This window comes from Phoenix dactylifera, chromosome 18, assembly GCF_009389715.1.
Source record: "Phoenix dactylifera cultivar Barhee BC4 chromosome 18, palm_55x_up_171113_PBpolish2nd_filt_p, whole genome shotgun sequence".
NCBI lineage: Eukaryota > Viridiplantae > Streptophyta > Magnoliopsida > Arecales > Arecaceae > Phoenix > Phoenix dactylifera.
This window is the reverse complement of record NC_052409.1, coordinates 6,117,369-6,260,304: the sequence shown is the minus strand read 5'-3', so window position 1 is coordinate 6,260,304 and position 142,936 is coordinate 6,117,369. Positions and strand designations below refer to the sequence as shown.

Genomic DNA, 142,936 nt, shown 5'->3' with positions numbered 1-142,936 from the left:
TTCATCAAATGGAAATTCTGGCTTGACATGGATCTCCACAATCCTAGAGCTAGATTCAGTGCATGCCAAGAAGCTTACCTGCAAGCTGCAAGCTCTCCACATATCTTGATGGTTAGGAATGATAAATCCAGCATCAGCTCTGTCCTCAAGACATCAAAAAGTATATACGTTTTCTCACACCTTGTACGCTAAGAACTCATTTGGTTCGCTTGAAGAATTTTACTTTTTCAGATATTTTTTTTTTTAAAATCTAATGCCTAGGTATATATTATCTAGAAAAGTGGTTTTTGTATCTTTAGTTGACCATAAAAAAATGACATAAAAAATACATTTAAAAAGTGACTTATATTTGGATGAGTATCTACTTTTCTTAAAAAAATTGTATAAAATACCTATTATACTCTTAATAAAATGATTACAAAAAAAAAAAAAAAAAAACTAGATGCAATTTTAAAATCAGATGCTTAAAACATCATGATTTGGAGGGGTTTTTTTTTTTTAAGGTTCAACACCAAAAAAAACAGAATATGTTTTTAATAGCTATTTTTAAATATTTTTTACCATTTTAAATCTAAAAATATTTTTAAATATTTAACAATAGCTATTGCAGATATTTATTGGGTTCAGTTTTTTGTGTTTTAATAATTTTTAATAATAGGCAACTCTTTATATTGCAATAGTTTCTAATAGTTATTAATATATTTTTATATTAAAATTACTACAATATCTTCATATTGCGGTAATTTCTAATAATATATTTTCAATATTTTAAGATTGACCATTAAAAGTAGTTATTAAGAAGATCATAATGGCTTAAAAATATTTTTGAAAAAAAAACTACTACAATTTCCACCCGTGGAAAAGTAGCTTTTTCAAAACCCACAAAGATTTTTCTTTCTTGAAAACTCATTCCTATGAGAAAACTACTTCCCATCTCTTTTTTTGACATCTTTAAGCAAACATGAGATATTTTTTTATTTTTTCGTTAACCATACTTTCCTCCCTTCTCTTCTCTTCCCGCGAACCAAATAAGTCCTATGATGGAAGTAACAAGACAGCCACTATGTAAAATGAAAATAGCCAGCAAACAGATTAATAGAAAATTCTGTTCAGAAATCACATCATTAAAATATGAAAAAAATAATAAGTAGCCGCCATGATTATTTGCCTCAAACCTGACGAAATTAACTAAGCATCAGAAAATTACTAAGAAGAACAGGAATACATTCCAGTCCAACCCATAACCTAGGATCAGTTAAGAAAGCTTTATCTTTGTGTAGGCAACGCAAATAACTGCAGAAGCAATTCATTTTTTATGACTGAAAATTGCTGTAAGAGAGAGCATCACAGAAATGTCACCTCAATGTAGCACAGAAAATCATGACCCACACATAAATCTTAGATGTTATGGGCCCATTAAAGTGAGAAAAATTTGCTCCTGCTTAATAATAGGAACCCCCATAAAGCTGATGTACTGAAAATTTGAATATGAAGGTAAATGAAACTGTATATTGTTGTAAAATGCTCAGCCAACAACTTCCCCCATCTCTTTTTTTGAGAATAAAATTCCCCCATCTCGGATTTGTCCAAAATTTCAGGAACCAGGAAGACATTGAAGGTCTTGAACTAGCGTGGGGAACTGAAAAGGGCTCGACCAATGATACCTGTTGCCTCAATGTACCTTTCCACACACCTAGAGATACAGCTGCTCTCACTCCCGCTCAGGCTTGTTCCTGGCTTTGTAATGCACTTTGCAAAGCACTTGCTCCTCACTGTCTGTGAAATAAAAAATAGCAGCATGGCAAGTTAGCAAAATTTGAGTCAGCCATCTGCAACCACCATCAAAGTCCACGTTGCAGACCAAAAAGAGAAAGAGGATCCCTAGAATGTTATTGAGGTGTTTGGCTTCCACAATGCCCAGAGGTGCAATGTTAATTGAGGTCTGACACTCCCATAAAGAATTACAAGAACTACAACAAAAGTATGCTTGCAAGAGAATTTTGAAATGCTACAAACCTAAGACTGTTGCATTGCCATATTAAATATAATGCATAATTAACTATTTGGCTTGTATCTAATGAAGCATGACACTTCCATATAGCAAGATATTCATAATCCTAGAGCCACAAAAGATCAATAAATATGTATATTGATTAGATCTCCCACACTGCTGATCTGGTCGATATAATATATAAATTGAAGATGAAATATACTAAAATAATCAATATAACCAAATCTGTTAGTTTCAAGGTACTATGGATTTTATGAACACATGTATCTTCATATCAAGAACATCAAGAACATAGAAAATCTGTAACAAATTCATTACAGTCCCAGGTCCCTGATATGCCAATGAAATTGCAAAATGTTAAAATCTAAACACCACGAAAATCTTAATGGACTACTCTATGTCCAGTAGTGCTAAATAGCCACTCATCCCACCACTACAAACTGATTACTAAATACTTAATAATTTTACCCCAAGTATTACTAGGTACGCACATCTTGCCAGATATTTAAGTCTTAACATCAACAAACAAACAAATTGATTTTTTCACGACACTTCCTGCATATAATCACATGACATGGAAGTAAGTGAGCCCCAAAAAATATTCGCAGTAATATGTACAACACCTCGAACTAATGGGTAAGCAAATTTGGAAATGCCCTGTAACTTTATCATGAAATTTGAGAATATTAATATGTAAACATAGTTTCATAATAGTTGTATAATGTTACTTTCCATGACAATTACTCACGAACCCTTAAGACAAAAATTGATATAAATGCAGAGGATGATCAACGATCCTTGTTCTTAATACAAATAAAAAAATCATGTTCATATTTTTAGAATATGTCTATGCAATAGAGAAATAAAATTTGTTAATATGTGAAAAATAGATGTCATGCATACCATGTGAACTAATCATTTGACTTCAAAAGCTTAAGCTCTTAGGAAATTGATCAACAATGTAAGTCAAGTGAACATCGCCCTCCCCCCCTCCCACCTGACTACATACCTGGGTGGATAAATGAGATGAGCCATAGGAGGAGGCAGCATGACAACAGGATTAATCAAATAAACAACTAACTAGAAAGTGATCTGAACCTATGAGCCACAAAGACCTTAGCTTGGATACCATGCAAGGAGAGTGAAAAGGTCAAAGCGGTTTTATAAATTCTTGTTGCAATACCTCTTGACATATATTAGCATGTATATAACCATATATGACAATTTAACAACCCTGCTTTAGAACCAGCCTTATCTATAGATGATACATATCCATGTTACAATGACTTATAGTAGCCTAACAACCAAGATTTGCTATACCGGTCGGTATCGGTGCATACTGATCGTGTTACCGTACCGCATACTGGTTACAAAGAGCGTACCAACACTCGGTATGCCGAACCGGATATTATGTTAGGCATACCGGCACTATAATAGGATGGTACCCGTATGGTGTTCGGTACCAAGACGGCGAACCTTGCTAACAACTCTTATCAATATTTATAGACTTGCAGATATGCTATGCCGATGTGTACCATCATCTCAAAGTGCTTGTACCCCATCAGCTCTCGATTGAGAAGGGCATGATATACCAATTCATTATATCGTATTTTCAGAATATGCCTATGCAATAGAGAAACAAAATTTGTTAATATTTGAAAAATAAATTCGTAGAAATAGACTAACCAGCAGATGTCATGGATACCATGTGAACTAATCATTTGACTTCAGAAGCTTAAGCTCTTAGGGAATGTAAGTCTCCCCCCCCCCACCCACTACACACATAGGGGGATAAATGAGATGAAAAATAGGATGAGTCAACAGGACAACAGGGTTAATCAAATAAACAACTAACTAAGAAGTGATTTGAACCTATGAGCCACAAAAACCTTAGCTTGGATACTATGCAAGGATAGTGAAAAGGTAAAAGCAATTTTATAAATTCTTGCTGCAATACCTCTTGACATATATTAGCATGTATACAACCTTATACGACAATTTAACAACCCTGCCTTCGAACTAGCCTTATCTATAGATGATACATACCCTTGTTACAATGACTTATAGTAGCCTAACAACCAAAATTTGTTGTACCGGTCGATATTGGTGCGTACTGATCGTGTTACCATACCGCATACTGGTTACGGAGGGCGTACCAACACTCGGTATGCCGAACCGGACATTATATTGGGCATATCGACACTATAATAGGATGGTACTAGTATAGGGTCCGGTACCGAGACGGCGAACCTTGTTAACAACTCTGATCAATATTTATAGGCTTGCAGATATTCTATGCCGATATGTACCATGTCTCAAAGTGCTTATACCCCATCAGATATATCAATTCAGTATATCGTATTTTCAGAATATGCCTATGCAATAGAAAAATAAAATTTGTTAATATTAGAAAAATAAAATCATAGAAATAGACTAACCAGCATATGTCATGGATACCATGTGAACTAATCATTTGACTTCAAAAGCTTAAGCTCTTAGGGAATTGATCAACAATGTAAGTCTCCCGCCCCCCCAACCCACTACACACATAGGGGGATAAATGAGATGAACCATAGGATGAGCCAACAAGACAACAGGGTTAATCAAATAAACAACTAACTAGGAAGTGAATTGAACCTACGAGATACAAAAACCTTTGCTTGGATACCATGCAAGGATAGTGAAAAGGTAAAAGCAGTTTTATAAATTCTTGATGCAATACCTCTTGACATATATTAGCATGTATACAACCATATACGACAATTTAACAACCCTGCCTTCAAACCAGCCTTATCTATAGATGATACATATTCTTGTTACAATGACTTATAGTAGCCTATCAACCAAGATTTGTTGTACCGGTCGGTATCGGTGCGTACTAATCATGTTACCGTACCGCATATTGATTACGGAGAACGTACCAACACTCAGTATGCCGAACCAGATATTATAACTAGCATATCGGCACTATAATAGAATGGTACCAGTATAGGGTCCGGTGCCAAAACGGCAAACCTTGCTAACAACTCTTATCAAGATTTATAGGCTTGCAGATATTCTATGCCGATGTGTACCATGTCCCAAAGTGCTTGTACCCCCATCAGCTCTTGATTGAGATGGGCATGATATATCAATTCAGTATATCGTATTTTCAGAATATGCCTATGCAATGGAGAAATACAATTTGTTAATATTTGAAAAATAAAATTATAAAAATAGACTAACCAGCAGATGTCATGGATACCATGTGAACTAATCATTTGACTAAGCTCTTAGGGAATTGATCAACAATGTAAGTCTCCCCCCTCCCCAACCCACTATACACATAGGGGGATAAATGAGATGACCATAGGATGAGCCAACAAGATAGCGGAGTTAATCAAATAAACAACCAACTAGGAAGTGAATTGAACCTACGAGATACAAAAACCTTGGCTTGGATACCATGCAAGGATAGTGAAAAGGTAAAAGGAGTTTTATATATTATTGCTGCAATACCTCTGGACATATATTAGCATGTATACAACCCTATACAGCAATTTAACAACCCTGACTTTGAACCAGCCTTATCTATATATTGCACATAATCTTGTTACAATGACCTATAGTAGCCTAACAACCAAGATTTGCCGTACCGGTGGGCACTAATGCGTATCAATCATGTTACTGTACGGCGTACCAGTTACGGAGGGCGTACCAACACTCAGTATGCTGAACCGGATATTATATTGTGCATACCAACACTATAATAAAATGGTACCAGTATAGAGTCTGGTATCGAGACGGTGAATCTTGCTCACAACTCTTATCAATATTTACAAACTTGCAGATATTCTATGCCGATGTGTACCATCTCTCGAAGTGCTCGCACCCCATCAGCTCCCGATTGAGATGAGCATGATATACCAATTCAGTATTCTCAATATGAAACAAGTGTTCTGGAATTAACATGCTTCCAAAAAGCATGGGGCTCGGCATTTATTTTGGATGGTAAAAGAAGGGTGGAGGGTTTTTGTGTGATGTCAGATATGATAACACAAAAGGATTTAAGGATTCTTTGCATGTTCAGAACAGAGATTTCAGAGTGTCCAATCTGATTTCAGCTTGAACAAAAAAAAGTATAGGCCTTTAAGGGAAAAGAGAATAAAATGAACGGAAGAAGGAATCTTGTCATTTTCAACAATTTTACTGGTATCTGCGAGTTGTATAACTTATAGCTCTTGTTGCTATGAAAAGAAAGACAACTGAGAAACAAAGAAAAAGATTAATGACTTACAATGCTACTGCCAGAAAATCTGAAGAATGAAAAATAGAAAAATAAGAAGATTTAATGACTTGAATTTAAGAAACAAGAGAAAGAGAGGAAGGCGGGAATGAAACTACGATCGCTATATTTCTTCTTGTCCTTCAACCATGGTTTACAATTCTTGTCATATAATGTTTTCTTGGGTGACCCTATATGGCTCTATGACTGCAAAGATAGTTCTTCAATGGGCCACTACAAATTTACAAAATGACCCTCGGACACAATCAACAATCCTTGACATTGTGACTCCCTTGGTGACAATTAGGTACTTACATTGCATGTAGTATGTAATGCATGAAGTGACATCCCGAAATGGAAACTCTCACCACACTCTGCACAGCATACCTTGGCACTTCATATTAAATGACTCAGATAAAGTAATTTAATGATGCCATGTAGCCAGACCCTCCATGACTCGTCAAAGATAATAATCAAAATAGATATCCATAAAGATGAAAACCAATCATATGAAGTTACAATCTTATTGATCATAATCTGTGAATCAGAACTAGATATAATGCATAATAACACATAAAACAAAGTTATGGCAAAAGTCTTCAAATGTGAAAAGGTTGCAATACCAGTATTCTATATTATCTATATTCCACACAGAATGTCTCTAAAACTCTTGAAACTATATATATAGATTTTATAACTGCCTGATGTTGAGATACACTCTAAAAAAAAATCATGCAAGGATAAGCCAGTACAGAATGAGGATCAGCCAATCATGTAATATTGTACTGTCAATTCCCATCTGCATAGTAGCAACCCCAGTCTGTCTATCTAGGCACAGCACCATCTTTTAAATATCTCTAGAATATTGCTCAAGTACCCTGCTTCTCCCTTCCTACCTCCCTCCCTCCCCACATCTTAGCTCCAGCCCCTGTTCAATTCTCTCCTAGACCTACTCCAAATTCAGTTAACTAAGATCCATACAACTGCCAATTTGACAGACACCAAGGCAGAATTCCACAACATCCAAAACAAAGAGTATGCCACCAGTATATGACAATCACATTCATGAAATATCGTATCCAAATTGGCACACAATGACAACATACAGAACGATAACTCTTGTAAGCAAGACATGACATTTTGTCAACAAAATGATTCAAGACTGAGAGACTCAACCATAGAGCATCATTAGTAACTAATTTCTAGAAATAGTTATCAAAAATGAAAGTAGAAGGTTCTGAAAACCAGCAAACATACAACTTGCCCAAAACAAGCTCAAGTGTTATAATACCCATATTCCCCTCTCCTGCAATTCCAGCCCACCGCATCAATCGGCAAATAGCTCAATGCCAGACTGTCACTCAACCAAGGCTTGTGAAGGGAAGTATAATTCATTCTTCACAAAATCCAGTTCATACAATATTGTACTTATGATGATTTCTGCCATTGACTTCACCAAATTCAGGTTAACCGCAAATCAAGTTGGTTTTTATCTTCTAATAACTCAATCAAGAAATAAGGGTTTTACAACGACACGAACAGATTAAATCATATAAATAAAAACATCATTGTTTGCATATCAAAAACCATTCCTTTACAAATCCAATGCACAATAAATTGCACTTGTGATGATTCCCCCGACCAACCTCACCAAATCATCTCAACCTCAAACCTACAGCAAGTTAGGTTTTTTTTCTTCCATTATTCAATCAAAATTCGGGTTTTATTGCAAACGGGAACAGATTAACGCACAGGAGTCATACAAAAATCAAAAGAACACCAAAGAGACGCATAGAGTTAGACTTCAAGAAAAGGAGGAGAGGATCGGAACCTCGAGGAACTCCTCGGCGTAGGCCTGGGCAAGCTGGGTCTTGACTTGGTCCATCAGAGCCTCTGGCGAGGGACCCGACGAACCGCTCGACGGCGCCGGAGACGAGAAAGGATCCATCGCTCACCAGTTTTCTCGCGGACTTCGTTGGAGGAGGGAGGGAGCGAAAACCCTAGCGGTCCGCAGGCGGCGGATATTGTGGTGTTAGCCAAGGAACTTGTTTGGATGGGTTGCAAGTATTAGGTGAATCCCAAAACATGGCCTGGCCTGAGCCAATTTGGGCTGGTATTGGGCCTGTTTAGTTTAGATTTGAGATAGGTCCGGTATGGGTTTGAGCTTTTGCCCGAGCCAAAATTTGGATCGAGTTGGATCGGATCAGATTATACATGCTGAGTTAAACTTTTCTCCTTAAAAATGGTTAACCTCGTCTACTCAATTGATATGAAGGTTGGATTTCATTTTTCTCCTTTTTACTTATTGACTAGTCTTTATGGCATGCAATTCACATAAGTTTAATAGTTGCAGAGACTTGAAAAGCATCTCTCTCTCAAAATGTGGGCCTTGGGGCATATTTCTCTTATTAAAAATTTAACATTATTTTGGAAAAGAATAATTATTATGCAATGACTTCATTTTTGCGGAGTCCTATTTTGTGTGTCCAACTCTTAAGAGTCACACATCCACCATAAGGAACAAAATGGGACTATCATAAAGAAGATGACTTCGAGGATAAGAAGGATGATGGCCGGTCTATACTTGAACAAGAGAATTTGACAATTTTTAATCCAAGAAAAGCAGATTTGGGCTGAATTTGAATTATACTATTTTGAGTCAATTATAACAACAAGATAAGCTGGGGCTAGGGCTAGCTTTGTATCAATAGTTCAAAATGGGCCAATAGTGCAATATGGGCCCATGTCTCTAAGGTTTGAGGAATCACCTCCCTCCTCTTTTAGTTGTTTGTCTAATTTAAGGTGTAGATTGAAGAATAATAAGTCCTGGTATGACTATTGTGTGGTTTTTTTATGGAAGGCTAGAAATCATGTTATTTTCAAAAGCTTGAGACTTTATGCCAAGAATCATTAATAATGTCTTAGCTTTGTATTCAGACCTATAGTAGGAGCAATTAAAAGCAATGTCACTTCACTTACAGCATGGCAAGTTCTCAAATACACTTTAGTTGGTAATTATAATATCGTCAAGTAGATACCGCACAGTTACCTCATAAGGGAGGAGGATTTGGTATCTATGTTCAGACATATCATGGAAGGTTTATTTCTTGCAATGCTACCTATATCACGATTGAGAATGCAATTTTCAAAAAAGCACTTGCTAACGCAACCACATACATATATTCCAAACTTTTTATTTTTTTGGTAAATTGGATAAAATTAAACCATTCTAGAATAAAGATATCCATGAAAATCAAAAAATAAAATATTCAAAAACTGAGTAAGGGATCAGTTATAGAGTTCTATAATATAGTGCCCATGTGGATGGCCACATGAGGCATCATCAAATCAACTATACTATTAGCTTCTCTGTAAATACATGAAGCCTTAAAAAGAAAACAATAAACACATAACTTCTTGCTATGTACTTTTTAGTGACTCTCAAGTTGTTGTGAGGGCATATTTCCACAATTATCAACTCCATATTATAGTTTAATCATCTTAGATGATTGTTTGAATTCAAATTTAGAAGCATTGCTTTAGTTATCTAAAGATATCTCATATTGATGGACAACATCACTCCATCCTCACTTTCTAGCTAAGTTTTTGCTCAATCATAAATTATTCATGGTCGTGGAGCTATCCTCCTGAATTGCTCCTTTCATTTCTTGCACTTTTATTATACCATTTTTATGTCACCAGGGAGTAGTATGCCTCCGGGCTTTTAATGAAATATTTTTTTAAAAAAATAGCAGTTAAGTAAACCTCTACCTTTATTACTAACCTAACCTTTAAGCAAAAGGAGAATCTGAAAGTCCAATCTTATCCTTCCAAAAAAATCTGTCATTCGTCTTGTATCTCTCTTGCTTTCATATTGTTTTATGACCAGAGAATAGTAATTAAAAGGGGACAACTATTTTGATTGACAACTCTTACATTAAGCGATTTGGTAAAGTCCGTCTATATCTTCTGTCAGCTATTGGCAGATGTTATAGATTTGTGACATAGATCTTGAAGTGAAACAAAGCACTCTTACCCTTGATACTGAAGAATTTTCATTTTATTTGGGAGAAGAAAATATATCTATAACTTCTAAGTTATCATGCTACTTTCTTTCTAAGTGGAGATATATATCCAAAGAGAAAAATGCCAATCGACGACCAAGACAAGTCCAACTGACAAAGAGCTAGTTGAAGGCTCTTGGGAAGTTAATTTTCATAAATGGAGGAGAGAAACTTAAAAATCACATAGGTTTGTTTACTTAATTCCATCTTTTTTTAAAAAAGCATTTTAGATACTTGTGTCGACTTTATTGGATACTCTTTCACCATACCTTGTCGGACAAATAATTTTGGTGCATGAAAATTTGAGTTGTTGAAGCCATTGGAATGATAATTTTTAACAAGATTCATGCCACATCATTTCCCCGCTTCCATCTTTGCATCAAAGAAAAGAATAAAAAAGGTCCTCCCTTTTCCATTTTGAAAGTTAAATGAAAGATCATTTCTCTTCTAAACAGAACTAAAACATCATCTCTTTTCTCGATTTTGGATTGAGAAAATCTTTAATTTTTTATGTGAATATCATAACCTACTTCTACAAGGTACCCTAAAATTAATATATTATTTTTTTATGACAATTATATATTGATTTTAACAATATTCTGACTAACTTATTCTTCAAGCTAAGTGGAATATCTTTGCTTTTTACTAATAATTACTAGATAGAAGCAGTTGCAAGATATTGGGTATGACTAATTTATTCTTCAAGCAAAGTGGAATATCTTCGCTTTCACTAAGTACTAGCTTGAAACAATTGCTAGATATGGGATATTGTATTATTTTGATATTTTAGGCAATGATGTAGATCATGCCTAGTTGCACCAATACCTCGATGATTCTTGTTAATTAATACATAAAGTCCAGCAAGCATATCTTGAGTTGGTACAAAAATGGGATCTCTAATAGTTGGAGACAAGAGAATTATATAAGAAAACACAAGTAGACGAGCCTCCCTTTGAGCTTCCAAAGATAAAGGTGCATAAACAGCCATTTGATCTCTATTAAAGTCCTCATTAAAACTCTTACAAAGGAACGAGTATAAACAAGTAATGCACCCTCTACTAAAGTGGGTAGGAAGGCTTATAGGCTTAATCTATGCAAGGCAAGTGCCCTATTCAGCAATACAATATGCCCTTGCATTGCTTTTTGAAGTATTTCCTTATTAACTTCTCTCTTTATCAACATTTGTTTTTAGCAAAATGGTGGGAGAACACACCACACATTTCATTGATGGTATTTTCCATCAACATGGACCACAAAAATTGTGATATAAGTGATTACATTTATTTCATCATTCAAACCACTGTTAAGTCATTTGGTTAGCACCCTTTAAGGACTTGTCTGTGAAGGAGGTCCAGGCTCAAATCCTAGGCCTTGCTCAAAAATGATTTACTTCATTACTCAAACCCACCATCCAAATTGGATGGCTTGTGTGTGTGTGTGTGAGAGAGAGAGAGAGAGATAGAGAGAGAGTTTTCACCAGATCTTTCATGAGTTTCAAATGGTTCACTAGATAGTCACAAAGGCGAACTGGACGATGTCCGGGGACCTTTAAATTCTAGCTGCAGTGTTATTTTTATAAGCACAATTCATGAGCTAATGAACAAATGCATGTTTCACTTAATTCAATGTAATTATCAACACCATGTGCTTCAACTTCAAAGACGTAATGGATCGTTTTCACTCCAATGTATTCCTCAAGCAAATAATGTTTAATTGTTGATTATAATTTTCAGGCATCATTAGGTACTGCTTTTATATCTTGAGCAAGTGAAATCTATGAAATTCTGACAATACTTCAAAAATTGTTAGAAAGCCATCAATAAATCGTCTATTTAAGATATTGTCCCACTCAATAAAATTTTTGGGAGAAGTTTATCACTTCCTCCAATTTGCATCAAAAAAATTTAAGATATCATCATCACAATGGGTCGAAGAACCATGGGTCCAAGTCATGCATTCATCACAATTAATGATCTTAATGAATAATTGATAGGCCAGGCGTTGCCTACTAAAAAAAGTTGTCTATATAGGATATTATCAATATGAATGCTACTAGTACTCTTTAGCTTCAAAATAGAACATATAGTTTTTCTCTCTTTTTTTTCCCCTTCCTGCTTCTTTTCTTTCCTTTTAACAAATACAAACAAAGCCAATGGTAATCTAGCATCCTGCTTACTCTTTTATCTTTATCTAGCACTGTAGTTGCTCTTCCCATTATGCTTATAATTCTAATTTTATTCTTCATTCTGACGTCTTGAATGTCAATTCCCTCTCTCTCTCTCTCTCTCTCTCTCTCTCTCAAAGTGGGCTAAAGTCAACCTTCTGGGCTAATATATTCTACACAGCCCACCAAGGAAGGGCCAATCAATGCAACTCATAACGTCCAAAGCTTACAACAGTGGTGTCAGCCACCCGTACTATGAAGGGTAAAAAAGATTTACAGTTCTGAAACTTATTGGCTACCATGGTGTTCCTTCTTACCTGATCCCATGGCAGCAGAGTGTAATAAATTAACGGCCAACCTTTTATTCTTTACTTTAAGTATTGCTCCAACCCGTAAGTACCCGGTTCAGAACTGCAATAAAATAGACCACTTCCGAAGCTTGTTGGCTATGGCGATAGAGCCCAGAGACAGCTGGAAACCCCACAACTTTTTTAAGCCCGCAACACCAGCAGCAACAGCAACAGCAGGCGATATATGCGCTGCATGCCCTCGCAAGAAGCCTAACAGTAGCGGGGAGGAGGATTGCTTCCGGATAGTAGCAGTAAAGATTACCAACTAATACTGCCTTTCATCTTTGATTCTGTCAGGGGGAAGAAAGGGACTCAACAACGGTTTTCTCAGTCATGGCCTGTGCCTTTATCTTTAAAGGCCAGCAAGGGGCCTTTCTTTCTTGTTATATGATCCCTTTGCTCTTTTTTTTTTTTAACTGGCCGGAATTTCAGAGCTTTTGTAGGTTGTGATATAGTATAGTAGAAGGTGGTATGCTGTTAAAGCAGTAGGTTGGTATATAGTATATCCCGCATGTCTGAATCAAGTGGATCCAAATGGATGGTTTTAAGTGTCATTTTTGTCACCTAACTAAGGTTTGCAACTTGCAAGTAATTAAAATGCTGGATGGTGGGGATTAAAACGAGAGAGAGAGAGAGAGAGAGAGAGAGAGAGAGAGAGAGAGATGAGAGGTCGAGTTCCATGTGGGGTGCTGAGAAAAGGCAAGGGGGAGGATTATAAGGCTGAGGAAAAGAGGGTGTGAATGTTTAGGATGTGGTCCTAGGTCTACTCGCACATATTAAATAGCACATGATAACATACAATAATGATCATACGACTATATTAATGGAAGACACGGTCCTCTCATCTGAATAAATAAGGTGATAGGGGGTGGCAATAATAATGATACTCTCTCTCTCTCTCTCTCTCTCTCTCTCTCTCTCTCTCTCTCTCTCTTTGTGATACAATGCCATGGCTACAGTCGCACTCATGTCTTCTATGATCGCTTCATAGAGATGCAGATAAGATTGACAAGTGGTAGCGAGGTTTGGCCAATAGAAAGGTTATCACATGATCAGCACTACTATATACTTACATTCTTACGGGCTGGTGTTTGGAACAGTCCATTTCAGTTGGCAAGAACTCGCACATAAGACAATGCTTATTGATTCAGCAGTGCAACCGCTAGCTAACGTGGAGGAGAGTAAACTTTGCTGGTCGAAATTATTTGGTGCAGAAGACTTAGTACTGCTAATTTACATTATTAAGAGAGATGATGCCAAGGTAAACGCTCTTTGGTGTATGAGTGAGACTGGTCTCTGACGTTGCACCTGACCGGTTGGGAGTGGCGGTCCCCCTGCCCTACCTCTTCTCTCCCAATTGATTTCTTGCATGTGGAAGGCTCACAAAGTTTGTCATTTGCTTGCAACAGTGGGTCTCTTCCTCGAAAACATGTGCATGCTTTGTACCACGGCACGCTATAGTTGCAGGACTAGGCCAACTCATGCCACTTTCTTGAAGGTGATACCCCCTCCATGGGACCATCCAAAAGGATTTCCTGTCTTGATGCCACACATCATCCAAGGAACGAATATGTTTGGGGCAGTGACTCAGATTCTTATTAAACCAATCTAGTGAAAATGCATCCGCTTGAATCAGAAAATAAAATTTGCAACAAATCAGAAGAAATATCCGACACGGCAGTACATAAAGCAGATGTCATATAATTAGCCATAGACATTGCCATCCAATCCGTAGCACTGTTGTCCATAAAAGAGTACCGTGCATCTTTAACTCAAACATATATAATGATACATCTACAATACTTACAAATTGTATAACAAAATTCTTTTATAGTTAACTATGAACATTTTGCATTTGATTAGCTATTGAACATAAGATACATCCTCGATCGTGGCGACTTGATTTTTGTTGCTATAGTTGACAAAGAAAAAGTTTTCCTCCTTCAGTATTTTAGTTAAGTTTGGTAGGTACATTTTTCTTCTTTTAAACAAGTGGCCTCTAAGTCAGTTGATTCATTTACCTCCCTAAGTGCATAAAATTTGCTTGTTATATAGGACACCTGCAGATATAGAGCAAGTGTTATGAATCTTTTTCCCTTTTCGGCTGATATAGCTTCTTAAAGTACTAAACCTCTCAAGACTGTCATTGTATATTGATGTAATATTTAGGTCAACATTCTCGGAAAGGCTTTTTGTTGAAATTCATCTTGTGTTCAAGATTTTATGTTGGCAATTAGCTAGCATGCTAGGAAACAACAATTATGAAGACCTCTCCCCCCTGTAACAAATTTTTTTGATAAATTAGGATTGGTGCATGTCTTAATTAATTACCAGCACCACATAGTGCACACATAAAGGAAACCCGACTTCTAAGCAATCGAAGCCTCTAAATTAGAGAAACTCTTATTGTATGTGTTCTTAAATTTAACTAAAATATACCTATTGTGATACCTAAAGGAATCCAGAGTGCGCAATCTATTGCCAACAGATACAATAACGAAGAAAGCTTCTGACTCCAAAGTTGAGAAAATTTACTAAAATTAATCAAACACTTGTCTAGAATGCATAACAAGAACTGCGCTATCCTCTTAATTAAAAATTTTGGTCATTGCTTAGGCACATTCGAAGCCTAGACTATGCATGATTTTTGAATGCATTGGGAAGTTCCCTCCAAAGAACTTTAATTGATAGTGGTTGTGGTTTAAATTTTCATTCCTTCTTGTACGTCTAACTTAAAATCTATCAGGACTTTTCTTCACTATTAATGATTGTTACCAGTAATGCTAGCTCCATTTGCTAACACTAATAAGTTCATGTGAACTGAAACTTTCAAATCATTTTCAGCCAAATCTCTTTCTACCAACAGTAACAAGTTTATATGCACTTTCTCACCTAGATCAAATGGATGCATATAACTAATAATAGTTTCACAAGAACAAATTAATAGTAGCACTAAAGCTAAACCATAGAATGATAATAGCTAAAGACAGACAAGACTCAGAAAAATTCTTTATAAGAAGTTCTTGGAGTTGCGGTAGGCAAACATGCTTGTGGGAGTCCCTAGAAAAGAGGTGCATATGAATTAATGAAACTATTCTCCATATTGCTTAACGTACGTGATGTCTTGGTCATAACTCTCCTGCCTATACAGGGGCCACTTATTCATTTAAATTAAAACTTCTTCTTTTGTTACCGGGACCACGTACTTAAGGATCTAATTCGAAATCTCTTTTTCATTGCAGGAGCCTCATATGGTTGAAATTGAGTTCTGAGAGAAAATTGTCACAACATTAAAATTATATGAAGCGCTGAAAACTTGTTATTTGCAAATCTAACTAAGTCAACTTTTCTATTAGTTCTGAACTACAGTTATCAATTGAGTGTATTTAAATTTAAGATTGCCAATTTTTAAATATTACTTGACCATAAAAATTTTCTTTCATAAGAAGTACAAATATTGATCCTTCTTAAGCATATAAAAAATTGCAACATGATTTCAACATGCATAAATTAGGCACAAAAAAATGAAAAGAAAAGAAAAGAAAAACCTCATTTAAAAAGCTCTTAGGCCTTCTTATTTGTCCATTTTAAACAACAACAAAAAAAAACCCTTCCTGTATCAAAACTAAAATTTCTTTATTAAAGCTACTTCTCAACCTTCTAAAATTCTTCAAGAGATTATATGTTTTTCCTGGAGTTTTAAGATGATCACATTGCATACAAATGTGAACATTATCTACATAAAACTTTGGCTCAAGATAATACGTACTGGTATGTTCTCCTTAGTTTTCACCAACTAATTCAAATGGCATGCTTTCGAAGTTGGTTTCTTAAATTGTGATATAATGAATCTATATTATGAGTTGCTGCATGTCATTGATCATACATCTTGGTTATTACTTGAATTGTAAAATGAACATGCCTTAGCATTTTTGTTAAGTTTTTGTTTGAATAACCAAGATTTCACAAGTCAGAATTTCAAGAATAAGTACATCAATAACTTTTTTTTTTTTTCGGGGGGGGGGGATTATTAGGCTATGCCTAATAAATTACTTTCATTAATGAAATGAGAGAGTACAAAGGAAAATACAAGGAATGAAGAAGTCCAACAACCAGGAAAAAAGAAATGGTACCCACATTACCCGATAAGTAAACAAACATCAAAACAAGCAGCAGGAAGTAGGATCTCGAGAAAATGCCAACTTGCGGAACAGCGGTTTAACGTTCAACATTGATCTGCAAGAGCATTAATTGACTGGAAAGTTAGAATATCACTTTATTCACCAACTCATCCATTGATCGCATTTCAAATAGACTAATACTTCGTTCTTGCCATAGCGAGCAACGTAAAACTGCTGCAAGTGAATGCATGCCAGCCAAATGCAGGCTCTTTTCATCCTTGGGCAGCCTGTCATGCTCATAATCCGGAACATAACATGACATGCTACCGAGGGGTATAGCCTACGACAATACAAAGCCAACAATCATAATCTCAAATAAAAATAAAAGATCTAAATCCATAATCCATTAAATAATTAAATAAATGCTAGTTCAGAGCAACTAAATCTAAATTTAAATACCAAAATCCATAATCTCAAAATTCATAAAGTCACTAACTACAAATTTATAATTAATTTAAGAACTAACATTTCCACTATAAAATCTCCAAGCTTGTTAGCGCGAATTCCAAGCCTAAACCATTCTTCATTCTTAGTGATCTTATTCCTTTAGAAAAAAAAAATAAAAAGAGATATAAACTATAGTGCTTATTAAGTAAATCGTAAATTACCTTACTAGATCAAATATAAGTTTTATATGAATTAATGCATTATTTAGAGAGAATAACTATCATTGCAAAATAAATATTTCATAATGCATTATGATATAACAAGTCATAGAAATCAATCATATATGCATAAATCATGAAGATTTCATAAACATAGTTCCAAATGTATAGCATAAACAAAGTCATAAATCATAAGTCATTTAACTAATTCATAGTGCAAAATATTGCTCATGAATATTCAGTGTTATGGTCACTTTATACCGTAACATGATCGTTATCGTAATCACAAAGTATCATGATTCATATTCGTTACCAAATTTATAGCCATCATTAGAGATCCATTTTCGTTAGATGTTGGCTCCCTACTTCAGTGAGGTTGTCATAGCGATTTGAGAGCTTTTAATTATATTTCTTAAATCATATTTTTTAGGTCATATTTTGTTAAAATATATGGTCTTAATCATAAGTAAATAAATAAGTTGAAAGACATTAAACATGTTTATAAAGTTCATTATCAATAAATAAATTATTAATAAGGAAATGGTCGTGCAATCATTCTATTCATAATAAAATACAAATTTCATAAAAGTAGTTTATAAACAAGCTATTAATATTAAAATATTCATGAAACCATAATTTTTACGATAATACATGTTCTTATAATATCACGTGTTGTATCCTTATTTAAAAAAACACAGAATTATCCTTTTTATGATAAAATAATCGATAGTTCAAAAATTAGTAAGGAGTATCGGAATTACTTATCTCTTTCGCTTTGAATCTTCAAAGTTCAACTATGCAAATCACCCAAACCTATTCGAATCCATTAAAATCCATCGTCCACAACTTTGAAACCAAAAAGAACTGAGAACAGATTAAAATTTGGTAAAATAATCTAATTTGGGATATTGTCGAGTGTGTAGCTTCATACCTAGACCAGGGTGAAGAAAGGATAGGGTCGATCAGGCGATGGTGCCCAACTATCTAGGTCAGTCTGAACATCATGAACTCAATTGATCAATATCAGCCATAGCTTAGGTGACTCAATAGGGGTCAATGGCAACCAGATTCTAGAGGTACCTAGGAAAGACTGGGGTAATAGGTCGACATGTTGCCCAATACCCAAGAGGTTTGAGGCCTCCTCACTAGCTTCAACTTGGATCCATAGAAAAAGGAAGACAGAACCCTATAGTGGAATCCATGAATCAAATAGAGAGAGAGAAAGAGAGAGTAGAGAGAGAGAAATAAGATAGAAATGGACCTTCCTCTTTCTCTCTCCTCTTCTTTTTTCCCTTCTTTTTATTGTTTGCTAAAATAGAGGAAGGGGGGGTGGACCACGGCTATGGTCGTGGTGGTCAACGCCGGAGTGTCAACAATAGAAGGGGATGACAACAGTACAATTGGAGGTTTGATAGTAGTTGAGAGGGCAACAATCGTCGGCGACCGGTAGAAAAAAGGCGAAAAAAAGCCGAACAGGGGCGTTCTTTAGCTTGGTCATTTCGGGTCTCAACCCACTCACTGATGGTTGGGGCTCTGATGCAAGAGAGAAGCTGAGAGCCTCAACGACAAATGCTGGTGGTGAAAATGGCCGAAAAAAAGAAGAAAAGTCGGCCAAAAGCAGGGGATGTGAATCAGGCCTTTTCTTTTGGTTGATTTTTGGTGAAATCGAGGTCAGTAAAAGTTCTTTATTGCATGAGAAGGTGAAGAGAAGGAAGATCGAAGCTGACTCTAGTGAGTTTTCGTGGTCGGCATAATGAACCTGACGGCGGCCTTCAAGAGGAAGAAGGGGAAGAAAGAGGTGGCGGTGATCGGTGATCAATGATGCTTCGAAGGGGTGGAGGATTTTCGGAGTAGAGGGCATTTTAAAGGAAAAGGCAAGCCTCCAGCTGCTTGCAGAGTTCGACTCCCGAATGAAAAAGAGCTCTCATTTGGAGTCTTCCTCCTACTGGGTATGTGTATGTGGAAGGCATACACCCAATTGACATTTTTTCTGCAGGCTTAGACAATCTCAGTGATGGGCGGATCCAGTGGACCAAGTCATCACATAGCTAATCAAACTGAATCTGATCTAGAGAAACAGATGGAGATGTTATGCCTCATTTAGAAAGGAAGAAGGAGCTATTATACATCAATAACATTTTAATCTCAAGAAGTAAATTTTAAAAGGGCTTATAATTTAATTTAATATACTAATAATCCAATTATAACTCAAAACAAGGATGTCACCTAATAAATTGATTTTAGAAACTTAAACTGATGATAGAGAAAGGAATAACAACATATATTTGGCTTAACCCACCTCACTTGCAGTCCAAATCATATCAGTCGAGACCACAATGACTGAAATAGTAAAAATGATGAGGGGAATGAATCAAGATAGCAATTGTATTGATAAAATAAATAATTAACATAGATGGAGGTTGAATCCTTGATATTCAGTAAACCTGAGTTTTGATTCCATGTTAACTAATGATTAATTGAATTATATAATCCTATGATTTCTTAAACTAATAAGTTCATGAAATGAATCGTAAACACAATTGAAATGATCAAAAAAGAGATAATTAAGCTTCAGAAAGCAATGCTTGAAACTGGACTTTGATAGTTCTTATTGTTGATTTATCTTTTCTGGTCATTTATGTCAAGATACATTACGATAGGAGGAGGAGGAGGTGGAGGGGTCTATAAACTTTGATGCGGTAGCCGGTTTTTGGGGGCATGTGCTGCTAGTGGGATTAGATGGTCATTAGTCCGCTCCTAATTTCAAAGTAAAAAAAATACATAAAATATCCCTTAAACTAATGAGTCCTCCCACGCATTGATAAGACCCATAAACTAACGTCACCCTCCTTCAGGCAGATGACATCTTTTTTTTCCCGTTAAAATAGGAAATTTATGAGGCACCTACTCGGCCACGACACACTCATAGTTTTATTTCAGTGTATGTAACATTAGAGTCTAGTTGGATTTTTTAATCAATTAGTACATTAAAGTTTCCTTTTGGTCTCTATCTAGGCGCCTCAAGCATTCCTCTTGCGATCTTAGAAATTAATATGGTGGATATTTATATCTTAATGAATCATTGATGGAAAAGACATAGCTTGCTAGGGACCATCTTCACTTAATAATAAGTAAATATATAAACAAAGTAAAGAACAAATTCAAGTCTAAGGGTGTGGTCTTCTGTTCGTGCGGAATAAGTAAGCAGTGACGATGCATCATAAGTATGTAGGGAACGTGCCTTGGATATTGAATCCCTGGATCTGGGAGGATACTGTAGTTTTCTGCAAAGCTATAACTATGATGTGGATTTTTTTTTTTTTCTGAAGCATAAATGTGGGCCGAGGGTGTGATTAGGGTTAAAGCATCATGTTATAACCCCTTCTTGTATGTGTGCCTCGTGTACTGGAGCTAGCTGGCTGGGTGCATGACATGGAAGTGTTTTATTTTGAAATAATAGAAGCAGCTGGCTGCTACCATGCATGGGAACATATGTTGGGACTCTGGCCTACTTTTTAAAAGGTTATGTTATAAATAATCAGCAAGTTGTATATGCATCTAAGTATTGTGTAATCGAGCCAACTTATTTAATTTCAAGCCGAACTGGAGCTACTTGTAAGCAGCCAGAATGTCAAAAACGTGAGAATGTGTATCTGCTCCCCATCCCTATCCAACTATTGCTAATGTACCTTCCCCTCTTTTTTGTTTTTTTGTTCCCAACTTGCTCTTCTCCTTCTCTTCTTTCCTTTCCTTGTGTCGCCTGTTTGGTACTCTCCCTAAGCTGTTCTTTTTCTGATACGTGGATTTATGTTCTTCACGAATTCTGATGGTTTTCTTTACCAAGTACATTTCCATCAATAGAAAGCAAAAGATCTATTATACATACTTCAGCTAATTTTTGACATTATATCTTTATGTTCAATTGAAATGTATTCTTTTACATATAATTTACATTAATATTTAAAAATTATAATATAAATTATTTTTATTTAAATAATTAAAATACTATATAATGTATAATTTGTTTTTTTTTTATTTCTACATCCAGCTTAATCAAGTTAAGCTTAAATGAGCCAGGTCTAATCAGCTCTACCTCAGTTTGTTTAGTAACCGAGCGAGTCAAAGTCGAGCTAAATTTTGAATAAGAAAAGAGTTACACATAAGCAGCTCGTACATCTGATAGTTCTATACCAAACCCTCTACTAAAATAATTTTACTTCGTGGATAAGATTTTTTTTTTCCCTGGCTGGATTTGAGATTATCAAGTACTATAACGGTGTGTTATTTTTGCAAAATCTTGCATGTGTTAACCATGATATGATGTTTTTGCAAAAAAAGGAATGCCATACATGATCTCAACTAGGAGACCTAATTTAATGCATTAGGATATGATAAAGGTGCAGTAATGCCAAAAATTAATATTGGAGGTACCGACCCTGCTATGGTTGATGCTTGTAGGGAGTACTGCAAGCTGATCCATAGAATAGTAATCTTAAGAAATTCCACTTGAAGTTGGGACCACCAATGGTTGGCGTCTTCAAGTGGTTCAGAGTTTAGTTTCAAGAGAGTTAATCCTTTGCAATTCAGAACGGATCATGCGATGGATCTTTTGAAATTTGGTTAGTGTTAGGTCTTTATCAGTCCCGTAAAAATAATATGTGGCAGCTGGTATAGATGAGCCAACTGCATGGAAGTATGCAATAAACCTTTGCCAGTTGGAAGAGTAATTAAGGTTATTCTCTGAACAAAAAAAAAAAAAATCTGCGTATCTATTTTCAGGAGTCCACCAAGGACAACTCATGTTGAGGACTGAAAGATCATGAGGTTTAAATTGAAAAATTATTTGCTATTAATTATTTTCATCTGATCATGCAATTGGTTTTCCACTTCCATTTGTTAAGAATGTAAAGGTTAGGCTCATTCTTTCTAAGTTTGGCTCGAGAGCAATATTTCTTCTACACATTTTGCAAAATAAATTAATTTTATTTTTTTTGAAATAAATATTACTTAAAATATGTCATATATCCTGTTATTTTAAAGAATATGTTATATGTTAAAAGCAGTGATGGAAGAAAAACTATTGGGATATCAAAGCATAAAAGAATAGGGTTTAAAGGATAAGAAGAATTACATAATGTAGTGGTAGGTATTTTGCTTAGTTTCGTTTTGCTTTACATACCTTAGCATTTCAACTTTTTTTTTTCTAAAAATGACTAGTATAATAATTAGCTTTTATAAAAGAGTTAAATTCTCTGTGGTATAAAAATATAATTACGTTGTATGGAAGAGTTCGAATCTTCTGCAGAGCAATTTTTGTATCATAAAATATGACAGTATTGCAGATAGCTACCACCTCATTTATTTTGGAGATAGATATGATTTTTATTTATTTTTAAAATATGATGAGGTATTTTAGTATGATGCATATTGTATCACAGTGAGGTAGGAGAATCGTTGGTCTTCAAAATAGTAGGTATGGTACATGGATGGATGGTTATTTCCTTTCTTTTTTGTTCCCCTTCTACTTTCTTATTGAATTACAGGTGGGAATGTCAAGTCACTTGTCTGCTTGACAACGCTACTACACAAAGCGCATGTTGCCCTTCCCACTGGAATCTCTCTATCATGTCGTTTCAGAAAGGGATCAGGCTGCTATCCTTATAGTACAAAACCCATGCCTTCCAAAAGTCAGAAACACCTCCAAAAGCAAATCAAACAAACAATACCCATTTGCCTCCTTTTAAACCCTACCAGACTGATCAGCAAATTAAACAAACAATACTCATTTGCCCTTCCATCAAAAAATAAAACTCATTTGCCCTTCTGTGTCTGAAAACGTCTGTCATTCTGTATCCCTCTTTCCCTCCCCCCATATAAAAGCAAACAAGATTACTCCAATAATAGAAAAAGCAAATAACAGATCCTACACTAGCATAGAAATTTTCATATATATTATAATATCTTTGGTGTTATTTTTATTTCTTATTTTTATTTTAAAAATAATAATATAGAAACCAAGATAAAAAAATGTGTTTGATGGAATTATTTTTACTTTTTATTTATAAAATTATATTTAATATTTTTTAAAAATAAAAGTAAAAAATTCTTACTTTCAATATTTTCAAAAATAATAAATATATATTTTATTATTAACATCAACGACACCTCCAACACCGTAGCAGTGTCGTCATCTCTACAATTGTCACTGCCTTCATCATACCACCACCATCACTGTTGCCGTTTCAACTACAAAATCAGTATTCCTGCCATTATCGTCACCAAAAATGGCCTTCACCAGACTGTCGTCTCTATCAACATCACCTCATTATCAATGCTTTTATTGTCCCCATCGCTACTACCATCGTCTCTAACATCATCGCTATGTTTATATTTTTAGAAATATTTACTGCACTGTACATTTATATTTTAAAATTTTAAAACTAAATTTTTTTTAGATTTTTTAAATTAAAAAAATAAAAGTGATGCGAAACGAGACCTAAACTTCTTGTTTCCCTCTATTTCACTGGTATATGAATCTTCAATTGTGTATTTTAGAGATCTCATAAATTATACGATATTATCCTATCTTATGGTTTATCATTGTTTTGAGAAACATCTCATAGTTTATTCTGAAAAGTTTATAAACAAATTTTCTTGTCCCACACTGGCATATCAATGGTAACCTCATATTGCCCATCACAACAACTGGACTTTGTGGACTTATCAACTCATACATAAAACATTGATGAAAAGGAAAGGCTCGCATGAGCCCTACCAATACCAGATAATTCGTGGACCAACCTTCTTACAAGCCTTCTGAGCTTACATTTCCTCTCTCTCTCTCTCTCTCTCTCTCTCTCTCTCTCTCTCTCTCTCTCTGACTGATACCTCCATCCTTCTCTCCTGCATCTTCCCGTTTGATTAACCAGAAGCCAAATAATCCCTCCCTTCCCTGAAGGATTCAAGGAACCTTCTAGGGCAGTCATATTGGCAGAACAAAAATACAAAACATAGTACCCATATCTTTCCTCTTTCTATCTCAATGTTTCAATAGTGTTCAGCCCAATCTCTGAGCCTTCTCCTTCCTCCCCGGCCCTTTGATCTCTCTTGGGACCCAGAGATCTCCGGAGGAAACAAATAAAAAGAGACAGAGAGAAGCCACATCAAAGAAGAGGAGTACTACAGTCTTTCCTAAAAGTTTCCTCTAAGAACTCAAACAGTTCTCGAGTGACATGGATTTAGCCCACGGAAGAGGAGATAGGCATCGCTACTGTCGGGGAGAAGACCAAGAGGGGGCATCCAAGAGCCCTTCCTTCACTCCCTCCTCCTCCTCCTCCTCCCTTACTTGGTTCCCTCATGCCGAGGCCACTGCCCGTTCGATCGAGACGGAGCATATGTTTGACAAGGTGGTGACGCCGAGCGATGTCGGGAAGCTGAACCGGCTCGTGATCCCAAAGCAGTACGCGGAGAAGTACTTCCCTCTAGACCCGTCGGTGGCCGACAAGGGGCTATCACTGTGCTTTGAGGACCGCAGCGGGAAGCCATGGCCGTTCCGTTACTCCTACTGGAACAGCAGCCAGAGCTATGTCATGACCAAGGGATGGAGCCGCTTCGTCAAGGACAAGCGGCTCGACGCAGGCGACACCGTCTCCTTCAGCCGCGGTGTCGGCGAGGCCAGCCGTGGCCGCCTCTTCATCGACTGGCGGCGCCGCCCCAGCTCCCACCACCACCTCCTGCCACTCCCCAGCCCGGCGGCGATGCAGTTACCCTTCACTGCCGTCGCACCGTTCGCCGGGCTCTTCGCCCCTCCGGTGCCCGCCATGCGCCATGCGCCAAGCCCCGGAATTGGTGGTGATGGCGGGTCATACGTGCATTTTCGGTCAGTTTGCCCCCCGCCGCACGTACGGGTGCCGATGGTCTTGGACTCGGTGCCGGTCGTCCATGGCGCAGTGGAGACCAAGCGAGTCCGGATCTTTGGTGTGAACCTGGAGTGCTCCGAGCCGAACGGGGGGCTGCCTCTGACGCGGCCTAAGCCTCCTCAATCTCCTCTCCAGTGGAGAATTGGGGCTGGTGGGTCTCTCGAGTCTACTGTAGTGTCTACAGGAAACAAGCTGCAGTGATCCATAGATCTCCACTAATAATTCAGGAAGAAAGGAGGAGAAGAAAGAAGTTTGATATACTTACTCTTATTATTTACTCCATCTTGTGCTTACTTGAATATTGAAAGGTTTCAGGATTCTGTCATTCCCTTTTTCTGTTTCATCATCATCTTTTGGAGCATAAAGAAAATTTGAGCATTTCGAGTGCGTTTGGGTGAGAGGGAAAGGAAGTGAAGAGGGATGTATGTGAACTATAATATTTCTATACTTTTGTTCCTTTCGTATTGAACCATTATTAAAATTGTATGTATATTCCCCCAGATGCCCGACTTATGATACATAGTAGCCTTGTTCTTCTGATCTACCTTCTCATATGCTTCAAGCTATTGATATTTTTAGTATACCAACTTTACTTATTTGGTCTGGGATTCCATTTTCCTATTATCCTTGCCAGGAAATTGTAGCTTCATCCCTCCACTGGTAACAAGACAGCAAGCTTCGGATCGGAGAGGTGATTGATGGAGTATTAAAGGTGGGATTTAACCCTAATTTATTATCTCTTATATATGTTTGATCTTTGCCTCCTTTGTTGGCTCTTGATTTACTACATTGTTAATTGAGCTAAGAATCACTTTCATTTAAGAAACCTCACATTGCTTGAAAAGGCCATGATGCAAAGCTGGAGAGTTATATATATATATATATATATATATATATATATATATATATATATATATATTTGAACAAAGAAGAAGCATCCCTACTTATATATTGTGCTATGAAAAAATAATTGGGCTCTATGAGATATGATACCATTTTAAAGGGTTTTCTAGGAGTTGGTCAAAAAAAGATGACTATAAGGCTGCACCTTTAGATGCTAGTTAAGTGTAACGATTGTGAGGTAAGCTGGTGGGTGGACTTGCTACTGACTTTAAGTGTTGTCCATAATGCGCTAGAAGGGTATACGTACGATATACAATATCTTGGTCTTAATTTCTTACCTAACAAAAAAAAGAAGATGAGAAATAGATGGGAAACTATATAAAGAATAATGAGAGTAATAGAAACCATTTAAGTAAATATTAACAAGACATTTTTGTTTAAAAGACACATTATAGCGAGGATTTTCATTTCTATTCTACTTTTATTGGCCTCATCTTCTGCATAGTGTGAGTTATGCCTTGGTCTTACAGACGACACAATGTAGCCTATAAGATGAAGTACACTCATTTTCCCCCTCAAGAAAGAAAAAGGGGTGGGGAACGTCATACTTCATTCTTCATAAGCCGTTATGTCTGCAATAGCAAACACGTTAACTGTTAGTTTTTTGAAGTTTGAAGTATGAATAGAAGCCTTATCTGAACATTATAAGGTAGCATGGAGCTCCAAACAGTGATCAATCATCTAAAATCCAGAATTGTTACAGAAAATAGGAGCATGGAAACAAATGTTATTTTTCCTAAACTTTGGACTCGTTGTGTACAGAGTTCAAATTTTTTTTAAAAAAAGAATTAAGAGTGAAGACCATATTGGTTTGCTGGCTGTGTGATGCACCTTTTTCTATCAAATCCTGAAGTTCTTGGAGCATGCTTTAGACTTGTGTTTTTCCTTTTGTTAGATTGAGTAATATATGCTGAGAACAAATAGAGAGTTTGAGTCCAACCAGGAGAAAGCTCTGATATACAAGTGGAACCCGATTTAACTTTTAGGCCCGATCCTTTGTAGCAATCCTTCTACTTCTCACGAATTCTTTTTATATGCGACTAAATTTCACACGCAATCCCCAACTTTCTCCCTCTTCAAGTGTGAGCCAATTTCAACTCCCCCTCGAGTCCTACCCACCACTCTTTGTCAAGCTCCATGCCCAAATATTTTTCTGAGTGCACCATGTATTACTACTCCGGCCCAGGATCCCACAGGTGACTGATTATACATATGAATTTATTAATTATATATGAATTTACATCTGTGCTCATGAATCAATTAATTATGGTCAAGCATAAAATATATGAGTATTAAATAGTAGAATATATGTTTACAAATTGTCACAAACATAATAATTTTTAGTTACCAATATAACAAGATAACTGTACATACCCACACATAAAGTTTTAGTGAAAAATCGATTAGTATGTGGTTTAAACTATTAACTTACGCTAATCAGAAATATCATTATTGTACCTTGATCAAAATGCCATTATAAGATCACCCATAGTTATCAAGGTTGCTCTTGCAACATCCATCTATATACTAATTCTATTTGAATAGAAAAAAAAAGAAAATAGACATTAAAGTTTTTATTTCATACTGCCAATTTTAAGTTGAGCCAAATGGCTAATATGGATTTAGATGCCCCAATGTGAGGGAAAAACTTCATATGTCATAATGACATATTTATCCACTTTTTAGCTTGTTAAATTGCATGATAGGGCCAGAGATTGCTTCTTGTAGATAATAATAAAAGCATTGGATCGATATTGTGGTGTGAAGTGTTGTGAAAGAATTATCATACCAGTTATTTAGTTAATTTATGATCATATAGATATGTCGCACTGGTAATTTTTTGAGAACATGTAAAAGTAATGAGATACATCAAAAAAGAAAAAGATAGAAGAGCACCTAAAAGCACAGGGTAATCCTTATTGTGGTGTGAAATGTTGTGGAAGATTTCTCATGCCATTTATTAAGTTAATTTTATGACGATATAGATATGCCATATTGCAATTTCTAAGAACATGTAAAAGTAAAGATACATCAAACACAAAAGATAGAAGAGCACCTAAAAGCACCGGACAAGACCTTATAAATGAGCATTATCAATCTTTGTTGACAGGAATTTTTTCTGCAATTATTTCCTTTATGGAAAATATCAATTCTAAAATCAATGAAAGGAGGTCCATGATCCAAAATGATATCACAATGATGAGTTTTGACCAAACTTTATGGAGATTAGAGAACCAATAAGCATCAATCTTACATTGCAAATTGTTCATAACCAATTGACCATTCAGTATTTTCAAAACAAAATCTAAATAAGCTTCTCTAATCTGTAGATCATTGTTTTCATAGAGGATGTCAGCATTCATGGTAAAGGTAATGAACAGGCACCTTAGAGTTTGATTTGATTTCGGCACATCGGTTTCTAAATTTATTAGCATAGTTGAGAATCTCCTTAGAAGAAAAAATTTCGCAATAATTGGTTCATTGCTGTGGAATTTGCATCATGAGCTAGGTTCAATCTCTGGATGAGTTTCTGATGATATACCTATGAAGTACAAAATTATCAGTTCTTTTTACTTATGGTCCTTAATTTTAGTACAAGGTTATGCCAAATATTTGCAGTTATGTTTGTTCTTAATGGAAGTCTTTCTCCTTTCTCTAGTAAAGCTGAATACCTACTATTTAGAATTCTGAGAATCTTATTTGCAAGCATAGTAGCTGACGTATCCTTTGGAGCAAGTAGTGTTTCTATCCTTCCATGGATTCTAGCTAAATTTGAATAATTTATATAGGAGACATAGCCTCCTGTTCCCTGAATCACATGTTGAAGCATAAGATCCTACTTTGCAATCAGCTCTACTTATTTTCTCAACTTGCAGGTAATACATATAAAATTCTAAATATCCAATGTCTGCTATAATAAGAGAAGCCATAGTTTCAAGACTTCTTTTAAGCACACCATATAAAGAAGGTGGTGAAACTCCAATTCTATGGAAGTACCTCCTTTTTCTTTTAACCTTTGAACTTCTAGAGGAAAAGAATCTGGTTTTATAAAAAGTACAGAGTTTCTTTCTTTCTCTTTTTTTCTTCTTTTTTTCTTGGAATTATGTAATTAGCTGTCATGATGTTGTTCATGTTTTTTCCAATAAAGATACTTGATTTGAGAACAAGCTTGTTTTAATTCTTCATCCCAAGGAACTTATATTTTTGAAGCAAAAAATCTCAATCTCTACTAAAATCTTATATTCCCTTGTGGATTTAAGGATTGTTATCAATATGATGACAGCATGTTCATTTCATATAGCTATAAATCACTTGTGGGGTGATAAGAAAATATTAGAATAACATTCTTTTTTTTTTGGAGCAAAGGAAATACTGGAATAACATATTATGGAAACCCTCTTGCACTCTTAAAGGCCAAGCCTAATCAATGTTTTACTGCCAAAAGAATTGATCACTGCTCTCCATGAAGCATTAATAAGGAACTATTTTTTGTATAACCAAAAAATGATTATATTTGTGTCTGTATTTGGTTTTGTTGAAAAAACTCATTCTAGTTGAATAACTTCAGTAAGCCTTTTGAACTAATGATAAACTGATCATATTAATTACACAAGTTAGTGATGTCTAGATGTGATTTATATGCTACACGGTCATACCATATTTGTGGTGTAAGAGATCAGCATTAAATTAACGAGTGGGCGTTACCATGTGAGTGTTAATAGCTTTACAGCAATGTATCCATAAAACTTTCACCCACACTGAGAAACACCAACTACCCTCGGATTGTTTGCCTCTCGAAGGATACTTTGATGCTTTACTGCTGCATGAGTTACATACCTGTGCTACTTAGACTCTCAAGTCTCTGTACAAAACCTTATGTTCATTAAGTAACATATTGTTCACTAATTACTCCTTCAATATTTTGATCCTTGTTCTTTTTAACCGAGAGAGACCTTTAACCTCTTGATAACCTTCAGTTCGGCCCTTCTTTAAAAATTCACTTCTTTTGATAGCTATAATGATAGATTGCTTGGCAACAAGTATGCTGATAATATTATACTTGGAAAGAGTAGCAATTTGTAAACGAAGGAAAATTATAAAGTAGCACAAACAATTATGGGTGCAGATACTGATTCACATAAAATGCTATGATGACTTATACAAAAATTTGAATATCTATGTACTGTCTTCTCAATTTTTTTATAAAAAAAAAGTATGTAGTAATTCTAGTACAACCATCAAGATTTCTTTAGGAAGTAATATAGTTGTTGGCTTCTAAACAGATCCACTGGCTGAAAAATTGGAGTGCCATTTGTCATGTTCATTCCAAGAAAGTAGGTATATATATAGGGAATGGTGGTGTAGTGCAAGAAGATCGAAGGTTGAAGGATTAGATGATGGAATCATACAGATAAACTCCAATCCTTCCGCCGCAAGCAACGAACATGGATCGATACTTCAGATCATAACTCGGTTAGGCATTGAGTACTCAACTCAAAAGGAGGGACAAATAAGTCGAGCTGATCTTTTGGGTTTTAGGACATGGAAAAGTTTTGAGGGTGGACCATCCTTGGCAATAGGGACCCTTGTAGACCCATGAAACCAACAGCATGCCTTGCTCTTGCTTGTAGGTCTTGGCTTGCGTGCATGAGGATGGGAGCAGGAAGAAGGCAGGAGTATGTCCTTACCACACTAAATGGTGTGGTCCAAGGGCTAGAGTGTGAATGGGAGTGGAGCGAGGACAGTAGAATCTTAGGCCCTATTAGCATCAATTCTTGTTATCTCTGAACCTCTGCCGTTCAAGCATCTCAAGCAAGGGTCGCTGTAATCCATGTGAACTCAGCATCTGGGTGCCGGCACCCCATTGACGTCTATAGTTGTCACTTTGGACTGAAGCCGCCACCACCACTTGTTTGTGGCATCTTTACTGAAGTGGTACGTGGTATCAGCATCTTTTGCTCTCCACAAATAACTCATTGTTGCTGGAAAACCAATTCATCAACAAATTGCCGCTCATAACCGGTGTTGGATCGAAATTCACTAAAGATAAGATTTATTAGGATATGTAAGTATTCTATTTTTTTCTTATCACAAATATTATTGCTGCCCAGCTATGCAGCCCAAGAGAGAAGAGGGGGGGGAGGCGGTAAACTGGGTTTTTCAAAAACTGTTACTAAATGCAGCGAAATTAAATACTTGATATAAGAAAATAAATTTCAGTAAATGATTAATAAGCAAATGAGCTGAAGATAAAGGTAAACAGATCAAGCAACGCAAACACAAAAAATTGATGGTGGTTCGGTGCCAATCCTGCACTTACGTCCACTTTACAAGATTTTCTTTTTTGGAAATTCACTATAATCTATAACCCAGATTACAGCTCAGTTGTTCTCCGAGTTCGCAACTAAAGCTAGTTGATTTTTTCAGATTAATCAACCAAAACTTACAACTGATTGTTTTCCAGGGGATCACAAACAACCCAGTTGATTTTTTCAGAAAATCAACCAAAACCTACACAGATTGTTTTCCGAGTTCACAATCAACCCAATTGATTTTTTCAGTTAATCAACCAAAACCTACACAATCTAATTTCAAGTTTGAATGGACATTTTCTACAAGTTTCAATTCCTGAAACTTGTTACAGCAAAGTTTAAAAGAATTTAAGCACAATGAATATAGCTCCAAAATAATAAATGCAAAATAATAAATAGAGCTGGACTCTGTTGGTTGACTTGATTGCTCTTGAAGGTGCTTCACCAACTCTCTGATGTAGAATATGTGATCTTTCAGCTTGCAATGAATGCTTTTGAATAATATTTTTTTTTGAAGCTCTCTCTTTTGCTTTCTCTTTCTTGCTTTGATGGATTTTTCTTTGTAGTGCTTGAACTTTCCTTTTCCTTTGGTGTTCCCATGCATTTATACTATTTGGAGAAGTTTGAAATACTTTTCTAGCCGTTAAACAGTTAATAGAGTCGTTGTGAAATAAAAATAACTGTTTGGATTCACTGAAAAACTAGTCATTACTATTGTCAGACGTTGAGGAGTCGACTCGCCATTTTCTAGGGTTGACTCGAGATCTTTAGGAGTTAACTAATGATCTTCAGGAGTCGTCTCAAGCTTGCTTCTATTTTTGTTGCGCTCTATCTTTCATTTGTGTCACTTATGAAGTCTGCTCTCTTAGTTCAAGGATTGGCTCGTTGCTTTAAAAGGTCGACTCTTCAACGGACTAAGTTTTACTTCTCTCTGTCTTTTTACTATAGTCGTTCTGGAGTCAACTCTAGTTTGACTGGAGTCGCCTCGTGAAGTCTATTGGTCAACTTGCTAATGCAATAATTTTCTCAGCTCTCTATCTGTCCTTTGAGATTGTTCTGGGGTCAACTCGTGATCTGCAGGAGTCAGATTGTAAAAGCGTATCAGTCAGTGACAGTATGTCGGAGTCGACTCGTTGCAAGCTTAGGGTCAACTCTCAAGGTAACTTATAATGAAATTTTCTATGCTCGTATGTGAGCTTCTAAGGATTGGTTTCATGGTCTTTTGGAGTTCAGCTTCTTGATGTAGAGCTTCAGATGGATGATCTTCACTTAAGAGTGGCTGAAGGCTTTTTTCTTACTTGCTGAAATTAATCAATTGAACTCAAACCAATAGATTAGTCAACTTTTGACTTAATTATTTTGCATCATCAAAAACACTCTTTTAGGGTAATAGTTATGTCCAGCCTATAATATTTTTCTTTGTTAATGTAATACTTAAAATCATGCTAACAAGGAAAATATCCTAATTATAAATAAAATATAAAACTTTTTTTTATATTTTCGAGGAACAACCTTGGATTGCCACCTTCTAGCTTCAAACTCAACCTAACCAACATATATATTTAAGGAAAGAGATCGAAGTCCCGTTGGCCTTATTCCTATCTTATAGTAAATGATATTAATGTTGGAATTTGTTTTGAAAGATTGCAGACGTATTAGTAAGGGAAAACATGACCCTACCAGAACATATAATAAAGTTCAAAATATGCACCAAAATAAGCGGGAAAGTAGATTGGATAATACATATCTGAATCCAATTTCGTATCTAAATCTATCCGGATATGAATAGCAATTTGAGCATCAAGCTAATATCCATATTAGTACCTCCATCCATCAAAGAAAAATGGATATGAATAAGATAGGCAACTATCTGATCCAAATCCGAATATCTGATTCTATTTGTAACCATATTTAATTTTATATAGTATGCATAAACTTTTAAAGAAATAAATGACCATATTAACATGTTATTAACTTGATTTAATAATATCCTTGTCTCTGTGATCATGAAATTTAATTATCCAACTTATATTTGTATTTGTATCCATACTTTCTATATATGATTTGTATCCGTATCCATTTAAAACAAATAACGATATATATTTTTGCATTTAACTAACCTCCGTGTCTATATCTATATTTGTTAAACAAAATAAATATGCATATGGATATATTAGTATCCGATTAGATTTCAGCCTTGGACCAAAATCATTAAAACATCCTCATGCGGATTTTTGTATTAGAGGGAATTACTCTGTAAAGGATTTAATCATTGTTGATCTATGAAAGAACATAATTTTACTAAATGAGATGAATATTTTAAAAAATATTTTATTCATTGGTAAAGGATTACTCGGTAAAATTTATGAATTTTTGAACTGGGGTGAAAAATACATGTGTAAAACATTTTATATGTTTTGTTACGCTCAAAATGGGACTGGAGGAGTGATTTGAAATCATGACTGCACAATAAAACAATTATTAAATAAATTCTTTTATGTTTTTTATGATATTAAATATCAATATTGCTGTTATGGTGCAAGTTAAAAAAAGACAGATCAGTGGAATATCAGAGGCACTAGATTCGTATATACATACATATATATGAGAATAATCCAAATTAACTGTATTGTATTTTCATCTCCTTCCCCTTCGGCGACAAGCCGGGCGATGGTAATTAATTAGGGCAAGCAATCCCCCAGCACTGCACCCATGGCTCCTCCCATCCCATCACCCCAACCCCAGCCCTTCTTCCATGACCCTCTCCCTGGAGCCCCGACATTGCAAAATGTTACTATTCGTATTCACAAAGAAGCACTCCTTAGCTTCTTACAAGGGCAATTGATCTATTACCACCAGTCCTTTCTTTTTTATCTTTCTGCATTCAATGTAATGGTCATCTGCTACTTCTAGCCTGACAGCTGAGATAAATATAATGGCGATGTGGTGCATGAAATTCAATATATTTGACAATAGCTAGGCAAACTTCAAATTAGCTGTAGATTCTGTGGTTAAATAAGCATAATCTTTGGCGCCTGGAAGGAGAAAGCATTCCAGATGTATGACTAAAACTCGACAACCTCCACTCTTCTGCATCAATCCTGAGAGGGAACTTTTCTAGAGGTCAACCCTACCTAATGGACAATAAAAAAAGGTAAATAATCTAATTGGATTTTAAATACTATATGAATTGTCTATGTGTTATGTATACATTGGGTGGGGTATTATATATTATTTATATTGTAAATATGCATGTTTTCAACTTCAGCAAAACCATCGCTGAGATAATTAACTCAATGCCTGTATCTTCTTCCTTGCAAAAGAAAAAAACCTAGTATTTAAGTTAATAATAAAAAAAATTAAAACCAAAATTAAGAAACCAAAAATATCATGACAACTATGCTTTGGGTGCATCAATATGCACCCAATGGTTCTCTTAATTGTCAGTACAAGTTCGATCCTCAACTTTTAGAGATTTGATAAAAACGGATAGGGAGAGTGCTATGGTGAGATAGCTTGATCTCATTGTCCTTCTGTAGAGTCCCAGGCTATGTTGTCGTTCCTAATTCCTAAAGCTAGCTGGAAAACAGCAAGGAAGAAGTGAGAGTCAGAGGCTGAACCTTGTCGAACCTAAGTAATAATCATAATCATAATCATAACAAAAACCAAGCTCACTGAGTAGTAGTTTCAGGTCCCCTGGATCCAATTATTGCTTGTTCCCAAAAAACTGAATGCAGCCATCTCTCAATTTATAAAAGAGAGAGTACAGCAGAAACACACATTTAGCAAGTGTTTGTAGGTTCAACATTAGGCTACTTACATCATCTTATACTGCAGTTTAACCATAAATATCCCAGGCAGTTCCATATAAAAACATCAGAATGCACTGTTATTATTTACATGCTTTTTTGGAGTCCTCGGAAATCCGAAAACTAGAAGTGAAGACTTCTGTTCTGGGGCTACAAAATATCCTCCTTCAGTACATGCTCCCATTCCGATGAGGGGCTATCATATCCACCAGAGAGCGAACAACTCCCCTGCTTCTTTGTTATGGATGGCTGAATCACCTTTCCACCCAAAGAGCTCGAACAGAACTCTCTGGTCGCTGCATCTCCATAAATAGTTGAAGGCAGTCTAATATCTTCATTGCTGTTTGTACGAGGATGCTGTCTCTCAACAACTAAACCTGAATTTCTAGGTCCACCGTTCAGATATGAAGGTAGGCTACTCTCTGTGAAAGTCAAATCAGCAAGCTTTATTGATGGTTGCTTCAGCCCAGAATTATTTTCATTGTCAGAACAAGAACTATGTGCAGTCTCTTTTGTTCCTGAGCAAACTCCAAAGTCCAATGAGTCAAAAATCTTCGGCTGTTCATTAATGCTCCAAGAATTCCATACATCAGTCTGCTGCTTCAGAGATCTTTTATGATCCATTACAAATGCTTCAAGATCCTCCGACTTGCCCCCATTTGATGACAGCACAGAAAGTGCCTTGTGAGGTTTTCCGGAACTATTCTTACCTGCATTTGCCAAGAGGGAAGAACAAACACCAGACAAGTTCTCCTTGGCCTTCAATGGCGCATCATGTCCATTGACATCATGCACCATGCTTGGGCTTGGTGATGTGGTCACTGGGGGCAGCTTACCTGAAATTCTAATGAATCATTAGGATTTGCTGCAAAGTGACGAATCTCTTTACAAGGACAAAAAAAGGTGAACAAGAAGTCCAATCAGCACCAAAAGCATCACCTTTTGTCTGGCACTTACGATTGTCCGCCTCAATCTTCATGCGAGCAAGCTGAAGCTCATATTTCAGTCTACACAGTGCAACTTCTGCCTCAATCCACAGATTCTTATATAACAGCATCCGTGGGTTGTCATCCCCATCAGAGAAACTTTTTTCTAGAACATTCCCTAGGTCCTGCAGATGGATAAAAGGTGCAAGCATAACAGCATGAATAAAAAAATGTTTCTTAACAGCTTCTATCTCAGAGTTGTAAGTCATACCTGCATTATCCCATCAACTTTCCCCAAATTTATGTCACGACCTTTGGAAAATAAATGCACGAACTCACTGGTCTCCATATTATAACCAATCCATTGCATGTTAACCTTCATGTCATGGGTGTTGTTCGTGTTGCTCTGGCATGCAGCATCAGTCTCTAGACCTGTATTCTGAGAACAAGCAGCCTCTAGCCTGGAAACATGAGAACTGCCCTCAACAGAACCCTGCAGAAAACCTTCTTTCATTAAATATGGAAAAGTTTGATGCGGTAGATGGTGATAAAGACAAGATCCATGGAGATGAGTTTCAACAAGGATGTTAATCTAAAACATAGGTCCATGCTGAACATATGCACATGAAGCTACCAAAATATAAACATTGAATGTAAGAGAATACAGTCCTGTAAGTTGTCACAACATGCTACTGTTGACTCCCTTCTCAGTAACAATTGACAGGAGAAGAAATAAGGTACGCATAATATCCTCCAACAGAGAATCGATACTAAAGAAATCTATGCATAATGTTTCATTTCCAACATTATGGTTTGACCTGCCTTGAATAATATGACTGTGATTGCTCTATCCACCACTTTAAGGCAGCAGGTATCACCACACCATCCATTATCATGCTGTTGCAAGCCCATCATCCTATAATTCCACCAGTCCTAGTAATAACCACCTTTAATCATGATATCTACAGAACATTCAAGTTTCTCATCAATGACCAAAAACCACCATAAGAAGTGTGGCTTCCCTGCTGTCATCGCAATCACACCTTCTCACTCCATAATCACTGCCAGACATTCTTCAAGGTGCCAATCCATGGCCATCCCGCCCCTAAAACCAAGGTTATCACTCCATATCTCTAGCAGGACACTGATGCTATGGCCAGAGTGGCAGAGCAGAAAACAATGACAACCGTGTTGATGGAAAAGTCTTTAAAGGGGTAATAGGGTAGGGGTGGCAATCGGATCGGGTTCGATATAAACGGGTCGAGTCATATGCAGGTCGAGTCAGAAAATCATAAATCTGAATCCGACCTGTTTATTAAACAGGTCAGAAATTACAATATAAACCTGTCATATTTAATAAACAGGTAAACCGATCCGACCCGTTTAACCAGTTTAATAAATAGGTAACCTATTTGCTCAATCCGACCCGACCTGTTTAACATGTTTAGCCTATAAAGAAACAATTCGAAAGCCACCTTGGCCGAATCTACCGAAATTAGCATAAAACCAATTCTAAAGACGAAAATAGACGATCAAAACCCCCAAGAGTTTTAATTAATCCGTAGAATGAGGTTCACATCTAAATGATCACAAAACTAGACACCGAGATCGCTACTGGACACAAAAGTTAAAAAAAAAAAAAAAAGACACCAGACAAGAAATCAAGAAACCAACACAACTGCACTAGAAAACCTTCTCTGGAAACTAGATGAAAAAAAGAATCAAATAAATCACCATCGAGCACCGGAATCAAACTAGAAATCAAGAACCATAAGAATGGGGAAGTTACCCTAAAGAAATGCCGAAACTGGGCATGAAATGAAGGATTATATATCAAGAATACAAAGAAGAAGCAAGAAGAAAGGAACGGGGGTGGATCGCTTGCCTTGGAGTCTCCGGCTACCGTCGCCGTCGCACCCCTTGGTCGACTTTCTCGTCCCCATGCCTTGGAGGATTCGGAGGCCATCGGGGGACCACTGAAGGTCGTCCATGCGGCCGGAGAGGATGCGGAACTCGATCTTGAGGATGCAGTCGCCGTAGCGGCCCCAGATCCGAACGGTGCCGGAGAGGTCAGCGAAGGCAACCCACTCACCATCGGGGGAGAAGCGAGCAACGATGGCCTGGTAGGCATGCTCGTCGTAGATGGATGCCTCCAGGGGGCATCGAGGCAGCAGATGATCACCGACCGGCCGTTGGTGTAGACAATGGAGTTGGTTTTGGGGTCGCCGGAGATCAAGATCCCGCGGCCGCGCTCCGTCGAGGGCGCGCACACGTACGTCTCCGGGAGCTCCACCATTCGGTGACAATGAGAGATGGCGGAAGAAGAGTGGACTAGGGGAATATAAAAGAGCTAGGATTTGTGAGGACCCTGCTGATTATAAACCATCTGATCGAGATGGACGGCAACAGATCAAATTACGACCTAAACGGGTTAAACAGGTCACAAACATCTAAAATATATATCCGACCCAATTAATAAACAGGTTAAACGGGTCAAACTGTTTACGACCCAAACCTATTTAGGCCAAATCCAAACCTGTTTATGGCGGGTCGAACACGGGTCAGATTGGCCGGTCGGGTCATATTTTGCCACCCTTAGTATAGGGGCTAAATTCTTTAAATATTAGGATGGGTCATTCCTTGAAATTAGATACCGGGACATTTATTTCATTTAAGAAAGATATAGCATGCCCTACATTAGAAATATATTATGAAGTTTAAATTCCTGTATCAAGGGTGGATCAAAATGCAAGCATTATATACAAAAAAAAACTTTGAGTTATACCAATTGTGCGTAAATAGAAAGCAAAAATATTATTGATTACATGTAATAAGCCTCCAAAATATTTATAAACTTAAAGAATGCAAGACAAACAAAAATAAAAATGCATTCAGACAACCCAATTCCACATGGTCAAATTGATGAGCTCTACATTAGGAAGTAAGATTACCGATAGATAATTGTGAGTGAATATAGAACTTTGAGCTAACTATTCTTCCTTCTATATGTCAAAACTCAAATCTGAATAAACTAATAAAATGCATGATTGCATGTAGTTATGTATCCCTTGCCCTCCCCCCAACCAACAAAAGGAAAAAAAAAATCAGCATGCAGACAACATAGTTATTATTCAGATAATAAATAAAAGGTAGCAAAAAGATTCAGAATTGCATCACTAGAATGATTAGTTTTAACATGGAATTTGGAAGAAACACCGATTCCAATATTTCGTAGATTAATCATATCATATATAACTTCCAAAGACAAATTTTGATGCTTCTCTCAGACTTGAGTGCATTCTACGAAGAGATGAATATAACCAACTGAATTTTAATATCCGAATATCCAACAACTAACACTGATAACACAGAGCTGGTTAAAGCTGGAGAGACTGATTCAATTGTAATAGTCACCTATTCTGTAAACTATACACAGGTAAATCAAGTATATATTGTAGTACAGTTGACTTGCAGAACATAGTTCTATCATATTTGGACTAAAATAAGAGACAAACTCAAGCTAATGATGAGATAGTCAAAATCACATACCTTTTCATTCCTCAGCAAAAATGCTTCAAGATTTTGAATGACTAGCCAGAGGAGACTACGGTCATCTTCTTCCAATTTATTGTCCTTACTCCATTCAGTAGACAAGAGAAGTTTTGAGGAAGAATGCATTGCCCTAATAAGCAGCTCTATATTGTTCAGTTTCAATGAAGATGAACCTGAAAGAAGCAATGAGCCAAGTAATTCAACGCACCCGCAAAACTAAACTCCTGGGAAAAAAAGGAGAAAAAAAGGGTATCCAAGTATGTAGATTAGAATCAACTGAAACATTTAAATTGGAGAATCAAGACCTTTCTCAGGATTAATATTTCCATCGGCTGATGTGAACTGGTCAACAGCAGTACTTTTTTTTTTATCGCATTGTGTCGCATTATCATCTTTTGCTTCAGAATCAATATTCTTGTCTTTCCTAACTTCATTTGCCTGTTCTCTAAGGTTATCTGCACATTGAACATCCTTTCTATTGGGATCCTTTTTGCAATCTAACCCTGTCTTGTAATCATTTTCAGATTTCTGCTGCATGTTTAAAGAAATAACTGAAGAAGATCCCCCTATCTCAGCTACAGAAGATTTTTTTCTGTTCTCACCACAAATCAAATTTCCAACATGCTCAGCAGGAGTTCCTGAATATGCAACACTGTCAGGAAGAGGCTTTTGACCTTTATCCAAACAACTGTTACCTTCTGATTCCTTACATACAGGCTGAACACATACTGTTTCACCGACTTTAAATGGTGATTGTCGAGAAGCTGGAGTTCCTTTCCAACATGGTGAATCCACAGCAAGGTTGACCTCATCGAGTGTTTCTGAAGAACTTTGCATGGAATCTTCAAGTTGTGCAGAACGACATGCAGAGTTAGAGGAATCAGAAATTTTCAAATGTTTGATTTTCAACCCAGAATCTCCCCCTGTAGGGAAACCCATGTATTTTTCAGTAGATGAATTGTTGCTAGAAGGGAACTTTTTTTCATAGGTCACAGTCCCAATGATATTATTGTTCAGACTGTAATTTGCTCTGCTCTTCTCATCCTGACCCTCTTTACACTGTACAAATTGATTGATGCTAGGCTCCTTTTGGTTGGATGCTACATTGCCTGTGTCAATCATCTTATATGGAACGGCATGATGAACTGTTGAATATCTATTTTTTGATGTACTATAATCCATGGTCGAACTAATTAATGCTGATGGTGTATATACTTGGCCTGAGGTAGAACATGCTGTAGCTTGATTATAAGCTGTGGGATTAGTCGAATATGAATCAAGTTGTGCCATATACCTATCATAAGAAGAATTTGAGATAAAGGGGTCGCATGGCTCCATCACAGAAGTTGAGTCTGGTATCTGAGAATAAGACGTTCCTTCAAGTACTGCACTTGGAGACAAAACTGATGCCCCAGAAAAGTTATAAGGGTAGGTCGTGCTTTCACCATAAATTGTTGACTGCTTCCCAAGAAGCCATTCAGAACTTTCTGATCCAAAGTATGCTCTTTTTGCTGCAGAATTAAAATATTTTCCATGCCAAATACCATAAGAATTATCTTCATAGGTGCTAAGGCCTCCAGTTGCAACTCCTTCAAGTTGACAGAAACACAGGAAGATCATGATGTATTAGTTCATTTATGAATGTTCCCTTTTTCTGAGAATCTAAATACAATGAAGCACATTTTACTATATGGCTAAATAAATATATATATATATGGTAAGTTTCACAAGTTACTAAAACAGCATTAAACACTGTTCATACAAAGTACAGTCAGAATATTATTTTCTAGGTCATAAATTGTAGCATATTAAGCCAACTGAAGAGAGACAAGCTTTATTAAATCCAAGATGCATTTTACTGAATTTTCAAGTAGCAAGGGCAAAACAAGGTCAAAAAGACAGCATTGATCTGTTTGCTGTGACTTATGCAGACCTAAATGGAGAGAAAATGTAAGATATCTCATACTTGGACAATGTTGGACCTCATTTTTGGTCGTCATCAACAAGGACAGCAAAGAGTGTCCCTACCACGAAGTACAAATGCAGGAGCAGAGCAAGTGATTCGCTAAGACTCGAGAGTGAAGCACTCAGTCAGAAACCATCTCTAAGCAAAGCCAAGTAGTTCAACCGCGATACGGGGAAGCAAGCGTTTTTCCACCTTTAATTTTGATTTAGCGGGAGCTAAATTCCCTAAACAAGGGGAGCTCTGATCCAGAAAAATTACCAAACTTGATGTGGACCAGTTTGGCCATTATGAGTATTCAGGAGAATGAAAGGAGTAAGTTGGTATCAGAGCTATGCTCTTACCTGGTAGAATTTCAATTTGATCTGATCATATCAAGTTGGTATCAGAGCTTCGGTCCTTTACATCTATAGGAGCTTTAGTGCATGATCCAGATGCGTGAGCGGTACAAGCAGTCAGAAGAAGGGCTATCCATACTTGAAGTACATTAAAGGACAAAGAAAACTATGGCCGCTACTTCTACCTCGATGGATAATGAGATGATAAAACGTCTCGCACAACTAGAGAAGAAGATAGCCCAACTCACTAAGATCGTGTCTCGATTGGCGATGCCTTCAATACAAGCATCAACAACTCTATCTTTGAGCAAAACCAAATGGTTCAGCCATAAGGCAGGGAAGCAAGCGTTTTTTCATCTTCAGTTCTGATTTAGTAGAAGTTGAATTTTCTAAACAAAGAAAGCTCCGATTCAGGAGGATCACTAGACTCAATGTGGACCAGTTTGGCCACTAAGAATATTCAGAAAAATCACCAAACTCAATGTGAAATACTTTGGTCACTACGAGTATTCGGAAGGATTATCAAACTTGATGCGGAACACTTTGACCACTACAAGTATTCAAGAGAATCACCAGACTCGATGTGAATCACTTTTGCCACTACGAGCAAGGCTGGATAGGGTTCAAGAGCGAGATCCGTCACATCGAAAAGTCGAGTCGCAGCCAAATTTCCAAAGGCTAAAACTTGGTCATACGATGCCCGATTGAGATGATTTTTTAAAAAATTAGATATCTTTTGAAGATCTACAACTAAGAGAATGAATTTGAATGAAATTCCACCATTAGACCCCAAAACGGGCTAGTCAAACCGAAAGTTCTTTTTTGGGTAAGACTTTGATTGGGCGTCTCTCTCTATCCGAGAAGAATCAAGCGAAGCAATAAAAGACAGAATTGATGTAGAAGTCGAGATCTATCTCCTTCAGATTTTTAGTTTTTTTCTACAAGAGATGTCTATTTTAGAAAAAAGAGTCCTACTAGGATTCAGAAGAAGAATCCGACCCAAATTGTGTTAAGACGGACCTCAAATTATAAATAGAGGCTATGTACCTCTTTTTTTAAGGATCAATGAAAAAGAAGGGGACTTAAAGCCTTACTTCAAGATTTCTCCATCTTCTTCTAGTTTTCTTTTGAGAGATTTGAGTTGAGCGGGTTGAAAAAAAAATTTCTTCTCCCCGATCGGATCAAAGTCTGAATAGTGGCCTTTTGCAACCCCCGTCGTTCTTGAACCATGCTTCTTTACATTAATTTGCATGTCTTACTTCACCATTATAGACATTGAGTAATTCAAAATAGAATCAACAAATGGTAGTCACTTTCTTTTGTAACTTCTTATATGAATTCATGTCCATAGGAAGTAACTATAGTTTCATGTCAGCCGTCAACCTACTATAACCCTCCTATATCTAGGCTTAGGTCCAGCTATATACAAAACACAGGCAGAGTTTGTAATATAGCCGAATGGAGAAAACAGAAATATGTAGTGACCCCAACTAGTTTGGGATTAAGGCTTAATTGAGTTGAGATGAGTTTCTTTTGTACCTTCTTGTTATCAAATTCAAGTTAATTTTCTCCTCTCTTTTTTGATGTAGTAAGAAAAAAGGAACCTTTATTTTTCTAATGTATTGCATATTTTCACATATTATAGTAGAATTAAGCTTACAGGAAACATTATGATGTCTAGAAGAGGGTAATGGAACCTGAAAAGCCAGTAGCAAGAAAGACAGGGTGAAATTATGCACTGTTAAACCTCTCAAGCACAAATTGTTTTAATTTTCTTTTTCCATTTGAAATTTACCTTCACCTCTCCCATGCCTGAATTGCTCCATTGTAAGAAAACTGAGTTCATGGAAATATCAAATTGTCTTACTTTCGTCATAACGAAGATGAAAACCTCAATTCCATTATTTGACTGGGGCAATAATTGAAGGCTAAAACATTCACATCCGACAAAAGTACATAAGACCTAAAGAATGTAACTAAGATGAACCTCTCTTTGTGAGGTGAATGGCTGTGACTCCATGACACCTCAAAGATGAAGTCTCAAAGCATCAGCAATTTGTATATGTTATGGTAATGACAGCCAATAGATGGGAAGACATTGCAAAAGTACAAAAAATAGACACGTTAAGCATTTAGATAACCATAATCTTACATAAGCACAATTACTAGGAAGAGATTCAGAATAAAAATTAATAAATATGTACATGGGTTACTCTCAAGTTCATTGTTACCAAGTTCACCATCATAAGTCAGGTGCATCTCATGATTCTTTCTGACTCAAATACATATTTCTAGACAAACAAAAGTATTTGTAATACTTCTATCTTTACAGAAACAATTCAATAAGTGATCACCAGGAATGGGTAAAAGGCCCAACATGCGAAATCAAAATACCAAGCCATTTCATATAGGTTCGATGCTTAATCGTAATCTCATAAAAGAACTTTTTCTCCCAATTATTAAAGTTCACCAAAATATTATTTCAACACATGGAAGAGGGATCACAGTGAAACGATGCAGTACCCTTCCATCATCTATTCTCAGAATGTTTCTTGGTCAGATACATTTTCATCCTATAAGAATGATTTTGCATCAATAGACCATAGACATTGCAAAGAAAAAAGTACATCATAAAGAAAAAGAAAAAAAAGATGAAGTTACATCACACAAAATCTTTTGGCACTTCCATCTTTTCTTTCTTTCCTTCTTGATATTGGCATCTATCTTGTTTCAACCTAATATATTAAAAATGGTAACTTTAAGAAATTCCGTTAAAGAACATATTTATAACAGATATCTACAATCCACAAATCATATCAGTAATGTAGTAGTAATGTTATCATGCAATCCCTAAACTCAAGAAGCTACCAGAACTCCTTTACCACTAAAGTTCAATTATTTGTCACGAGTTTCAAAAGAAACAAACATCATCCGAGCCACAAGAAGAACGATCACAAAGAAGAGATACCTTCCTGAAGAGATGGGACCCCGTAGCTCGAGGAAGGATCCATCCACGAAGAGACCCCATCGGGAACCTTCCCCCGCCCGACTTCCCCTCCATCGAACGGCCCGTTCCACGGGCCCACCCCAACCCCGGCATAACTCTCATACTCTGGAGGGGGCTCCAGGGGATCAAGGCCGGAACTCTGCAAGCTGGGACAGTATCGATGGTAACAGGGGTTCTTGATGACGCCGGTACTCGGGAAGGAGCGGTAGGAGTCGGCGGTGATGCAAGACATCCGGGAGGCGGAAGAGGCGGCGACGGCGGCGGCTGGGGACCACTCGGGAGGATTGCTGGGGAACGCAAGAAAGGGCTGGAAGGACGACGGTTGCAGGGCGGGCGGAGGTGGGGGCGGCGGGGAGAGGTTGGTCATGGAGGCGACGGTGAAAGGAGGGGCGAGAGGCGAGAGGTTGGAGGAATACATGGAGGCGGGAGCCGCCGCGGCCGGCGGTGGGCCGTAGTTGCCGGAAGGCCCGCTGCTGACGCGGATCATCGGAGAAAGAGAGAGAGGGGGGCGGAGGGGAAGGACCAAAGAAGCCTTTTTAAGTCGGGAGTCGGGAAGGGGTAGACTTCTTGTGAAGTTCCAAAATAAAATTATTACTACACGGTTATTAGGGCTACAAATGGATCGGGTCGGATCCTTAATGGCCCGATCCGATCCAGTTTCTTATTTGAATTCTAATTTTTGATTCAAATCCGACTCAATTGAAAATCGGATCGAGTCGGGTCGGATCGGGTCCATGCCTACAAATTTTGACCCGATGGGTCATTTAAGTTGGGTCGAGTTGGGTCCGAGTTAGGTCCGAGTCGAGTCTGAGTCTATGTATTGTTATATTTAAAGTTCCACTATATAATAGTAAATAACATCAAGCAATTATTGCCCTAAATTTTTTTGAAAAAGAAAATAAATATTTTACTAGATAAGCTATATTCACATGTTCAAATTCAACATTCTCTAAATTCAACAAGCCGGTCCCAAGCATCAATGCAACATTCTCTAAAAAAAAACTGGCCGAAAAAAAAAAAGGGTCAGGTCGGGTCCGAGTTTGGGTTGAAATTGGGTGGATCTGATCCGACCCGAAAAATTTAGGATCCGACCCGACCCTGCGGGTCCAAAGTTAGGATCCGATCCGGCCCCGCGGGTCCTAAAATTCGGGTTGAATTTTATGCGAGTCGAGCCGGGTCGAGTCGAGTCATGGGTCGAGTCAACCCATTTGCAGCCCTAAGAGTTATAGCCTAAGTTAATATATATATATATATATATATATATTAAAAATTAATAACTCCAAGTTGGTGGTTATGCAATAGACATGATGATTTAATTAGTTTTTGTACTGATTTTTTTATTAGATTCTTAGGAATTGAAGATCTTGTATATTTGTTGCATGGCATGATCCAAGAGGGAGCATGTTTTGTTGTATATCTAAAAAAGAGCATATAAATAGATTATGTTGCACTCTTGTGTGAATTGTAAGAGTCGAATAACAAGAAATATACTTGAAAAAATAGGTAGTTTTGTGATCTATTGCTGTGAATTGATTTCTTTGTTGGTATGCACAATTATAATTATAACTTTGATTATATTGTTTACTTTGTAGAAATTAACATTCTTCTTTTAAATTCTCTCCAGGAAGTTCTTCCATCACATAGATTATCCAGGCATGATGACGTATCAAGAACATATAGTGCAACTCCATGGTTTTGGGGGTTAACTTTTTTCTCTTTTGGTTAGATCCTTAATTAATGACATTAGAAGGTTTTTAATTATGTAAATTTTTATTCAAACTGAAAATTTCTCATTTGATAATTTTAGGAATTTTTTTTAATTTTATAACGACATCATTTTGTGGAACATATAATCTCAAACAACCTGCTATCTCAAATCTGCATTGATTTTATCGTACGCTCAGAAACATTCTACATAAAATCCTCAAAGCTGTATTTGAAATTTTAAAATTCAAAATTATCATTTTAGCCTTTTTTGAATTTAAATTTAAAATTTTGAATAATGAAAATTTCTAGGTGGTGTTGGTTGTTAAAATAAGGTTAAGATATTGGAAAAAGTTCGCAAAGCTATGTGTTTTCAAAATTCTACACAGCATAAATTAAAAATTTCATTATCAGGGGCATTTTGAAAGCTAAAATGGTGGGTTATTTGTAGCAACAGAGTTTTCCTGAGAAACTATAGAAATTCATTTTTTTTCTTATACTTAATGAGCACTGAACACAGGTGATGCGCTTGAGAAAAGCCATTGTTTTTTGTTGAAATCATGAGAAAGGAGGCATTGTTGACTGTGCCCCTATCTGGTAAATGAACTCCCAATTTTAGTCAATATACAGTCTTTTTTCTCCTCCCTTGAGCAAAGTCTTAACTAAATCATATATATTTGTCTAGAATAGGTATATATAGACTATGGAATATGTAATAACCCAGCACCTCACCCAAAATGGCTAGACAAAAGATATTATTTGGGTTCCTTGATCTTGTATAAGTATCCAAGATCTACCCAGCAAATAACCGATATGGGACTAAACACACACCCGCATGGGTCCTCACATACTCCCCTCGTTCAAGTCCTGATATTCTCGTCAGGCTAAAGGTTCAAATCCATTCAAATCTAATCACAAACACCACGATCGGCTCGTAGTCAGTCTCAATAGATCCGTGAGGCAGTGCCCTCTAGTCCACAAAGGTTATGGGTTGGGTTTGCTCTGATACCATTTGTAACAACCCAGAACCTCACCCAAAATGGCTAGTCAAAAGGTATTATTTTGGTTCCTTGATCCTGTATAAGTATCCAAGATCTACTTCGCGAATAACTGATGTGGAACTAAACACATGTCCGCACGGATCCTCACAGAATATCTCTTTCACATGATTACAATAAACAAAAGCTTAGAGACCAGCAAGAGATTAAATGTTAGCCTTCTAAGTATGACATTACATGTTGGACCTCTTGCAACAAGACCATCATGGTATAATTACATTTATATTTGCTTTAATTGCATTTAAAATAACTTCAATACATTTTGATTTTGGGGGACTTGGATAGTTGGATGATAAAACCCACCTTCTTCCACTTGATGGAGGTGAAAATCAAGACATCTTCAAATTAAATTGAATATCGCTTCATGCGCTTCTCTTAAATATAACTTGCATACCTTCATTGGCAAGTTATTTTAATCTAATATGCCATGTTAAAGTGAATTTTTACACACAAATTCTTTTCTAACCTTATCCATGCAGCATGGCTGACTATGCCATCTCATAAGCCAACTTCTTCTACTGCAGCCAAGCTTCTCTTCTAACAAATCCTTGGACCCTAAGGCAATGATGCCACGGAGAGAGTTTGCTCCATGCCAATTTCCTCAGGACAACTACCTTTCATCAGCATCGAACGGAGTCGACCATTAAAAGGAGGAGATTGTTCGTTTACGGGGTACTGCCTTTTCTTATATGTTAAAGAACGTGGCAATACCGCCGAAGTGGTAGCACGGTTGGTACGGAGTGATCCAGGTTCGAAACGTACAAGCGTTGATTAAATGCGGAGCCCAAATGCCCCCCCGCCTGCTTTGCCTGTATCGAATATTCTCCAACAGAAAGGGGCCCCAGTGGGGACTGAGCAAGATGGGGATGGGATGTGCAATTATGTGCAGAAAGCCTGTTTAATAGCAAGAAAATTAAAAAAAAAAACCCCAAAAGTAGTTACCAAATTTTCAGAATTATTATTTTTAATAGAAATGAAGAAATAATAATTATATTTTCAAAGAAAATAACTTTTTCAAATAATTTTGTATGTAGTTGCTCAAACAAAATAAATGAAATGATAAGGGCAGGATAGGAGCTGGTGTAAAGCATATAAACACACTAGTTTTGATTGCACATGAACCAAAACCCAGTTGACTACACAATGTTGGACTCATGCTGGATCTCATCCATTTATTCTTTGGGATGCTTGAATAATGATTATTTATATATATATTAGAGAGATGGACTGCACTTTATATTAACTCTTTGTAAAAGAAGATAACAATTTTGAAATTAATAATAAGCCATCAAAATCCAAGATCTAAATGGTTGAAAACGATCTACACATAAATAAAAATCTAGATATGAAAATTGAAATATATTTTGCGGTCTTTATTCAATGCATCAAATCAGTAGAAAAAGAATAATATTAATTACACTAGTACGATAACTATTTGATACGGCGTATAAATTAAAAGTCTACTTTGTAAATTATAACCTGCATGCTTTATGGATGTTAGGCCCAAACCTAGGGATCCCACTCCAACCCTCCGCCCAATGAGATTTTTATCTTGTTAATCGTTTCTATCCAAACCCCGTTTGAAGTTCTAATCAATAGAACAGATTTTTTTTTTTTTCCAGATCATTATCTCCAGCCGAATTTATCCCAAATACCAAACTTGGGACCATGCTTGTACCCTTGTGTATTTGCTTAAAAATCACCAATAATGATACCTCATCATATAAATGTAAGACTACCATATACTTGTACCTCACAAAGTCATTCACGGGCTAACTAATTCCTTGGACTTTATGGCAAGTTCAGCAATATACGGCAGAAAACTCAAGCTAAAGGAACCAGAGCAAGCTGTAAAGGCTCACCATCCAGTCACCGCTACAGCAGACACTCGAAGACAATTGATAAGCTCACATAAACAAGCAAGCAGGAAATTTTACGGCATGTACTTTAAGCATCTGAAAATCCACTACGTGTCAGAAGTTGCATATCTAAGAGACCCTATGAAAGCAAAATTATACAGAGACCTTCAGCCGAAGCTACATGCATTGAGAGTTTATGCATCTCCATATCCCAACACACATCAGCACAAGGATTACTGAGAGAACCAACCAGATTACATAAACAACTGAAGCAGTTCTCTGTAATCTACCGCGCGAGGGAGGGCCTTCTGGTATATTTGTATTATCATCAGTCCATTTTGTTCTCAACCTCAGCATCGGTTTAGATTCCAGATACAACTCTGAATCAGGTGATGTATTATCTACATGATAAATAAAACAAGTGTGATCAGCAAAATGCTAGTTTGATAAGAATATATTCAGGTAATACTATAGATTTTTTGCTCTTTATTACCATGAACAGATAACTGTTCAAGCTTGTGCGTGTCTGGTAAAGCAGGCTTAGAAATCTCCCCAAATTCAGCAATATTGTCATCCACATGCTCCCCTCCCTGCAGAGACAAAGTTAAGGTCCATTAGTTCAGGAAAAAATAAGTAGAGACCACACAAAAAAAACTTTAGATATTGACAAATTAAAATGCTGCACCTCTGCCGCTGACTCTTTGTCTTCATGGTCATCTTTACTGCTGCTTGATTCACCAACCGTGCAGGAAAATGTTTCCCCTTGAAGATGAGCTTGCAAAAGAATCGTCCCAGCTGCTATGCCCTGTTTTGATGATAGTTTGTTCAAACTTGGAGAATGTGGTGCTTGCCGAGCCCTGATCTTGATTTCAGTTCCCTCAAGACCATCTTCAATGCTAGGTGTATTCTTCTGGGTCAATGATTCCTCGGTGCTATCAAAAGTATCAAAAGAATCTTGTGAAGCCTTTTTCATTGCCTCTTTGTCTTCATGATCATCTTTGCTGCTGCTAGATTCACTATCAGCACTGAAAAATGATGACTTTTGAGTCAGACCTTGTAAACGGATCCTTCTTGCTGCAGTGCCCTGCTGTGCAAATATGTTGTTTGAATTTGATGGATGCTGTGGCTGACGAGTGCTGAACTTGATACCAGTCACCCCAAAACCATCTCCATTATTTGCAACATTCTTCTGGTTACTTGATTCCTCCATGCTATTAAACAAATCTTGCAAGGATTCTGCAGTGGAGCCCACTGAGTACACATCTGGCCCAGTGCTATCATATGGGAGCAAAGCTGCACTTTCATAGAGTGTGCTCAACTGGGGTTCTATTTCTGGATATTCATACAATGAATTCATTTGTAATGGATCATCTGACAGAAAAGATGATCCATCAAACCACATAGAAGCTTCTGGACCTAGAAGTTCCTGTAAAATTGAAAGAACAGAGAGAAAAGAGCTGAGTTTACATTTTATTTTGTTATGCGTTAATCAATCGATGTAACAAGCACACTCACCTGAGGCAATATTGCTTCAGTATCTATATCGCTGCTAGTCCCGCTATCCCTGCATGATGCTGAATCCCAGATGCTGTGTCTTGGCAGAGTCTCAGGAACTGAATCTTTCTGAACATTAGATGCCCCCGAAGAATGTTCATCTTGATTACTTAAAATTGCATCCAAGAACTCATTTAAGGGGTCCTGATCAGCATTACAAACAAATCCCATATGGGATCCGTGGACAGTGTATGGCAGCATTGGGGAACTGATGTTTGGAAAGCCATTATAATCTATTTGCTCATACTGTGGATCACGGTGCTGTGCCGACACATCCTGCAGAGCATCAGCCTGCATTTATGGAGATCAACAATGCTTTAGTCAGTGCTACAGGTACAAACAAGGATGCATGTCACGATCAAGAAAATCTATCAGGTAGTCATGCTATTAAATGAATTAAATGCAATATAAAGTGGGGGGGGGGGGGGGGACTATCGATGGCCCAAGTTCAACAAAGTTCTTACATGCACTCCAGCTTGTGCATCACGATTATCTGAAGCAACGTTGCAAGAGCTCTCATCTGGTTTTACAGAGTAAATTGTTGAATCATTGGTTTTATCGGCCAGCCATCTCTGGATACCTGCTGGCTGCTGTTCAACCGAATCAGCCAAGGAATGAGGTTCTTCTTGCAAACCTGATTCTGAAGATTCTTGGTTTAATGGGGCTGCAAGTTCCTCCATAACATCTTCTTCGTGCTGTGTTTCATCTGGAGACAATTTGGCTGGGGTTGGAGAGATGCAATTTCTCTCCATTTCATCAGTTTTGGAGTTTGGACTCTTTTCTTCTGGCTTTTTAAATAACCGGTAAAGAACATAACCACCCTGAAGAAAATAAAAATCACAAAGTGAATTGACGAACAACAAATGTAAACACCAAGTTATGGCACGATGAATAGCTGCATAGCCGTTAGGCAATATAAATGCAGACAGACTGTATACAAAAAAGTCTCAATCATCATACATTAATAGGAGTAAGGGTCAGAACAGATGAGCGTAACAGGGAAAAAAAACTTCAATATCTCTATGCTATGCCAGAGTTCCCACTCTTTCAAGCATCTTCCTATGAAATAATTTGACGGTTTTTGCATCGTTATTTGTTTAACAACGAAGCCCTCCCCGACATTTGAAAAACCATCATCCTTACATTTTAATCTAAAGAAGATATTAATAGTCTACTGATCTGCAATATCCAAACATTCTATTCATCATTGTTCTTGGTAGTAGTTTATTGAATATAACATCAAAGTAGCAAACAATTTTCATGCTTTTGAAAAGATTGGTGTTCGATGATGATTATAAACACATAATATAGCCTATTACATGGAGGTAGGATATCACCTTTGAAGTGGATATATGGGGACACTATGACTTTTCAACCTAAGGTTCTACACGCATTGATCTCAATTCTACCATCCCCCATCTGGTGTTCAAAGTTCTGTCCTAAACATCCAACTTAACAATTGCTTATATTTGATTCACTAACTAATCTAACAGTGTTGTTTCTACTATTACCAGTCAGAAAAAGGGAAAATATTCTAAATAGCATGCTTTAGTAACCAATAAACTAAAAATCAGGGTTTAAATAAAAGTTAATTGCAGCGTGAAATTATTTACCTTAGAAGGGCATTAGGTTTAAAAGATAGAAGTACACACCATATCTGCCACCAGACATAACTCACCTGACATGTTCTTACTCAACATGACCAGAGAGACATGTACATGTTGATCAGGTCCGTCAAATAAGTATAAAATAGTTTTGTTTCATTTAAGAAAGTTAAGTAAAAAAGGAAAAAAATAAAAGAAGTGAAGTTGAGTTTAAACTGAAAATGTCATGCGATACTCAAACTACAAATTTGTTAACTAACATCACATAAAAAAAATAAGATAGCTTGAACTTATATAATATCTACCAATTTCACTAAACGAATCATTTGAAGTTTTTGAACTATTTTACCATTACCAAAAGAACAAAGGAGTATACAAACGCTTCTCAGTATTCCATAAAACTCCACAACTCTCTAATGCCATGGTCTGAGAATGAAAACAAAATGAAATGTTTACAATGCATCATAAATGAAATTATATGACGAGCTATCAGAACATATACAGACTAAATTGGTGATGAGAAGCCCTGCTACCAAACCCACTTCAAAAAAGCTTCTCACCACCATCACCTGAACTTAAAACTTTCATATCTTTTAAAAGGCAAAGGTACATGAAATGAAAGAATTCTGGAAATGTGTTTGGGCAAATCCTCGGCACGAATGAGTAACTACATGAACCTGTATTTCCACATAGATTCCATTACAGGTAAACAAGATAAATGGATGACTCGCCTGGCCGAATCATCTCATACATGCATGCCTTGCTGCATCATCTTATACATACATCGAGGCATCTGCATATATAATGTGGGAGAGACCATTCCCTTGATTGGCCCATCAGCATGGTTTTCAGCTTAGCTAAAATCTTGACTGGAGATGCCAATATGCATTTGTATAATAGTATCAGGGACTTGTTGATACCTAATAGATACCAAAACAAAAGAGAGGACTATCTAACTACAGAAATCCATATTTTGTATAAGAAGTGCATGCATGCAAAGGCTAAAAAACAAGAACCTGCATGTCCAGAGCATTAAAACAAGATGGGCAACTTAACAAACGAACAGGCGTTCCACAGTATGAAACTATTCATGGAGTACTACAATATCCGACACGTCAGGGTCTCAAACTGTTTCCGATTTCATGGCGACACTCAGTTTAATGCCACGACACAAGCAGTGCTTTTTTTATGACTGTCGTGCCACACGACTTTCTAGACAAAATTCTCACTAAAGTTAAAAGCTTCACACGCCGCACATCAAAACACGCGGATATCAGGACAAAACCGCGTGAGAAGATAAGCATATCTACCGCCGCCCGAATCAGACCCATGGAGTCGGTGCCCACGCATATCGGAATCACTTCAAAAATGTAATCCTGCGTCAGAAAACATCAGTATACTAAATTTAAGCTAGATTACCCTGAAGCCGTAGGGAAAAAAAATTATCCTTTCCAACACTACAAGAATAAAAACCTCCCATTACGCAGGAAAAGAATCCACAAAAACATCCAAATTAGCATACAGAAACTATAAACGCACCTTCAAACAGACATAAAGTTTGTTGTTTTCTTAAAATAAAATAAAAAAAAGAGTGGTTGGTAGAGAGAAAGGGGAAAGCAACGCTCCGAACCTGAACACCGGACTCGAACTCCGGCTCGGTGGTGCGGTACTCGTGCATGATCCAGCTGGTGCGGATGCCCTTCGGCGCTCTTCCTTGGTGGAAGACGAGGGTCTTCTTCATGCCGATGACGTTGTGCCCCGCCGCCGCGGCCTTCGACCGGATGACCCGGTCTTTCCCCGTGGCCTTCCAGTAGCCGGCCTCGGTCGCGCGGTTGGACCTGTGTCCATTGGCGTACTTCCGATCCTTCGGCGCGAAGAAAAACCACTCGGGATCGTCCGATCTAATAATAGATTTATCTGCCCGCCCCCATCAAACCCACCCAAACCGCATCAAGGTCGAATATTTAAGCGCACACACCCAAAAAAAAAAATCTTTTTACTCGAGGTTTGAAAGAAGTAATGGGGAATTGATACCAGGAAGGTCCCAGGGCTCGCATTTGCAGACATCGATCTCGGGGATGACTTCCGCCTCGGACTTGATCCGGCCGCTGATCTTCCGCTTCAAGTAGTGATTGACCAGCTCCTCGTCGGTCGGGTGGAACCGGAACCCTAAGGGAAGCAACTGCAGGGCGATCGCTGTCATCGCTCCTCCCTTCCTTCCAGCTCCTCCACTATGCTCCAAAATACCACCGCCCCGTTCGAAATCGAACACCGAGAACGGTTGAGAAGACGAAATCTTCAGTCCAAAAGCTAGAATTTGGGAGGATTGATCGCGGGAACTCAAAAAACACTGGAAAAATGGAGGCTTTGGATCTCTTCCCGGCCTAGGGCTTCGAGCTAAGTGTGTGTGAGAGAAAGAGAGAAAGGAAAGGGGAAGCTTCTTAAAGAAGCGAAGTTTGTGCGTACGGGGAGAGAGAGAGAGAGAGAGACACGGGGTGGCCGCGTCTAGAACATCTTTGATCCTTTGCATATACCGCGTTAACAAAATGCCACTGGATTAGGGGATTAATTACTAGATCTGCCAGTATATTCTCATATGGACGAGTATGTCCCTAGGATCTTTAGAATAAGGGAGTGGATCAAGTGGTGGATTGTGGTGGGCTGCTTGGTAATTTTGAAGGAGGAAATGAAATGCGTGATCTAGTTGTGGATTTTGGCGGGGTGCTTAGTAATTTTGGAGGAGGAAAAGAACCAATGCGTGATTGACACGTGTGACTTTTTCAGCGCCGGCGGCCCGCTTTAAGGCGTGCAATTCTACGTGGGAACTACGTGGACACAAGGGAGGGTTTATGTGTGAGTCCCGGTTCTTTCTTGGGGAGGTGGAGAGTTTTTCATGGAGCCCGGTTGTATCCTCCGCGCCCATTGACCGTCAGATCATCCACATCCGCTTTGAGAGCTGTGTATCGCATGGATGACGGGCTTCGGAGTGCTCTCAACGGTCGATGGGCGCGAAGGGAGGTATCCTTCTTTCGCGCGAAGGAAAACGGGAAAAGAAGCGGCGGGACACGTGGAGGGTAGCTAGGTAGCCTTCGGTCGTGATCCAACGATGAGAAGATCTTGGCTGTGTCGCCACGTTCTCGTTTCCAATTCGAGGATAAATGCTGGGGTCCAAGGCGAAGTGAATTTTGGGACTGAATCCGGATAAGGATACCGCCGGTAGGTCTTAGAAGATCGTGGTTTGCGTACAATAAGGATGGAATCAAGGGTGGCGAATCCTTGAGACCTTGATCCGCTTTTCAATCCAATAGGAAGTAGGATGGCTTTGGGTTGAGTATAATGTGACCAATCTATTTATGGAATGGTTCGGTTATAGATTTAAAGAGTTGATACACTTGATCTAAATTATTCAATTTAATAGTTGAATTAGGCCAATAGAATCATGAACCGGAAATAAAAGTGATTCTTTATGAACCCATTCAACTTTAAGATCATATTTGTTTGGAACTAGTTAGGTGATTATTTTTTGTTTATGACAAATTTAATTAATTTAAGAAAAAATTATCATAAATTATTCGTAGCAATAAACTATCATTTCTATCTATTTTTTTTATAAATTAAAATATCAGAAACATTCTAGAAATCATAGCTCAACAAAATTAGAATAACTCATAGTATAATTATTCCCATAAGCGTTTCCTGTTAACCTTTTTTTTAGTTTTTGTAAACCAAATACAGCTTAAAAGATTAAAGTAATGTAAATGTTACATATGCATTTTTATTATATATAAAGCTCCAAGTTTGATAGCTTCGATCGTGCTAGTATTAACTATATCAAGTCAAGTAAGTAGGTTAACCAAAATCTCCTCAACAAGATCCTTCCTTGCTAAAGGAGCTATATCAGCTTGGACTACTGGTTCGATAAGTATTGTTTCAATAAGCAAATCAATTAGGTTCGACTCGTTGGATGATTTTGTTGTAGTGCTCATATCAAAACTCAAAATAAACTTAGATTTAACTCGACCTCAACCATATCTAGGATCCTGCATGTCATGCTTAAAAGGTTTGATGGTAGGTCCAATTGTGATTCTTTATGTTGTCGTGCAACCGGTATACATTTTTAATACATAAATACCTGACCTCACCTGCTATTTAATAAAAGAGAAGAAAAATAAAAGTTCTTGGCTTGAACCGGCTGCCTTTAACCACTTGACATATATTGGGATAGTGACAAGCACGCGAGCAGGCTTAATTTGCTTTATTCCACATGCTAGCGTCTTTGGTTCACCGATAAAATCTTATTAATGATTTAAATAACAAGCATCAGAAAGTGTGCAGGACCATTTAGAGTCAAGCACAGTGGCTACCACTTGCTACATTATTTACCATGTTTGGATGTCTAGGAATGCCCGTATTTTTTTTTTTTTTGCTAAAAAAATGCCTGCGTTTTTTTTTTTTGCTAAAAAAATGCCTGCGTTTTTAAGGATACTCTTTTGGAAGCACAAGTCTGGGCAATCGAATACATCTTGATCAAGACCGATTACACGATCGAGATGGTCGAGGAAAATCAAGATTCTTGCACGGTGTCTTCTATATCTTCTAGGGTGAGGTGCTGTTACTATGTTTAGAGCCTCCGGCGTAGTGCTGAAGGGAGATTCTGAGATGGTGATCAGTTAGATATCAGAGGCCACTACTCTCCATGATGATTTGCATCATGTTTTGGCAGACTCAAAGTCCGGTGTAGTACTCGTGCATGATTCAGTGGGTGCAAATGCCCTTCAGGGCTCTTTCTTAGTGAAAGACAAAGGGTCTTATTTATGCCGATGATGTTATGCCCCGTCGCCACAGCCTTCGCCCAGATGACCTACTACAGAACTTATAAAGAGGCTAATAGTGCCATTCAAGGCAATACATATTTATAGAGAGGCTAATAGTGTTAAGAACTTGGTTGCCTTATTTGCAGCCAATCACATAGGGTCAGCACTTTGGAATTCTGCCACACTGGCTTATTGTATTCCGTTGTATCTATAGAAGGGTAGTGCAATTTGGCCACGCTACAAAAAAAAAAGAAGAACTAAAAGAAAGAAAAGAAATGTGCTACACATTTTACGTGGCTATTATTATGCAACGGTTAGTCATACTTCTCGCTATTGTTCTTAGTATCAATGCTTCTTTGATATCTTAACATTAATATATTTATTAGATCTCAGAGAAAAAATATTTTTTTCGTATCCCGATGCAAACTCCAGCACGTACCAAGGCTGCATTTTTGCCACATCATTTGGAGCAAATCGATATCAGCCCTCAGTATATGGTGAATAAAACTTTGTATGGCACTTGCCGGGCGCTGGATACGCAAAGCAATATTCGAAATATTATGGGCTCGTTTGGTTCGCGGGAAGTATTTTCCCTCCTAGGAATCTGATTCCTGGGAATCAGATTCCTAGGAAGAGGATACCTAGGAAAGTACTTTTGGCATGTTTGGTTAACCATGGGAAAGTGACAAATTTCCAAAGTGCTTATGTTTGGTTGACCATCCACTTTCCTAGAAAAGTTATGTATAATTCCTATTATGCCCTTAATAAAAATTAGGTCTTTAATGCCTCTTTAATGCTTCTTTAATGCTGAAGGGTCTTTTGGGAAAAAATTAAAAAGGAGTGATTCCCACCTCATGGGAAAGTAACTTTCCCATGTTTCTCATGGGAAAGTAACTTTCCCATGTTTCTCATGGGAAAGACTTTCCCATGAAATGTGGGAATCATATTCCCATGGGAATACAACTTTCCCATTTCTCTCCTTTGAAAACTCCAACCAAACAAGAGGCATTTCATTACTTTCCCGTTGACCACACTTTCCCCCCTCTTTTTCCTGCGAACCAAACGAGTCCTATATGATTCCAATCAAATACATATATTCAAACATCGCTACCTTGTAATAAGTCTTCATTTTTTTTTTTGCTGAAGACCTTGTAATAAGTCTTCACATGATATTGTAGGCCAATATAGATTATTATAATGAATAATTATAAAAAAATTGAATTTTCAAGTTATATAAAATATATTGTAATAAATAACAACTATCCTATTGGTACCTCTACTGTAAAGACCTGCCTCCTAGAAAATCATGGGCGTAACTTCTAGTATTGCTTAAATAAATATACATCGTAATATTATAGTAATACACAATGGCGTTTTCAAACCTCAAAATGATATATATCAATAGTAGGTACAAAGTGAAAACTCAATTTTCACTTTGCACGTATCTTTGGTTTGGTTCTTGTAGAGAAAAATATAGAGCCATATTGAATTTTAATTGTGAGGGCCTATTCGAACATATGTTTAGTTTCACATTAGTTATACAGATTTTAAGTACTTACGCAAGACTAAAAAATCAATAAAATATTTTCCGGCTAGCTTTTTTAGATGAGAACTTAAATTATTGCAAATGATACCAAAACCGATCTGGTTCTGGCCTGTGTGAATTAAGAGACACTGCAACACAGGTTTATTTGGATCAATAAATTAAGAGACTGCAATACAGGTTTATTTGGATTGATTACATAGGCACGTATTTAGTTTTAGGTCAATCGTGCAGGCTCGAGAGGGTGGTTCTAGAAATACTCTCTCTTCTTTCCTATCGCTATCATCTCTCTTATTTCCTATCGCTATCGTCGTCATGCAGCGCCAAATCATGTGGAATTTTAATTACGTGGGCATCTAGATTGCCATCCATATAACCTTTCGAAAGGCAGTACCCCACTCTCTACTGCATGAAAAAGGGCTGAGCAATGGTAAATCCAGACTGCGACACGGTATGAATTGTGGATGGTGGAATTTGATAAGGGGACACGTGCCTCACTTGTGCCCAGTCCAATCATACATAATCTTTAAGTAACGTCAAAACCGCCATCCATATGACTTTATAAAAAGACATCACATTCTCTAGTTTATAAATGTATTTGGAACCGGCCGACCCAGGCGAGGGTGGCCTTTCATTTATCAGATGAAAGATTGAAGATAGACGGTCTATCGACATCATGGAGGATAGATGGTTGGCTGAGATTCCATATCGGGGTTAGCAGAGACCTGTTCAACATCAAAAAAGGTTTCATGTTTAACAACTTTATGAGGAAGGAACAGCAACTGCATCCAAAAATATTTACACACCACTTCTTATGTGAAAAGCATCGTGATGGTATCTCCTATGCGAGGCGGGTAGTTAGTGCTGAGCGTATATGCCTCGAGAGGAACTCCACTGTGGTGATCGATTGGGTTTGGAGAGTGGACAGATATGGTGATGGTTATCCCCTTATTCGTGATACCCGTAAATTGGCTCAAGAGCTGAGCGACTTTCAAGTATTACATGTATTCCGGAAGGCCTCATTTGCGGCCCGATACTTTAGGAGTTCATCTGGGCATCTGTAGGAGACATACCTCCTATCTTATACTCTTTACTTTTTTTTTTTGATATGGCTGGATGTACTTACGTTAGAGCTATATAAAATGCCGTTTTCAAACAACAACAACAACAACAACAACAACAACAACAACAATATATATATATATATATATAAAAGCACCGTGATGCATCTTTGATAAATACTCTCTGTTGAGTCCCATTTCGTTAGTAGAACTTAAGGAGAGCATAAATGCGAAAGGTTTTTCCCTTTTTTTTTTTTTGAAAAACTAATACACCTGCGAGAAGAAATTTTAAATTTATTGTAGTTGATGGTTCACGTAAATCTTAGCGTCATAAGTCCTGTTTACAAGTCTTGGATCTCCAAGAGTGATATCATACAATCACTTCAAAATTTGGGCGTCCAAAATTTACAGGGCACAACAAAAAATGATGAAAGATGTTCGTCTACAACTATTTGCCTTCTTCATCCTTTTCTATTTTTCCCCCTCCAGCCAATCTGGATAAACATTTGCTAAATCTACCATTTGGAAGAAATCCTGCTTAAAAAATAAGAAAACAGAGAAAGTTCATACAAGCAAAACATAATTTGCTCAGTGAATATGGACAATATGCTAACCTAATTCAGAAAAAAATATTAACTATATAAGCCAAATAAAATGATAAATGCATTATAATTTTGCTAACACTTTCAAGAAAGCATACAGCAGCAAACCCATAAAGGCCAAAGCCTACATATATGCATGTAATTAGGGGGTTTCTCTTTTGAATAAATGGACAACTATTCGAGCCACAGCTTTGCATGGTTAAGTCTGATTAGATCCATCAATGCTTTAAGAATATAGAAAAAATTTTCTAAGTATCCTCAATGTCATCTCTGCGTATCTCCGATGGATCCAACAAGTAAGCTTCGCTCGCTATAAGAAGACACAACAATCCTTTCCCTGTAATGGTGTGAAGCTTTTATCATGCAAACGGGGGCCACCCCCGGTGGTCAATGGTTGCTTGGAGTCGCCACCTAGGCTTATTAGAAAAATTACAAAGTCTGAAGCAGGAATAAGGCTTGTTTAGAGTAATGATTCAAGATAGCAACATGGAAGGACCTTTAGATGCATCCTATTACCTCTTTGAGTTGGAGGTCCTAGAAAAAAGATACAACTCCTACTCTAGGTTTGGGTTGAAGACAAAATCAAAGACCCCAAGAAAAGTGAAAAAGATAGAAAATATAAAATGGGTCGAGCGCCTCAGTGCGCTTGATTTGGCATCTTCTTCTTCTCCCTTTGGTATCGGGCCTCTACTTAGAGAGAGGCTCCCAACCAACAGAACTAATTAAGGTCTTCCTTCTTACTCGAGTTGCTTGAATTAGCTTCTACTTAGAGACACTCCTTGCTCGGCCTTAAAAGTTCATTATTTAATATACAATAAAAATTTAGCTATTGAAGCTTTTTGTTTGTTGTAATCTATTATATTGCTATATTGTATTTCAAGTACAATTGGAGAGAGAAGAAAAATATGTATCCAGTACATCGTATGGGTTATATGCTAGTGAATTGCTATATTTAAATCAATTTAAAGAGTGCAATCTTTTGAACAAACTTCAATTCTAGATTCGAAAATGTGAAGCTATATTGTATTTCAAGTACAATTGGAGAGAGAAGAACAATATGTATCCAGTACATCGTATGGGTTATATGCTAGTGAATTGCTATATTTAAATCATTTTAAAGATTATAATCTTTTGAACAAACTTCAATTCTAGATTCGAAAATGTGAAGATACATTGGCTCATTACGTGCGGTCATTTAGCCACGTCAAGTGCAATGATGTGAATTTATATCAATGAGCCAAAATGTTATTCTTATCCAAAAGCCCAATATATATGTAATTGATGGTAGAAACTTTTGACAATAAATAAAATGGAAGACATCAAGACCACAAATAATTGACAAGTATAACTCAATAAACTTATTTGACACGATACAGATTGAGCTACATTAGTCAGAAAACATTCTTGACTAGGACTGTGAATTATTATTTTTATTTTTGATGACTACTTTAAGGAATGGTACTACTTTAAGAAACCTCCCTTGGGCAAAGGAGGAATGCTCTGCTCATTTCTAAACACGTTATCCGGATCGATTGCCGTCTTGGCCCGCACCAACCTCCCGTAGTTCCCCAGGAAATACCTCCCGCCCCACGCCCTCGCCACACCCACCGCGTCCAAGGACCCACCAGTTCCTATGGTCCATTCGATGGTCCCGAGATCAAGGTCCACATAATTCACGTACGCCGCCCGGGGGTTCTTCGAAACAAAGCATCCCATGTACTCGTAGAGCCTCCGTAACCATGCCACGTACGCCATTCCATCCTCTCCCTCTCGCCAATCGATCCTGTACTGGATCCCATACAAATTCCCACCCCGGTGAGGGAACGGAAGATCACCGCTCCCTATCCTGCCCATCGCTCCACCGTAGGGGTCAAAAATGACGTAAGCTTTTGGCTGCCTGGATAACAAATCAACGGCTGTGATCAGACCACCTATCGCGATTGGGGCCCTCACGTAGTCCGACTTGACCTTGAAGTACGTCTTCGTGGACGGCTCGCGCTTCAGTAGATCCGAGACGGATTTTATATTTGCGAAACCGACCGCCGATTCGATCCAACTCATCTCGTTGCACTCCGATTCTGATACGTTCAACTCGGGGAATCGTTGACTCAGTATGGAAATTGCCGTTCCTTTAGGGCCAAGGAATAGGCCCAAGAACGTGTTGCGGACGTTCCCAGTCGTTGACCCTTGGATAATCGTGGAGAGATAGAACTCGTCCGGGAGACTCGGGGCGACGTACTGCCACTTGTGAGTCAACTCGGCAACTTGCCTGACCGAGCCGGGCCGGCTGATGGAGCACGCAGTGACCCGGTCCGGGACCGGGACGAGCCGGAGCTTCCACGCGTAGACCGCCCCCCAGCTCCCGCCACCGCCGCCCCGGATGGCCCAGAAGACGTCCTCGCCCATGGATTTCCGGTCCAGAGCTCGACCGGCGGGGTCGATGAGAACCGCGTCCAAGACGTTATCGGCGGAGAGGCCGTACTTCCGAGAGAGGAGGCCGAACCCGCCCCCGGAGATGTGGCCGCCGCTGCCGACGGTCGAGCAGGACCCGGCCGAGAAGGCGAGGGAGCGGTTGGACTGGGCTACGGCGTAGTAGATCTCGCCCAGTGTAGCACCCGACTCGGCCCAGGCCGTGGACGAGCCGGCATCGATCAAGACCCGGTTCAAGTTCATCAAGTCGATGACCGCGAAGGGAGTGTGCTCTCCCGCGGTGTAGGATAAGCCTTCAAAGCTGTGGCCGCCGCTCCGAAGTCTAATGGCCAGGGAAGAAGAACGGCAGCAGAGGATGGAGCTTTGGAGCTCTTGTTGGGTCTTTGGGAGGATGAAAACCGAAGGCTTGTGGACGGAGGGGCCAGCCAAGCGGAGGTTTTGGATTGAGAGGTTGAGGAGATCGGAGTATTGGATGGAAGGTGGAGAGGAGGAGATGGTGAAGTTCTGAACATGGGAAGAAAGGAGGCAAGAAGAGATGTTAGCATTTGCTGTGGCAGTCTCAGTGGTAGAAGAAGTGTTACTTTGGGAGCGGGTGGTGGGGAAGAGGAGGAAGAGGGGGAGGAGGAGGAGGAGGAGGGGAGGACTAATCTCTGGATTCATGGATATCTTTGGAGTCTATGGGACTATTTTTTTTTTTTTTCTGTGAACGGCCTGGCGGGGAGGAGGATATACAAAGAGGGGTTATAGTGGGACGGCGACTTTGGGTGGAACGGCGACTTTCGGGACGACCCCGCATTGGAATTTTCAGCAATTATTTTGGATGTACCTGCAGGACACGTTAAAAAATATTATTTTTAGGATATATTTAGTTGAAAGGAACTGAACGATATAATAGGAATAAATATGAGTTACCCATATTCTTCATCATTAAAAAAAGAAAAAAAACCCTCTCATTCCAGGAATTTATTTGGAGAAAATCTCATTCTGAGGATATTTTAATGCTCCAAAATTTAATTCCTACTCTTCCAAAAATATTCAATTTTATTTTGATTCCAAATCTGATTCAGATAGTGAACAAAATACGTCAGAAATTTTAGTATTTAAGACGAATTCTTCAACTAGGGTATGTTCTGGTGATTACAATTCTCTTCCTCTGAGTGTGTCTTTAATAGATCATATAAACATTAAGACAATATCATGAAGGAAAGAATCAAGAGTTGGTTATGTTTGGGTTGAATCATAGCCTCAGTATGCTACCATGCATATATACTAAAATTTCTGGTTAGATTCTCCTATCACTATATTTAGCAAATTAGTAATCATATAACTTTATTATGGTTTAAGTATCAAGATTAACCATCTCTCAAAATACAAATATCAAGATTTTACAACCTAAGGATGAATTAAGATCATCTAGACTATTTATAAGGTTATATGTTCGTTTGAGAACTTTACCATATGGTAATATGGAGGATCAATCTTTTATTCTTGTCTATATCTATTTTCGAATACATGGAAAAGGACGTGAGCATATTTTTGCAAAATTTGGTTTTATACACAAGGGAGGAACCAGCACTTATTTTTTTTTTACAAATATTGATAATTGTCTAACATTTGACCATAATTTTTTACTTGTTTTTTTTTTGGCTTCTCATATCCGAGCTTCCACAATAAAAGGAAATTTTTTTTTAGCTATGTAAACTCATATCTCATGAGGACTCCTATCATACCATTGGCAAGATACATTTCTAAAATTTCATCTTTTTCATTCATTTTTATAACAAGTGGTGCATCAAATTAAATTCTGACACTTTATGCCTTGTCAATCCGTTCGTTTAAATTTCACAACAAGGTGAATAGGCTTGAAGTTGGAGTAAGTACCAGATATATCGTTATTTTGAAGTTTGATAGGATATAGGTGGCTTTTTGGAAGGAATATTATCAAATGTTATATTTTTTTTTTTATGAGAAACTAACGAAAAAGACTTATCTGCAAATGCTTGGATATGTTAATCATGTATGTACAATTGATAAAATAGAAAGTCATATGCATATGCAAACATTTCCTTTTCACCCACAACTATTGTCTAAGCAAATATAAGCTAAGGTTGTCCAACATTAGAATGAGTCTTAGATGTGTATCTAGAAAGCTTTGCATGGATTCTTTCGTTAATTTTCTATTTTAAAATTTAGTATTTATTGTTAAGAGTACCAATTAATTAGTCAAGTTGGTAAAACCTTTTACATCGAAATTTAAGTTCAATTCCGCCTCAGCTTTGATTTCCATCGAGTTTTTTTTCCTATTATTATTATAAAAACAATTGTTAGAAGAAGTAAAAGATGATCCAAGCTCCGTAGAGGTTTATAGGATTCAAAGACTTATTTTGACCATTAGCCTCCAGGAAAGCAGCAGCATGGTTGACTAATCTTTCTTCAGTTTGGTTGATGACCGGATGAACGTAGTCTAAAAGATATTTCTTGAACGAGTTGGATGCAATTAGCCTCTGTTGGGGGGGGGGGCCTAGAATTTAGTCCTACATCGGCTAGTAGCGGAAAGATTCCGTGCCTTAAATGGGGGGTGGAAATCCTTTCCTCTCGAGGGCCCTTTTGTGGGACAAAACCGTGAGGAGGGCTCCGGATACGCTCGACCCCCAAAGCTGATAATACCTCGGGAGGAACGCGGTCCTCTTTCTCTGCTAGCTTAATGTGGGCTATGTTGTTGTATGAGGCTCCGGCCAAAGGCCGTCCCCGCAACAGATGGCGCGCTAGGTAGGGGCGCCTCCTCTCTCCATTGACTACCCTCCAGGACTGTGGGGGCCCGTTGGGGTAAAACCTGGCCGGAACCTTCCCGCTGGGGGGGCTATGTTGTGGGGGGGGGAGGGGGCCTTGAATTTAGTCCTACATCGGCTAGTAGCGGAAAGGTTCCGTGCCTTAAATGGGGGGTGAAAATCCTTTTCTCTCGAGGGCCTTTTTGTGGGACAAAACTGTGAGGAGGGCTCCGGGTACGCTCGACCCCCAAAGCGGACAATACCTCGGGAGGAACGCGGTCCTCTTTCTCTGCTAGCTTAATGTGGGCTATGCTGTTGTGTGAGGCTCCGGCCAAAGGCCGTCCCCGCAACAGCCTCCTAAATGTTGACATCAATTAAAGGGATTCTAAGAAAAATATGGTCGTTTGTTGGCCTGACCTAACCTCCGTGCAGCGGGCGCTGCTCTCCTGGTAAGAGACGAAGAGAAAGTCCGCAACGTAAGGCTCGCTTAATTGGTTGAATCACTTTAGACCAGCGGCATATCAAGTCTCGTGTTGTCGAGGCCATGGGGCTCACCGAAGTTGCAACATTTTATCATTACCATGACTCTTGTTGTCATCTACGTGCGGCGTCTTTGAACCTTCCATTGGATGCATTAGCCCAGTTGTGATGGTGCCGGAACCAATAGTCGGCCAAGACATAGTCATTGTCAAGTTGTTATTCGGGGAGGCAATTATAACATCATTGCTATTTTTGGTTGATGTGATCTTACCTCGGCAACTGACCTAAGTGATGATCTCGTTAGCCGCCGATCGACGTGATGACTTTGGTATGAACCGAGTTGATAGTCTTAACAGCCGAATTAGCCCCGAGCGATCAGCCATGGTAGTTAATCGAACCGTTAACCTCGATGTTCACTGGAGTATCGAGTTGAGCCGTCAGTCGGACTAATTAGAATGAGTTGACTGGCAAAGATAATGCGCGACGTGTCTCCAAATTAAGTGTATTTAAAGCGATTAGCCTTCATAAAAGCCGTGATTGAGATCCCATCAATTAAATGGCGATTATAGCAATACTGCATGATCAAGTAGTTAATTCTTCCCACACGCCCAATATGTGGACTATTATTGAGCAATTAAGGCTCACTTCCACCTTACATAGTAATAGGCATCAGCCTTCCCTAGGTAAGTCACTTCTAAGCTCTCTCACACTCTCTTATTTCCTGCAACTCCTTCAAATTTTTTCAGTTTCCCAACAAACTGACTTACTTAAGCCTCTTGAACAAATTCCGACATGTGGACTTCTCTTTCTGATTTCAAGTCGGATAAGATGCACTAGGCAGGCCTCTCCAACTAAATTCAAGCTGAGAAGTTGCCGGCATTCTCGTGTTTGGTTGCTCCTTGGAGTTCAGTCAACCAACCTCACTACTTCACTTTGAATTTTGTCCTACCTTGATGATTCAACTCAGATTTTGGCGGCGGCAATGGTAGTATTGCTATTCATTTTTAGATTCTAAACATTGCTAGAAATAAGCTTGATTGAGCATTGATAGTGACATCATCGCAACTTTGCTAATAGGACACATCAACTATTCTTGAGATAGATACTAATTATTATTATTATTATTATTATTATATATATATATATATAACTGATACATTTTATTGTCAAGGAAATAAAAAACAACTATTATAACAGTCACCATTAGATATTATCATATGAAACAAAGAGTTATATGGCTTTTGTTCATCTTCTGTCGCTGGTTTGGATGAACTACGGTGAATCCCTTTCTTATCCCAAGGCCAAAATCCAGAAAAAGGAAACAAATTGATCGATATTTCCTTATTTCAGTCCTGAGTGAGGACTCCCACGCAAGCCTCACAGGACCTGGGTCGCGGTGTTGGATTTCTTCTTCTCACTGGAGCCCACTGACGCAACCTCATTATGCAATGGACTCAATGGGAACCTGCACATGAATCTTGTGTTCAAATTTAATGCTGATGGTTCTTTCTCAGATCCTGGTGGAATATTTCCTGGTTCTGGGCTGATGTACGTATCAAAGATTATGATATTTGGACTCCTCTGCCAAGTTATGTCAAGGCCTGTGTTGTAATGGAGGCCCAGTATGTTGGAATGCATATGGGTCTTACATCGACCCACAGCAAGGCCCGGTGCACCAGGGATGGGCCAGGGTTGTTAAAATTATCATGAATATTTATGACATAGGGGTTGTATCCTTCGCGCCCGAAAAAAGGATTCACCTTCCTTCCTACAAATCCATCAGGTGAACAAAAAAGAAAGCTTGGAGTGCTTTGAGATCTGTGCAATAGCTACGAGGGAGGCGGCAGTGGAGTGGCAGATTGGAGGAGGGCCGGCGGCAAAGCACGAGGATGCGAAGCGCGGGCACTGGCGATGGTGTAGCTGTTGCGCCGGATGGAGGCTGGGAGGGAGGCATCGCCGGAGGGCTTCCTGATTGGATTGGTGTACCGTTGAACTGGTAGACCTGGTCCAACTAATATTATCTCTAGGACATTGTCCAACTAAAACCCAACAGAATGAGGTGTAATTTCGCTTGAAAGATTGCAGACAGCCCTTCAACCATTCAGGAAAAAAAAAAAGAAGAAAAAACAAACAAACAAAAAGAGGGAGAAGAATGTGCCTTCTTCAGCTCTGTTGCTTACTTGTGTTGCTCTCAAGAGAATAAAGCAAATGGAGAAGATATCAACCCCTTCAAAATGATGCTGTTTTATCATACAGTTTGCCGTTGCACTTGATGTTCGCCATTTTCTCCGGTTGCTCTCGCCGAGGCCTCCTTGCTCTTTGCCCATAGAAGAAAATAGAGGCCTGCATCACAAGAACAGACCCCAAAACACTGGGCATCGCAATGAAATAACAAAAGTTAGTTTGCAATAGTACATGGATGCAATCACTGCTGTAAGAGCTTGAATCCAATACCTTCCAAGGTAAATCGATTCATGGAGGATGGAGAAGTCAATTCCAGCCACCATAATTTGTACAAAAGGAGTGAATGCAGCAGTGAAGACAGGGCCTCTCTTCTCCACACACCATGACATTGCCAAGTGGCCAAATCCAGATCCTGCTATCCCCTGGATAACCATGAAATTTATTTCAAGGAAATGCATTATTACTGCCTGCAAACCGTGACTTCCGATTTTGAAATAATAAGCTCATTACAAGAGATGGCCCTCCTAGAAGAATATTCTGAAAGCTAATAGGTATGTTTGTCATGCAACTAGTCCATTTTCAAATGATTATGAGAATAACACAAGTAGATTCAAGGGGAGGAAAAGAATGTACGTATGAAGTAGCTGCTATGGATCATGGAAGTGATGTCTACTTAAGAAAGAGATGACATTTCCAACTGAGTCCATTTTTTTACACTTACACCAATCTTTCATCAAGGCAAATTTTCATCTATTTAGGAAAAAGATGACAATGACCAATGCTCTACTAGCTAGGAAGGGAGAGCAGCTGCTTCTTCCTACTTATTGGGAGTGCTTTTTGCTAGAATAAAATCTCAAGGTCACCTCAAGAAGCGAAAGAAGGAAGCTTATTACAGTCCGAATCGGACAATATAGGGCGTACCGTACCATACTATACTTATTCGATATCGGTACCCGATACGATGGCTTACCAACACTCGATATGCTAAAAAAAATTATATACTGTACCGTACCGATACTATACTAGTGCGACACCAGTACGAAATGACAAACCTTGCTTACACCTATCTTTCATCTAGGCAAATTTTCATCTATATAGAAAAAAGTTGACAATGATCAATATTCTACCAGCTAGGAAGGGAGAGGAGAGTGCTTTTTGCTAGAATAGAATTTCAAGGTCACCTCTGGCAGCAAAAGAAGAAAGCTCATTATATCTCTAGTGGAGGATGGAGCTGCCTAATCATTTCAAGGAGATATATTAGAGAAACCCCACACCTTCTTTTGTAGTTTATATGATTTGTACTTGAATCCGATGGTCTCTATTAATTAGATGTTGTAACATGGTGCTCCAAAACCTTAGATTGTAATACCGTGGATGCCTTCTCCATGGACAAAATCCAACATATTGTTGTTCTCCTTGTTTTTCTTCTTGGGCGGCTCAAGGCACGAACCCGCATGATTTTCTCTTTTCTCTTCAAGAGATAATTGGAGATTAATCAATACTAACCTCTTGGCTTTGTCGGATGAATTCCATAGAGGTCTACTTGATTTGTCGCACCTTAAGTTTGTTCATATCACACTGATCCCTAGAGACATGCTATTTGTCCGAGATCTCCATCCCATTAGCTTGCTCGACAGTCTATACAAAATTATCTCGAAGATGAAACTCTAGCTTATTACAATAGATCCAGATACAAAGGGGTGTTACGAGATTATGACTTTGAAAAGGTTTTTGGTAAGGTAAACTGGAGCTTTCTTCTCCAATTGATATGGGCTGGGAATTAACTCAAAGTGGAAGCTAATATTTAGAAACCACCACTAGACTTTATGGTTTTGTCCATGATCAAGTAGATATTAGATGTAAGTTAGCCATAAATAAGTTCCTTAAATTTTTCTGACAAAACCTTTCCCAAAAATATCTTATGTAAATTTCAATGAAGAACATTTAATTAGCCTATCCGAAACAAGTGTTCTTTCTTCTTCTTAAAGTTGCATGTTTTTAGTACTAATATGTAACACAACTATCTTCTTCTTCTTCTTGACGTTAGATGTAGCATAACTAAGCAAAATACAAATTACAAATATAATTTTTTTCCTTATTTTTCGAGATAAAAAATGCAAATCATGAATATGTGATGCATGCTGTTCGAATAATTAACCGATTGAACTTTTGCTTACTGAAACAAAGACAACCAGCAAGGTAGGCAATTGAACTCATCATCCATTTTTTTGTGCTGTAGCCTGCATTGTGTCTCTCTTGTTGCTCTGATACCACTGATCTAAGGGAAGTCTTGGTTAAGGCCATACCTTTATAAAATACGAGCAACGTTGCTCCAATGAGGCATATGAACGTCCCAAGCAGCTTTGCAATCCCTGCCCTTGTCTTCAAATTTAGTGTCTCCATTTATTAATTGAAAGAACAAGGAAAGATTAGCATAGACATCACAAATTACTCCATTTATTCATAGCCTTCGTTATAAGAAAAACAAGTGCAGAAGTAAATGGATTTGACGATTTCTTTTTTTTAAAAAAAAAAAAAACATAGCAACATAAAAAAGCTAAGCAACAAATGTGGGTATCATTTACTTGGTACAAATCATGGTTTCTAGGGGACATGACTTTTGTACCCAAACGTTAGGAATAGAGGAAATGCTTTGGGAATGGATGACAAAATCCACAAGTTCATAATAAGCTTGCTATAGGTGTTCACTTAAAGTGTTTTGAATTGGCCACATTTGAGACACTTCCTACAAAATGACTACTTGGCATCTAGCAAGGAAACAAAGAAGAAAAAATGGAAAACCATAAGAGACCAGTGTGCTTTAAATTCTTCCATGCAGCTTATACATAATATTCAAAGTTTTTCTTTAAGCATCAATGTGATTTCGATCTACCCAACGAACCTAAGAGTTGTGATAAGGGTAAGATAGTAATCCAAAGAATTTTCAAGCCCTACATGAATATCAAAGTCCACATTGTAGTGCACCAAGGCCCATATGGTGTTCTTACTGGAATTGCTTCAATTAGCTTCTACTTAGAGAAGCCTCTTGCTCCGCCTTAAGAGTTCATTGCTCAATATACAATAAAAGTTTAACCGTAGAAGCTTTCTATTTGCTATAATATTTTATATCGCTATATTATATTTCAAGTACAATTGGAGAGAGAAGAAAAAGTTGTATCCAGTGCATCGCGTGAGTTATATGCTAGTGAATGGCTGTAATCTTTTGAACAAACTTCAATTCTAGATTTGAAAATGTGAAGATACGTTGGCCCGTTAAGTGCAGTCATTTAGCCATGTCAAGTGCAATGATGTGAATTTATATCAATGAGCCAAAATGTTATCAACATTAATTACAGTTAAAATATTCTTGTCCAAAGGATCAATACATATATAAGTGATGGCAGAAACTTTAGACAATCCATAAGATTAAAGACATCAAGACCAAAAATAACTGACAGGTATAACTCAATAACCTCGCAGACTTATTTGACACAATACAGATTGAGCTACATTAATCAGAAAACATTCTTGACTAAGATTGTGAAATATTTTTTTTATTTTTGGGGACTTACTAGGTAGCTCATCAATCTACCGGTGCAAGGTATGACCATTAAGGAATAGTATTAGTTTAAGAACCTCCTTTGGGCAAAGGAGGAATGCTCTGCTCATTTCTAAACACGTTATCCGGATCAATTGCAGTCTTGGCCCTCACCAACCTGTCGTTGTTCGCCAGGAAATACCTCTCGCCCCACGCCCTCGCCACACGCACCGCGTCCCAGGACCCACCACTTCTGGTGGTCCATTTTATGGTCCCGAGATCGAGGTCCACATAATTCACGTATGCCGCCCGGGGGTTCTTCGAAGCAAAGCGTCCCATGTACTCGTAGAACCTCCGCAGCCATGCCACGTACGCCATTCCATCCTCTCCCTCTAGCCAATCGATCATGTACTGGATCCCGTACAAATTCCCTCCCCGGTGAGGGAACGGCAGATCACCGCTGCCTATCCTGCCCATCTCCCCACCGTAGGGGTCGAAAATAACGTACGCTTTTGGCTGCATGGATAACAAATCAACGGCTGTGATCAGACCCTCCAGCGTGATTGGGGCCCTCACGTAGTCCGACTTGGCCTTGAAGTACGTCTTCGCTGGCTCGCGGTTCAGTAGATCCGAGACGGATTTTATATTTGCGAACCGGACCGCCGATTCGATCCAACTCATCTCCTTGCACTCCGATTCTGATACGTTCAACTCGGAGAATCGTTGACTCAGTATGGAAACTGCCGTTCTTCTAGGGCCGAGGAATTGGCCCGAGAACGAGTGGTCGAGGTTCCCAGTGGTTGACCCTTGGATATACGTGGAGAGATAGAACTCGTCCGGGAGACTCGGGGCGACGTACTGCCACTTGTGAGTCAACTCGGCAACTTGCCTGACCGAGCCGGGCCGGCTGATGGTGCACGCAGTGACCCGGTCCGGGACCGGGACGAGCCGGAGCTTCCACGCGTAGACCGCCCCCCAGCTCCCGCCACCGCCGCCCCGGATGGCCCAGAAGACGTCCTCGCCCATGGCTTTCCGGCCCAGAGCTCGACCGGCGGGGTCGATGAGAACCGCGTCCAAGACGTTATCGGCGGAGAGGCCGTATTTCCGAGAGAGGAAGCCGAAGCCGCCTCCGGAGATGTGGCCGCCGCTGCCGACGGTCGAGCAGGACCCGGCCGAGAAGGCGAGGGAGCGGTTGGACCGGGCCACGGCGTAGTAGATCTCGCCCAGTGTAGCACCGGATTCGGCCCAGGCCGTGGACGAGCCGGAATCGATCCAGACCCGGTTCAGGTTCATCAAGTCGATGACCGCGAAGGGAGTGTGCTGTCCCGCGGTGTAGGATAAGCCTTCATAGCTGTGGCCGCCGCTCCTCAGTCTAATGGCCAAGGAAGAAGAACGGCAGCAGAGGATGGAGCTTTGGAGCTCTTGTTGGGTCTTTGGGAGGATGAGGACCGAAGGCTTGTGTACATAGGGGCCAGCGAAGCGGAGGTTTTGGATTGAGAAGTTGAGGAGATCGGAGTATTGGATGGAAGGTGGAAGGGAGAAGATGGTGAAGTTTTGAACATGGGAATAAAGGAGGCAAGAAGAGATGTTAGCATTTGCTGTGGCAGTCTCAGTGGTAGAAGAAGTGTTACTTTGGGAGCGGGTGGTGGTGAAGAGGAGGAAGAGGGGGAGGAGGAGGAGGAGGAGGGGAGGACTAGGCTCTGGATTCATTGATTTCTTTGTTGTCTATGGGACTACTTTTTTCTTTTTTTGTGAACGGCCTGGCCGGGAGGAGAATATAAAAAGAGGAGTTGTAGTGGGACGGCGGGCTATGGGGAAGACCACGCATTGGAAGTTTCAGCACGTATTTTGCATATACCTGCAGGACACGTTAAAAAAATATTATTTTTAGGATATACTTAGTTGAAAGAAATTGAACTATCGAATAAAAATAAATAGAAGCGACTTTTATTCTTCATCATAAAAAAAAAAAAGAGAAAAAAAAGTCATCCCAGCAATTTATTTGAGAAAAGTCTCGTTCTGAGAATACCTTATTCCTCCAAAATTCAATTTCTACTCTTTCAAAAATATTATAATTTTATTTTGTTTTTAATTCTGATTCCAATCATAAATAAAATACGTCGAAAAAAAAAGGCCAATTCCGATTCACATTCCAATCGATTCCAATTTCGATTCTGATCGCAATCCAAACATTTCCTTAAGATTTTTGCGTGTTACTTGCAAAAAAAATTTTAGCATTCAAGATGAATTCTTTAACTAGCTACAAATAGAGCATGTTCTGGTGATTGCAATTCTCTTCCTCTGAGTGTGTCTTTGATAGATCATATAATCATTAAGGCATTATTAGGAAGGGTTATGTTTCGGCTGAATCATGGTACCAGTATGCTGTCATGTATACTAAAATTTCTGGTTGGATTCTTCTATCACTATAGTTAGCAAATTAGTAATCATATAACTTTATTCTAGTTGAAGTATCAAGATTAAGTATCTCTCAAAGCATAAATATCAAGATTTTATAGCCCATAGATGAATTAAGATCATCCAGATCATTTATAGGATTATATGTTCATTTGAGAGATTTACCATGCGGTGATATGGAGGATCAATCATTTATTTTTGTCAATATCTATTTTCGAATGCATGGGGAAGGACATAGACTGATCATATCTCTGCAAAATTTGGTTTTATATGCAAGAGAGGAACCGGCACTTGTTTTTTGATTTTTAATAAATATTGATATTTGTCTAACATTTGACCTTAATTATTTATTTATTTATTTATTTTGGATTCTCATATCCGAGCTTCCACAATAAAAGAATTTTTTTTTTTTGGCTATATAAACTCATATCTCATGAGGACTCCTTGTACAATTCTCAAATTTCATCTTTTTTATTCATTTTTATAACAAGTGGTGCATCAAATTAAATTCTGACACTTTATGCCTTGTCATATCGTTCTTTGACCTTTTAGAACAAGGTGAATGGGCTTGAAGTTGGAGTAAGTACCAAATATATGCTTATTTTGAAGTTTGATAGGATATAGGTGGCGTTTAGGAAGGAATATTATCAATTGTCATACTTTTTTTTTAAAAGACTTATCTACAAATGCTTGGATATGTTAATCACGCACGTGAAATTGATAAAATAAAAAGTCATACACGCATATGGAAACATTTCCGTTTCACCCACTACTACTATCTAAGCAAATCTAAGCTAAGGTTGTCCAACATTAGAATGAGTCCTAGCTACGCATCTAGCAATCTCCGCATGCAATCTTTTGTTGATTTTCCATTTTAAAATTTAGTATTTATTGTTAAGAATACCAATTGGTCAACTTGGTAAAACCTTTTGCATCGAAATTTAAGTTGAATACTGCCTCAGCTTTGATTTCCATGAAGCTTTCAATTAACCATCTTAGTTTATATATTAAAAAAAAATAAAAAGAAGTAAAAGATGATCCAAGCTTTGTATACTTCAGAGTTTTATAGGATTCAAAGACTTATTTGACTGACTAATCTTTCTTCAGTTGGTCGATGACTGGATGAACGTAGTCTAAAAGACATTTCTTGAACGAGTTGGATGCAATTAGCCTCAAATGCCAACGTGTCCATGAGGCTCCAACCCTCCTAAATGTTGACATCAATTAAAGGGATCATAAGAAAAATATGGTCGTTTGTGAGGCCTGACCTAACCTCCGTGCGGCGTCTTTGACCAACGAGTCCTTCCATTGGATGCCTGAAACCAGCTGTGATGATGCCGGAACCAACGCTCGGCCAAGATGTACTTTAGTCATTGTCAAGTTGTTATTCGGGGGAGGCAATTATAGCATCATTGCTATTTTTGGTTGATGTGATCTGACCTCAGCAACTGACCTAAGTGATGATCTTGTTGGCCGATCGACGTGATGACTTTGGTATGAACCGAGTTGATAGTCTTAACAGCCGAATTAGCCCTGAGCGATCAGCCATGGTAGTTAATCGAACCGTTAACCTCGAGGTTCACCGAAGGAGTATCGAGCTGAGCCGTCGGTTAGGCTAATCGGAATGAGCTGACTGGCCAAAGATAATGTGTCACGTGTCTCCAAATCAAGCATATTTAAAGCGATAAACCGCCATAAAATGCATGATTGTGATCCCACCAATTAAATGGTGATTACGACTTGTTTCGGATGGATTGGCGATATTGCATGATCAGATAGTTAATTCTTTCCATGTGTCCAATGTGTGGACTGTTACCGAGCAATTAAGTCTCCCTTCTACCTTTTTTAGTAACAGGCATGAGGCTTCTTTTTCTATAAGAGGTCATAAGGGAACCCTAGGTCAACCTCTTCTAAAATCTAGCTTACTTAAGCATCTCGACAAGTTTCGACATGTGGACTTCTCTTTCTGATTTCAAGTCGAATAAGATGCATTGGGCAAGCCTCTCCAGCTAAATTAAAGCTCAGAAGTTGCCGGCACTCTCATGTTTGATTGCTCCTTGGAGTTCAGTCAGCCAATCTCACTGCTTCACGTTGGATTTTGTCCGATCTTGATGATTCAGCTCAGATTTTGGCGGCGACAATGGTAGCACTCTAATTTATTTTTAGATCACAGCACTGCCATCCCTCGGCTATCTAAAGGTGAACTTCGATGATAGTGGCCCAGGAACTGGTGGTAGGGGCGGTGTGGGTTTTGTGATCTGAGGCCACGACTCACAGTTGATTATTGCTAGTGGGCGATGGGCTGATGGGCTTTCAGTTACATGAGTGGAGCTCAGTTATATATACATTTTCTTGTCAGGAAAATAAAAAACAACTATTATAACAGTCAATATTATGATATGAAACAAAATAGTTATATGGCTTTTGTTCATCAAATAATATTTTCCAGCTAGCAGGGTGTTTTAAACTTTTTTAAAAAAATATCAATCTATAGAACACTTATTATAGGAAGATAGCTGCTAAATAACAATTGTTACATTAAAATTCATGATGTATGAAAGTTGCAAGATGAGCCCATGGAAATGATTGGAATAGCCTTCGATCTTGAACATTGTTGGAGGTGTGCAGTTTGGTTTGGCATCGCTTATTCGCTGGTTTGGATGAACTACGGTGAATCCCTTTCTTATTCCGAAGCCAAAATCTAGAAAAAGGGAACAAATTGATCGATATTTCCTTATTTCAGTCCTTTGTGAGGACTCCCACACAAGGCTCACAGGACCCGGGCCGTGGTGCTGGATTTCTTCTTCTCACTGAAGGCCACTGACTCAACCTCATTATGCGATGGACTCAATGGGAACTTGCACATGAATCTTTGTTCAAATTTAATGCCGAGGGTTCTTTCTCTGATCCTGGTGGGATATTTCCTGGTTATGGGCTGATGTGCATATCAAACCTCTGCCAAGTTATGTCCAGGCCTGTGTTGCAAGGGAGGCCCAGCATGTTGGCATACATATGGGTCTCACATCCACCACACCAATCGTACCCGGCCCGGTGGACCAGGGATGGGCCAGGTCCATTAATATTGTTATGAATTCTTATGAGATTCCATTAAGGGCCCAATAGGATAGCGATTGTATCCTTTGTGCGAAAAAAAGGATTCACCTTCCTTCGTTTGGATCTATGCAGGTGGACAAATAAGAGAGCTCGCAATGCTTTGAGATATGTGCAATGCTACGAGGGAGGCGGTGGCGGTGGACCGCTATAAAAGGCATGATTGTGATCCCACCAATTAAATGGCGATTGCGGCTTGTTCCGGATGGATTGGCGATATTGCATGATCGGGTAGTTAATTCTTTCCACGTGCCAATGTATGGACTGTTACCGAGCAATTAAAGCTCACTTCCACCTTATTTAGTAATAGACATCGGCCTTCTTTTTATATAAGAGGTTATAGGGGGACCTCTAGGTAAGTCGCTTCTAAGCTCTTTCACACTCTTATTTTCTGCAACTCTCTCAAATTTCTTCCCTTTCTCTAGAATCTGACTTACTTTAAGTATTTGGACAAATTCCGACAGGTGGACTTCTCTTTCTGATTTTAGGTCCGATAAGATGCATTGGGCAAGCCTCTCCAGCTAAATTTAAGCTCTGAAGTTGCCGGCACTCTAATGTTCGATTGCTCATCGGAGTTCAGTCAGCCAACCTCACTTCTTCACGTTGGATTTTGTCCGACCATGATGATTCAGCTCGGATTTTGGCAGCGGCAATGGTAGCACTATAATTCATTTTTAGATTCACAACATTGCTAGAAATAAGCTTGATTGAGCATTGATAGTGGGTGGCATCATCACAATTTGGCTAATAGGAGACTTAATAGCACAAAACTATTAAGGAGAGGATCACCCGATGATGGAGTTGCGGATCAGCATAGCAGCGGTGTTGGGGAGGCGGTTATGGTAGGGGTGTGGTCGGTGGAGACGCGGGCGAAGGTGGGGGCAGCGAAGGGTGTGATGGGAGGGGCTGGTGGGGTTGGTATAAGAAAAGAGGAGTAGTAGTATGCGAGCAGTATAGATGAGAAAATGGCTGTGAGGGAGGCAGTGACGGTGGAGTGGCAGATCGGAGGAGGGCTGGCGGCAAAGCACGAGGATGTGAAGCGTGCTATGCTGGATGGAGGCTGGGAGGAAGCCATCGCCGGAGGGCTTTCTGATTGGATTGGTCTAATGTTGAGCTGGTAGACCTAGTCCAACTAATAATTTATCCAGTATTATCCAACTAAAACCCAACACAATGAGGTGCAATTTTCATTTGAAAGATTGCAGACAACCCTTCAACCATTTAGGAAAAAACAAACAAACAAACAAACAAAAAGAGGAAGAAGAATGTGCCTTCTTCAGCTATGTTGCTTACTTGTGTTGCTCTCAAGAGAATAAAGCAAACGGAGAAGCTATCAACCCCTTCAAAATGATGCTGTTTTATCATACAGTTTGCCATTGCACTTGATGTTCGCCATTTTCTCCGGTTGCTCTCGCCGGGGCCTCCTTGCTCTTTCCCCATAGAAGAAAATAGAGGCCTGCAATCACAAGAATAGACCCCAAAACACTGGGCATGGCAAACAAATAACAAAAGTTAGTTTGCAATAGTAAATGGATGCAATCACTGCTAATAAGAGCTTTGAATCCAATACCTTCCAAGGTAAATCGGTTCATGGAGGATGGAGAAGTCAATTCCAGCCACCATAATTTGTACAAGAGGAGTGAAGGCAGCAGTAAAGACAGGGCCTCTCTTCTCCAGCACACCATGACATTGCCAAGAGGCCAAATCCAGATCCTGCTATCCCCCTGGATAACCATGAAATTTATTTCAAGGAAATGCATTATTACTGCCTGCAAACCGGGACTTCCGATTTTGAAATAATAAGCTCATTACAAGAGATGGCCCCCCTAGAAGAGATTTTGTCATGCAACTAGTCCATTTTCAAATGATTATGAGGATAACACATAGATTCAAGGGGAGGAAAAGAAGGTATATATGAAGTAGCTGCTATGGATCATGGAAGTGATGTCTACTTAAGAAAGAGATGACATGTCCAACTGAGTCCGCTTTTTTACGCTTACATTGCACCTATCTTTCATCTAGGCAAATTGTCATCTATTTAGGAAAATGGTGACAATGACCAACACTCTACCAGCTAAAGGGAGACCAGTTACTTCTTCCCACTACTGGGGAGTGCTTTTTGCTAGAGTAGAATCTCAAGGTCACCTTAGGCAGCAAAAGAAGAAAACTCATTATAGTCCGAACCGAACGATACGAGGCATACCGTACCATACCAGTTTGGTATCGGTATTCGGTACGGGTGGCATACCGACACTCAGTATGCCAACAAAAACTCTGTACCGTATCGTACTGATACTGTGATAATGTAGCACTGGTACGAGACGACGAATCTTGCTTACACCTATCTTTTATCTAGGCAAATTTTTATCTATTTAGGGAAAAAATTGACAATGACCAAGACTCTACCATTAATTAGAATCTCAAGGTTACCTCAGGTAGTAAAAGAAGAAAGCTCATTACATCTCTGGTGGAGGATGGAGTTGAATAATCATTTCAAGAAGATATATGAGAGAAACCCCATACCTTCTTTAGTGGTTTATTTGGCTTGTACTTGAATCTGATTGTCTCCATTAATTAGATGTTGTAACATGGTGCTCCAAAACCTTAGATATTAATACCCTTGTGGATGCCTTCTTCATGGAGTAAATCCAACATCATGTTTTCTTCTTGGGCGGCTCGAAGGCACAGAACCAATATGATTTTCTCTCTTCTCTTCCAGAGATAATTAGAGATTATTCAATGATGACCTCTTAACTTTGTCCAAGATCTCCATCCCATTAGCTTGCTCGACAGTGTACACAAAATTATCTCGAAGACGAAACTCTTTCTTATTACAATAGATCTGTATACAAAGGGGTGCTACGAGAGTAAGACTTTGAAGAGGTTTTTGATAGGGTGAGCTGGAGCTTTCTTCTCCAATTGATATGCGCAGGGGATTAACTCAAAGTGAAGCCCATATTTAGACACCACCAGTAGACTTTATGGTTTTATTCCATGATCAAGTAGATATTAGATGTAAGCTAGCTATAAATGAGTTCCTTAAATTTTTCTGGCAAAGCCTTTTCTAGTAATAACTTATGTAAATTTCATTTAAGAACATTTAATTAGCCTATCCACAAATGAAACAAGTGTGCTTTCTTCTTCTTCTTAAAGTACGCATGCTTTTGGTACTAATATGTAACATAACTATCATCATCATCTTCTTCTTCTTCTTTTTCTTCTTGAAGTTAGATGTAACCTAACTAAGCAAAATGCAAATTATAAATATGTTTTTTTTCATTTTCTTTTTCCGAGAAAAAAATGCAAATCATAAATATGTGATGCATGTTGTTCGAATAATTAACCGGTCGAATATTTGCTTACCGAAACAATGACGGTCTTGATCTCCACCTTCTTTTTCAGAACCCATGCAGATAAACTCTTCTGAGCGGCTAAGATCAATGCTGTTGTCTGAAGGAAACCAAGGAAAAAAATAAGGAAAGTCCCAGAGCAGCAGAGTGCCGGATACTTCTTCCCAACTTTAGATTGGAGGAGGAACCACGAGGACCAAGTAAGACAACCAGCAAGGTAGGCAATTGAACCCATCATCCATTACTTTGTGCTGTAGCCTGCATTCTGTCTCTCTTGTTGCTCTGATATCACTGATCTATGGGAAGTGTTGGTTAAGGCCACACCTTTATAAAATACGAGCAACGTTTCTCCAATGAGGCATATGAACGTCCCGAGCAACTTTGCAATCCCTGCCCTTGTCTTCACATTTAGTGTCTCCAAACTGTAAGAGATATTAATTGAAATAACAAGGAAAGATTAGCATAAACACCACAAATTATTCCATTTATTCATAGCCTTCGTTATAAGAAAAACAAGTGCAGAAGTAAATGGATTTGACGATTTCTTTTTTTAAAAAAAAAAAAAAGCATAGCAACATAAAAATGCTAAGCAACAAATGTGGGTATCATTTACTTGGTACAAACCATGGTTTCTAGAGGACATGACTTTTGTACCCAAACGCTAGGGGAAAAAAAATTTAGAGGAAATGCTTTGGGAGTGGATGACAAAATCCACAAGTTCATTATAAGCTTGTTGTAGGTGTTCTCTTAAAAATGTTTTTGAATTGGCTACATTTGAGACACTTCCTACAAAATGACCACTTGGCATCCAGCAAGGAAACAAAGAAAAAAAAATGGAAAACCATAAGAAACCAGTGTGCTTTAAATTCTTCCATACAGCTTTATACATAATATTCAAAGTTTTTCTTCTAAGTATCAATGTGATTTCAATCTACCCAAGGAATCTAAGATTTGTGATAAGGGAAAGATGGTAATCCAAAGAATTTTCGAGCCCTACATGAATATCAAAGTCCACATTGTAGTGCACCAAGCCCCATATATATGAGCTTTAATCCGTATCAACCGAACCTTTAATACCCACCTCAAATTTCGAAGTTTCTTTAATTCCCGGTCTCCGGCAGTTAAGCTCATAAGTGTGTGCAAATCTCATCTAAATGTGTGCAAGACTAAAAATTAAATCATAACGATCAAAGAGTTATATGCTGAAGTCCGGTCAAAGAAGGGACTTCTGAGAAAAGGGAAAGCAGTCCTCTTATTGTTGAAAGAGTGTTTCTCATAATTAACTACACAGAGGGAGTGGGAGAGAGAAACCACCGGAATGGCAAGGCTATCAGGAAGGTTAACACAGGGACCATGTTAAGAAAAGCACAAGCGAACGTTGCTGTAGTATGTTTCAAGCCTAAGAAGAAGAGATACTGCGTGAGGGAAGCCCTGAAACAAAATTAGCAACCTCTCATTAATTCAATATCCAATCCTCAACATTCTAAAGCTAAATTCTGCTTGAGCCTCAAAGAACTCTTCCCACCCGAACATCGCGCTAAGGAAAAGATATACAAAGTTTTCAGTTGTCAGCTTTGGTCTAGTCTTCCTGCAATCACCAGCCATGGTGATAAATTATGAACTCCACTACAATCCTTCAGAAATTGTATGAAAGAAAATGCTGTATGCTCGATACCTTTCTCTAATATAGGCAATGGGAGCCATGAACAAGGTGGCAACCAATTGGCGAAGAGTGATGAGGACGAGTCGGTTCATCCCCTCATCGATGGCAGTCTTGATCATGGTGTTCATGGCAGCGAAAGCTACTTCCACAGCCAGCATTGCAAAAATTGGCCTCCACTCTTCACACCATCCCATCTCCACCAATAATATAGAAATCTTAATGCGCTCAATGCTTTTCAAGACTCTATCTTCACAACACCAGCTATTTAAGGTCCAGGGGTCCAAAATTCTCTCAGGGTCACATCATGGCTTTAGAATCTATTTAGATGAAATCAACGTAATATCGCCATCCTTCAGACGAGGTTGAGCAGCATCAAATGCATGCATACAGCATATTCGCCCATGCAGTGTTCAGAATACACGTTTTGTTTTCTTTAAAGAATACTTCTCAGTTGTTCCTACAGTTACAATATACTTAATAGGATTCTCAAATTATTCAACAAGCAGTCTCCAAGCATTCTTTGCTTTTTCTTTGTTGTTTTTTTTTTCTGTCTTTTTCTCAAAGAAAGTCGAGCAGTCAAATTCATCAAAATTTTGTTCAATGATTTGAAAATTTTATTATATATTCATGAATTACCCATGAAATGTTCGCAGCTTTTCCCATGGACACTGGAGGGTCACAATGTAATGATGCATGCAACTTTCTTGGTGTGCTTTTGTTGCTACTGTTTATGAAGTAATGATGTCTGTTTCCATATGAATAGATAAGAAATATGCACATAATTTTAACTTCTGTTTTGTACATAATTTGTATGACCTTTTTGAACTTTTGATGATTCCTTTTCTCTTCTTCAGAAATTCAAATCTTTTCTCCTACCAGAATTGTTTCTGGATGAAGGCAGAACTGTTACTACCAAGGTGTGGTCGGAGTGAATGATGTCCACTGCTTCAGTTTCCACTCCCTTCGAGGTGGTATCTGATGCTCTCTCCAGGACGGGATGTAGAAGCTGCCTTATATTTGCTTACGTGGGGACAGTAAATCTATCAACCATCACCAGTTACTTTCATCTTTGGGTCTCTCAGCATTTCTGGCTACTTCATGGTTGGCTTTTCTTAGTCATAAATGCCAGTGTCTAATAAGATTTTTAGATCAAGACATCACAGAAAAGCAAAATTCTTAGGAGGATTGAATAGCCAATCTACAAATGGAAGCCTTGCATACATGATCATGGATTGTGACGTCTTGGAATCACTATACTGGGTCGGGTGAAATGACCACATAGATGTCTTTCTACACCGACGAAGCCAAGTTAATTTCATAAAGCTGGCTCCGAACAGTTGGAATCAAGCTTGATGGTTATGATGGTGATAGTGATAATTTCTTCTCATTGTAACTATACACAGATTACATGGGTCCGTAGTATCGCCCTCTACGTTGCTTCCTATCACTTTCCACATTCCAGTATCTTCTTTACCTTCATAATCAGTTGCAAAGCAGGTCTTTAACATTATTATCCTTCCTACATACATGACAAATCTTACATCAAGGTTAATGGACATGAGATCGCCTATTGGCAAGTTCTATACCGAGTTCATTTTAGTGAATATTGTTCTATACAACTAAACTTATAAAATGATGGTTACTCCTTCAGCTTAGAGGACAAAACACAAAATGAGATTTACTTTTATTCCTTCAATTAAGAAAAAGATGTATTTCTTTAAACATGCAATGTTGTGTTTGGTTTGAATCGGAAATAATAATCATGACTTTGTTAGATTTGATGAGAGTCCATGCTTAATCTACTGTGATACATTCACAGACATGATCTAAGTAGAGTTTGAGTAGAATTTGGATTTTCGTAGATATATTTTGTAGTCATATTTGAGCTCATTTTTTGTTCTGAAAATGTTACTTCGTTTATAGGATATATGCTTTGATAGCTAAGGAATTGATTGACGATCATAATACATGGAAACTCTTGCTTTGTATAAACTAGTGTATGATATTGGATTTGTGCTATGGATGATTAAATAAGTCTTGAGAAGTCTCCATTTTTCAGAGAAGTTTCTGAAAAAGCAAACTGAACTTCTAAAGGCACTTTAGAGATGATGCATTCAACAATACGAGGCAAGCATGATCACTTAAACCTTCAAGCTGGTAGTTTGAATTTTGTATCTATTATGTCTTAAAAGGTTTTTTCTCTCTCTCACTCACTCTCTCAGCAGATAAAAATGATGATATACAAGAGCTTCCCTCAAATATTCCTGACGTGGAGCTTCCAATGGGAGAATGGTCTTTTCAAAGCAAGAACAAAGAAGGGCAGATTATTAGCAAAGCAACAAGGAAGTCTTCCAACCGTATGTTGCTTTACGTTATGTTCCTATTGTAAAACAAATTAGATTCAACTAACTGAACTCATGACACCTATATGGTGTGTGAAATGGAGCACAATGTCCTTACTGTTGGATGATAAACTTGATTCCCAAGGTGATGTGGCATCCAACAAGCATCCTAGTTGGAAAGTCAAAGTCAAGTCAAGGTTAAGAAGGTAAAAGACCAAGGGTCACAATAGTCATCATGAGTTATAGAAGGTTAAGAGTCATAAGTTATAGAATATGAAAAGTCATGAGTTATATATATATATATATATATATATATATATATATATATATATATATATATATATATATATATATGAGATTTAAGAGTCATGGGCCATGCGTATATCAAGAGTCATAAGTTAGAAATATTAAAGGTTAAGAGTTATGAGTTATATATAGGAATTTCTAGAGTCGCATGAAGTCTATATAAAGGGTTGTAAGAATCTATTTATAAAATGTGAGTTGAATAAAAATTATCCTTCTTTCAAACTTTTGTTCCGGAGAGTTTCTACCACCTTCTTCTTGAGTGTTCTTCCTCATTTTCTAACAAAGTGATATTAGAGCTAGATTAATCCAATGGCCAACAATACGATGGCATTTTCGGTTCTTCGGCTCACGGAAGACAACTACGAGAATTGGTGCATCCAAATGAAGGCACTGCTCAGCTCACAAGATGCATGGAAGATGGTGGGAAAAGACTATGTAGAGCCTAAAGATGAGGCGACTTTGATGGAGAATCAAAGGCAATCGTAAAGGAAGTCAAAGAAGTAGGATAAGAAGGCTCTTTTCTTGATTTATTAAGGGTTGGATGAAGCCACCTTTGAGATTGTTGCAGCTGCTATAACATCAAGACAAGCTTAGGACTTTCTTAAAAAAGCATACAAAGGTATTGATAAGGTAAATAAGATTCATCTTCAAAGTCTTAGAAATGATTTTGAGTCTTTACAAATAAAAGATTCATAATTTATTGCTGATTATTTTATAAGAGTTATGGTGATTGTTAATCAATTAAGGAGAAATGGTGAAACTTATGCCTCTTGATATACGCATAACCTATGACTCTTAAATCTCATATAACTCATGACTCCCACACTCTATAACTTATGGCTCTTAACCTTTTATAACTCATGATGACTTTTGTGACCCTTGATCTTTCACCTTCTTGACCTTGACTTGACTATGCCACATCACCTTAGGAATCAAGTTTATTATCCAACACCCCCTTCAAACTTGATTCTTCTCCTCCATCAATTATTCCAAGCTTGAATTTTAATCTCTGGAAGGTGTCAACATAAGAGGCTTGGTGAATATATCTGTCATATCACTAGCCAAAAATCCCATCTATCATGAAAGAAGCAAGCACATTGATACTCGATATCATTTTATAAGAGAGCACATGAAGGACAAGAAGATCGAGCTTGTACATGTCAAATCTCAAGATCAAGTAGCGGATATATTCACTAGGCCTCTCAAAGTTGACACCTTCCAAAGATTAAAATTGAAGATAATTGGTGGAGAAGAAGAATCAAGTTTAAAGGAGGGTGTTGGATAATAAACATGATCCCTAAGGTGATGTGGCATCCAACTAGCATCCTAGTTGGAGAGTCAAAGTCAAGTCAAGGGCAAGAAGGTGAAATGCCAATGGTCACAAGAGTCATCATAAGTTATAAAAGGTTAAGAGTCATAAATTATATGAGATTTAAAAGTCATGGGTCATGCGTATATCAAGAGTCAGGAGTTAGAAATATTAAGGGTTAAGAGTTATGAGTTACATGCAGAAATTTCTAAAGTTACATGAAATCTATATAAAGGATTGTACGCATCCATTTGTAAAGTGTGAGTTGAATTAAAATTACATTTCTTTCAAACTTTGTTCTTGAAAGTTTCTACCACCTTCTTTTTCTTAAGTGTTCTTTCTCACTTTCTAACACTTACAAACTGATAATTAAGTATTGCAGTCAAAATTGCAAGAAGCATCACTAACCACTTATGTTTGGAGTGGGAATGGAGGAATCTTGGTCCAAAATGAATCAAAACTGCAAAGATATTGCAGGATTATAGGAAGGTTATGTTGAGTTAAAAAACATAGGTGGCTTAATATACCAATTTGTGGAGCCCTTCAGCTTTTGATATTGAGACTTTCATTCATTAATTTTATCATATTCACGAGTTTAAAACAATCTAAAGGTATAATGGCAAACCCTGAGCTTCAAATGAGAAATAGACTGCATCAACCAATGTTCAAGACCATAACTAAATATGAAATAATCATAAACTACTGGTGCAAAATTTCTCTCTCTGCATACACATTCTTGCACAGCCATTTCCGTCAACTGGGGCTCATAATGGGAATCCATAAAGGCTATGACTTTATAACCTTCGAATGGCCAATAGAATTTGCAGTAGAACTTCGAGCCGTACCATTCCCTCTATTAGTCATTAACGTTGGTGAGATCTTAAGATGCTTCAAGACATTAATGGCTTTTATCCATTCTGTTTAATTCCAAAGAAGAGCATGGTAGAGTGTGGATAGGATGATTATAGTAGCATCTCAAAGAAAATTCGGCAAGCTGGTGCATGAATGTGCCTCGTCACCTTTTTCAAAAAGCTTTGAAATCAATGCTAATTGTCTGAATTTCAGAAACATTGTAAGGATGAAGCCATCCACCACCGTTTTATCTTGGCAACTTTAAAGCTCAAAAAAAAAAAAAAAGTTCACTTTGGCACCATTTAACAGTGCTCCTATTCCACACACAATTCTCCAAAAAGGACTTCTGTTATTTGGTATGCCAATGGATCCTCCACAACCAATTTACATGACAATCTTATACTGGAAAGAATAATTTTCCATGGCAATGGATCCTCGACAATCTTATAAACTCAAGTACATGGAAGAGTTTGGGACTAAAAATATATATGAGCATGATTCTTTTCCCATTTAAAACTAGTCTACCCAATATGTTGTGAGCTAGAGTTGCATCCAATAAAAGTTTCTATTTGGTATTTTCATGAACCATAAAAATTTCCTACAGTTTGTAATCTACAAACGAGCCAATCGGAACCTACAATTAGGGCTAGCTTAGACCCTGCTCTTAAGTCTTGGCAAATGAACTTACCCAACCTTATTTATTTCCAAGGGATAGTAGCATCCCAATTCCCAAATCACAACTCTATCCCGCGTCCTCAAGTTGAGATATTAGAACACAAGTCTCCCCCAACAAAGAATTAAACCTAAACTAAATTGCTATGTAGCCCCTTTGGCATGATTCAAATTTCGAACCTACTCCAGAGCTGACTTGATGGACCATGACTGATCTATCTAGTGAGACTCAAAATTCATGTCTAATGAGGGGTATTATTTTCGGGTATACCAAAATTTCAGTTGATCTCAGACAAGATGATATAAGTCAGGAACTTATAACAAGAGGGAAGCCAATATCTCATCTCTTTTAATGGAACTAAGATATCAGAATATCAATAGATCAATAGAAACAAGATTATATGCCATTTAAGAAAAAACAATCTTACTCTTTAATCATTAAAAAAAATTCATAGAGAGATTAGAATATCTCGAGTCGATATATTGACATCCTATCGGCTGATATCTTGAGATACATTGATTTATATCAGTAAAGATAAATTCCACATACATTGTACTTGCGGTAGGAATTGTCTTTCTTCATCAGATATGCATGTTCAATTGTTCATCAAGAGTTTCTGCATGTCTAGTGCTAACCGTTCATTGCCTACATATTAAACTATGACAATGACAAGCATCTGTTCAGGTGCTTTGATGCAGTGATATTTGCAATGGAATTTTTCATCCATTGAGAAACGAGAGTTACTAACATTTATCCACCTAGATCTAAGAACTTAAAATTTTCAAGTACAACAATAATATACAAAGATAATTAGTTTCAATTTAGCTGCCAATTATCTAAATACATGGCAATTAAATAAAGTAAACAAGAAAATAATGATGTCATCTGTAGAACATCAGGCAGCACATTCGTCGACAAGCTCTCAAGGCATTACACCAATTTGTCATCAATCAAGCCATCCTACAGGGTACTAATTTAATAGTCCAATCTGCAAGCTATCATGCTGACAAGATGACCAATAGCTAAGGGGGATTTTCGAAGGATCTTAATCAAAAAAATATAAACTCAAACAACCTAAACATCTTGAACAAGGAAGAATTAACATAGTTCCAAGTTCCAACTCATCAGTACAAAAGAAGGAGAGATTCAAATCATTCAAAATAAAGGAAAATCTCGAAATCTAGCTTCCATGCCCAACCTCTACCATTACATGTAGCATGCTATAAAAATATTTTAGCACGACCTCTCTTTAACAAACCTAGGACATCTACAAGATTGACTCAACCCCTCACCTACTATTCTTCAACCATCGTTCCTTTGTCACTAACGTAGATTCCATCCAAAAACTTTCTGATATCCTTGTTTTTTACATGGCATTTCTGTTCGAACCAAAAACATGAGATATGGTGTTAGTTTTCTAAATGCACACACTGCAAGATAAAAGCATATGCATTAAATTCATTCCCAAATTTAGCAGATATTTAGATGCTGACCTGGTTGATCAGGGCAGCAGACCGGGAAACAAGTTCAATATCATTACCGTCAAGAACGAGCTCATCCTTGACTTTCTCAGACCGAACAATTGTCACCCCTTCAAGCATATCCACTTTCCGCACCTGTGAGGGTTAAATATCAATATATGGTTTAGTTTAGCTAAGGCATAAAGCATTTGATTATTTTCTGCCCACTACAATACTCTGATGATGACAGAATAAAGATATGGTATCCAGTTTCCCTTCCAAGAATAAACCAAGGCTCAGGTAAGTTCGCCAGCACGAACTCAAGCATGAATTGCAAGAAAATGTGCAACCATTTTACAGTTATTACCACAGCATAAGCTGAAACATAAAAGTCTAAGAATATATGAATTTGCAAAGGAAACTGAAGAGGATAACATTGGAAAGGGAGGTGAAAAGAGTATGAGAAAAACTTGCCAGCAATAAGCTAAACATTGGAATTTACACATTATCTTTGTAAGTACTTCAGATTTTCGTTGTAATTACTCTTATATATTTCAAGCATGAATTGCAAGCAAATGTGTAACCATTTTAAAGTTATTACCTCAGCATAAGCTGAAACGTAAAAGTCTAAGAATATATGAATTTGCAAAGGAAACTGAAGAGGATAACATTGGAAAGGGAGGTGAAAAGAGTATGAGAAAAACTTGCCAGTAATAAGTTAAACATTGGAATTTACACATTATCTTTGTAAGTACTTCAGATTTTCGATGTAATTACTCTTATATATTTATAAGCTGTGCGCATAGACCTGTTATGAAAATTCAAAGTAATAAATTATATAGTAGTTGGAAAGTATACAAAAGTGATACTCACATGAATGGGGACATAGATGCATAAATACATGTATGCATACATACAAAACTAAAAGTTTGCATCTGTTCATACACGCTTTATGTGGTCACCAAGAATAACATAGTTGAACATGCATATGCAGATATATGGACACTTATACGGGCATAAATACAAATACAGATACATAGACAAACACAAGTTAACATGTGCATATGCATGCTTTGTACAATCCCTAAGAATACATACATACTGATTTATGGACATAAAAAGCATAGCTGATGATGTAATATATATCTATTGGCATGCCCTCACAAAATGATGAAACCAACAGGTACAGCTATGGTATATGCTACGCCATGGTACCATTACTGGTACAGGGTTTGTGGAAAGAGAGGATAAACAGCCATGGGATCCCAATGAGGTTCAACTTATAAAAGAGCTGTAGCATAAAGTGACAAGTAACATATTGCTTCAATCAGCTTTTGATGTTTTCTACAATATAAATCAAAAGCATGTTTATTTTCCTTTGCCATGATTATCCTAATTTTCATGGCCACAACATGTCTGCAAAGCAAAATCTGTCAATCAAGTTCAAAAGCAGATCCAAAAGCAAAAATTTTACCAGCAAGAAACTATAAGTGTATTGGTGACTGCAAATTATCAACTATGTTGCATTTGCAAATTATCAAAATGGCAAGATATCCAAGCAGTGGCCCTAGGTTATAGTCCAGAAAAAGATCCTAGTGTCCATGCAGTTAGCATAGTTAAAAGAAACTTAATAATCTTTTCATTCATGTATCATCTATACATCTATAGTGCTAGATATTCTGCTATTTTCGATAGGCCAACATTTATAAGTTCTTCAAGTGCTATGCAGTGAACATTTAATACAAATAATGATAAATAGTTAAGCACAGGTTCAAGAAAAATTTTAATTTATACAATTTACATAAAACTCATAATTAAGAAACTATTGAGTATACAATAGACACATGCATAGACACCCACACATATGCGGCCATGCACCAACCCACATGCATGCATTCGATCACTAATGTTATTTAGTCATCTACGTTGCCTAAGAATATACTCTATTGTTTCAAGTTAATTTCACAATTTTCTAATGCAAAATGATTTTTCTTTGGAAGTGCAATCTGTTGTCACACAATCTATCTTACTTCAAATTAGCATCTGCTTTATTTATAGAAAGAAATGCATCAAGAAAATACTGGCATATATAAGTTAAAAAATCAACAGTAATTCAAACTGAGATAAATCAGTCAAGATTGTCAAGAAAATCAAGTCGCATCTTGTTTGAATGCATGTATTTGCATGTATCAACATGCATATGATTCATACGTATAAATAGGAAAATTACCGAAATATTTTTTAGAAACCACACTCCCACAGTCAATCGCTCAAGAGATTTCATCACAAAACTTCAGAAAAACTCTAAAAATTAAAACTTAAGCAGGTTAATATGTCATGTAAATCAAAAAATATGTTATAACTCCAACCAAAATAAGACACACACAGAGAAGCCATCTCCGCATTGGAAGTTACACAAAGTGAATCACCACGTCAACTTAAAAAACAAACACCGCCGCATGATGGACTTAAAAATCAACTTTAATCTCAGAAAACATAAATCGATCTCAACCCGTTTCCCACAATGATCCATCACTAAGTATACCAAAAACCCCAACACCCAAACTTAAATCGACCCAATGTTGCATCAATCAAAGATACAATGATGATCCCCCCCACCACCACCACCAGAAAAAGAAGGGAACGAAATCAAAATAACCCCAAATGAGCCCCATTTTTACCGCGATCCAATCATCAAATATTTCAAAAAACCCTAATAGACAAACATCGGAACATAACAAACCGATCCACCACGAGATCAACACGAACTAATAAACAAATCAAATAAAAATCCAATTTTTAGCAAGAAAACGACCGAAAGAGAAGTGATCTGACCTTCTTCTCGCCGAGGAAGTTGCGGATCTCGATGCTGGTGCTGTTGTTGGTGATAGAGGCGTTGATGGGGAAGTGGGCGTAGACGAAGCGCATCTTGTAGCGGAAGCCCTTGGTGACGCCGTTGATGAGGTTCTGGACGTGGCTGATAGCGGTGCGGATGGCCGCCGTCGTCTTCCGCGAGCCGAACCAGGCGTCAACCTTCAGCTTCCGGTCGCCTTCGGTGAGCTGGAAGTCGAGGTTCAGGTGCTTGAAGTTGCGGGTGAGCTTACCCCGGGGTCCCTCGACCTCGATCACCTTCGCCTTTACCCGGACCTTCACCCCCTCCGGGATGTCCATCGTCTCCGACGCCAAGATCGTCTTCATCTCCGCCGCCGCCGCTCGCCGACGATCACTTTCTCTCTCGGAGGTTGGAAGGAAAGAACGACGGAGATCGCGGTCGGTATATATGACCGAGGTGAGGGGGATTAATTAGGGTTTTGAACGGGTTTTTGGATATGAGAGGGTGATTAGATCTGAACCGTCCAGATGGGGAGTCATTTATTGGGATGGTTGGATATGCGGTCTGGATTGGTTGGGATGCTAGAGATGGGGGTGATGGCTGACAAAGGTTTAAGATTAGATAAGCATTTATAGCAATAAAAATATTAAACGCCCACCTTAGAACTCATTATAATAAATATAGTTGAAGGCCGAGGCTTAGGCCACCGTCACAGTCGCCTAAAAAATAAACCGGCTCTAGCTTATGCGAAGTCAGCGTGAGCAACCAATATAAAAAAAAAAAATCCTGGGACACATCGAGTTATACCGACAGATTGAAATAGATGAGGAAGAAGAAAAGGAAAAAAAGAATAGAAAGAGAGAGAGAGAAAAAAAAAAAAGGAAGGATGGTAGATGCAGAGAAAAGGTTTTGCTCTCTTATTCTCTTATTTCGTTCGAAACAATAATTTTGGGCTAAAAGGCATCGAGTTGTATTAGATTGGATTAAATTATTCGATAGGGTCATATATTGGTCAAGGTTTGCAACACAGTTATATCCCACATTCGATAGAACCATTTGATTGTCTGATGCACAACAAAGTCAATCCAAATGTTATTTTTCGTGGAGCTAGATGCAGGATCAGAAGCCGATAATTGCATCGCATCATCAGATGATACGATGAGCATCAGACATACTTGCTTTCATATAATACCAAGATGGTAATTGCATGAAGCAGCAAATGATACAAGAAGCATGGAATTTACTATCTTCCATTGCTTCACATAACACCAAGATAACCATATGAACCTATGTCACATGCATCTCAAAACTACAAGGCTGGTTCTAAGCTTGCTGCTCAAGCACAAACATGATTCATTTGACATGCAAGCATATGTAATATCCAAAAATAAGAAAGCCATTTGATTTTACAATAGATGCAAGCTTTCATGTCTTCGTGGGTCTATGGGGAATGAAAGTTAAGCAGCATCGAGCTGAATTGTGGGGTACCCTATACATTGCCCTTTTTATATGACAGGGTAGAGCCCATATACCTGCTACCAAATGATGGGCTAAAGCTTGTGCCATTTGTCTCTTTTCTTACATCATCTCATTTAAGAAAAAAACCCAAGAATGGATTAAACCTCTGATGTTTGTAGTGTAACCAATCATACTGCTGTGTAGCATAGTATGATGTGCGAAATGCAAACCTTTGGGGGTGATGCATTTTCGATGAATCGGTATTCGGAGCAGAGTTGAGAGCGACATTGGAGGGCATCACCTACGCGAAGTTGATTCTAGGTGCGGACAGCATCTACCAGAAAAGAGACTCAGCTATGGTGATCAAGTGGATTCGAGACTAGCACAACTGCGATGACCGGCACCTACTACGTCGGAACATACGTGGGCTCGCGAGAAAATTTGGCTCCTTTCGGGCCTCTCACGTCTATCGAGAGGTGCATAGTGCGGCGAACTAGATCACTTCCTATGCTGCACATCATTCGAAAGAGATCCTCTAGAAGAATTAGGAGTCTATTCATTTTCCTCTCCATCATATACGTTTTTCTGATTTTATTAGATATACTCGTGTTTGATCAGGATAAGCAGCCGCTATATCAAAATATGTATATATAGGAATGCAAACCTTTTGATATCGGCAAATACTGTGCCGATACACATTTTTTCCCGTCCAATGTATTATTATTACTTTCAGACACGTGATGATGAGTTCCACTAAATCGTGACTGTTGTGCAAAAAATGGACGGCCAGGCATGACTCTCAACTCTCAAGTTCGACTCCGGCCCTCGGGGGAGCCAGAGGCATAAGACTTCAATCCGAGACCCCAACGGTCAGCGCTACCGCCCTCGAGGTTTTGCGAGGGCTCTCTCCTCATCCGCCGAGCTAAACGAAGAGCTCCGTGAGAAAAAGGAAAAAAAAAAGAAGAATGGCGATGTGGAGGGCCAAATCGTCTGTCCTTCTCCCCCTTCGTTCCTCCCTCTCCTCCGCCTCCCTCCCCCTCCCCGAAGCCCTCCTATCCCCTCCCCTCCTCCTCTTCCTCCGCCGCTACCGCGGCGGCCGCCAGCACCGTGACGACTTCCCCGCCTCCAGGTAGCGAACTCCAAACCCTAGCCTTTCGATTCCTCCTTACTATGCTTTCCTACTCTTTTGATCTGGTGACTAGTGGGTTGTTCGGGGTTGGGGTAGGTACGAGCAGCCGCCGACGAACTGGGGCATCCGCATCGTGCCGGAGAAGAAGGCCTACATCATCGAACGGTTTGGAAAGTACCTGAAGACTCTCGATTCGGGCATTCATCTCCTCGTCCCTTTCGTCGACCGGATTGCCTACGTCCACTCCCTCAAAGAGGAGGCTATCCCCATTCCCGACCAGTCCGCCATCACCAAGGACAACGTCAGCATCCTCATCGATGGTGTGCTCTATGTCAAGGTATCCAAATATCTTTGACTGGGCATTTTCTCTAATTATTATTGCTAAAAAATGCTACCTTTTCATGAGTTTACGTGATTATGTTGACGTGCTTCTTGATTTTGTATGAGGCTCTTTGTATCCCTCTCAAGAAGAGCAATCTTTGATTATTTCATATGTATTTGATAATGGGTTTCTCTTCATTTTGGTGTTTCTTCTTTTTTTTTTTTGCAATTTTTTCAGATTGTGGACCCAATCCTTGCTTCGTATGGTGTGGAGAATCCAATATTTGCCGTGATCCAGTTGGCACAGACAACGATGAGAAGCGAGCTGGGGAAGATTACTCTGGACAAGACATTTGTGGAGAGGGACACACTCAATGAGAACATTGTGGTATGATATTCTTCTTAGCATTCTTTGCAGGTTCTATTCTTGCTCCCTAAATTCTGATTTTGTGTCAGTGGTTGCTGGAAATTATAGTGCTTGTTAGGAGACAATAACTTCTCCTCCTCTTCCTCCTTCTTCTTCTTCTTTGGAATTTTCCTCTATACTTGCTGCAATTTCTTATGTTTGGGATGATAATTTTGAAGAACATAAAATTTCTTGCTTTCTCCTCATAGACACTAAGAAATCAAAACTCACATATGCACGTGCATGTGCACTATTACATCAAGATATATGTACTTCGATTCCGAGATTTTTGAAGTGTCTATTATAACTTGGCTCGTATACATTGAAGTACATGGAGTGCTGATTAAATGTTTCTAAATCCTAGGATGTTTATATATAGATGAATGGCAGATTAGGGAAATATTATGCTTGATAATAGATGCAAGGCCCCTCAAACTTGTGTCATCACTAATGATGCACTCACAACTTGCTAAGGATCAGTGTTGCTCTACGAGGGCATATCCTTTGAACTATCAAAGTATTTTGCTAGCATGTCAGCCAGTTGTACAATCACTTGAATTCCATTTGCACTACTCTAGCATGATATCTTAATTGTCCCTTCTCATCTTGTTAGCGTAAAGGATTGCATGAAATTGTTGCTTGAGGTAAATGAGCATGTGTTCCATTAACAAGATGTGACCTGGTGCTTGCATTTCAATGATTACACAAATATTACATACGATTATCATGACTCCTCATAATCAAGCATAACTGCAATAAGTTTTCTGAGATTGTCCAAAAATACACTGCAGGAAGTTATGAACTACTATAGTTGCAGGAAGACGATAAACAAAGGCTAGGCCAGAATGTTCGTTCAGCTCTACATAGTAAAGAGCAGAAGGAAATTATAGTGCTACTATTAAGGACTCACAAAATCTATTCCAGGGCTGTTTATGTCTATTTGGATTCATTTTGCTTCATCCAATAAAAGTTTACTATTTAGGCATCTTTGTTCCTTTAAAATGCAGTCATAAGAACGTATTAGAGACTTGTCTACTGCATTTGTCTGACACAGCTTTTATTGATTGCTATTATCGTATTTTTGTCTTGATTAATTTGGTTGTAAGCCTAGATGGCAGTAAGATCTTCAGTGCCAAAATTATAAGGCCCATTTTGGTTTTAAGAATTGAGTACTCCAGGCTTTATAGCTCATCATTTCATACCCTGGAGAAAAAGTGGCCTTATCTGGTTTTTGCAACTTTTTGGCGAAGCATGTACTTGTTCTACTTGCATTGTGAAGTTAATATTTTTGTGCTTTTGGAAGATGGAATTGGTAATTAATATCAATAATTATGTTCCCTCTAAGGTTTTAGAAGAAGTTATAAACTGATGGTATAACTAGCTTGATAATAACCTTCAATCTAGATCCCCCCTTCTATCTCTCTCTCTCTCTCTCTAACATGGTTCTTCCTTTCATTTGTTTTAAAAATTTGATATAATTTTTTGTGTTATTTTAATTATCTCATTATCATATTTTATTATCATTCCTCCATCCTGCTGCTAACTGTATAGAGACTTGGACCGGCAGGTTTAGGACGTTGATTAGGATGGTTTTTTAGCCATGGATGCATGGTAGAAAGCATGCTATTGCTACTATTTTATTTTTTTCTGTTGGATTCATATCCGGTTTAGTGAAATTTTCTTATTAACAGAGAGCAATTAATGAGGCTGCAACCAACTGGGGTCTTAAGTGTCTGCGATATGAAATAAGTAAGTCTATGAACTATGATCTATTTTTGTCATTGAGATCTGCCATCTGTTAAAGGTCATTTTGATCGTTTTTCACTTTTTTCCTAATCTTTATGCAGGGGATATATCTCCTCCACCTGGAGTGAAGGCAGCTATGGAGATGCAAGCTGAAGCAGAAAGAAGAAAACGTGCTCAAGTTCTCGAATCTGAAGGTTTATTTTTTCTTTTTCTTTTTTTGAAATTAATAGGTTCTTGTGCTTATCCTTGCTATATACTATAACTGATATATTTCATCAGGAAATATTTTCGTCAATATGCCATATAACATAGCATGAAATGTTGACATTGGATACTGTAGATTGTCATATGCAGCTACATGTTGCATTTTACAAAGAGGCGCTTTTAATTGGTTCTTTCATCCAGCCTTCTGTGATAATAGAAATACAAAATTTGAGAAGTTCTGTTTAATGTGAACAGGACAAAGACAAGCAAACATCAACATTGCTGATGGAAAGAAAAGTTCTGTGATATTGGCATCAGAAGCTGCAATGATGGATCAGGTGAATAGGGCTAAAGGTATGTTATTCTATTTTATTATAGGTTGTTAGCTTTAGCTTATCTTCTTTCTGGAATTGTATCTGGTAATCATTGCAAACCCTACTTATGATCAATTTTGCCATAAATTTTCTACTCTCTTTTTGACTGAAAAGGCTTCACTGGATCTTTTGAACTTGCTTCTATGAACATTTGATTAATTGGATTTTTTTGATACTTCTTGCAAACATTTTCAAGATGGCATTTCATATGACTCATTCCTCTTTTTAGTACTACCACTTAATACTTTTTAATAATGTTTGCACTTAGCTATTGATCTATTAGAATTTTTTTCCTCATCAAAGTGATTTCATACCCAAGATCTTTTTTTAGAACTTTTGTCAAAATTATTTTCAGTATTATCTTCATTTCTATCATCCCCATCCCTAATATCTTCAACAGTCTCATTTTCACCCATTTTAGAATGAGACATTAGTAAAAACAATCTGCCCAAATAAAAACATAAATTACAAAAAAAAAAATCACAGAAATATTAAAAAGTTCACAGAAATTTGAGATTCATGATATTGTATGATAGAAAGGTTTTATTTAAGGATCTCTTTCATAACAATCCATTTTGACCAATATCAGATAAGGGATCTGTGTCTTTATTCAAGTGCTTTTTTATTTATCTTCTACAAATATCAGTTAAATGTTTCCGACACAAAGATAAGACGACAGAAATATAGTTAATTGAGAATGCGGCAAATACTGCAATACGTTCAAAGATAGTGTGTAAATATATGGTCCAATGACTCCAATCAATACATAAGACCAATTGAATGTAAATTGAGAAAACAGTGTTATCCATTCTTTAATGCCTAGCACTGTCTATGGCGTTAGTCATTTAATTTAGTCATTTAGGCTCAATCTAAGTCTTGAAGAAAACAGCATTCTCTTGCAAGTTTGGGTGTGTGGAATACAGATCTGCCTCAGTTTTACTCATAGTCTTCTATACAAATTAAGAATCAGCAGATAAATTTGATCATGGTGATAACAAATTTAATCAACTAAAACTACTCCATGCTAATCACTATCAAAAATCTGGAAAGGCATAACACACAAAAAAACTCGAAAACAGAACAACAGGAAGCACTTATAACGAACTCATTTCGGGTTTGATTAGAACGATTGTAATAGCCTTATGACAAGCTGCAGTCTGTTTGGACCCTGTTAGCAAAGACAACAATGGACAAGTGCCGGTTTAACACAGTTATCTCATCAAACATTTATTGAACAAATTCAAAAATGAAAACAAGCAGTCATCAGCCAAAATCATTAAATAAAATGAAGTACGTTTAAGCATGAGATGAAAGAAAATGTTGTGGTGCTATCTCAAAAAGAAGGTCAAGTATTGTAACAGTGTGATTCATATGTGCAACAATATTTTTGCATCAGATTACATACAGAGAATAAAAGAAATTTATCACTGCAACTCCACTGATATACTGTAAAAATGTAACTCATAAAGTTTATTACATTTACCAATACCACAATAAAAAAGACTATTTATGATGACAAAAATTGCCACCAAAAAATCAATTTCATCAAAAAAATTAATTTCATTCCAGCTTGAACACCGGCTGTGGCAAATTTTCGTTAACGTTCTCCCTATGTACTTCCCTAATCACGGTGAAAATGAAGATGAAAGAGAGTGGGGAGAGAGATCATAATACTTCAAGTCCTTTGCTCTTCAATGGAACTGTAGTCGGCCAATGATAGGGTGACCGGAGGCTCCTCTTCGTGACTTTGCCTTGCTTGGATGGCCGGCGATTGCCATTGGTGAACGGCAACAGGGATGATGGACAAACTTCAAGGAAGACCGACTAGCGAATGGTGATGAGGGACTACCGGATTAGATCTTGGAGTGGTGGTGGAGGCAGAGAGAAAATGAATCAAGGACGGGGAGAGGTGGAGAACGGTGAAGGACGGCAACAGGGATGGTGGACAAACTTCAAGGAAGACCAGCGAATGGCGATGAGGGACTGCCGGATTAGATCTTGGAGTGGTGGCAAAGGCGAAGAGAAAATGAATTAAGGACGGGGAGAGGTGGAGAACGGTGAAGGAGGAGATTAGTGATGTAGCCCTAAAAATCGATCTGGAACGAAAAATGGGAATTGGCCATCGGGGAGGGAATAAGAGTATAATGGGTAGCGGCCCACGAGCTGCAATTAGTGATTTAGCGCCCAGCCTCCCACGGGCCACAGCCCACCCTTGCTCGATCAGCCCATTCTGAACCGGGCTAGGTTCAGGCCTCATCCGGGCTCAAGCCAGGCTCGGACCGGGCGAATGATATACCTGAGTCCAGCCTGAAAGAAAAACGAGCTCTATAATTTAACCCAAAACCGGCCTAAAATTGGTCGGGCCTAGCCCATAGCCCGACCCAAGGTCGGCCCTGCTCAAGTCCATTTCTAGCCCTAGCTAGATTACTTTAACATTTATAAGTTTACATTCTTGCCTTCCCCTACCTAACCTTTATCCGTGCCCACCTACATGCGCACCAAAAAAGCGCTAATCTTCTTAGGCTTCTGGACCATTAGGAGGAAGGGACTATTTGTCCTGGATTAGGGATAAAGTTTGTAGATTTAAAAATTAGTGTCTTGGTTATTGACATTTTGGACATGATGAACAAGGCTATTTTTTCATTTTGTTGCAAAACTGTGCTATTTTCATTTCTTACAAGCTTACATTTGAGGTGATGAATTTTGTTGGCCAGTTGTCATAAGCTGTAGGATGGTAGCATTGGTTGGGTTTAAAAAATTAATGTTAGGAGATATTAAAGAGGGAGGACTGTGTTGAAGGCCAGGGTGAACTCTAATATGGTAGCTGCTTCAAGGGACATAAATAAGGGATCATGGATACAAGTGAGATATGTGGTGGTTTATTGATGCAATACATCAGACAATCAACACATGAGATGTATAAATGGAAGTAGAAGAGTTGCTGAGAATATGCTTCTGTAGAAAAGATAACGCAGAATAATTTTGAAAAGCATCCAGTTCTGATAATTAATGGTTGCTTCCCTTCGCAAGAAATAGGTTTCTGGCTTTTCCATTAGTCTTACTAGGGCTTTCTATTGATCATCAGGATCGGTTCTCAGTTCATCTGGGTCATAATATTTCCCACTATCTCAATTCTAGTTCAACTAGGACTGCCATTAGCAGTTGCTTAAGCCTTTTTGATTCTCGAAAGGACTCTTACATGTGATCTGTACAACAGTCTTGTCTTATTTCTTTAGTAGTTCCGAGTTAGATTAATTCAAGTATGCTGTTCTAATCTGCAGTTGGTTAGTTCTGACCTCCAAACAATGACACAATTGACCAGTATCTCACCATCCATTAAAATTTTAATGAGGTCATAGTTAAACCATGCTGTAACTAAGATAGAGGCTATAACTAATTGTTCTAATCTGCAGTTGGTTAGCACTAACCTCCAAACAATGACACAATTGACCAGTATCTGGCCATCCATTAAAATTTTAATGAGATCATAGTTAAACCATGCTGGAACTAAAATAGAGGCTATAACTAATTTCGAATGCTATTCTTGATGTCTTAATAGTCCGGATCATTAGTGGACCACTCTGACCTATTCTTTAGTATAACTTGATGGTTCACCTATTCATTAACTCCATAGGCGGGAGATAAGTTGTCTTGAAGTTTCATCTTTGAGTTACGTTTTTGTCAAACTTCTCAAGTTATAAAACTTGACATACACATTGATTTGTAATTTGCACTGCACATCCTGGCATTTGATGGTTAACTTTTAAATTGGATAAACTATTTTAAATTCATCAACTTTGCTATGGTAAAAGATTGACCTCTAGACTCTTCAAACTCAAGACTTGGATAGTTGTGACCAAGGTACTCCATACCGTACTAAATCAGACGGTACAGAACATACTGTACTATACCGGTACCAAACCAGTACGCGCTACGGGTGGCATATCAATACTCAATACGCCGAACCAGCCCCCGTAATGGGTGACTGATACAGTAATAGAGTGGCACCAGTACGAAGCCTAATACTGAGATGGCATACCTTGGTTGTGACAGATGCAAGCTCCATGCCTTCATAGAAGAATCAGTTTCATAACTCAAAGCATCATGTTTTTGGCAGGAATCAAAGATAGGCAACTAATTATTAACCTCATTGTTTTTGCCAGGAAACATCTCTTTGTTCCACTCTTTAAAGCTATATAGAAAAAGAAGATCTTCCTTGCTCCTTGAACAACAAAATTAGTTTGAGTTCATCTTAGTTTTGAAGCTATATGGAAAAAGACGATCTTCCTTGCTCCTTGAACAATAGAATCTAGTTTAGTTCATCTCAGTCATCAACTGCTATTATAGAACATTCTTCCCAAATTTAAATATCATGTTCTTATTCTTTCTCGTTTGATCATGCAAATTAAGGAACTGTGTTTAGAGACAGAAGAAAAATCTCTAACGTTCTTGCACTGAAGCATTAGATTTACTTCTATAGGAACTTTCTTGTGGCTGCCCGCTTTTAGAGGGGGCACCGATGCTGTTAGAGATGCCACCAAAATACATCCCTTGGCTGTCCACGACTCCATCTCCCTCAGTTTGGCTTAATGATATCAGCTGATATGTTTGTTGCATATAAAATGCATAATCTTCTATAATTTGGCCTAACTGATTCTAAAATACATTTTCCTAGTTGATAAATTTGACCATTGTCCTTGCAGTAAGTAGTAAGATCTGGGTCTTGCATTTACTATTTCATTCTTAGGTAAATTGTCTAACCATCTAAAATCAGATCTGGCCAAATTGTTCCAAAGGGCAATTCCATAATTTGTGTTAGGGCTGGACACTTTAATTTTCAAAATTTTAGGGTTGAAAGATGATAATACATGAGATGTCAATGACCCTCCATGGCACACCAAAGATGGAGTAGACTGTTTATGTTAACATGAAGTGTTTCCTGCGCAGTATTTTAAGTCTTCTATTAAAGGATGATCTAGTTCTTTTGTTGATGCTTGCTTGATGAGATTGATCTGAAGTGTCAGGTAGATGAGTATCACAATGTTCTCTTTTAATATATCATTGAAACAAGTCTTTTTGTATAAAGTAGCATTTACCAGTCAATTATTATGGTATTGAACACATCTTTATAGAGTAACATATTTAATTTCTCTTTTTAATATCATGGAACTTATATATCACCCCCCCCCCCCCCCCCCCCCTCCCGGCCAATCCTCTCTATCAAAAATTCTGTAGCCTCCAAAATGCAGTTTCAAACAGTAGAAGAATTTCCTTTTATGCAATGTAAATATCTCCATCTCCTAGAAGGACTTCCAAAAGTACCCAGCCTCAACTAGGTCCGTGCAAGATTACTTGAAGCCATAGAGTTTTGGTACTGAGGCAAAGCATGGAACCACAGCTTTCAGTTTTCAACTTCCTCAGAACAGCAAAACAGTATGTACCTATTATCTTCATGTGTTAACTTGAAATGCCAAAAGCCTCTTAAGTGATCTATTAATCATGTTGCACTGCTCGCTATTAAGATTACTCAAAGCCATAGAGTTTTGGTACTGAGGCAAAGCATGGAACCACAGCTTTCAGTTTTCAACTTCCTCAGAACAGCAAAACAGTATGTACCTATTATCTTCATGTGTTAACTTGAAATGCCAAAAGCCTCTTAAGTGATCCATTAATCATGTTGCACTGCTCGCTATTAAGTTAGGTTCTACTGCTTTTCCATGGCACATTCTTATCTATTATTATCTATACAATATCATGTCTTCACTCTAGCACCAATATTCATGTAATAAAAAAACTCAATCACTAAGATTGGCATTGTAACACCTCCTTTATTCATCTTGGCATTGATATGCACGACATGGTGCATGAGAGTTATATATCAAATAGTTGTGGCTGGGTTTGTTAATCCTTTCAATGTCAATTTAGTCATATCATTTGCCCGTCTGCTTTTGATATCCTGGAAAAGTTACATAGTGACTACTGTGATATTGCTTGTATGTTTCTGTGCTTCTTTTGCACTTGCAAGGATTTATGCTGGTCGTAGGTGTACATTTAGGGAACTTTATTGTCATTTTAAACACGTTGCTTCTGGTGCATGCATGTAACTCTTTTTTACCCTTTTTTCCCTACCTTCTCATTGAAATTCATTCCTAGTTGTTCATGTATAATTGTCTATAACTCTGCTCTGAATGTAGAATGTAAAATTCTTCTGGAAGTAGAAAACATGAGCTAAAAGCTTGTGCAAAGTCCACTCTGACGGATTTTATTGCTAATATATCAGGAGAAGCTGAAGCTATCCTTGCTAGATCACGGGCAACTGCAGAAGGGCTTAAGGTGTTATCAGAGGCTGTGAAAGCAGAGGGAGGTGCTCAGGTAAGATTTCCTTCCACTTGGTTGCTTGTTTCCTATTATTATGTTTGTCTCACCATGAAAAATCAATTACTGGTTTCTCAGTGCCTTCATGTTGTATAATCTGAAAAATATAGGAAGCACCAACTACATCACCATAGAGACCTTTTCAGAGATATTGCATGCCCAGATTTTGACATAAATGTCTATCTGGAAAAGTACTTTTTTTCTCCTGTTTATCCTGGCTCTGAAAGACTGCTACCTTTTTCCCCACTTACAGGCAGCAAGTCTAAAAATTGCTGAACAATACATACAAGCATTTGGCCGCATAGCCAAGGAGGTAAAGCAATGAACATATGATATCCAGTTAAAAGCTTTAAAGCGTGCTTACTGCTGATCTCTATATCCTTCTTCTCCTTCTCATGGTTTGTTATTGCAGGGAACCACTCTGCTGCTTCCTAGCACTGCTGATAACCCTTCTGCCATGGTAGCTCAGGCTCTGACAATATACCAAAAACTCAACAGCGACAGTTATAATGCTTCCCCTGGGGAGAGCCCCCAAACAGAAGCCACAGATGGAAGTAAAACTGATAGCCATACAAGGCCGGCTGAGGTGGGAACTCCCTCCTCAGGCACAACAGATGTCCCTAATCCTACTGCTGATCCAAATGAAAGAGTGTTCTCTCTCCAAAGCCCACCAAAGGGACTGAGTTAGTTGTTGGCTTTGCCTCCCAACTTACGAGGAAAAAGATCGGCCGCTCAATTTTGGAAGCGCATGATACTAGGCTTGTTAGTTTGTAATTTTTTTGAAACTGTTAATTTACAATTTAATTGTTTTGAGAAGACCTTGAACCCTTTTTAACATTTTTTGATATATTCCGGTGAAGAAGATTAAGACATTGATTTGGGAAGTCCTAGGTTTGTGCGGTTGTGCCACAGATTTGAGCAGTTGATATTCAGATGATACCAGAATTAACAATTTCATATAAGAAGAGGAGGGGCAAATAATAATATTTTTGGAATTTATATCATGTTGTCTCCAGCCTATTTCACCAAATCCTTGTCTTCAAGTGGAAACCAAAATGGTGGGTGATGTAAATTTTTTAAGATTCTGCACCATGACTTTCCTGTTTCTTCGTTGAAGCTTGTGGGGTGTTGGTCAAGAATATTATGAGCTCGCAATTTAGGTTTTGAAAGTTTCTGTTAATTCTACTGCTGTGGGTGCTAGGGATTTGTGAGGTTGATCACAAGGATGGTTTGTGTTAAAAAAAAAAATTAGTTATCATGACTGGGTTAAGGGTATAAGCTTAGTTGATTATCTCATGGGGTCAAATGAGTTGACGTGTGTTTCTAAAAAATTGATGAACTGTGTAGTGATTGATTTATTCCTTGACCTCTCTTTGGTGGAGCCGAAATTTCCTTCAAAACATTTGTGCCTTATTTTTAACTTGATCTTGCAATCAAGCAAAATCTTTGAAACTTGTATTCGTTATAATTACAATTGATCCAAATGATCAAACAACAACTAGAAATAAATCTATTGGAGTAGAATAAATTTAGTGCTTCTGGGTATTTGGTATTGTAGCAAACTATGACCTCACACAATGCAAGCATATCAATAATATCGTGTACTTCTTGCTGCATTTTTAGTAATCATAGAGATTGGCCTACCCAAATAAAAAAAAGTTTGTGCCATGGCATTTTGATGCATGTTGTGAATATACGATTCAATCTAGTTTACAAAAGAAGGAACCCTGAAATGCTGGAGACCAAGTGAACATGGAGCAAATACTAGAGACCAGACAGAGTAATCATCCACCAAATGCGAATACACAGAAAACAACCATTAAATGAGCACAGGATTTCATTGCTTTGATGTTGAAAAGTATCACAAAAACTGGGCAGCATCACTTTGTTGAATACAGTTTCCCTTACAACTAAAATGATTGCTTCAAGGTTATATTCCACAAGAACATAATTTGTGACGAAAGATGTTCCAACTCAAACAAAAAATTTAATGGTTAAAATTATATATATATACAAGTTATATTATACCGGCCTAAATCGGATGGTACAGAGCATACCGTACCGGTTCGGTATCGGTATCTGGCACGAATGGCATACCAATACTCAGTATTTCAAAAAACTTCGTACCATACCATACCGACATTATGTTAGTGTGTCAGCGGTACAGAGTTCGGTACTGAAATAACGAACTTTATATATATGTGTGTGTGTGTGTGTGTGTGTGTGTGTGTGTGTGTGTGTGTGTGTGTGTGAAATTAAAAGATGTTGATCGGATGATTCATGGGGTGTTCGTGGCTTTGGCAAGATTTTCATATTTCTCTTGTGAGCCGGTGAGGGCCCCAATTGCACCACGCATCTTGATCGTAGCATTATGAAATTGGGTGGGGGAGTTGGAGCGAGAAGCCAAGGATGCAATGATGTTCTTGGCCAAGCCTTGATCAATTCCAAGAATGCCTCTGTTCATGGTGATCTGTTTGTAATAACTATTGTCCATATTTGAACTTAATGGTTTCTGATCAAGATCGACTGCATTATCCACCATTGCATTCTGAGGGCACCTAAGCATCAGTGTGGCAAAAGTTTGGGATCCATGGTTGGATCAGGTTGACCTGTTCCATTGAAGTTGTGGCCAATTGGAGATGAATAACCACTATGTAACTCCCAGCACTATGGTGGCCGCCTACAAAAACATAAGCCATCGCTATTTTAGTTGTGTTACAAGGAATTCTTTGTTCTTTTGTGATTCCACTCTCATTATCAGGGGCCCTCATTCATCAAAGATTGAACAGAAACAAAACTTTAAATTTTATTCCGCTTCAATTGCGCATCCTGTGACTTCGTATATATTCCTTGCATTTGTGTGAAATATTATGCTTCTAATTCATTACCAAAATCAGAGAATATTAATCAGAAAAAGCCAATTACCCATCGAGGATGGTAAAAAAATCAGAGACACAAAATAAGAGACAATAGAACAAGTTTTTTGTTTTTTCGTTGCTTTTGCTTCTTTTTCTTTTGTTATCTTTTATCGGGATAAAGCTGGTCTATTCTCCCCTCCTCCTTATCCAGACTTATCCAGACTAGATTAAGACTTGGTTTCTGGTTTTTATTTAATAATATTATTAGGAGTTAAAAAGTTGTTCTTCAGGTAAAGGTGGATATATTAGATTAATTGAGAGCTTTTCATCAAATATTGCTTCCTCTCACGTGTATCGCAGGTGCACCACCCTGCGCATTTTAAAGCGCTAGCGTACCGTTAGAAACAATAACGGCGCTCGATTTAAAAATTTCCCTTCCTTCGCCATGCGCGCGGGATGGTGCCAGCCGTCCCCGCCCTCCGGCGAGCCCTCATCTCCCTTCCCCGAACCCCACCATCGCCGCCACCGTCGTCCCCGCCGCGGCAAATCCTCCGCCTCCACTCCTTTTCTCCGACCCCCCACGAAGAGCCCTGCGATCCTCAAAACTCCTCCGCCACCCTCCTCCGCCGCGCCGCCGCCCTCCTCAACTCCGCCGCCCAGCCGTCTCACCTCTCACAAATCCACGCCATTCTCCTCTCCTCCGGCATCCTTCGCTGCTCCCCCTCCCTCGCCGCCAAGCTCTTCCTCTCCGCTGCTGACCTCGGCCTCATCCACCAAGCGCGCCACCTGCTCGACGAAATCCCCGGCCCATCCGTCCCCCTCTGGAACGCGGCCATCCGCCTCCACTCCCGACACGGAGCCTTCGTGGACGCTCTCCTTATCTACGACAAAATGCTTCACCAGGGAGTGGTCCCCGATGGCCTTACCCTGCCCCCTGTCCTCAAGGCCTGTGGCGGTCTCCCCACCCCTACCGTTGGCCGTGCTGTCCATGCCCACATCCTCCGGCGGGGCTTTGAGACTGACCTCTTTGTCCAGAACGGGCTTGTTGCCATGTATGCCAAGTCCGGCTGGATTCCCTGTGCCCGTGCTGTCTTTGATAGGCTAAGTGATCGAAATGTGGTCTCCTGGACTTCCATAATCTCAGGTTGTGCCCAGAATGGCTTCCCTCTTGAAGCCCTTCAGATTTTTGCCAGAATGCAGTCGTCCTCTGATGTCAGACCAGATTTCATTGCAATTGTCAGTGTTCTGAAGGCCTATATGGACATCGAGGACTTGGACCAGGGGTCATCTGTTCATGGACTGGTAATCAAGCTTGGACTTGATGATGAGCCAGATTTGGTCATTACTCTCACTGCAATGTATGCAAAGTGTGGGCAAGTCCATACTGCGAGATCTTTGTTCGATCAGGTCCCATCACCTGCTCTGATTCTGTGGAATGCGATGATCTCAGGATATGCTAAGAATGGTTTTGCCAGTGAGGCTGTCGAGCTATTCCGTGAAATGATTGCAAGACATACGAAACCTGACTCAGTTACAATACGCTCGGCAATCTTAGCTTGTGCACAGCTGGGCTCACTTGAGGTTGGGAAGTGGATTGAGGACTACACTGGTCATAGTCCATTCAAAGATGACATCTTTGTCAAGACATCCCTTATCGACATGTATGCCAAGTGTGGAAGCATTGCCCGTGCACATCGGGTATTTGAATGCATTTCCAATAAGGATGTGGTTGTTTGGAGTGCTATAATCATGGGTTATGGATTGCATGGTCGTGGGCGAGAAGCTATTCATCTATTTGAAGAGATGAAGTGCGCCGGGGTTAGACCAAATGATGTCACTTTTGTAGGAGTCTTATCAGCATGCAATCATGCAGGCTTAGTAGATGAGGGTTGGAAGTATTTCTGCTCAATGAGAGATTACGGGATTGAGCCGCGGCATCAGCACTATGCTTGTGTTGTGGATCTTCTTGCCCGTGCTGGGCATCTTGAGAAAGCTTATGAGTTCGTCAGGAGCATGCCAATGGAACCTGAGGTAACCGTTTGGGGGGCATTATTGAATGCATGCAAGATTTATGGTCATGTGGGATTAGGACAGTATGCTGCTGAACAGATATTTGCTTTAGAGCCTTTGAATGCAGGACACTATATTCAGCTTTCAAACATTTATGCCTCAGCTGGCATGTGGAGTGATGTCGCAAAGGTGCGGGTTTTGATGAAGGAGAAGGGAGTGACCAAGGCTATAGGGTGTAGTTTGATCGAGATAAATGGCAAGCTTCACTCCTTCCGAGTTGGAGATAAATTGCATCCAAGATCTAAGGAGATTTTTGAGATGCTATCTGAGTTGGAGAGAAAGCTGAAGAAGTCTGGATTTGTTCCACATATGGGCTCTGTCTTGCATGACTTGAGCATGGAAGAGAAGGAAGAATCCTTGTGTAATCACAGTGAGAGAATAGCCATTGCTTTTGGGCTGATCAGTACTGCTCCTGGAACAACCCTCAGGATTATGAAGAACCTTCGTGCCTGTGTAAACTGCCATTCTGCCACAAAACTTATATCTAAGCTTGTGGGAAGAGAAATAGTGGTCAGGGATATAAATCGATTTCATCACTTCAAGGATGGTCTTTGCTCGTGTGGCGATTACTGGTGAAAGGCCAAAGATCTCATTCTCAGCTATACTGGCTACCAGGTATTTCTCAATTCTTTAACATATTATAATTCCTAGAACTTATTGGTTCAAAATTAATACTATGGAAAATATCAGCTGAATACAGAAGTATTAAAGACCGTATTTTGAAAATCCACTGCAGTTAGATTCTAGTCTTGCCTCACTTGGGTCGCGGGGGGGGGGGGGGGGGGGGGGGGGGGGGGTGGCGGAATTCAGAGACTAGAACTCAAAGAAGGCATCTCAACCATTGCTTCTTCCCTTCTAGGAGAAAGCCAGGCCAAGATTTTTCCAAACTGTAGCAACCTAAAGGAGTAACTTAAGCCATACACGAAATCCAGAACATGAGGAATATACTTACTAGAAAGGGAACATGGAATACTATATTATCTAAGATAGATAATATAGTTTGAAAAATTAAGATTTTCACATGGAATACTCCATATGGTTGACAAAAGAGCTAATTTTCAACTCAAATTAATAAACTTCTGACTGAATCTGCTTCTTTTTTAAATACTTTTAGATCCTAATTGATCTATACGATTGCCTACAACCTCAAAATCAGTCCAACATGCGAACCTAAGATTTTTACCTCGAATCTCCAAATTACTCGGGGTCGAAATCTTGAGGAATGACACCACTCAAAATTCAAATCCCTGACCCTTCTCAGGAACTAGGGGGTTATGCTTCTTCCATCTTAATAAACTTTTATACCAACACTTTGACAAGATATATTCTCCACCAAAAGAGAGAGAAAGAAATAAATTGAAAATATTAAGATATTTTATAAAAATATTATATTCTTCAATCAGTCCTCCAAACCTTGGGAATTGAAGCGCCCAAAGTCCCAGTCAAATAGTCAATTGATTTTTTTTTTTTGTAAGATTTTCACATAATCTGCAACATCTGAAAGAAACGGTACTAACTATAGCTTTGAACTCACATGGACTGGGAGTTCAGGGCTAGGAGAGGGACTGCAGTCATGCTTCTTCTAGCAGTTGATAGGATGAGATGAGGGGTGAGGACGAATTGAGTGATCCAGGGTAGAAAGGACTATTTGAGACTACTTGGAAGAGAAGCAGATCATTATGAGTTATGGTAAAACATTAGTGGATGATTCCAGAATGTTAATTTAAAACTCAGACAAGGCCAGTTACCTTTTACGTTCAAGGTATTGGGATAGGATGGTGAAATTAGAACTCCGAGCCATGCGGCCATGAGTTGGGAGGAGATTGTGGTAAGGTAGTCTTGGGGTAGGGAGGGAGAGGGAGAGGGAGAGGGAGAGGGGGAGAGAGAGAGAGAGAGTATATATTTTAGGTTAAATTTAATGATCTTAGTGCTTTTATGTATAGTGTAGCCTAGGTTAATATTTTGACTGGACAATTCTAGAATATATTATCTACCAATACCTTGATAGCATAACACCATAAGTCATGCCTATTGCATGACTTGAAGGTTAAAGTAGTTCAAAAATTCTCGCATATCATTGCATGGATTTTTTTTTCTTTTTGCTTTGAACAACGCAAAGGTAATATGTCACTACCAAAGTTTAAATTCCTGAACCTCCTTGAAAATTAAATTCTTAAAAAAACTTATTTAGGACTTGTTTAGTTGCACGCAGATTTTTCGAAAGCTCAATAACAAATTTATTGTAAGAGAAACTTTATGAAAAACGGGAAAAAATATGCACCTTCTTTTTTTTATAAAACTCGACTTTTGTATTTATGATTAATTTGACAAGTTTTACGAAATAGATTTTACCAAACTTATTCATTTCAGTTTTTGTAATAATGCGATAAAATAGTCCTTGGAAGTAGTTGTCATTGTTTAACCTAAATTTGTTGAGAAACCCCCATACATATACCTTGAGATTCCGATAATTAAGTACATTAGAGGCTGTGGCAACACCCACTCCACCAAGCTTTCACTAGTTGAACGCTAAACCCGCGAGTTTGGAACCATTCAATGTCCCTCACCATGTAACATCTGCATAGTTTAGCTCCACAAGAAGAGGTCTTCACTCCTTACCGCCCCCATATAAAAGTAGAAACATATATCTATCCTTAGTCTCCCCTCTACTATTGCCTCCACCCTATTCCTCACCACCTTTTCTCTCCCTTGAGCCATTGAAGCTTCTCATCATCCTCTATCTCCCTCTCCTCCTCTTTCTTCACCATACCGCCTCCTCTGTGGATCAATAATGCTCAAATCATGCGAAGAAGTCTGCGGGACTGTAACAGGCAGAATGGCGGCCGGTGGCTATCATTACTGTGTTAATACACTCAAGTTAGAAAGAAAGAGCAAGTCTACCGACGACCTTCATGGCCTCGCAACCCTTGCAACGAGGCTTGCCATCTCCCATGCCATGAGCACCGTGTGAGAAATTGAGGAGCTAGTGGACTTGGAGTCTGATCCTAAGATAAAGGAGAGATACAACTCTTGTTTGGATACCTACAATAATGCCATCGACCAGCTCCGGGACGCATTGGACAACTTGATCTCCAAGCTCTATTTTGAGGGGATGTTATTGCCTAAGTCCGCTCTTAAAGGGATGGAGAGGTGCAAGGAAGCATTCAAGGATGCTGAGACCTTACCATTAATGATGGAGGACTAGGGCTACCAAAGGTTGGAGAATATGTCATACCTCATTACTACCTCTATAGAGGGATTATTATTTTTCTTTGGTTTTTCTCGTCGTTGGCTTTTATGATTTTTGTTGATGCACAAATTCTGCTCGACCATGGTCTCATGATTTGGAGGCATGGAGATGTAGATCAATACCCTTGGTCCCCATGGTGGAAGACGAAGTGCTAATCTGCCATGGAGAGTTGCGGATCTACACATAAAGAAAAGAGAGACCCACCGAGGTGGCTCTGACCAGGCCTACTTCGATGCTTAAGTTAGGCATGGCTTGGGAATAATAGAGAGAAATAGCAAGAGAATAAAAGTATCAAAGAAGAGTAATCTTTTGAGTGTCTGGCCTGGATTGCTCGGCCTAGCAGCATGGGGTTGGCCTGGAGTACTCGATATGGGAGTTCGGCCTGAAGTGCTTGGTATGGGAGCTTGGTTTAGAGTGTTCGATCTAGAGTGCTTGGCCTAGAAGCTTGGCCTGGGAGCTCGATCTAGAGTGTTTAGCTTAAAAACTCGGCCTAGAGTGTCTGGTATGGGAATTCGATCCAAAGTACTCAGCTTGGAAGCTCGGCTTGGAGTGCCTGGTATGGGAATTCGATCCGAAGTACTCAACTGGAGTGCTCAACATAGAAGCTTAGTTTGAAGTGTTTGGTATGGGAGTTTGGCTTGAAGAGCTTGATATGGGAACTCGGTCTGGAGTGTTTTGCCTAAAAGCTCGGCTTGGGAACTCGACCTGAAGTGTATGTCGTGGAAGCTCAGTCTGAAGTTCTCCGCATGAAAGCTCGGCTTGGGAGCTCAACTTCGAGTGCTCGGCCTGGGGGCTCTATTTGGTAGCTCAGTTTGGAGAGCTCGACCTAGAAGCTTGTCTTGGAGAGCTTGCCTAGGAGCTTGGCCTAGAAACTTGGCCTAAAAGCTTTGGCTAAAAGCTCGATCTGGAAGCTTGGCCTGGGAACTCGACCTAGAGATGCCCGGCCTGGGAGCTCATGTCTCGGATGGCATGGAAGGGCAGCCTTCAAGGACTTATATTCCGGTCTCCAAGGACTCGGATCATGTATGCACAATGCTCGAATCTTAGATGGCATGGAAGGGTAGCCTCCAAGGACGTGCATCTCGTCTGGAGTAGAGACAATGTGAGAGGATGGCCGTGGAAAAGGAGTTGGGCATGGAGGTAGCCATGAAAGCTTGGGAGCCTTTCCGTGGGAACCTCTCACTATAAGGGCTTGTTGCCATAAGAGCTTGAGAGCCTCTTCTTGGAAGCTTTTCACCATCTGTGCTTTGGAGCCTCTCGCTGTTCCTCTGTCCTCTTTTGGAGTCTTTTGATATTGTTTATATAGAGGTGGGAACATGGATCCATTACGATTTGGAAGCGAAAATCAAAGGATTGCCGTAACCTTCTTTCTTATCTGGATTCAAATTTGTTGTAACCTCCTTTCTTGTTTGGACTGCGCCAAGAATTCTTTTTTTTTTTTTTTGAATTTAATTTTTTTCAAAATGCTTTCCATGTGTCTTACTCGTGATAGGCGGATTAGGCCACATCATTTTTGTTTTTAGTATGGCAAAGATAAGGTTTACGTTTGCAGTTTGGAGAAATTTAATTGTGTGTATAGATCTTATATGCTTGGGAACCATTCACCTATTGGCTTAAACTTTTGGGTTGAACTTGCTCGCTGTTCCCCGCTGTTCCTTTTAAGACTCTCACCATGTGCCACTTCTCTTTAAGTTTCTAGAGAAAGGATCTTACTAGCGTTTATATATTCATGGTTCCACCCATCTTTTAGCTTAAACTTTTGAATTGGACTTTAATAAAACAAAACTCATATACAAATTTCGGGCTCAGTAGTGCTTATATACTTATAGGCACATCCATGCACCAACTTAAGCATTTAGATTAGGCTTTAGCAAAGCTATACCCATGTACAAATTAATTCCAAACTTACAGGTGAGGCATGGGTCCTAAATTGAGACCCAAATCTTAATTTGGTCGAGTATGGATGAGTATGGATGAGGGAGATCCAGTTAATCCAAACAAACTCAATAAAATCAATTCAAAAATCTAAGTCCTCCTTTGAACTTGGTCTTAGACAAATGCCAGATTCAATCAAGAGATGACCCGATCAGCGAAGTGAATGAATTTGGTCTTAGACCCTAGGCCAATTTGAGTTGGATCTAGATTGAACTAGATACCCTCCAATTTAGCTAAAATTACTGTTTCCAATGCTCAGACTTGTACAGCGCATGACAGTCGTAAACCAGACCCAGATTTCTCATTTCCTCCCTGGTTTCCCCACAGCTCCGACCCAGAATCTTATTGGACCAGCGTTTCCAGGTATAAATGTCATCACCAGGAAAATTACCAAGACTGGGTATTGGGAATTTGGGTTTCATGCAGCATACCCAGAAACAAACCATTTAGAAACTAACCATTAATAATTCAGTAGCCTTTTCCCCCATCCAACTAACACAAACATAATACTTGGCACACAAATTTTGATAAATCGCCTCTTCCTCTGATGGAAATAACAACTATAACTCCTTCCATATATTCCTAATTTAATATGGTAAATACCAAATGCATTACTTCCTACCCAAACATGCACACCAGTTAAAAGCACCACAACCACCAAACGCGAAGCGGCTCTTGTAACATTTTCTGATTTAACCATTCCCGCGTGAAGCAGGAAGATGTCGAGCAGTTGCAATCAAAACCGTCAAAGTATCTTTGAAAAGATAGCCGACACAGTAGGAGGCAATGTAATTCTATAACACGATCCAACATCCAAGGAGTAGGCTATCTTACGAAGAATGAGCTGGCTAAGTTATCAACATAGCTGGCTTGTGACGGGATATCGCAGACATCAAGGCAAGAATGAGTTTGACAAAATCAACTGCTATCTTACAAAGAACTTTGTGCTGCATGATTCCATCCAATCAGTAGCAACAAGATCCTTTGTTAAACTGGGACACGTTTGCCTCTGTATCGATCAAAGAACTGCATGGGCAAGAAATGAAAATAAACAATAAAAATGTTTAGCCAAACTTTCAAGGATAAACAAGTGTCAATAGAAACACCACCCCAAAAAGGAAAGTTCCCAAGGTGACAGCCTGCGGACACGTCATCTTACCGATGTTACAAATGGCTGTTGGAATAGCCAACCAAGCACAGGAATCCTTTGCAAGAAAACTGCAAGGGTCGGCCAGAAGCCACTGCCAAACAAAAAATAATCAGCACTCCAGACAGTTAATTTAACTAAAAAGGGAAAAAAGCATCAGGAGTGGTGGTGTCCAGCCATTAACTTTTTTTTTTTTTTGGGTGAATCAGCAGCTCACACTACCCTAGCATGAGCATTGCCAGCTACATCAGCATCAAGCAAACAACGTAAAGCAAAAGAAACAGAAGACTGCTGAGTCCAGAAAAACTCTCCAGAGTGGGGTGCAGCGAAGAAGGCGACCCAGTCAACCATTTGGTTCGCTTTCCAAAAGACATGCCCAACATTATCACTCGGAAGCGGGTGCCATTAACATTATTCACCAGCTATCTAGCAAACCTCATGATTTGAAAGCAAAGAGTCGCAATGCCTAATTTTTCAATGCCAATACCTAACAATGTGAGCCACTCAGCCTAGACAATCACTAATGCTCAAAGGCGCAGAAGAAGGGTATACTAACCTGAAAAGAACAATGAAACCATACGACTCCAAGATCATGCCAAAGACAGGCCAGCCAATCAGGACCAGAAAGAAGCCAAATCCAAACGAGATTGTACCCTGTCACATCACAACACACTTAAGTTACATCAAAATGGTTGCTGAAATGATTAGTTGACTTACGGTAACAAGCAAAAACCTTGTAGTTTTTACGCTTGGTGAAGAATTGCATGGTGGATTTAAGTCCGATGGTTAACATGACACCTGACAGGAAGAGAATCTGAGACGGTCCAAAAAAAAATGATGGTTGAGCAGGCATTCTATCAATTTATATGGGGAAACAATACTACAAAAATAAAAATGGAATGCATGAAAATAGATGGGAAAGAAAAAAAAACCTACATTCCCCATTGCTAGCAGTCCCTTGTCAAAGAAGAAAATGATTCCCAAAAATGAAAAAAGTATACCAAATCCTGTCAGTCCCAGTCCAATCTCTGCTTCATATGCAAACTCAGGTTAGGAGACAGCAGCTAATGCTTTAAACATCATGAATATACAATAATAAATGATCTTATACCATCAACCTGTGTCTCTTAAATAAAGAACCAAAAAACAAAGACACTTTAAATGCAAAATTATAAATGGCACGGAAGCACAACTCAAGGAGCCCAGAGGATTTTCTCATTTATGAGATAAGAAAAGGAAAAAATTAATTAGACATCCAGAACATAATATTGTAATGGCTATTTTGGCTTTCAGCCTGTAAACCTAAATGAAAAAAAAAAACCCAATCTATTTAGGACATTGTAGTTCTTTAGTTCTAAATATATACCTAGAAGATACTTAAATTAAAATAGCACTGACGGTCCTCATACAATATAGGGACTTTTAGATTCTCAACTATGATAATCATCAGTATCTTGCAAATGAATGAGAGATGCATTTGTAATGGTATATACAAGGAAGTACATGGATGTGTATAGATTTTCCTTGTGTATATAACCACATCTTGTTCCAAGCCATTTGAAAGGTGATCAGTGATATCAGCAAAATCTTTGGACTGCACAAGGGCCACCCTGTCCAATCCTCTCCACTCCTTAGCTGAATATAAAGCTTAAAGTAATGTCTGCACTTGTGTACACAAAACCATTTGTACTTTGTAGGGTAGATGGGCATGCAAAAAAAACCCTCAAAGAAATTCAGAGCCTATATGCTAGTTCCACTCTTTTCCTCTTCTTTCAAGATAACAATTTCAGATTGAGAAGGTTTTGTATTATATTAAAACTCAAGGTATATCTTAAAGCATCAAATGATGCATCAGCTTGTTGCCCTTTTCACACTACCCACAACTTGGCTTAAGGCACTGAAAAGGATCTACTACCTCAATGCAAGACACTCCATATTGGATGAAGATTATTAAAGTAATTGACATGACTGGCATCCACATAACCATGACAAGCTCTCTCAACTACCAGCATCCAGGACACTCCAACATGAATGAGGCTTACATAACTAATTAGTATGACTGTCAGCCGCTTAACAATGAGGGAGTTCAATCAATTTAACCTAAAAATTATAATTTATAAAAATAGATCAAGCATGACAATTTCTAAGCCAGGGGACATAATAGAACTATGCTAGTCAGTCAGGATTTTCCTTTCAAGAAGAGGGAGAGGGCAGAAGCCCACCCAAATTTATTAAGAAGAAATATTTACAAGCCAAATGAAAAGAGGAAGAGTTAAAAAAATACTACGAGGAAAGTAAGAGAGTAGAGCCCTAGCAAAAAAAAAAGAAAAAAAAAAGAGAGTAGAGACAACAATCCAGAAAGCTTAAAATTCAAAAGATTTTTGGACTCCAGATAGATGCATCCAAAGTCCGCAATCTCGATACCATGTACCATATCGGTACGTTATTAGTTTGATACAGTAAAAGTCAGTATAGTATACAACCCATAGCAACACAGCTCCCGAGCCCTTTTTCTCACTTTTTTTATCATGGTACCATCCAAAAATGGGTAGTACGGATCGATATAGTATAGTACACACCTAGTTTAGCTTAGTACGAGGCCTATCCTGACCCAGATAGTACTTTCATAGTGATTCCGATCCAATACAGTACCATACTCCCAAATCATGCGGTTCATAGTAGTACGACAAATATTGGATGCACCTACTACGATGTCTTCCAACATTTGAGTCCCCATGCTGCAAAAATTGGATGTAATTTTTCAAAATGGAAGACTAAGTACAACCATATACACCCTTCTATATTTTCAAAGTACTACATGTTTTCTTCAAGAAGTATTATTACTTACAAGCAATAAGCATCAAAGAGACTTTCTCAAGAGGACATTATCTTTAAGAAAAGGTTTCATTTAATTTGCTTCCATAGATGTGCTATTTAAGTATGCTAGTTTTAAGAGAAAAGTGCTTCATAACTAATGGATGGAACAAGAAGGGTGGGAATGTAGGGGTAGCTGAGACATTATACTCTTCTCAAGCATGTCATTCCAGCATCACTCTTTCGAGGTGAGTATTTAATTCAAAGTGGGCAACTAGAAACAAAAAAAAACATCTTACAAAGGATGGTGAGCGAAGACAATGTAGCTCTAGTTTCTCTGGACTGTCTAATATTGCAGCTGACACTAATATTCATATGTTGAAACCTTTTTTATGCATAGATATAAAATTGCTTGCAGTATTCAGTTACTTGTGAAACATGAGAGATTATGAGATTGAAAGTTTCACATCCTTCCTAACATGTCTTAAATATTTCACATCCCACGTTGCAATTCCTACTAACTCTGATGTGCTAGGGATATCTGGAAATCAAAGGATTAGGAAGCCCGATGATACATAATGCTGGTTTCAGAAGATTTCTTCCACTTTCTTCATATTTAAACAAGATGATCTGAAAAATTTTGTATTTGGAGCAAATGTCATGCCTCAAGACAAACTCCCTTATTGCATAGCTATGAGCAGAAGGATCAAGTTGTGCAACACGAGGTTTATATAACCCCAAATAATAGACCTCATCATTATATCAGAAATGACAGCCAACATATACACAGTTCAGCCCAGACTGGGTATAAATGGAGATTAAAATATTGGCAGTTATAGTGGGTGATATTAGCCACTATACAAAGAAAATAATAATAAGTAATGGAAAAACAACATCATAATTTACACAATTTCCAGCTGGTCTAAAGTTTTGAAAATACAAAATTATTATATTATTAAGACGTACAATGGATATGTGGATTGCGACAAAATAAGGAAAAAGGTGGAATGATCATAAATCACGTATGCATTACACCACCTACAAGCATGTGACAGAAAAAATAGACTATGACATGCATTAGGCAAAGAATTCATACTTTTGCGGTCATTCATCTCAAAAGAAACCATCATGCCAGGCTAGAGACACACAGCAAGATGCTGGTACGCAACAACCTGCAACAGAAATAACTTGGAAGAATTTTATTAGATTCAATTCATCAATGTCCACTCAGCATAAAGAGCACTAAATTATAAAAAGCAAAATTTTGTAAAAGAAATTTGATAACAATGAGGCAAAATTTTTCTCAAGATATGATCAGCATGTGGGAAATAATAAGTTTCTTGCAATTACTAAAGTTCAAAATAATCTTGTCAGTTAAAATCTAATCAACTTTGACACTCGTGGTGGTAGCTAATTCGTGACAGTGTAGTTGTTCCGTAGCTTATAATATGCACATTCCTTTTGTCCCATCTTTTGTTTTTTTCGAAAATTATGGATCCAAGAGAAGGAAAAGGTGTCCACATCAACATTTTCTATCGCATGCAAGCATGTGCATGCACACACATTAGTACATGAAGGACACTAGAATATTGTGTTATACCAGCTTACTTCTGTCCTTCCCATTACCATGTGCAAGCACGTGAACACACAGAGAAACTGCCTTTATTATCCATGTGTAAGAACACAATTAGCATGAGGGCAATTATGTTGCTCATAACGCTTTCCCCGTGCTATCCTGGTATTAATCTTAGCTTTCCTTCTATATAATTCTTCCCTTTTGCTATATTATTTACTCTTTCCTATTTCTTTGCACATTGATGGCTACGTGCAAGTATGTTTTCACAGATAAGTCTCTCTCTCTCTCTCTCTCTCTCTCTCTCTCTCTCTCTCTCTCTCGCCCCCCCCCCCCTCTCTCTCCTGTTGTAATCCTCTTGCTGCAGGCACATCTTTACTGTTAATTTTGATTATCATTATATTTCATGCTAACATTGTGTATGATGAACTCTTATTTCACTTCCCATTTTCTTCCCTCTTTTGTCAGTGATTGATGATACATTCATTATATGGGTCATGTTCCCCATTATTCTGCTTCAGAAAAAATTCACAATCCTCGTTTTCAGTGTTTGATAGAAAGATTTCTTCAGTTATCAATAAAAGTCATAGAATTACTTCTTAGATGCCATATCTCTTTGCTGACACTTCCACCATAGAACTAAGCTGAAAAATAATGATAAAAGATGAAATTCCATCAAGTAATGTTTCTTCTCATCTATCAATCTTATCTACTCTTGAAGCTTTAGATAATTCAACATCGCCACCTAAATTGGCTAAGCTACTTTGTAAGCTTAAAATAAGTATATATCAAGTTGGACATTTTCTTAAATTGTATTATTACTGTCATGTCCTAACATCAGCATATATTCAACCTTTGATGTATTTTTTCAACATTAACTTTATAATTTTGCATAACACAATTTTTAGTTCTTTTCTAAATGTTAGCATGTGTGTTAACATACTAATTGACAAAATAAAAATTGTATATAGGTAGCATATGCACACATAAAGAAAAGGTAGCATATAAGTTTTTTAAACCAATATCTCCTATATGTATCACAATGCCAGATCTTAGTTACTGACGTTGAACGAAATTTAGTCATAAACTAGCTAACAGTTTGCTTCAACTAACTCTGACCAGCGAAATTTGAAGGAATCTTTTTATGTTAAACTATTGATTCTGCACGCACATGTGCAATGCATGCACCAGCAATTAGCATAAGGAAACGAGGGAAGAAGAAGAAGAGACATAAAAGAAGAAAATAAGGTCTCTCAATTAAATATTGAATGTCCCACACCAAGTTGACCTTTCTTATTGAATCTTCGAACTTACATATTGGAGAATCATACACATCATTTATCCTCCATCATACAATTCATCCCATCCAATATGAACAAGGTGAAGAACATAGATATCAAAGCTCTTAGATCTCATTTTTATTGTTATAGTTTGATTTTCCATGATGATCTAGCATTTAATTTCTTTTTAAAATGATGTTTCCAAAGTACATTGAAATGGTGCCCTAAAGATAGCTAAACGGGGCACCCTAGGAGTTTAACCAAATAAGGTGATGCTTTTTTTTCCTTGCCTAGGTGACCTATGTAAGTTCCTAGAAAGCTTAGGCACGATCATGGCAAATGCTTAGACAAATGCTCAAATGCTTGGCTTTAACCAAGTTTGCCCAAGGATAAAGTCAGTTGGCTTGGCACTAATAATGTTTTCTTGGGCCAAATCATTTCAGCTCAGGCATCTTAAAGGGTATTTAAACAAGCATCCTGGAGAAAAAACCAACTGAGACAACCTGAACAAGATAATGGAAAGACGCAGTTCATTTTTGGACAAAATCAGCGCTACCTCAGCACTGCATCTCAACTTGTAGGATATTCAGTATATAAAAGAGTCCACATAATTCAATGCTGAATATGCATTAATAATCTTAAAATAAAAATCCACGAAGCTTTCACCTGAATTCTTTATCTATCCTTTAAAAGTGTTTCTGCAGTTCTCAGATTAATTCATTCACAAAATAGAGGTCCAGAAAATTCATAGTGCACTAACAATAGACGTCAACAGCATGCACCTATATACTGATCTCACGTTCACATAACAGAACAGAACATGCGCTGCTGGAATGGTGCACCGAATCACTAGCAATAGTTTCCTTATAGGGCGACGTCAGTACATATGGAAGTGCGTACATAGGGACTGTAAAACTGAAGCCCATCGAAGCCCGTTTTAGTTTAAGTAGGAGTTTGTAGATTGAGATGCTGAGTTAAATATTTCCCACGGAAAATTTGATTACTCGTCTTCTGAATTCTTTATAGGGAGCGAAGAAGGGGAAAATGGTGGGCAAACAAAGCGAACCACAAAAAAAAAAACCGAAAAATATCTCAGAATCAACGGTAGCACTAGACATTCCAACAATAGAGAGGAAAAGAAAGCTCGGTGGGCAGCCGAATTTATAAGCAACGAACAGTTATTCACATGAAGTCACCTGACAATTAAGAGTAAGCTCCACATTCATGACGATAGATGCACCATGAGATTAAAAGCGCATTTGCGAAAATCTAATATCTCAGTCATGAACAGATGGGGGAAAAGCAATTATAATTTCAAAGATCTATAGCACAATCGGAACATTAGAACAATTAAACGGGAGAAAAAAAGAAGAAATTCAGAACTAACTTTGTGAATTGAGAACCCAAGAAGAGATCCAATCTGTCTCTTGACCTAGAACATGCAAAGAACAACAGAAATCCTATGAAATTCGGAAGAAGAACCCTCTTTCTTGAAATCCAAAGAGTAGCCAACGAAATTAGGACGTACGAAATTGCCAATTAAAAGAAAATGAAACCTAAGAAGAAATCAGCAACTGGAGATCATATTGATCTCCAAATTAGAGCAGATCAAGATAACCTCAATACAAAGAGGAATCATTAAAGAACCTATCAAGAACCGGAAAGGCGCGAAATAAAGAAGAGAAATCGATCGATGACTACGAGACTAAATTGGATCCGGATGAGATCGGTACCTTTCGGAGTCCTCGAGAGCAAGAGCAAGCGAGCGAGCGAGCGAGAGAAAGGGGTCTAAAGACTCCCCTCCACCAAGCGAGGCGAGCGAAGACCTCTGGGGCAAGAAATCGGCCGGTATTTATAGAGGCCGAGGCGGATGAGGAGGAAACTGAGAGCGCCCACCGCGTTCCCACGCCTCGGAATCGGAATGGGAGGACGGGAAGAAGATCTCGGAGAGCAAGGAGGAGGAGGAGGGACGCTTCTAGGTGAGGTCTCACCGTTTCAGGTCGAGCAAATCAAAATTGGTAAGAGAGACTCAAATGCTTGAGCTCTCGGGCACCCTCAAGCCTACCGTTGGATCATCCACTGATTGCTTTGAGATCTGCGCACTGGGTGATCCAACGGTCGAAGGAAGGTGAATCCTTTCGCAGGAAAGAAGACCCGATCCCCGCGCTTTCATGCGAACCAGGAGTTGGCTGCCAAAATGTTGTGCCGTTCGGGATTTCCTTCCATTTTCGCTTCTGCTTCCCATGATCTTCTTCCGTGACGAGTATTCATGGAGTAATACTTTATTAGAAAGTAAGCTACTTGACAGCAAAATCAAATACGTTCTTGCAGCAAACAAATGCCACTACCTAGGTGGAACGCATCCTGTTTGTAGGAATGTCAAATAAGCTCAAATGAGAAATCCAGGAATCATGGAAGCAATCACCTCGCCATCACCGCAATTAGAACTTGTTCATCATGATCTTTTCAATGCTTTCATACGTACAATCTCTCTCATGTAAGGATGGAGAGGTGATATTTGTTTCTGTTGGAAAACCTTTTAGTTAATATTGTTATTTTTCTTGATTATTTGATAAGTAGGAAGTTTCCCACACATCAAATAAAATAAGTTACAGATGCCACCCAGCTTGAGGCTTGCTATGAAAGCGCTTCTTTTAGGTTGATGGCGATCTATTCACAAGATATAAGTACAATTTAACAACAGAGACATTGAACCAGCCAAATCTAGATATAGTGAAAATCAGCAAAATAAGTTGATGATAATTTCTCTCAATTCTCTTTTTTCCTGAATCCACTTGAGTTCACTCATTTAGTACTTTAATTTATTCTCTTCTCAATCCCTTACTTAATTGAGAAGTGTCAGGAAATAAAAAATCAAACTTTATCCACTCAGCAAACCAAGTTATAAAATCTAAGATTAAGGATTCATATTGAACTAGGTATTTGTTTAGTTTTATATCCAATGTGGGACTACCTTAAAAATATAAAAATTTTGAATTATTTTAATAGTAAACCAATAGTTTTCATCAACCAAACAGCATTAACTCCTCACGCAACCTAATCTTCTAGCTGTCCTAATTAGAACTTAGCTGCAAACAAAAATGTGAATTTTTCTAGGATACAGGGTCCAGATAGATCCTAGGAACAGAGGAAAAGATGATGCCTCCACTATTAAGAAGTTCATTGAAGATCTGATAAAGAAAACTCAGGCTTGTCCAGCAAGAGGATGGGCCTTGAATTCCTGCATTGTCAGATTTGTGATTGGAAAGTTTAAAGGGATGAAGTATCATTCTAAAATGAGGTAACTAATAGCTTCTTTGTTCTCTACATTGGCATAGAGACGAGAGAAAAGGATGAAGAGAGGGTGGTCATCAATCCAAACATCTTTCTAGAATTTAATTGAGTTGCCATTGCCTAAGTGCAATTACTCAAACAAAGGGGTCAAGGGTCATGACAATATCATTTCAACTTAAAAGATGGAGCTCTTTTTATCTCACAACTAGAGGGAGAACAATAAGTAGCTTTAATGATCTATTTCCAATATTGGTCCTCTCATGAGAAGCCTTTTTTTTTGTGTATTGAGAGAGAAAGAGATAGAAGCCCACACGCAGTATAATTATCTCTATCATACATGTTCAGGCCAATTAGACTAAAATAAAATTAATAATATAACCAAAGTCAATCCCTAGTTTTTTTCGAAATTCTAAAGTCCGACTTGCTCGAGCGCTAAGTTAGTGAGGGGCACAACATAAATTGATCAGCTGGGCCAAGTTAATAGCTAATCTATATCCAATCCGATTTCTTACAAAAAGTAACCACCAATATAACCTAAAAAATCTAATCCAACCTAATCCTATCCTACATTAAAATTAATAATATAACCAAAGTCAATCCCTAGTCTTCTCCGAAATACATTAGTGAGGGAGGCAACATGAATTGATCGGTTAGGCCAAGTTAATAGCTAATCTATATCCACCCTAATTTCTAGAAAAAAAAAGTAATCACCAACGCATAACCTAACAAACCTAATTCAGTCTAATTCTATCCTACGTTCGTAATTTCTAATTTGCATATAACTAGAATTTTGTTGAGCTAGGCCAAACTTCACTAGGTCAAGCTGAATTAGGCCAAGCTCCACCCTAATTATTTCAAGTTGGTTTAAGTAAAAAGATAAAACATGGCAGACCAGGTAAAAAGGCAAGTAGGTTATGAGTGGGTGGGGTTTAACCCAAACCCAACTAGATTTAACCCAAACCCAACTCGATTTTATGAACTCCAACACAACCCAGCTGAGCAGCGACATATAGGCAAAGTCCCGATCCAAAACAGACAATTTTTAGATCCTACGTAGGTTCCCAATAAAGACGGCCAGGTTGCGCTCCGAGAGAGCGCAAAACAGAGAGGAACGAAAGGGGATCTAGGCCGGGCTCTCTCGGCTTTTGCTCTCGGCTTTGTCGCCAGATCTCCGGCAATGGCTCCGGTCTCTGCTCTCGCCAAGTACAAGCTGGTGTTCCTCGGCGACCAATCCGTCGGCAAGACGAGCATCATCACCCGATTCATGTACGACAAGTTCGACAACACCTATCAGGTGAGGCGGAATCCCAGCATCCCTTGATCATCGATCGATCCAGGGTTTTGGAAATCGTGAAATCGGTTTTAATTGGGATCTTTTGGGTTTGATTCTCTGTGTTGATGTGGGATCGTGATTGGATCTGTGTTTTTTTATCTGCTTTTGATTGAAGAATTAGAGCTTGATTAATCTATACCTTTTGGAATTTATGTTGGTAGACGGATGCGTTTTGCTATTGTTTGAGTTATTCAAGGCTTTTCGGTTATTTAGATTGCGTCAATTGTTTGCAGTCGGCTGGTTTTAGCCGAGATCGGATTTTAGCAATGGTTTTCTCTCTTGCAGATTTCGTTTGATGTGCTATTTCTGTTGTTTTGATGTGCATGGGGTGGGAGGAGGAGGGGGGGGGGGGGGGGGGGGAGAGAGAGAGATGTGAGCAATAGACAAGTACAGGTGGAGGATTATGTATGTTAGGATGTCTATAGACATGCAAAATGTTCCAGAAAATGTTGCGTGAGAAAAGGTCTCGAGGTAAAAAAAGAATTGCAGTAAGATTTTGATAATTTATAACCTTACTGAATAACCATTTGTCTGATCTGGTTAAACTGAAGCCACATGAAACATAAATTTATCAAGTTTCTGATGTCATTTTCTGGTTGCTTGTTTGGGACTTGTGATAATTCGATCAATTTACACACTTCATGTTGGCCAAGCTCCACTTGTCCCTTTAATTGTTCAATTTATATGCTTCATAGACCAGAACTTGAAGAGTAGTTGTTGTATCAACAGAGAGAGAAGTGTTGAAGAAGTCGAATACTTATCATTGTTTATGGTGTTTTGCAAGTAAGCAAGATTTCTTGATTCTCTAATTTCATATGCTTTGAGCATCTTTTCGATTATGGCCGTTTTACATTCGATTCTTTTACTCTTAGGAGTGTCTGAAGGGACTGATTCTAGTTCCTTTTTGATAGTATCTATCCATAAAATACTTGTTAACCCCAAAATTTAACTTCTGATTCTTAGGTTTGGTTTCAGGTTTTAGGGTTAATTTCGTTTTTTTTTAATCACTCTTTGAGTGCCTCTAAGATTGAAGAGCTTACTGCTTAAAAGGAGACATGAACATACAATTGTTCTTCTTTTGATGACTTACGCAATGGCCATTCCATCGTGAACCATGAAGTAACCCTTTTCTCAAGAATATTCTTTATGTTCTTCAATTTGGGATGGGGATGAACATCCTGCTGAGTGGGGATGACCTCAAGACTACTATTTTTGCTATTCTTCCGTTTGAGATAACATCCATGTTACAGTTGAAGAATGGTGGGTCATTTGCTTAACCATGACAATAGATTGTTTTACTTAAAATGGCATGCTTAAGCATAATTGCCAAACCGAAAAAAATTGTATCAATAAAATCATATTAGTAAAAGAAAACCCAAATTCCATACCTTATCAAAGATCTAGACAACATCAGTATCTCATTTTTCAGTGGTATTGCCTTATCCTTTATCTGATTCCAAAGTGAGGGCTCTACCATTTGATCTCCAAAACTTAGTGATGCTGGACAATCATGCAATGTGATTGGACCATCAATTTAAGGAGAACATCTGTTGAACCTGTTTACCTTATCATACAAGATGACCAGGCTTTAGATGGAGCATTGCCATGAATTACTACAGATCAACTTTTCACTATCTTGAATCAAGATAGTCAAAGGAACTTGGTCTATAAAATTGACCTGTGGATACTTAAAAAGCAATAAATCAGTAATGGAATATATCCTTGACATTGGATCTTTAGGATCTTCAACAGTCTTATTGATATTTTCTTCCAGTGTTTCTAAAGTTGTTTCTTTTGAGTATCTATTGATTGTAAACTTAGGAACAGGCTGTTCTCATACTTTTGCATTAGATCATTCTGGATCATTAAGCAAAACTTTAGTAGCAGGAAATCTTTGGAGACTTGTTGCTTCACCTGCTTCCTAAATATTTCTTATTTCTGTTGAAAGATCCACTTCCCCATACCGGCACCTGAATCTACCCTCACACCTGCTCTTGCTTCTAGAAACTAAAACTGAAACATCAAAAAAAAAACTTAAACATGCACTAATTAATGAAGTTGTACGGTCTGCTTGACTTATAATGACATGTAGATTTGCATTTATAGATTAGAAATGGACATAAAATTTGTCTTGGGATCTCATAAGAATTAATCACTATGGCTATTTGCATATACTTCTGTATAAATAATCGGAATATGTGATTGCCATACTGATTACGCACCAGAGTTATTTGTCATTGGTCTTGTCGATCTGTGTTGGCATTTCTTATCATTTCATTTCCTTTGATTCTTCTGTTATAGAATGAGATGCTGGCCTTAGTTAATTTACAACTACAGCAAAATTATTCTCTGTAAGCATAGAGTTTTTTTTTCTGATGCCTAGTGATTCTTGCATTGGACAGGCAACAATTGGTATTGATTTTCTATCCAAGACAATGTACCTTGAAGATCGGACTGTTAGGCTGCAACTTTGGTAGGATTGCAACTTTGTTTTACCGATAACGGTTATTGGCATAATGTGTCATTTCAGTCTCCATAGAACTTATCATGAAACAGACCGAAGAAATAGTAATTACTTTTTTCCGGGATCTCCATTAATGACAACCATTTTGGAAACTAGTAAGATATTGGATCCCAACTTTCATAAGATGGACCACAAATAAGTTTAGATGCCAAATGAAAAGCAAGAAATTGACAACAGGAAACTCTTGGCCTTTTACTTTATAAAATTTCCTTGTTTAGAAAGATCATAAATTTAACCATGTTTGTATAATTTTCTTCTGTCATATATTTCTTGTTCTTGATTTGTGTCTATTTTTGTCTGTCCACAGGGATACAGCTGGCCAGGAGAGATTCAGAAGTCTAATTCCAAGCTACATTAGGGATTCCTCTGTTGCAGTAATTGTGTATGATGTTGCAAGTATGTTTCTGCCACACAGACACATATTGCATACATCCATAGCTAGGACCTGTATAATAATGCTCGGAAGATTCTGGGTGGATTATCTCATACTCTACTTTGAATGCGAAGTAGATCTTTTGTTGCATGAGAAAGCTTCTTACTGATTTGTCATCTTAATGGTGTAGGCCGACAAACTTTCCTGAACACCTCAAAGTGGATTGAAGAGGTTCGAACTGAGAGGGGTGGTGATGTTATCATTGTCCTTGTTGGAAACAAAACTGACCTTGTTGACAAAAGGTGATCAGGTGTCAGTTAAATCTGATAGTATGCTTATATTTTTGACTCTCATTATTTTTTTTAATATCAGTTATGGCTCTATCAATAGGAAGATTGTTAGAATGGAAGTCCTTGAAATAGAGAACCAGGAAATATTCACTGGACTGGGTGAAGGGCATCAAGTTATTTGATTTATCGTGCTTGGATGAGCAAGGGGAAAAGATTCTTGGAAAGATTAACTTCTTGAGATAACATAGGGTGCTAGAGAAGGGAGGCTAAGCATTTGTTGTCTACAAGAACAAAATAGGCAGGTTCTAGGTCATAAGATTAGGTGAAATTCAGGTCAAGGAGGGTTTTCTAGGAACGTCTTACCATTGTTGGGATGCAGTGCTTCTTAATGGACTGTGTCTAGGGGCAGTTTTCCTTAGCCTTGTAGTTTAAGGTTCCCCTGTTTAGTTTTAGTCCAGACTGTTTATTGTTGTGGTGGTATCTATGTATCTCTCTGTTTAGTTCTGTTCAAACAAATTATTTGGGGATCTCTCATTCTCTCTCTCCACACAGAGAGAGAGAAAGAGAGAGAGAGAGAGAGAGAGAGAGAGAGGTTGGGCCATTGGGTTGAGTTAACAGCATACGGATGTCGGTTGATGGTTTTTTACTTTTTTTCCTTTTCTGGTAATTCTTGACTCACTCTTGTTATTCAAAATTTATTTACAATCAGGTCTCAGGTGAAGTAATGGGGAATAGCTTATTCTCTTCTAGGAAATGAAATAGGTACCTAGGTATCACCGCTTTATTTGTGCTACTATTTGGTAAATATTGCCGTATTTTAATCAATTTTGTGAGGGAACTTGTATCATGATTCTGATGGATGATATATAGTCTTTCCCACAGCACCTCTTCCATTCCAAATTATTACTGTTCTTATGGAAGCTTACTGACCATATTAATCAACAACTGACTAACTGGACATTTTACCAGTCATTTCAATTAAGGCCTACATGCAGTGTTAGCTTTTTCAAATTCTTTCTTGCAACTTCCTTTCGACTTAGCTACTTAGCTTAGTTCTCACTCTTACTAGTTTACCCTCTTTTTAAAAGAATATAGAGTATGCAACATTGATTTTAGCACCAAACTTTACTAGGCCTCCTCTGGGCTTATGTTGCACATTGCCTTTCATATATTCTTATTTTATGACTTGCAATGATTGCCTATGAACAACGTATGGTTTGATAGTTGCTTTTTGGTTTGTTGATTGCAACAGGCAAGTCTCAATAGAAGAAGGAGAGGCTAAAGCCCAGGATCTTGGTGTTATGTTTATAGAAACAAGTGCCAAAGCTGGCTTCAATGTCAAGGTGTCTCTCCCACTTGAAAATTCTCTTTGTTCTCTTTCATTAAAGTGACATGCTCTGGCTTAAAAACAGATCCAGGAGTATGTGGTGCCAAATCCCTGTGCGTGATAAATTATGATATGAATGAGAAAAGACATTATTTTTTTTATGATTTTTCTTTTTCTGGAATTAGATATGTTATTCATGAAAAAGGTGGTGTAATGACCATTTCAATTACTCCAGGCACTGTTTCGGAAAATTGCTGCAGCATTGCCAGGTATGGAGAATCTTTCCTCAGCAAAACAGGAGGATATGGTTGATGTGAATCTCAAGACAACCACTACAAGTGCATCCCAATCACAGCAGCAATCTGGAGGTTGCAGTTGCTAATGCCAGTCCAGTTCAAAATCTGTTGGTGTGTTAAATTACTTCATCTGTAAGGAGTTGGTGGAACTAGCTCGTCCTATCATTTGATCAGTGGCATTAGTTTTTCCCTCAAAGCATGCAACCTAGTCAAGGGCATTTGCTAGAGATTATGGTTATGGTGGCTAAATCAGTTTCCAGCTTCATGATTCAAAGTAAAAATTCTCTCAAGCATGTAAATAGAATTCCCATTTTTCTATTCATAATTGACCATCCAAAGAATCTTGTGTAGAGGTGTGTGTTGGACTAGAATCCAGCTTTTAGATTTTTGGTGAACTCCTATCTTTCTTTAGTACTGTTTAAGAGAGTTGAATAATGGTTTACTTCCTAACATGGGTCATTGATGATAAATATTTTTGAGCATTGCCAGCAACAACATTATGAACTATATATGCTTCCAGCCAAGACTGCTTTGTGAAAGGGGTGTATTGGTTTGTGTTAATGTGTCAATGCTGCTGGTCTCGACAGCCTAGCCTTCACAGGCTTCCACACAGTAAGACTGCTGCTGGTGGATGTATTCTTATTTTGCTAGTCATCATGAAAGCTTGATTCTTTGGAGTTACCTGAGTACATTTCTCATCGATTTCTTATGGATTATATCCCAGTTTGCAATGGTTACTTTTGTGCATGCGGTATGCAGAATGGCTGGGTTGACTATGACATCAAGTTTGGGATATATCTTGATGCAGTTGAATATCAGCTGTTTGAAGGTAACGATCGCATTTAGGTCAAACTGTTGAAAGATGGCGAACCTCACTGGTTAGCATATGAACTACAGATTGTGCTAATTAACCATCAAATAATTTTCTAGTGATGTTATCAATGTGTATATTCACAACATCAGATGAGTAACTACCCTTCTGTAGTTACTGATTTACCGTCATCAATGGAACAATTTTTTTTTTCTCCTTTCCCCAAAGGAACCCGCCGCATGTTACGTTTCTATTCAACTCTTTTATTCAATGATGGTGGAGTTTGACAATGACTCAATGAGCTGTGCATGGATATTTCTATGCAAGCATTTGAAATGTTGACATCACTTTTGCCTTGTTAAGCCCTCCTATTTGCACTTTTTAATGCCATTTTTATGGAAAAATAGATGATGCCATTGTGCAAGACCATGTATGGGTGAGAGCAAGTTGCGTTGCAAGCATACGATTGCATCATTTTGGTCTACCTTGGTGTGCCGGTGGGTCCGAGATTCAATCTTTGTAGTTCTTTTCTGAACAATAAGGCCAAGTTTTCAACCCAATCATCACCAACCATACATACAGCAGAATACTCGATAGATTTATATGATAAGCCTGACATCTTTGTCACTGTTCAAAGAGACCAAACCAGTGACGGCATCTGTCCACAAAGTCTTAAGCCTGTGTCAATGATGAGGAAAAATATCCCACTAAAAATCTGCAGTAATTGCCGGTGCTCTTTCTGTTCTCTTCTGCTTCTCCCTTCTCTTTACTCCTTCTACTGAACCACCGTCTTACGAACTCGTAGGGGGTCTTCCAAACTGCCAGACATGGGGGATGCCGGAGAAATTCAACTCCAAATCAGAGGTTAGTACTTCTCTCTTTGAACTGTTAAGAAATCTAAATATAGTGGTATGTTATCTTTATTTGTTCGAGAGAGAGCCCACTCAACTTGAGCTCTTTGAGAGCTACGTAAGTGTGCTAAAGGGCTCCTCATGCACTCCCTGTTCTCTTTGTGATAGTTCTTGGTCCAAGAGTGCTTTGGCTAATCCAAAGAACCATTGCTTGCTCGCATGGATTCACCTAAAACATCAGTCCATTCAAACTGCAAGTCTGGGAATGGTGTGAGATGGTGTGAAAGTCTACGAATCGTGTGGCAATTGCTTGCGTCTACTATTATATATGTCTGGTAGTTACTAGAATCCAATATGAGATCCCTTTGGTTGCTCATTGGGGTGACAAGTGCACAGAGCTAGCATAAATTGTTCAACTTACAATGTCATATTCAAAGAAGAAAAATAGTTTTTGTTAGCACAAATTTTAAATTACACAAGTTTACAGATGGAAAACTATACAAACTTGAGTTAGATGTGTCAGTTATCAAAACTTTGTATTATATAGCTGTGTCATGAATATATCTTATCATTAGTGATGAAAAATGCATGTTCTCGCAGTCTTAGAATCTTCAGACCCTCCGATGAAGAATTTCTCAAAGAATATTTTAGTGACAGTTATATTAAGATGGAGCCATGGAGGTCCTGTAAATTTCATATTAATAATGTTAATACTTTCTTTTGAACCTGCGCACCTTCTAGCGCCATATGGTTGAACCATACATTATTATACATTTCCATAAGTAATTTGAGATATGAATTTTAATATCTTAGTCCACTAGATTATCAAGGATTTTGAACTCTGCAGTTACCTGACTGCATGGGACTACTAGACCAGCTGCTTCTCCGCCGTGATGACATCGCATAGATGCATCTCTCTCGAAGATCTCTCCAATTACAAAGTTTTCTTCATAACAACATAGACAATTGGAACAGCCATGTTCTAAATATTGGTTTCTTCAAATTTAAATTCAAAATTATGTGAGAAGAGGCCAGCCACCCTGTAGGTTGTTTCAATTGTCAATTTCAAAACTGTCTTTTCTGCATTCTTCTCCCAGATTGTAGTAGATAATCAATAACTTTTAATGAAGCAGCTGCCATCATTTTATTTGAAATTTCCCATCTATAGAATGAAATGATATGGATGCAGCTCCAAATGATGCGATGCATCAATTTTCAGATAAGCATTCCAGTCTTTTGTATGATCAACTACGATTATGCAATTCATGTTTTCTCAAGGAAATATATGAACTAATTCATGGCATATAACACTATTCATCCTCATGTGTGCTAGATTTAGTGTTAAAATGCGAACTGATAACACTCCTTTTGCATGTATATTTTGCACTCCAAGGAACTCAAGAACAACAAAGCCTCCATAAAGATGCAACCGCCGGCAATCAACCACCGAAACCATCCTCCTCGTTCAAACAATGGCGGTGGTGGCTCATGGTGGCTCTCAATATCTTCTTCCTCGTCGCTGGCCAAACAGTGGGCACCCTTCTCGGGAGGCTCTACTACAACGAAGGCGGCAGCAGCAAATGGATGCTCACACTTGTCGCGTCTGCAGGCTATCCAATCCTCTTCCTTCCACTTCTTCTCTTCCCTTCACCCACTTCTACCACCTCCTTTGCCCGTGTGCCCATCACTAACATTGCATTCATATACATCTCGTTAGGCCTCATGGTAGCAGCAGACAACTTAATGTATTCCTATGCCCTCTTGTACCTTCCTATCTCGACCTACTCCCTTCTATGTGCTACTCAACTGGCTTTCAATGCAGTCTTCGCCTACTTCCTCAATTCACAAAAGATCCCTCCCCTCATCTTCAACTCTATCATGCTCTTAACATTCTCTGCTGCTCTCCTGGGGATCCAATCCAATACAGAGGACTCCAAATATATCCCTAAAGAGAAGTATCCACTAGGATTTGTGTTGACACTTGGAGCATCAGCTACCTACTCACTGATCCTGTCTCTAATGCAGCTCACCTTCCAGACGGTTCTGAAGACCGAGACATTCTCCGTCGTGCTGCGGATGCAGATTTGGACATCGTTCGTCGCAAGCGCTGCCACTGTGGCAGGGCTGTTTGCCAGTGGAGAGTGGAGGAGGTTGGAGGGGGAGATGGATGGCTTTGGGAAGGGGAGGGTGTCATATGTGATGATATTGGTGTGGTCTGCAGTGGCTTGGCAGGTGGCCGCCGTGGGGATAGTAGGTTTGGTTTTTGTGGTGTCCTCTCTATTCTCTAATGTGATCAGCACCTTGGGTCTACCTGTGGTGCCAATCTTTGCTGTGATCTTCTTTCATGATAAGATGGATGGAGTGAAGGTCATGGCCATGTTGATTGCTCTTTGGGGGTTCATTTCTTATATTTATCAGCAGTATCTTGATGACAGTGAGGCCAAAAGGGCCATTAGAAGTGATACAGAGGCTGGGTCAGGTGTTTCCATCCCTCCATAGAAAAATAGGTGGTCACCTTTAACTTTCTTCTTCTCTTAGGTATGAGTTGGTTGGCTGTCTTCCTATCCTCCATTCATGGGAATCAGTGATCATGTATTCGAAGAAAGATGCATATGAATTCTCTCAAAAGGAAGATATATGATACTGTTCTTTGTGTCATGAGTCACATTGTTGATTAAAAAAACTGAAAGAGCTTAAAACTTTTAAAAATAAATGTGAATGCTGTTTTCTATATTTTTTGGAGGAAAGAGTATTGGTTCTTGGTCTAGCATCATTCATGAGTTCATTAGCTCTAATTATTTTCAACAAAAAACTCATTGCACTAACTGAATGCTATGCTAATGAGATCTAGACATGTGATACAGGTCCATGCCTGAAATTTATGCCTAGGTTTTGGCAAAAATGGACTGAACTGGAGTTACTGTCTAACACCATAGCAACAAAAATCTCCAACTCACCTCTCCCTCAGACCACACTTGCATGCATGTGTATGTGCGTGCTAAAATTATTTTTTGATGACATGGTATATAATCTTTCATCACATGGCATATCCACATTGCTTTACAATTTTTTTGGGAACACTTTGAAACACTGGGAGGAAGAAAAATTCATAAAACTGCCACTGGGTACAACCCCAGGATGAGACTTGTTACTACTATGTCGAACACCTATCGACTGGAGTTGAATTGCAAGCTCAATCCAGTACATTTGGTTGGGACTTGGAAGCCACTCCCCATAACCATAACAACTGTCAAACCATTTCATTACTGGATTCACATAATCAAACCGGTGGGGCTATGGGCATAAAAATTTTGATGGCAAAAAATATCCTCGATAGTGAATTTATAATAGCTTAATAATGACTTAGATCATATAATATCCATCGGAATATAATTCTATAAGAAAGGAAACAAACAAAAAAATTCAGGGTTCGGATAGAATCCAACTAAGATGCCGAATCCAAATTAGGTGTGACAAGAATGAGGAGAAAATTTTAAAGGTGTGCTAGCCTTGCGTAGTCGATGTCGTCATTTATATCAAGCCATGGTAGCAAATCTCATGTTTTCTGTACAAAGAGGAGATTTCAAAATATTCTTCTTTTTCCTGGAATTAATTTCCAAATTTGCAAAACGAACTTGTGAGTGATAAACTACAAAAGCGAGAATAGTTCATGATTTACATAATATGATAAGATCAGTACAAGTTATAAACTGTAAAAACATGATTAGCATAAAACCTAGGATGATTGTTTCTCGGTACATGTCTTATTTCTTGATTACTTGTCTCTTCCATTGCAAATCTACTGCTCAATATAATAAAAGGGGCCATTGGATTTGTAGGAAATGAAGGCTTGAAGTTTGCATATGGAAAGAGGGATCGCAGTGGAGGACAAGACAAATGAGAGTTTGTCATATACTCCATCTTCCACCAAAAGCTCTCATTGTCATGTGTGATGAATGGTGCCTTCCATGTCCCCATTCATTTGGAACAGATTCTGACAGCTAGGTTTGGGTGGATTATGGCCTGGGAGAGATCGGGTATCTTCATGCCTAGGAAAGTAATCCATGATTTAAGTTGAAGGCGACGCAAAGATGCTGGCGGATAAGATCAACAGGATTCGACAAGGAATTGGAGCAAGAACATGATGGACTAAACCAAGTTCAGATGTTTCTGGCATAAGGAATGGTCACTATCTAGGTTCTTTGTATCACTGCAATCAAGGGGTATCTGGTACTTGTGTAATAGACAACTGATAGATAAGCCTGCAGGCATTACTTGACAATATACAGAATGGGATAAAAGGAGGTAAAAAGGAAAAAACAGTTCATGAATGAAAAAAAAAAAAGCTCTTGTATGAGTTGTCTGCAGCCTATAAATTCTGGTGACAATATTTTGAATATTTAAAATCAAATCTCAAATCCACGGTTTCTCTTTTTTATCATATGGATGATTCTACCAACTCTAAAGTATTCCAGTAACTGAGATTTTCATGAATATTCTATAAACAGATTGCATGGCTGAAGAGGCAATATTGATTTCAAACCCTCCAACACAGGCACAGCCTTCACAAGTTAAAGCACATGCCATTGAAATAGGTTGACACAATTCAATACGCTGATTATATAAACTCTTGCACATTATTCATGACTTGTACAAAATATATGCAGATTTTTACATTGGTGACAGACATAGGTTGCTGATATCGTTCTCATAGTCACTTCTGTTTGTGGTAGCTGTCCTTTCACATTTGTTTTCATGGATAGTATATGGGTCTACGATGATCAATGTTTGTGGTGATTTTAATTCTTTTAAGTGAAGTCCTATTCTTTTTGAAATTTCATTGAATCCCCTGCAATTTTTATAAAATTTATATCATTTCCTATCCGAAACTAGTTATCCCCACATGGCAAAACTGCAACTCCGCCATAAAAAAACAATACAATGAAAAGTGAATAATGTGGCTGAACTTATTTCTTGAGAAGCCATAAACTACTTTATAAATCTATTATTCTATTTTAACCTCCTCATAACTATAGTTATACTGGAGCCACCAATAACTTCTCGATTGATATATTCTCATCTACCCAGTGCATGTAAGGGCTAAGAATCAGATGGATATGATTTGTCTCATGATTCTACCAATGATCACTTAGATATGGTCGGAGATGATCTGCAAATGTAAGTGAACCATGATCACAACAGAGGGATAACAATCCCAATTTCAATCTGGAAGTCATCAGAAACATAAGTGGAAAAGGAAGCTTCATGCTTTGTGTGAATGCTGGAAAATAGCACCATGGTAATCATGAAAGCATCCATTGACTTCGAAAAAGAAAAACAGTTTCATAGTCAATGCACTATCATGGCAAGTTCAATTCATAGCAGCACTATCAGATAATTGGGTTGGTGATAGCAACAGCATATAAGTGGGTTGAAGTGGCCCAATAAATAATACACAATCCCACAGATGGGAGATATCCTACTTTTAAATCACATAGAACTCCCCTCTCCAAGTGGCTAAAACAAAAAATTCTACCGCTATCAAAATCATAAGTCTTAAAAAATCTAGGCTTGGATTGAATTGTACCATCGACCACGTCGGTTAGACAGTTATTGCTGCTTCTGTTTTTGGAGGCTCATGGGAAAATATTGCTCCCCAATTTATGGAGAAGCCCAGATTACTTTGGCTGGAGGTGTAGATCTCATCGAGGATCTTCTGTTGCTTTGACCAATGTACAGCGGTCCAGAAACCATGCATACAAGAAACCAATTAGATATTATAATTATTTACAGTTGAATTGGAAGTATTTTAAAGGTTCTCGACAAGGTCAGTAAATTCGAGATGGAGATGGACGAAATACCAGGGTCAGCACGAGCCAAAGATTTTACATCAGACGACCAACATAGTGTGCTCTGGGATACTTCTTTTGCAACTGGGGCCATTGCACAACAAATTGATCAACTAGGTGTAACTTGTAGAGAAACAAGCCACTTAAGGAGAGCTTCCTAACTCTTGCAATGCTCTCCACATAAAAGATTGTTGACCATCTGAGGCCGAGTACCTGCAGTAGTATAAGCTAAACAAGTTTGGTACTGAATACATATGCTATGGATAATTATACCATAAACGTCAATCTTTTTGAGTGTATTCATCTGCAGAACAGCAATAAGGATCACAAAAGTACATTAACACCTAAGGTAAACCAAACATTCTGATTTGCAGCTGTCAGGAGCATGTAGAAGGAGGTCATTTGTCCAGTAAAAGAAAATCATACAGTAGTAAAAGAAATTCATAAGGTTGTTCAAGTAAAAGAAGACAACAAAAATTCAAATGTTTTTTTGGAAAATATAGCTCCAGATGTTATCAAAAAGGGATTTTACACCAGTGAAATAATCTTTTGTTTGAGAAGTACAAGGGTAGCCTCCAATGATTAAGTATGACTGAAGCAGTACTAACCTTGAAAAGGTACGCAGAAACACAGAGCGGAATGCAGGTCCCAGGACCATTACAGATGATCTGGATAAGAATGATAAGTGGTCTTCTGGTTCCAGATACAATAATTAATTGATGAAATGAGGGTCGTATAATAATCATACCACTTGAGGTCTAATTTGTAATGTTAACCACAGTGCATGTACTATTGCAATCAAAGTTGTTCCAATGGAGGTAAAATAAGACTGACCCACTTCACGGCTTCGATAAATCTGCATGAACTGAGCAGCCTCTAAGATATCTCTTCCACTATTCTGCAACAAAAATCATCTGCAAATTCAGCTATTCAACAAGGTTACAGGAAAGATGGTTTAGATAGCACTAAAAGAAATGGAATCATATAATGACTAGAAGAGCATTATTGCATGTGCTACAGTATCTACAAGGGTGGTATCAATTACCAGATATAAGTAATCTTCATTATATGAACAATAATAGATAGTTATTTTTTGGGCAAGCCATTTACCACATTTTGTATAAATTTTTGAGTTTTACTCGAGTGCTTTTTCATCACTTACCGTATTTTTTCAAGCTAAGGTAATTTATGTGGCAGAGGAAAGATGCAGTTATGGATTTCTATGGTTATGTAGATAAGCATGCAGGAAAGGTTTAATCATATACAGTTAGCACATTGACATCCAACACTAGACCATGTAATAGATGAAAACGCATTCTGCAGCTCCTGCACAAAGAATAGATAAAAGGATTGGTTCCCCTTCTTCACAATGAGTTCTGCATTTCCAACAAAAGGTAAATTCATGCTATAATGGCATACCTATCTCTATTTAGTTTTGTAAAATGTGATCTGTTAATTACAGTCTCTTCCTCCTTCTTATAACAAATGCGAAAGGACATAGACGATCACAAGACCCCCTGCATCTACAGTTCATAATTCTGCTAATTATATGAAACAAAATCCAATTACTCGCAGAGCAGAGGCCAGAATATTGACTAAACAATAGTTGAATCTAGATGTTAAGCAACAAAACAGAACTATACAAGTAGTAAGGATTTCAGAGTGTCCCTTACAGTTAGAACTAAAGAAAAAAATTACAAAAACTCATAATTTGTTAATTAATCCCATGATTTCAATATAAAGTTATAAACCAGCAATACCCATCTTAAAAATGCAGCTAACAATAGAAGGAAAACAACATAATGTCGTTTTATAGTATTTGAGAACACAACTAAGTTTCAACAATCCTCAAGATGGAAAACTTGTCATGCAATCAAATATATGTTTTAACTTTCAGTTACGTTTCTAACATACTTGCAATCCCCGCCTTTTCATGTGAAAAAAAAAGAACTGCCATGCAAACTGTACCTTCCCCTGCTGGACCAACGACTCCTCCAAAACGCGAGCCTTCTGAAGGCTCATGTTATCCGTCACAGCTGCAACGTAGTATCTAGGCACAAATTTGTCCTTCTGAAGCACATTCAATATGCTAAGCATTTCCGCCGTGTGGCCTCCTACATTACCATTACAGAAATTACCAGATAAATGAATACAATGATATATAAACATTAAGTTCAGTATAATTCCTTGCTGCCCTCTCACATATCCGCTGCATATTTAACCAAAACTTTCAATAGAAGCATATGAAACATGAAGTTTAAACAATTTGGCTTGCATAGATCTATCAAACTTATCAATGCAAAAAATAATAATCTGTGTAATAGAAAACGTTATAAATCTCCGAATTTGGCATCCTAACCATTAAAGAAATCCACAAACAACAATCAAATCCATAATATTTTTTGAAAATTCAGCATACCTGACCCGAGAACAATGAGAGTTCTAACTCTCTCTGATGCAGAGGCTCTGAGGGATCTTCCAGTCCAATACAACACATATGCCGCACGAACTACAATGGCGGCGACGAGAATTGGGAAAACGTAGCAGAAATTTCCGCTAATTTCATGCCACATATCTCCAAAAAACCGAATTTTGAGGATTCTGGCGATCCAAAGTTTCGACAATTACCTACCAATAAAACATTTAGACAACCGGAAAGATCAGAGCTTCACGTGAAAACAAACCTAAAAGAAAGAAATTGGGCTGGGGCTACGACACCGAAGCCGGAGAATCTGGCCGGAATTTCTGTTTCCGTTGCTGAAGATCTTCTCCGGCGCCAGATGGAACGCTGGATTTCGTGATGCGAGGCCACGTCTAGAAACCCTAGCTCTCCCCCGGTTCTCGTCGTCTTCCCCAAAAGAGAAGCTAAGAAGGTCTTCAGAAGTCGACTCTATTGGGCACCCACGGCGTACTCGAACCGGGTTCGTACTGGACCTAGGGGGGCAAAATGGGTATTAGAGCCCTCCATGAACCATTTAACCCCTGTATAATTTGTGTACGTGCTCAGAAAACCCGGTTGGCGTTCAATTTGGGTAATCGCCGGTTACAAATGGCTGTGCTCGATCTGGCTTCGATCCAAGTGGATCAGGTGAATTCCAGGTCTGATCCAAATAGAGTAGATTGGATCTGGATTTTTTTCAGCTTATTCTCGTCAAGGCGATTCGGGCTCGAGTTTAATGATTGATGTTCTTTCACAATGCTAACCGTTTGACCATGCCTATTATAGATCTTAAAGCACTCCAAACTTCTCCATTCATCTGCATAGGTTTCGAAGCGATCGTTGCTCAGTCCAACTGTAGATCCGTGCAAAGGAAGGTGATTCCTTTGTGCGAAAGATACAATCCCCATCCATCTACTTCATCATTGATTGGTTGCATCATAATTATAGATACATGCTCTTTTCTTTAAGATATTTGTGAAATAGATGCGCAAGATATTCGTAACATAGAAAGTTCCTCGCTATGGAAGAGAAAGTTATTGAAATTTATCCGATTGAGCCCATTTGGATGTGGTCCACACCAACACACATAGGAATTTGTTTTAGTTGTTTTAATTTGATTTGGACTCTGATTCAAAATAAGCCTCCGAATGATGAGATATTTTTTGTGATCATTGCGATAAATTCTACATAACCATAGTGGAGATAACGTCCATCTATCCACAGACTTGATCCCTAATTCATCCGAGAGTACTTGTAAGGTCCTCCCCATCAGAAATACTCGAAGTTGAATTTGGAAAATCAAGATGTTACTCATGGGCAGCTTGAAGCACATCCAGATCTTGTTCTTGTGATTACAGTCGAGTTGATTTTGAAGATCAAGACGTCAATAACTTTTGCCCCAAATATAATAAAAGTCTCTCTTTTATTGCATTCTTGATCTTTAATTCTGCACATCCAATAGATCTATCTCCGAAGACAGGTCCTATAGATAGATAAATTAATCTTATCATGATCGAGTGTGCTCGCTTGATAGAAATCAAGTGATGGTCTCATGGTTAGTCAACTTGCTTCCTTTGCAGCAAGCTTGCATTATATACATATAATGGAGATTTTAAGTGACATAAAGATCTATTCACTAGAAATTTGTACCAAAAAATAGTTTACTAGTTCACTTCTGAAATCCACCCATCTTCTCTGAAACATCTACGCTATTGGCTCGGACA

The 142,936-nt window shown here is 38.4% G+C and overlaps 13 protein-coding genes and 1 pseudogene across 17 annotated transcripts; 5 read left to right on the top strand and 9 right to left on the bottom strand.

The window, feature by feature from the left end:
• Positions 1-1,255: 1,255 nt before the first annotated feature.
• Positions 1,256-8,323, bottom strand: LOC103722573 (mitochondrial import inner membrane translocase subunit Tim13-like). The gene is made up of 2 exons (XM_008813174.3): positions 8,107-8,323; positions 1,256-1,776 (listed from the first exon to the last, which is right to left on the bottom strand). The coding sequence occupies exons 1-2, from the start codon at positions 8,221-8,223 to the stop codon at positions 1,627-1,629; spliced, it is 267 nt and encodes an 88-aa protein (XP_008811396.1). The 5' UTR covers positions 8,224-8,323; the 3' UTR covers positions 1,256-1,626.
• Positions 8,324-24,409: 16,086 nt separating this feature from the next.
• LOC103722572 (B3 domain-containing protein Os03g0120900-like) lies at positions 24,410-26,058 on the top strand. The gene has a single exon (XM_008813173.4). It carries the CDS (start codon positions 24,872-24,874, stop codon positions 25,757-25,759), a length of 888 nt encoding a protein of 295 aa, XP_008811395.2. The 5' UTR covers positions 24,410-24,871; the 3' UTR covers positions 25,760-26,058.
• Positions 26,059-35,448: 9,390 nt separating this feature from the next.
• On the bottom strand, positions 35,449-45,929 carry LOC103722571. The gene is made up of 6 exons (XM_008813172.4): positions 45,330-45,929; positions 40,366-41,649; positions 40,058-40,233; positions 36,780-37,001; positions 36,522-36,693; positions 35,449-36,418 (listed from the first exon to the last, which is right to left on the bottom strand). Exons 1-6 carry the CDS (start codon positions 45,853-45,855, stop codon positions 35,733-35,735), a joined length of 3,066 nt encoding a protein of 1,021 aa, XP_008811394.2. The 5' UTR covers positions 45,856-45,929; the 3' UTR covers positions 35,449-35,732.
• A 3,968-nt stretch (positions 45,930-49,897) lies between these two features.
• Positions 49,898-55,643, bottom strand: LOC103722570 (protein NTM1-like 9). The gene is made up of 7 exons (XM_039115529.1): positions 55,182-55,643; positions 54,778-55,064; positions 52,008-52,364; positions 51,505-51,834; positions 50,675-51,415; positions 50,483-50,579; positions 49,898-50,390 (listed from the first exon to the last, which is right to left on the bottom strand). The coding sequence occupies exons 1-7, from the start codon at positions 55,348-55,350 to the stop codon at positions 50,167-50,169; spliced, it is 2,205 nt and encodes a 734-aa protein (XP_038971457.1). The 5' UTR covers positions 55,351-55,643; the 3' UTR covers positions 49,898-50,166.
• Positions 55,644-62,406: 6,763 nt separating this feature from the next.
• LOC103722580 (reticuline oxidase-like) lies at positions 62,407-64,326 on the bottom strand. Its single transcript, XM_008813184.4, has one exon. The coding sequence runs from the start codon at positions 64,255-64,257 to the stop codon at positions 62,629-62,631; it is 1,629 nt and encodes a 542-aa protein (XP_008811406.4). The 5' UTR covers positions 64,258-64,326; the 3' UTR covers positions 62,407-62,628.
• An 8,127-nt stretch (positions 64,327-72,453) lies between these two features.
• LOC103722579 (reticuline oxidase-like) lies at positions 72,454-74,291 on the bottom strand. Its single transcript, XM_008813183.4, has one exon. It carries the CDS (start codon positions 74,275-74,277, stop codon positions 72,658-72,660), a length of 1,620 nt encoding a protein of 539 aa, XP_008811405.2. The 5' UTR covers positions 74,278-74,291; the 3' UTR covers positions 72,454-72,657.
• Positions 74,292-79,328: 5,037 nt separating this feature from the next.
• Positions 79,329-83,303, bottom strand: LOC103722578 (annotated as a pseudogene).
• Positions 83,304-89,623: 6,320 nt separating this feature from the next.
• LOC103722567 (60S ribosomal protein L9-like) lies at positions 89,624-93,338 on the bottom strand. The gene is made up of 3 exons (XM_039115527.1): positions 92,887-93,338; positions 90,085-90,207; positions 89,624-89,970 (listed from the first exon to the last, which is right to left on the bottom strand). The coding sequence occupies exons 1-3, from the start codon at positions 93,247-93,249 to the stop codon at positions 89,887-89,889; spliced, it is 570 nt and encodes a 189-aa protein (XP_038971455.1). The 5' UTR covers positions 93,250-93,338; the 3' UTR covers positions 89,624-89,886.
• Positions 93,339-95,187: 1,849 nt separating this feature from the next.
• On the top strand, positions 95,188-105,856 carry LOC103722566 (stomatin-like protein 2, mitochondrial). Its single transcript, XM_008813169.4, has 9 exons — positions 95,188-95,471; positions 95,568-95,808; positions 96,031-96,180; positions 97,890-97,947; positions 98,046-98,138; positions 98,404-98,502; positions 104,803-104,894; positions 105,151-105,210; positions 105,310-105,856. Exons 1-9 carry the CDS (start codon positions 95,308-95,310, stop codon positions 105,583-105,585), a joined length of 1,233 nt encoding a protein of 410 aa, XP_008811391.2. The 5' UTR covers positions 95,188-95,307; the 3' UTR covers positions 105,586-105,856.
• Positions 105,857-108,151: 2,295 nt separating this feature from the next.
• On the top strand, positions 108,152-110,575 carry LOC103722577 (pentatricopeptide repeat-containing protein At3g12770). Its single transcript, XM_008813181.3, has one exon. It carries the CDS (start codon positions 108,212-108,214, stop codon positions 110,399-110,401), a length of 2,190 nt encoding a protein of 729 aa, XP_008811403.2. The 5' UTR covers positions 108,152-108,211; the 3' UTR covers positions 110,402-110,575.
• A 4,895-nt stretch (positions 110,576-115,470) lies between these two features.
• On the bottom strand, positions 115,471-123,951 carry LOC103722565 (vesicle transport protein GOT1-like). Of its 3 annotated transcripts, XM_039115525.1 has the most exons (8): positions 123,558-123,950; positions 123,212-123,256; positions 120,068-120,143; positions 117,094-117,185; positions 116,891-116,971; positions 116,714-116,811; positions 116,170-116,251; positions 115,471-116,036 (listed from the first exon to the last, which is right to left on the bottom strand). In XM_039115525.1, exons 3-8 carry the CDS (start codon positions 120,099-120,101, stop codon positions 115,998-116,000), a joined length of 426 nt encoding a protein of 141 aa, XP_038971453.1. In that variant the 5' UTR covers positions 120,102-120,143; positions 123,212-123,256; positions 123,558-123,950; the 3' UTR covers positions 115,471-115,997. The 3 variants fall into 3 exon arrangements, with proteins under 3 accessions (XP_038971453.1, XP_038971454.1, XP_026666379.1); XM_039115526.1 differs by lacking the exon at positions 123,212-123,256 and having other exon boundaries at positions 120,068-120,158; positions 123,558-123,951; XM_026810578.2 differs by lacking the exon at positions 123,212-123,256 and having other exon boundaries at positions 123,558-123,945.
• Positions 123,952-126,155: 2,204 nt separating this feature from the next.
• Positions 126,156-131,768, top strand: LOC103722564 (ras-related protein RABH1b-like). Its single transcript, XM_039115524.1, has 6 exons — positions 126,156-126,412; positions 128,854-128,924; positions 129,283-129,371; positions 129,539-129,650; positions 130,891-130,981; positions 131,201-131,768. The coding sequence occupies exons 1-6, from the start codon at positions 126,296-126,298 to the stop codon at positions 131,345-131,347; spliced, it is 627 nt and encodes a 208-aa protein (XP_038971452.1). The 5' UTR covers positions 126,156-126,295; the 3' UTR covers positions 131,348-131,768.
• A 991-nt stretch (positions 131,769-132,759) lies between these two features.
• Positions 132,760-135,632, top strand: LOC103722563 (probable purine permease 11). The gene is made up of 2 exons (XM_008813166.4): positions 132,760-132,936; positions 134,317-135,632. Exons 1-2 carry the CDS (start codon positions 132,900-132,902, stop codon positions 135,420-135,422), a joined length of 1,143 nt encoding a protein of 380 aa, XP_008811388.2. The 5' UTR covers positions 132,760-132,899; the 3' UTR covers positions 135,423-135,632.
• Positions 135,633-138,223: 2,591 nt separating this feature from the next.
• On the bottom strand, positions 138,224-141,666 carry LOC103722562 (UDP-N-acetylglucosamine transferase subunit ALG14 homolog). 3 transcript variants are annotated; one of them, XM_008813164.4, is made up of 7 exons: positions 141,457-141,666; positions 141,192-141,373; positions 140,741-140,886; positions 139,521-139,670; positions 139,381-139,440; positions 138,785-138,985; positions 138,224-138,645 (listed from the first exon to the last, which is right to left on the bottom strand). In XM_008813164.4, exons 2-6 carry the CDS (start codon positions 141,343-141,345, stop codon positions 138,809-138,811), a joined length of 687 nt encoding a protein of 228 aa, XP_008811386.2. In that variant the 5' UTR covers positions 141,346-141,373; positions 141,457-141,666; the 3' UTR covers positions 138,224-138,645; positions 138,785-138,808. The 3 variants fall into 3 exon arrangements, with proteins under 3 accessions (XP_008811386.2, XP_008811385.2, XP_038971451.1); XM_008813163.3 differs by having other exon boundaries at positions 141,192-141,400; positions 141,491-141,665; XM_039115523.1 differs by having other exon boundaries at positions 138,224-138,639; positions 141,192-141,400; positions 141,491-141,664.
• Positions 141,667-142,936: the final 1,270 nt, after the last annotated feature.

Coding starts and splice junctions, on each gene's coding strand:
- LOC103722572 (XM_008813173.4), top strand. CDS start 24,872: ATGGATTTAGCCCACGGAAGAGGAGATAGGCATCGCTACTGTCGGGGA.
- LOC103722562 (XM_008813164.4), bottom strand. CDS start 141,345: ATGTGGCATGAAATTAGCGGAAATTTCTGCTACGTTTTCCCAATTCTC. Junction 139,671..140,740: donor CGTTGGTCCAGCAGGGGAAG/GTACAGTTTGCA, acceptor TTTTTGTTGCAG/AATAGTGGAAGAGATATCTT. Junction 139,441..139,520: donor TACAAATTAGACCTCAAGTG/GTATGATTATTA, acceptor ATTCTTATCCAG/ATCATCTGTAATGGTCCTGG.
- LOC103722570 (XM_039115529.1), bottom strand. CDS start 55,350: ATGACAGCGATCGCCCTGCAGTTGCTTCCCTTAGGGTTCCGGTTCCAC. Junction 55,065..55,181: donor CGAGCCCTGGGACCTTCCTG/GTATCAATTCCC, acceptor GGGGGCGGGCAG/ATAAATCTATTATTAGATCG. Junction 52,365..54,777: donor AGTTCGAGTCCGGTGTTCAG/GTTCGGAGCGTT, acceptor TATTTTCTTCAG/GGTGGTTATGTTCTTTACCG.
- LOC103722579 (XM_008813183.4), bottom strand. CDS start 74,277: ATGAATCCAGAGCCTAGTCCTCCCCTCCTCCTCCTCCTCCTCCCCCTC.
- LOC103722565 (XM_039115526.1), bottom strand. CDS start 120,101: ATGATGGTTTCTTTTGAGATGAATGACCGCAAAA. Junction 116,252..116,713: donor GGTTTCATTGTTCTTTTCAG/GTTAGTATACCC, acceptor TTTGTTTGGCAG/TGGCTTCTGGCCGACCCTTG. Junction 116,037..116,169: donor AACAGCCATTTGTAACATCG/GTAAGATGACGT, acceptor TTGCCCATGCAG/TTCTTTGATCGATACAGAGG.
- LOC103722571 (XM_008813172.4), bottom strand. CDS start 45,855: ATGATCCGCGTCAGCAGCGGGCCTTCCGGCAACTACGGCCCACCGCCG. Junction 41,650..45,329: donor GGTCCCATCTCTTCAGGAAG/GTATCTCTTCTT, acceptor GTCAACTTGAAG/GAGTTGCAACTGGAGGCCTT. Junction 40,234..40,365: donor AAATATTAATCCTGAGAAAG/GTCTTGATTCTC, acceptor TGCTTCTTTCAG/GTTCATCTTCATTGAAACTG.
- LOC103722564 (XM_039115524.1), top strand. CDS start 126,296: ATGGCTCCGGTCTCTGCTCTCGCCAAGTACAAGCTGGTGTTCCTCGGC. Junction 126,413..128,853: donor AGTTCGACAACACCTATCAG/GTGAGGCGGAAT, acceptor TGCATTGGACAG/GCAACAATTGGTATTGATTT. Junction 128,925..129,282: donor ACTGTTAGGCTGCAACTTTG/GTAGGATTGCAA, acceptor GTCTGTCCACAG/GGATACAGCTGGCCAGGAGA.
- LOC103722567 (XM_039115527.1), bottom strand. CDS start 93,249: ATGAAGACGATCTTGGCGTCGGAGACGATGGACATCCCGGAGGGGGTG. Junction 90,208..92,886: donor ACTTCCTCGGCGAGAAGAAG/GTCAGATCACTT, acceptor TAACCCTCACAG/GTGCGGAAAGTGGATATGCT. Junction 89,971..90,084: donor CTGCTGCCCTGATCAACCAG/GTCAGCATCTAA, acceptor TGGTTCGAACAG/AAATGCCATGTAAAAAACAA.
- LOC103722580 (XM_008813184.4), bottom strand. CDS start 64,257: ATGAATCCAGAGATTAGTCCTCCCCTCCTCCTCCTCCTCCTCCCCCTC.
- LOC103722573 (XM_008813174.3), bottom strand. CDS start 8,223: ATGGATCCTTTCTCGTCTCCGGCGCCGTCGAGCGGTTCGTCGGGTCCC. Junction 1,777..8,106: donor ACGCCGAGGAGTTCCTCGAG/GTTCCGATCCTC, acceptor TTTATTTCACAG/ACAGTGAGGAGCAAGTGCTT.
- LOC103722577 (XM_008813181.3), top strand. CDS start 108,212: ATGGTGCCAGCCGTCCCCGCCCTCCGGCGAGCCCTCATCTCCCTTCCC.
- LOC103722566 (XM_008813169.4), top strand. CDS start 95,308: ATGGCGATGTGGAGGGCCAAATCGTCTGTCCTTCTCCCCCTTCGTTCC. Junction 95,472..95,567: donor GACGACTTCCCCGCCTCCAG/GTAGCGAACTCC, acceptor GGGTTGGGGTAG/GTACGAGCAGCCGCCGACGA. Junction 95,809..96,030: donor ATGGTGTGCTCTATGTCAAG/GTATCCAAATAT, acceptor CAATTTTTTCAG/ATTGTGGACCCAATCCTTGC.
- LOC103722563 (XM_008813166.4), top strand. CDS start 132,900: ATGGGGGATGCCGGAGAAATTCAACTCCAAATCAGAG. Junction 132,937..134,316: donor AATTCAACTCCAAATCAGAG/GTTAGTACTTCT, acceptor TTGCACTCCAAG/GAACTCAAGAACAACAAAGC.